We start from the raw sequence: 144,179 nt of genomic DNA, 5'->3' as shown, positions 1-144,179 counted from the left end.
CGCTGGCTCTTGGTCAAAGTCTGATGGCGAAAAATAGGTCCAGGATACCAAAAATGAATGCAGTGCCCACCACCTGCAGCAGTGTCTGAGGCTTTGGAAGAACTATGGAAATACCTGTGAGGCACATCCCTGTTAGGCTGTGGTGCATCAGCCTATGGTGGCTGGGGCACTGTGAGAAGTTACCCAACCTGGGTCAAGAGCAGGACTCCTGGGTCATAACAGGCAACAGCAGTACTTAAACTACAGGACAACACTGGGAAAAAGACGCCTCACCACTCCATGCAGGTTTGGCTATTTGATGTCACTAGTTCTTCCACCGTTCCCATCCCTTACCTTGGTTATTTTCTTCCTGCATGGTGCCTTAACTCCTTGACTTCCTTGCTTGTATATCCTGACCTTGCTCTTTGGATTCTGTTTTGGTGTGCCACTGTAGTATTCCCTTTATGACTCTTTGACCCATTGTCTGTTCATTCTGACTTTGCTCTTCGGATTCTGTTTACACTTTGGTATTTTACTGTGAATTTACCTTCCTGACTCTTTGACGCTCTTGCCTATTATGCTTACTTTGCTCTCTGGTCTCTGTTTTGCTTTGTTGTCTGGTTACGTTTTTCCCTTTCCCAGCTCAGACATATCTCTGTTCCTGTCATGGGGCAGTGTTACTGGCTTTACTTCCTCCTGGATTAGGTTCACTGTGAGTCACCTTTCTAATGCCAGTATACATGCTTATTATATGTCTGTTTGGAACATCATGTACGTCTGATTAACACTAGGGCCTACATGTACATTTTCTTTGAATAGTGGATGATCTACCCCTTGAGAGTCTCAGTGAATACCTACACTGTGACGTAGCACTAGATATAGCCAAACTAAAGAATAACTTTGGGTCATATTTATACTCTGTTTACGCCGAATGTATGTCCAAAATTTTGACGCACATTCGGCACAAACCGTGCACCATATTTAAACTTTGAGGCCTGGCCCGCGGACGTCAATATTCCTCTGTGTGAGTCATTTTTTGGATGTGGGAAACTGCCTTGCGTTAATGACATGCAAGGTATTCGCACCCCCCCAAAAAAATGACTTTAAGGCCTTTATACTCCTGCTTCATTTTGACACACAGGAGAGGATTGGCCTTAAAAAATGGCGCACAGCCTGATGTGCACCGTTTTTTAACGCCTGGGTCAGGGCAGGCGTGAAGGGACCTGTGGGCTCACTTCCATGGTCTCTGACCATGGAAGAAGTCCAGAGGTGCCCTTCCCTGGCCCCAGGGAGACCCCCTGCCACCTTCGCCCACCCCTGGAGGACACCCATGGATGGGGGGACCCATCCCAGGTAAGTACAGGTAAGTTGAGGTAAGTATTTTTTTTCATTTTTTTAAAGTGGCATAGGGGGGCCTAATTTGGCCCCCCCCTACATTCCTCTGTGCCCAATGACCATGCCCAGGGGACAGAAGTCCCCTGGGCATGGCCATTGGGCAAGGGGGCATGACTCCTGTCTTTGCTAAGACAGGAGTCATTTCAATGGGGGTTGTGCGTCAAAAAATGGCGCAAGTCCGGTTGGAGGCATGATTTTTGCCTCAAACCTGACTTGCACCATTTTTTGATGCACAACCCCCATTTTCCCCTACGCCGGCGCTGCCTGGTTTGAGTCATTTTTTTTTTACTCTGACCAGTCCGCAGCGCCGGCCAACTTCATTCCTTAAATAAGGTGCCCGCATGGCGCGTAGGAATGGCGTTAGTCGGCGGTAAAATGTATAAATATGGGCCTTAGTGTGCTACTTTTCCCTTCCTCCTTCCTTCCTCTCTCTCTCTCTCTCTCGCTCTCTCTCTTCCACCCCCTCAAGTGTTTTGGTCCTGTCTGGTGAATTTTTATTAGTACGGACAGAGGCATGCTCCTGAGACTAAGGTGGACTATCATGAGAACTCGTCAGATACTACTCTCAAAACCTGACAAGCACCGGCACAAATTAAGCATTGTAAACAGACAGATAGCAAGATGGAGAGGTGGAAGTTGATACATTTAAGAAAGATGACTATGAGGTGGCAAATACAAAAACAAGCAGAAGCTTATAGAAACCAACAAAAGACAGAAAAGGTTAAGGAATGAAGGTGGACTATTTTGTTATGGCTTGAGTGGTGGTACTGCAGTACTGCTTAAGGTTTTTCATGTTCAAATTATGCCTTTTGATGCATCTAGTGCAAATTTTTCTTAATAGTATAAGTTGGAAATTGTGATTGCCAGTCCGGATTATTCAGCTCTCATCTGTGAGTTTCAATGCAATTTGGTATGCACATCGACACAGCACTATATACATTTAGCAGGCCAACCATACACTGTGCAAGTGAGTCACCAGGACTCTGACTAGATGTTGGGGGAGGAAGGGTTGGAGAAATTGGTTGGATCAATCATGAAGACCTTTGTGAAGGTTTATCTAGGTGACTGGTTCCAAGCGGTTGTAAGACATTACAACGCATGTGTTACCATTTCATGCCTTTACATGCATTCTGTACCACACAATGCCTTTACCATGCAATGCGTATACTGCACGTCTTTACCACATAGATACCTTTACCATGCATGCCTATACAAAGCACAGTAAGTATATATAAGGTAAGTAAAACCCCTACATTTACACTCTCTATTTGTCTTGTATTTTATGTATATATTATGTAGATATATATATATATATATACATATATATATATATACTGTATATATAGATCCAAAAATATCTAATAGACAACGCACTCTCAGGAATCCAAAGAATCACTAGTATTTATTAAACACAACGCGTTTCGGCTGTCTAGCAGCCTTGGTCACATGCATAACACATCCAATCCACACTGTTTAAATAACGTGCAGTCAAGAACATAAAAATAGGACTGCTGAACCAAAATAAATCTACAATTAGATAAACCAAGATAACTTTGACTAGACAGAAATAATTCATATTGTACACTATTATTCCTACACTGCTCAAAATTAACACTGATGCAATGAGTCAAATTATCACTCTATATTGATTCGCATTTCTAACATACTTCGAGGAAGGAAGAGAAAAAATAATAAAAATAAAATAAAAAATAAAAATAATAATAAAAATGAAAATGAAATTGAAAAGAAAGAGAAGAAGGTAAGTATGTCTTCTATAAATGTGAAGTAAATTAATTAAATTTCACATTATTTCATAAGCCAGTGCCCCCATTTTCAAAATATTAATCCCTCTCTCCCTCACCCCTGTTATCAAACATGAATTAATGTAGGAATTATATATATAAAAAACTGTCAATAAGAATTCATTCAATTATCCCACAAATAAACCAAAAAAGTGTATAATAAGAAACTGAACACAAAACCATTATAAACAGACTATATACAAAAATAAAATTCAATGTATACAAAGAACATTTCTTTTCTCTAAACCAACCACCCAATTAACCATGTGTGAAGAAAGACAGACAGGTTATTAGAAATCCAACTATGATCCATCCAGCCTCATTTTCTCTGTGAAGACATAATCAAATTAAATTAAATGTATTAAAAATTATTGCAGAGTTCCAAAGTCAAGATTTCGGGCCATATGTACAAACACATTTTCCCATTGACACAGAATAGGAAAAACCCTTTGCTACATCTGGCCCTTCATCCATTAAATAAAGTCTCTATATACAGTTTGCATCTCCAAACAATTCAACATCCCATTATCTCTCAACATTAGTTCTCAAATAAAATGCGTGTTAAGTTCCTCACCAGTATTTAACCCCTTCGGTATCTTGGTTTCCAAATCCAGAATATATCTGGATTCTTTTTTACATAGAGTCAATTCTCTGTTGCCACCCCTGTGGTGCGGTGGCACATGTTCAATATCAAAATATGTCAGCAAAGAGTTGTCAGAGTTGTGTTTGTCCTGAAAATGTCTGGGGTAATGAGACAGATTAAGCAATTTTTGACTTGTAGTACTCCATTTACCATTTATATATTGGAATGTCCATGTCATCAATGGTATATTGGTAGTACCAAACATAATGTTAAGAAGCGCATTCTTGAACATATGCGTGCTATAACATTAAAAGATCCCCATTACCCAGTAGCTAGACATTTTCAGGGGTGGCAACAGAGAATTGACTCTATGTAAAAAAGAATCCAGATATATTCTGGATTTGGAAACCAAGATACCGAAGGGTTTAAATACCGGTGAGGAACATAACACGCATTTATTTGAGAACTAATGTTGAGAGATAATGGGATGTTGAGTTGTTTGGAGATGCAAACTGTATATGGAGATTTTATTTAATGGATGAAATCTTGACTTTGGAGCTCTGCAATTTTTTTTTATACATTTAATTTAATTTGATTATGTCTTCACAGAGAAAATGAGACTGGATGGATCATAGTTGGACTTCTAATAACCTGTCTGTCTTTCTTCACACGTGGTTAATTGGGTGTTGGATATGGAGCACTCACGGGTACTTTCAATCCAATTTATTGCGCCACAGACGCGTTTCAGCAATCTTTGCCTTTCTCAATGTGATTGCGCAAAAGAAAAAGAAAAACAGTCACCTGAGTGGTCTTTAAATAGATTATTCCATGCTTTAGGTGGAAAGACAGATGACGGACTCTCGCTTCCAACTTCACACCTTGTCATCAAGTTGCCACCATCACTCTCTGTTTTGGCTTCTATGCACCATCATTGCCCTCCTGCTTAGCCTCTGTGCTTAGCTTGTTGCCCATGCCAGTCTAGCATGGTCAGAAGGCTGCCGCCTGTTGCTGCCAGCTGTACCATTCCTGTCTGTATTCCATGCACCTATCCCCTCCCTCCTGTCCTCCATGGTCCGTTTAGCTGTCACTCCCCTCTGCCCTGCATGTTCTGTTGTGCTGCAACTGCTCCTCCTGTCTGCCCTGCATGGTCTATTGCGAAGCCTCTTTCCCTGACCTCTCTTGTCTGTGTCCAGCCCCTTCCCCTCCTTTCTGTCCTCCATGGTTCTTAGTGTATGCACCTGTCCCCTACTTCTTGCCCACCATGGTCTTTTGTGCCTCCACATCCCCTCCCCTGTCTTGTGTGGTCAGCTTTTAGCCCCCAACCCCTTCTCACCTTCCCTTCGTTGTCTGTGTGTATGCCATTACAATCTCACTGTTACCCTCCAAGGTATTTTGTGCTTCCAGTGGCCATCCCCCGCCCCCATGGTCAGATTGCTACTCTTGCCTTCCTCCCTTGCCCCCTGTCCTTTGTTTTCCATGTGCAAGCCCCTAGCCACTCCCTCCAACCTTGTCTGGTCTGTTGTTGTGCCCCTGCCCACTCCCTCCTGTCCTTCATGGTCCATTATGCTGCAACGGTCTGTCCAGGATGGTCAGCCCGCTGCCCTTGCCTCTTTCCCCTCTACTCTTGGTTGTCTATTTGCATGGCCATGTCTCCTACCTATTTCTTTCCATAGTCTATTGTGTTTCACTGCCATCCCTCTTGCTCTGTGTGGTGTATTGTGCTGCTGCAACCTGACACCTGCCCTGTAAGTTCAGTTTGGTGCCCCTGCCCATCTCCTTCTGCCCCATTCCTCCTGCCCACTGTGATCCAATGTACATACTTGCCAACATTTTGAACTTGGTAAGAGGGAGTTAATGAAAAAAAAAAACATAGGGAATTGATTTAACCCATTGACTTACATTGAAAAAGAGGAGATTTTAGGCAAAAGAAAGATGAAATAAAGCCCATTTCTGCTTAAAAACATCAGGAGTCTCCTGCCTGTGGGCATGTATGGTTGTACTGCCACTGACTCTTCCTTCTGCCCTCAATGGTCTGTTGTATTGACAAAGCCTCTCTTGCCTGTCCTGCATGGTTAGTTTGTTCCCCAGACCCCCTTTCTGCCTGCACTCCATTGTCTGTTGTGCTGCCACCACCCCCTCCTCCTTGCCCAGCGAGGTCAACTTGCTGCCTTTGCACGCTCCTCCTTGCCCTCAATTATCTGAGTCCATGCCCCTGACCTCTGCCTCCCCACAGTATTCTAATGAACAACTAGATTGCTAACATTCTATATTTATTAAATAAGTGTGGCACGCCTGATGTTATCTTGATGTAATCAAAACTGTAATATCTAAAGCATTTCCTTCCTGGTTGAAGTGCTGGCAGCCAATCATATCTCAGTAGTTTTTGAGATATTAAAAGAAAAAGAAATATGTATATCTGGGCAGAGCCTACGCACAGATCTCATGACGAGATCCCTTTGGCTGTCAGCACTTCAACCAGGAAGAACTGGCAGCCTTCTCGGGACCAATATACATGATAGCACCCCATTGAAATGCATTTCTGAGAATGGCAGGTTTTGAGGGTCACAAAAAGTAGAACGCATAGGGTGATATCAAATTTTAGTTACAGTATAAATTATTTGTTGATGGCACCATACTAATTTAGTGTGTTGTGTTCTAAGGTGATTTTATCCTGCTGAGATTTCATAAATCATGTTTGAGAAAAAAACTGTTTTCTCATGGTTTTCCTATAGAGGTTATGGAAGGGACTCCAAAAGCTAAAATGAGAGTACATTTTCTGTAAATTCACACAATCTTTCTCAGCCGTATGAGAATGAATGAAGTCTGACATTCAATGTCAAGACCAGAGGCTTTGGATTATGCTTCTCTTTCTTTACTGTGTAAAATACAGCCAATAAACAGTTGAAAAACTTTAAACTACATATCCCATGAACCACAGTAGTCCAATGTCACATCTAATCACAGGCCCCATTTCCTTATACAGACTGTTGTCACAGTAGTCCTTCCTTTTTCTTTGCTGCTGCAGCAGCTTGAGATAAGCGTTTTTCCATTCTTTTATCAAGTTGTGCTTTGCTGATTTCTTGTGCGGTACTAACACTTTGCTGTAACTGAGCAGCCCAACTGCTGATGGGGTTTCTCATTGACTACCTCTTTGTGCTAACCAGGAGTGGAAAGGGAGCAGAGATTCAGCTAGCAGTCTTGTGCCGCTGAACTCTAGAACTTTGTCCTCTTTGCATGATGGCCTTTGCCCCTGTGCGTGCACCCAATTTGGGAATTTTAAAGCTCCGGTTGGCTTTGAGCGCATCTGGAAGGTTTTCACGTTTGCTGTTCCCGAGAAACGTTTTATGGGGCTGCATATACAAGAGAATGGATTTGCCTAGGGAATTTGTAGGTGGCTCCCCCCATGCCATAAGAAATCAGGCAAATACAGTTTTTATTGTCTCTCAATACAGTCTTACAGACTCCACTCGCCTGCAATTGGGGCTGGTATCCACCCCACTGAGCGTCTTCCAAATCTTCTTAAGTTTTACCATAAACATGGTGTACTACACAAACGAGGAAGACAACTACCAGGAATTGACAGAAGAGAATATTATCCACCCAAGCTCCACCAAATAGGTCCCACGTATGGAAGTGGTGCATTATGTTCAGGCCAGGCTATATAACTGCATAACATCCTGAGATCGGAGTGCCCTTGACCCTCTCTATTGGGCAAGGTTGAAGACCCACCAGAACTAGACCCCAGTGTGGCAACCTTTCTTTAGAAATTTTCAAAATATCCCAAAAAAGGCCTGGATTGAGCATGGTGTGGTTGCCAAGATAAACGCCTAGACCTTTCTCGGCCCCTCCCAAAGATTCTTGATTTGGCTGTTCAGGCAAACGATGCAAACAACCGGTTGGTTCCGAACAGAGTGCTGCAAGTTTTTCGTTATGCGCATTGACCCAAAACGTGCAGACTTGGCTTCTACTGAGGCAGGCTCCCTCGCAAATGGTCTACTGTTTAGTGACAAATTCGCCAAGGATCTTGGCAAACATGTGCTCATTTTCTGAGCCCTGGACAAGGCCCAAAAATGCATTAAAAAAGTGTTCAACAGTGGCCTTTTTGCGAGGGCTGGGGGCTTTTGGGGCTGAGCGCCAGGCCATGGATTCAACCAAGCTTCAAGAGGTTTCTCACAGAGAGGCAGAGAATCTTCCTACAATTCCTTCAACTTCTACCCCACTCGCAACAGGGGATGTCATGGACATGCCCACCTAAGTGGATTTTGTGGAGGGACCAACATGTCTGATGCCACCTATTCGGGTAATGATCATTCTCTCGTCATAGGTTCAATTGGGGGGAAGAATGCAATTTTATCTGCATGAACGGGGGATTATTACCTAAGATCCATGGGTATTACAATCTGTTCAGGGGTTCTGGCTGGAAATTTACTCCCCTCCCTTTTGGGAGAATTACCCCATTCCTTTTCATTTTTCTCAAACAGAGAGCAAATTAATAGATGAGGAACTCCACCTGCTAATCCAGAAGAGAGTGATAGTCAAATCTTTACCCCATCTTCAAGGGTTTGTCAGCATGATTATCTTGGTGCAGAAAAAGAGCAGAGGTTCCCACCTGATTCTAATCCTCAAACTTTTCAGTTCTTGGATAGTGTATCGCCATTTCAAAATGGCAGGCATTCATCTTCTCCGATATCTGTTAGAGGAAGGTGATTGGATGGTGCGTCGTGACCTTCAAGACGCCTATTTCACAGTCCCCATCTTCGTTCCCCATCAACGGTTTCTCTAGTTTTGTTGGCAACCCCAATGGTACAAGTTTACTGCCCTGCCCTTTGCCCTTTTATCAGCCCTTGGTGTTTCATCGCATTGATTCATCCAGTCATGCAGCATCGCAGCAAGAGAGTGGTAAGACTAATTATTTATCTAGACAACATTCTTATAATGAGGCAAAGCAATGATACAGTTATTATTTACCTCTCTTTGGCAGTCCAATTATTTTAAGAGGTCGGATTTGCATTCAATGCATAGAAGTCACTCACAACTCCGTCGCAGATTATAGAATTTTTAGGCTTTCTAGTAGACTCTATCAAAGCCCATCTTCAGTTACCATTGACAAAGCCGATTTCGATCAAAAAAGAGATGAGGAAAGCTCTTGCCTCGACAACTATATCGTTGAGGCATTTTGGTACATCTGGTAAGTCTTTTGGCTTCCTCCATTCAGGCTATATTTTTGGGATCTCTCCATTATCGAGCTCTACAATGACTGAAGATCTTTCATCTTTGGAAGGGTTATCCTATTAGGAACAAATAGTGTTATCATAGGAAGACAGGACAGAGATGCCCTGGTGGTTGGATCACACGGATGCGTGGAACTGCAAAGCTATCTTGACATCGATTCTGGATGTGATCATGGAATCAGATGACAGTGGGGCTGGGGGGCTTGATGTGGCCCAGTGGAGGCGGGGGAGTATGTGGTTCTTGGACGAGCTTCGTTATCACATCAACTGTCTTGAACTTTTGGCATGGGATTTTGCAAATCAATCTTCTGCTCCTTGCGAAGTGAATTGTTGCATTCTCCTCAGAATGGACAATGTGTCAGCAGTATGGTACATAAACCGTTTCGGGGGACAAAAGCCCGGCTACTAGTAGAGATTGCAAAAGATTTCTGGCATTATTGACTCAAGCACCAAATCTCAGTAACAAGGGGGTACATAACGGGTCACTCTAATGTGATAGCAGACTGGAACTCTCCCTTCCTCTGTGATGCCAGCAATTGGAGACTTCTTCCCTGAATCTTTCAAGTGATGAACCTACATTGGGGTCCGTGCACAATAGACCTGTTCACATCTCGATTGAATGCCAACTTACAATCTTTTTCAGTTGGAGATATGATCCCCTAGCAGCAAGTTCTGATGCATTCGTCCAATCTTGGATGACAGGGCTCCTCTATGAGTTCCTTCCCTTCTCTATGATTCAGAGAGTACTCTCTCAGGTGCGGTGACAGACGGCGGAAGGGGTATTGATAACCCCTTGTTGGAAAGCCCAATCTTGGTTTCGACGGAAGTGGTATTGGTGACTCCTTGTTGGAAAGCACAATCTTAGTTTCCAGTAGCAATGTTGTTGTGATCTGCCGATTAGGATCCACTCCTTTCCCATTCTCCTCTCCGACCTGATGGGTCTTTCTCATCCATTGGTGGTGCAGAGTCTCTTGTCCCTCATGGCATGAAGACTTTCCGGCAACAATGGTAAGTGCCGGGAGTTTCAGAGTAGGCAATGCTCTTCTTGTCACAATAGTGGGCCTCCTCTACATACAAACGGTATGAAGCGACCTGGCACTGATGGGTTCATTGGTGTAGTGAATGGAGCATTAATTCCTTGGAGGCAGAAATGTATGTGTTTGTGAATTTCTTTTTTGAGATCACTACTCAGGTCTTGGCATACAGGACAGTTAATGTTAATATTTTTCATTCAGCTATTTCTGAAGGACATCCACATCTATATGACAAGCTGGTGGATGAGCATTTTTTAGTTTGTAACCTCTTTTAGGATGGTTCAGCCCCCTTAACCCAGGTATAATGTATTATGGGATGTTGATGTGGTTTTACAATTTCTCAGAGCTTGACCTGCCAATGAGGATCTTTCTCATAAACAGCTGTCTGTGAAGTTGATGCTTCTTTTATACCTGATATCATGTAAACGTGTTTTGGATGTGAAAGCATTGGACATAACAGGTAGAGTATTTACTCCCTCTGGAGTATCCTTCGCTATCACAAGGCACACTAAGACTGCATTGTGTTGTGTCAGTTATTTGACCTTTCCTCATAATCAGAAACTGTGTGGTTAAATGTCTTAAGACTTTTGAAGAGTATTCATGTGAATTTCAAAGAGATTCCACAGGTCATTTGCTTGTTCATTACAGAAACCTTTCCGTCCGGTTTCATCAGCAACACTGGCCCATTGGGTAAATGGTTGCTGGGTGAAGTTGGAATCGATGTCTCACGTTTTGGGGCACATTCTGTGGTGGAGCCATGGCCTCTAAAGCTTTCTCTACTGGCTCCCATCTGGAAGACAATATGGCCATGGCAGATTGTCTTCTGGTTCCACTTTTAAGCTGATCTATCACAAACCAATTGTGAATGTGGCATCGGTGGTGGTAGCTCAACTTTAAACTATCATGATCTAAAGCCTCCGGTCCTCACCTGGAATAAAAAATGTTTTAGCTGACACACCAAGAATTTCAGATTCTGTTAAGCACATGGAGGCCACAACTATCCCTCGCACAAGAATGAATATGGTTCAAATTCTTTCATTTAATTTCATATGACTGTAAATGTTGGTTATTATATAACAGTTTATTCAGGTGTCTGTGCGAAATTACCCACTTGAGATTGTTATTATTTTAGTATTTCAATATTGTTCTTAAACAAACTTTGTTTTCATCAGGACCGGACAATAAATCTGCCTGAGTCTGCTGGGCAGTTTGCTGGGCGGAATGCTGGTCGATCTGCTGGTTGGTGACCTAATTGTTTCCAGAAGGATTTCCTTAACCTGCTATAATTGGATTCACAGTGAGGTGAGCATGTTGAAGTTTCAAGAAGTTCAATTGGACTCAGGTTGTTGGCACATTATCATTGATGTTCACAAAGAAAGAGTAAGAACTGTTGTGACAACAGTTTATATGGGGACATGAGGCCCTGTGATTGGATGAAACATTGGACTACTGGGGTTCATGGGACATGTGGTTTCAAGTGTTTACTGGCTGATTTATTTTGAATAGTAAAGAAAGAGAAGCATAGTACTCACCGCATTGTCCTTAATAGAATCTTAAATTCTTGGCGGTTGTCTAGAATTTTTCTAATTCTTAGTAAAACATGAATTTGCAACAGAAGCAGCCTGTCAGCTGATTCCCTTGTGCTCCACTGCTGCTTTCCAGAGTGTTCTAAAGAACAACCATAGCACTAACAGTCTTACTTATGACACAAGTGTGCCATACCTGAAGCCATCTTGATTGAATCAAACTGGTAAAAACTTAAAATACTTAATTTAGAAAGGAACAAAACAAGGGGGTTCATTTTGTCACAGAAATCATGGTTAGTACTGTAGAAGAAACATTAGGGCATGTTTTAATTAAGTTCTCAAATGTCTTCTTCTATTTCATTAAAAAAAATTGACATGCTGCTGCTAGCGCAGGTGTATTAATAACAATTATTGAAGAGTGATCATGTATTCTGAATAATTGGTCTGTGTAAAATATAATAATGTAGAAAATTAATGCACGCTTTTGAAAATGTGATTACGATGAGTGGCCGCCAATGTTCACAAAGTGTACTTACTAGCAGTTTAATATTGTGAAATGTTGAATATATGTTTGACTAATGTAGTAATATGTCATATTAAAAGTTATGCATTACCTCCTAGTTTTGTTAATTGTAGGCCTTAACTTAGCGAAGGTCTTGGTCTTCTTGCCAGGCCTCATGTCAAAGCTGTATTTCTCAATGTTTAATAAATGGCTGTACTAGAGAGTTAAACTGTGATTTTCCATTTTGCATTGTTTAAATGTGCTCATAACGGAAGGTTCTCATGAGAACCGAATACTAGAAGATGCTGTTCTTGTTAATGTAACATTTTGTGTGTAATGCGTGTGAGACTGACTTTCTCAGGAGAAGAACAATGTACATACTAACTGGAGTAGAAGCTGCAGCAATATTGAAACCTGACAAGCCGGATGATGAGGACATTGCAGGACAACCAATCAATGACATGTGAACGGAGTAATGGTAGAATTCATAGATTTGGAGTTTTAGTTTTATTGGACAAAGTGTGAACATGAGATTAACTGACCAATAGGGTTTGAGACATAGTTCTAGTAGCTTTAATTAACAGAAATGCACCGAGAAGAACAGGGAATATGTTTGATGAATTTCTCTGCTGAACTCGAATGTATGTAATCATATTGACACAGTTGACATTGTTATTAATTTGCACCGTAACCTTAGAAGGTGTTGTAGTTCAAGCTTTGATTAGATTACGTTTTTCCGCCGCTTTGAACAGCCAGTATTATTTCTGCATGTGTTTCATTTGATTTTGAGATTAATCTACATGACGTTAGCATTGTTAATATAGGGAAATAAATATTCTAACTTTTACTAAAGGTGTGGTTATTCATGACTGAAAAGTCAGTACGTGACAATTATTGACTCTATTGATTAATACTGTTATTGATTGTTGCTGATTATTGATGTTGTGCACTGGTTATTTATTATTGATTTGCATGTACTGGAGCTATGGTAAGATCATCTTAATTGTGAGTCAAAAGGTTTATCGAACTATTCGCGTCCCATTGTAAATTTACTTATTAAGGTCAGACGCGCTAGCACTGCTTGAAACATCCACTTTCAACACCAGCAGCAGACTGCCAGTTAACTCCCAGGTGATCAGCGGCTTTACTACAATGTTCTAATGAGCAACTAGAGTGCTAACATTCTGAATTTATGCCAAACGTTTGCCACATCCAAACCCCATCTTGATGGAAATCGAAGATGAAAATTGGAAGCATTTTCTACTGAGGATACTGCAGTAAATAGGCAATTAGGAAGCTTCATAACAAATAAGTCTCCCAAGATGGCCATCAGAGAAAAAAAGCCCAAATCTAGCATAAATATCACCCAAATGTAGCCCAGGTACAGCCCAAAGATAGAAGTGTGCAAAACCCTTACGGCCTCATTTACGAGGCCCTAGCGGCACACTGCACGACCGGTGCATAATTGTTTTATGCTCCGGTGGTACAATGTACCAACCCACATTTACAAGGCCAAGCAAAGCCACCTTGCATGGCTTCTCATTGCCTTGTAAATACGGACCTCTTTCATGCATAACGATTCGTTAAAGGGGCATTCAATGGGTGTTGCTTGGGGTGCCCCATGCAGCACCCATGGAACTGGAAGGAATTGGACACATTCCCGGATTTACAAGTCAAGGGTGGCATAAGAATGACTCAACGGGGAGAAATATCTTCATTTCTCCCCATTTTTTTCCTCTATGTATGTAGCACACATAGAAAGAGGAAAACACCGCTTGTGATTGTTTTTTGTGCAGGAAGGTGTTCCTTCCTGCACAGAAACAATCATGCCCCCGCAACGCAGGCATCCTTGCACCACGGTGCAAGGGTACCTGCATTGCTGCTATTCAGTAATTTGTGTGCTAGCACAGGGGAGAGGACTGAAATGTGCTGTATCTTGTAGATACAGTGCATTTATGCCATTTTTCGGTGGCACAGGCCTCGTAAATGAGGCCCTAATTTCTTTGTTTTTTTCAAAAGTTTTAAATAGTGCAGACTTGACCCCTATTGGAGTGTTTTACATCAGTATCAGTTGCATTATACAAGGACACATTCATTTTTGTTCTAGCATTGAGTAGATTAAGTGATTTGCCCAAAATCACAGGATGTCAAGCTGATGCCGAAACGAAAACCTGGTTCCCCAGTTGCAAAGTCTGCAGCTCTGGCCGTAACCCCACATCCTCTCCTCTAAGTGAAACATACAATCAAATGATCAACTACATAAAAAAAAACATAAAGATGGCAAATTATTTAAAAGTGCTTTGTCCCTATTTGAGAACTCAGACAATATGTCCTCATTTTAGTTTTTTAGAGCAATAACAATAATTTCTATGGAAATAAAACCCTATGATTTCTAAAGAGAATGCTTTAGGTATTAAACTTTTGATTACATCAAGATGGCGTCAGCCTCACCACGCCTTAGTAATAGACATAGAATGTTAGTAATCTAGTTGTTCATTAGAATACTGTGGCGAGGCAGAAGTCAGGGGCACAGACCTGGATAACTGAGGGCAGGGAGGAGGGTGCAGAGGCAACAAGTTGACCATGCTGGGCAGGCGGGAGGGGCAGTGGCAGCATAACGAGCCATGGAGGACAGGTGAAAGGGGGGCAAGGGCAACAAACCAACCAGGCAGGATAGGCAGGAGAGGCTGTGGCAATGTAACAGACCATTGAGGGTAGAAGGAAGTGGCAGTAGCAGTGCAACCATACATGCCAACAGTCCTGATTCAGGCAGGAGACACGTGATGTTTTTAGGCCCAAAAGGGCCTTATTTTATCTGTCTCCTGCCTAAAATCTCTGCCTTTTCAATGTAAGTCAATAGGGAAAATCAATTACCCATGTTTCTTTTCATAATCTCCCTCTTACCAAGTTCAAAATGTTGCCAACTACGGTACATTGGATCACGGAGTGCAGGAGGAATAGGATAAGGACCTGGCCTTGGATAACAGAGGGCAGGAGGGAGATGGGCAGGGGCACCAAACTGACCTTACATAGCCAGCGTCAAGGGCTGCACCAGCACAATCCACCACACAGGGCAAACAGGACTGCAGTGCAGCACAACATACCATGGAAAGGAATAGGGAGGGGACAGGGCATCAGAGAGTAGAGGGAAAAGAGGCAAGGGGTGTAAGCTGACCATACCGGACAGACAGGAGGGACAGTTGCAGCATAAAGGACCATGATGGGCAGGAGGGAGTGGGCAGAGGCAGAGGCACAACAACAGACAGACAAGGCAGGGGGGAGGGGATAGGGGCCTGCACATGGAAAATGGAGGGTACAAGGGTCAAGGCAGGAGCAGCAAGCTAATAATGGAGGGCAGCATGATGGGCACTGGAAGCACAACACACATTGGAGGGCAACAGTGAGATTATAATGGCATACATTCAGACAACAGAGGGAAGGTGGGAATGGGTCAGGGGCAGCAAGCTGACCACACAGGACAGGTGGGAGGTGCTGTGGCAGCACAGAAGACCCTACATGGCAAGCAGGAGGGGTAATGGCAGCACAGTAGCCATGGTGGGCAAAAGGGAGAGGGCTGAGGCATGCATAAAGGACCATGGAGGATATAAGGGAGGGGTAGGGGCTGGACAAAGACAAGAGAGGGCAGGGGAAGGGGCTTCACAACAGACCATGCATAGCAGGGAGGAGGAGCATTTGCAGCACAACAGAGCATGGAGGACAGGAAGGGAGTAGCAGCAAAATGGACCATAAATGACAGGAGGGAGGGATTAGTGGCATGGAACTCGGACAGGCAGGGTAAAAGTGGCAGGGACAGGTGGCACAATCTGACTATACTAGGCAGGTGGAGGGGCACTGGCAATTCAACAGAAAACTCACAGTAAATAGGAGGGCAGTGACAGGTCCATGGAACATGGTTGGCAAGAAAGAAGGAGCAGTGGCATGCATACAGACATCGGAGGGCAAGGGAAGGAGGGTAGGGGCAGCAAGCTAAGCACAGAGGCTACTCAGGAGGGCAAGAATGGGGTATAGAATTGGTCAATGAAGGGTAGGAGCAGTGGGCAGGGAGATCAAGCTAAATGGAGGGCAGTGGCAGCATATCAAACCAGGCAGGGCAGGAGTGAGGAGGCTGGTGCATGGACTGAGACAACAGAGGGTAGCGAGAAATTTGATGGGGCAGGAAGCTAACTGTTCAGGGCAGATGGGAAGTGCAGTGGTCAGAACAATGGCCACACCGGGCTTTAATGAGGGAGCAGAGGCATGAACTTGGACAATGGATGGGAAAGAGGAGCGGTCAGGAGCAGGAAGCTTCGGTGAGGGGAGCAGAATGTCAGGCCACGCCTTGTGTCCAAACCCCACCCACCGTAAACTGGAATGAGCATCTTACTTAACATTTTTTTAAAAACAGAAATACCTTGAAAAAAATAAAGGTTACAGGGACGCTATAGTTAGGAATTAGAATGAAAAAACATAGAAATGCACTAAAAAACAGAGGTTACAGGGGCGTTATAGTTAGATTCAGACTTTACATGCACAAACCATAAAAATTCATAGTAAGTAGTAGTTATAGTAAGTGATTTCAAGTAACTATAACTTGTGACATAAGGTAACTATAACTTGTGCCTTCACCATGCACTGCTACTTACCCCAGATATTGCATCACTCATGACATCTTCTATGACATCATTGATAATATCACTGTTACATTTGCAGTAAAATTATTGATGAGAAAACTGTGCATGGTGGGGCTCGATTTATAGTTACCTTAGGGCACGAGTTATAGTTACATGAAATAACTATAACTATAACCCCTGAATTGCCATTGTTTTGTGTGTGTAAAATCTGAACCTTTCTACAACATCCCTGCAACCTTTGTTTTTTAAGTGAATATATATATATATATATATATATATATATATATATATATATATATATATATATGTAATATATATAGATATATTACTTAAAATAATTGTATTCTTTTATTGTGGAGAGATCCTCCCAACTCCCCCATTTTTTAAAAGTTATTGTGCAATTAAATATTTTTTTCATTGGGGGAATATATATTTTCTTACTTTACCATCCTATTTCCTTACCGATCCCTAAACCCTAAAAATCCCCTTACCACCCTAATCCCTTATCCACCACTAAACCCTAAAAACACCATTAACACCCTATACACTTACCCACACCTAAACCCTAAAACCACCCTTACTACTCCATTCCCTTACCCACCGCTAAACCCTAAAAATACCTTTATCACCCTATACTCTTACCCACTCTAATCCTAAAAACACCCATGCCACCCTTTACCGTTAACCACCCCTGAAAACAACCTTACCACACAATGACCTTACCCACCCTAAACCCTAAAAGTACCCTAACTACCCTAAACCCCTACCCTCCCCTAACCCCTAACCCCTAAAATCACCCTCACCACCCAATACCCTCACCCACCACTAAATCCTACAAATGCCCTTACCACCCTAATTCCCCACCTACGCTTAAGTCCTAAAACATCCTTACCACTCAATACTGTTGCCCACCACTAAACCCTAAAAATACCTTTACCATCCTAAATCCCTACCTGCCGTTAAGCCCTAAAAACACCCTTACCTCCTAATACCGTTACCCACCATTAAATGCTAAAAATACCCTTACCACCCGAAGGGGCATATTGATACTCTGTTTGCACCAAATAAGCGTAATTCTTTTTTTTACTCTAATTCGGTGCAAAACTAACTCCATATTTATACTTTGGCCCTAGACCCGTCTAGAGCCACATTTATGGAGTTAAAGTCATTTTTTGGACGTGGAAACCCACCTTGCCTTAATGAGATGCAAGGTAGGCCTTAACGCCATATTTATACTCCCATGCAAAAATGGTGCACGGGAGGGAGGAGGGGTCAAAAAACGGTGCAAAGCTTGCTTTGCCCCATTTTTTTATGTCTGGGTCAGGGCAGCGTTAGGGAACCTTTGGGCCTATTCCCATGGTGGAACACCATGGAATAAGCCCACAGGTGCCTTCCCCAGGGACACTCCCCCACACACCAGAGGGACAGCAGAGGATGGGGGACCCCATCCAAGAAAAGTACAGGTAAGTATTATTTTATTTTTTTAAAGTGCCATAGGGGCTCTGAAATGGGCCCCCATACATGGCACAGGGTGCAATGGCCATGCCCAGGGGACCGTGGTCCCCTGTGCTGGCCATTTGGGTGGTGGGCATGACTCCTGTCTTTTCAAAGACAGGAGTCATGTGGTATGGATGGTTTTGCATTAGAAAATGACTGTAGGCAGGTTAGAGTCATTTTTTGTTTTTACTCTAACCTGCCAGACATCATTTTTTGGTGCAAAACACCCTTATTCTATACCCCCAGCCCCACCGACTAACGTCATTTTTTTTTTTACACTAGCCTACCCTTTGCACCGGCTTCCACCATTCCATAAATATGGTGCCCGGATGGTGCACAGAAATGGTGCAAGCCAGTGCTAAACGTTTTGGTGCAAAACTGTGTCAGTGCAGTTTTGCCCTAAAAAGTATAAATCAGGGCCTAAATCCCTATCTACCCTGAAGCCCTCAAAACACCCTTACCGCCGAATAACCCTACCACTCCTAAACCATATATATACACACAAACATACACATAAGCCACATACTTGCCTTAAATATACTTACTTTTCATAGTAAACACATGCATGATAAAGTCACATTCTTCGTCAAGATATGCCTGGTATAGGCTTTGAGTGGTAAAGGTTTTGTTGTAAAGACAGTATTGTAAAGGCTGTCTCCCATTCCCAGAAGCGAGGAGTAAAGCAGAGTACACTGAGAAAAGAAATCTTTCATGTATGATCATGGTGGTGGAGTACAGGTTATTTTTTCAGTTGTGGAAGGAACAGCTGTACTTTTTGCATTACATAATTCCTTTAAGATCAAGCGACTCCAGTGGCAGAGATAATTTCAATTACTTCAGACATATGGCACTGCTCATGCCAATCCTCTCAAACGGCGCTTCCAAAATTGGTAAATATGTACTTCTTTACACACCAAAACCTAACCACCATAACACACATGCAACCAAATCTATGGAAGAAAGTAGCTTAGTAAGGGATGCCCTCTGCACCATTGCTGATGATCCAGTCCAAACATTCATAAAACAGGCCAAGTTCTGTGATAGAATCCAGGAGTCCAATATGTGATAGGAACAACTCCAACAGAGCTGCAAAGCTTTACTAATGACAAACAGATCTATACAAATGTTTGAAATACAACAAAACATTTGAAATTCCATATTCCAACTTTTTTTTAGCTTTATGAATTTCGCTTGTTGTATGATGTATTAGACATCTATGAGGGCCTATTTTTCAATAATATCAGATCAAAGTTATTTAGGGCTGCGCTGGAAGTACAATCTCTGTTCTTCAAGGGTTATATTTATATTATACTTATATCAACCTAAATTTAACAGTAAATAAACACAGTTCATCATTAAGGACTTCTGCCAGGTTACTTAAACTACCTTCAGCAGGGTCATCTAGATTTAAATTAGATTGGGTCGCCCCTGCAACCATACATGCAGCATAATGCCTGATCTTGGTTTATCATGGCATGCTTTGCTGAGGAAAAACTGGCACTGAGGATGAAGGAATGCATAGTGGAACCTTATTTCTAGGTCTGACAAATTATAATAAAGCTCACAAAAGACATGTCATTCTCAAATTTTGTGTTATGTAAGATTAACAAAAATTCACAAAAAACTAGCATTTTTAATTTTGTGTTTTTTGCGAGAATTAGACTGGCTTGACCAGAAAATATTTCACAGGAAGATATTATTTGCTTGACCCACACTCCTGCTGTGTGGCTGCTTTATGTGAGTTCTGCCCTCACATGCAAATCTCAAGCAAGATGCTGCCACACTACAGTTTGTGCCCTTTGTATAGTTGCATGTAATTTTCAGGAAATTTTACAAAGCACAATTAAACATTTTACACACTTTGCTTACTGGTAGTGCTATCCCTTCTTTTCCTCTGGGACTGAAAAGGGGTTCTGGGAGTAAAATGATTTTGGACGTGCAGGATGTTCAGAATGATCTCTCCACATTTTGGATGGTTTAAATTGTGACAGGGCAGATGGATCAAAAATACTTTGGGCCTGATTTAATAAAAGTGCCATTTTGTCAACCCCCCTAACATGGGAATGCCCCCTTTGCGTGCATTATGTCTGGTTCAGGCATAATGTAGCTCAAAGGGTTGCAAAGTGGCGCAATGCATGCATAGTGCGATTTTGTAAATTTGGCACTGAGATTTTGGCCTCGTTGGGCCACATTAGCGTAAAACAAATTATGCTAATGTGGCGCAAGGAGGTGGTAAGGGCTCTTAAATCTGCCCCTTTGTTTGGTATGGTCAGGCTATGATCACAAGAAGCAGCATACAATACACACAAGCCCTCATGAGATCAGGCTTCAGCTTGGCAGCAGGGCTTAAGGAGAGCAATTATTGCCAAGCCAATATATCTCACCCATGTGAGCTTTGTCAATTTTTAGTTCAAAGGGAATATTATAAATATAAAATATATTACCCTGTGTCAGCCGCCGCTGGGTAGTTATCGTTGGGATTGTGTTTCCATAGAAAAAGCATTTCTTGTTTTACACATACCTTTGGCACCTTTTGACGAATCTTCACAAACCGTCAGAAAAAAAAATTCATACACCTCAGCTTCTTTCTGGCAAGTTTCAGGGTGATCCATCAAGCGGAGACAAGAAAAAGGGTGGGGGCCCAAAACACATTTTCCCAACAAATTCTTTAATAGAAAAATTGAACAGCAATACCGCTAAGATTGCTGAACAGAACAACAGCACATTGGGCAGAAAGCTAGATCTTGGCCCAGAAAGCATGCTTTTTGTAATGTTGTGTAAATATGTTCAGTAGTTTTTGAACAATTAAGGCTAGAAAAATTGTATATTTCATGCGCGGAGGATTTGCTGACCAAACAGATCTCAAGATGAGATCTGATTGACTGCCACCACATCAACGTGGTGTTTCTGTAGCCATCATAGGACTTGGTACTTTGAAAAAAGATAAAAAGTAGATATAAAGGGACAGGGACAGGGCAGGGATACTCTTTCCCCTATGGTGGGGGTGGTACCAAAGGGGGTCCCTAATGGTTTAAAAACCGTAACTGCAAATTCAGGACTTGCCCTTTGAGAAAATGAACCCCGGATTGGGCCCAGAGAGGCAGCAGTAATATATTTTAAGGTATGGGCCACACAATCCCCATCCCCAAATATCAAGGAGGCTCAGGGACCCCATCCCCCGGGGCAATAATATTTCAAAATTGAAGGGAGACACATGGCCCCCTTTCTTGAGCTGTTTTCAGCCCTGGGTACCCTAGCCCCTTGGGTCAACAACTTTTATGTAAAAGGAATGGGTCATGTGCTCCCCTTCCCTGAACCTGTTAAGGCCCTGGGGACCATAGCCCCAGGGGTCAATCCTTTAAAAAAACGGAGCGGGAGGTGTGTGACACCCTTCCTTAGCTTGTTAAGGTCCCGGCTATCCTATCCTCTGGGGCCGGTTCAATGACTGTGTCCTGTGGACCCCACCCCTGGAACACAGTAGTATCCCTGCCTGCAGGAGAGCAGGCAAAGAAAGAATGGGGGTCATTCTGACCCTGGCGGTCATGGACCGCCAGGGCCAACGACCGCGGGAGCACCGCCAACAGGCTGGCGGTGCTCCCATGGGCATTCTGACCGTGGCGGTACAGCCGCGGTCAGAAACGGAAAACTGGCGGTGTCCCGCCGGTTTCCCGCTGCCCTGGGGAATCCTCCATGGCGGCGCTGCAGGCAGCGCCGCCATGGGGATTCTGACCCCCTTACCGCCAGCCTGGCTCTGGCGGTCTTGACCGCCAGAACCTGGCTGGTGGTAACAGGTGTCGCGGGGCCCCCTAACAGGGCCCCACTAAGATTTTCAGTGTCTGCATAGCAGACACTGAAAATCGCGACGGGTGCAACTGCACCCGTCGCACCCTTCCCACTCCGCCGGCTCCATTCGGAGCCGGCTTCCTCGTGGGAAGGGGTTTCCCGCTGGGCGGGCTGGCGGCCTTCTGGCGGTCGCCCGCCCGCCCAGCGGGAAACTCAGAATAACCACGGCGGTCTTTTGACCGCGCAACGGTATTCTGGCGGTTCCCGTTTGGCTGGCGGCGCCCGCCGCCAACCAAACTCAGAATGACCCCCTATGTCTGCTCACACCTAGTGGGGGCTTTGAAAATGCTCCTGTTGGGTGGGAGCAGACTTTTTGTTCCCTGCCTATGCTCTTGAAGGCAGGGAAACTCAGATTGCTGCAGCTTGGAGGGAGCATTCAAAAACAGCTGCTCCCCCGGACAAGAGCAATGATGGTACTCGATGCGCCCAGCATGACAGGAGCTGGCAGGGCCAGAAGGCTATTTGGGCTTCCCCAGCGGCCCCCAATGGTGTGTGCAGTGGGTGTCCCTGGCCACTTAAGGCCCCAAGGTATGGGGCCACCAGTGGCCCCTCCTTTTAAAAAACATAAAGGCTCTGGGGGAATGGGACAATTGGGCCCATTGTTGACTGGGGAGGATGATGGCACCCTCTTCCTTTAACAAAAGACAAAGACCCTGGGAGATAGTGCACCCAGGGCCTGTAGAAGCTCACGGAGGTGGCCGTGCTCCACCCTCACCTTCCTAAAAAAGAGAGGCCCTGGAGGATGAGGTCCCTGGAGCCTTAACGTGTTAAAAAGGGTGTCACATGCTCTATGCCTCGTCAAATAAAAAACAGGTCCTGGGGTATGGGATCCCTGGGACCTGTAAAGGATATGGGAGGGGTGGGCTATGTATATATATATATATATATTATATAATATAAATATTATAGATAGATAGATAGATAGATAGATAGATAGATAGATAGATAGATAGATAGATAGATAGATACACTCACTGAAAAGAACAAAGGTTACAGGGACATTAAAGTTAGTCTCACAATTCACATGTACAGAACCAGTGAAATTCAGCAGTTATAGCTACCTCAGCTAACTACAACCTGTGCCCCCATAATGCACTGCTTATGACCTCACATATTACATCACTCATGGCATCGGTTCCCGTGTGCCGAGGACAAAACCAGCTTGTACTGCACCCGGCCCACGGGGGGAACGCTAGCACTCCCCCCATGGGCCTCACACCCACACCCCCTGTCAGGGATGGAAGGGGAATCGCTTCCCCTTCCACTCCACCCTCCACCCAGTGACGTCTGATGACATCAGCGCGCAATCGCTCGCAGGGCATGAAAGGAAAGGCCTTTCCTTTCATGTCTCTGTGAGCATTTCTGCAGCCCGATAGTGAAGCGATTGGGCTGCAGAAATGCCTCCTAGGCACCACGGATTTTCATTTTTGTTTGTTTATTTCATTTTATGCATAAGCGGAGTGGCCCCTTTGGCAAGGGCTGCTCCCCAGGGGGGCAATTAATTATTGGGCCTTTTCTGCCCCCCTGGGGGCAGATTTGCCTATTTTAATTAGGCCGATCTGCACCCGGGGGGACAGATCCCACTAGACGCCAGGGATCTTTTTGTTGTTGTTTTACATGTAGGAAGCGACCATTTAGGCAAGGGTCGCTCCGCTGGTGGGAAATTGTTTTTTTGGCTATTTTTGCTCTCCTGGGAGGGCAAATTTATTTTAAGCCATTTCTGCACCCTCTGGGGGCAGATCGTCCATTTTATTGAGGCCAATCTCCCCTCAAGGGGGTCAGAAACCACTAGGAACCAGGGATTATTTTTTTTTTTTTTACAGACAGGGAGCGACCCCTTATATGGTCACTCCCCTGGGGGGGGGCGCGCCACTAGGTAGTTATAGTTAGGACCTTCTTTTTTACCATAGACGAAGCGTTTTTTGTTTTGATAATAAGTTTGGCACCGCTTGATGAATCTTCTAGAAATGTTTTTTATATATATATATATATATAGACATATCTAGTGGCAGTCACCACAAGATAGTTATAGTTAGGACCTAGTTTTTATATAAAAAAGCGTTTTTTTACTTGCTTATATCTTTGATGCCACTTGATGAATCTTAACGAAACTTTCCAAAAAAGCTTGCCAGTCACGCCAGATGCTGTCTGGAAAGTTTCAGGGTGATCCGCTTAGGAGGGGCAAGAAAAAGGGGAGCTCCCAAAACACATTTTCCCTATTCATTTTTCCATGGGGATTTTGAACAGCGATACTACTGGACGGAATTACACCAAATTTGGCAGAAAGGTAAGTCCTGGTCAAGAAAGCAACCTTTTTATGTTTTGGTGTAAATCCATTCAGTAGTTTTTGAGAAATTAAGGAGAACAAAATGTGTATATGTAGGGATGCAAAGGATTTAAGATCCCTCCCAAACTCGTGCAGAGATCGGATTGGCTGTCAACACTTCAACCAGGAAGTGTTTGCAGCCATCTTGGGATTTGGTAGTCGAGTCACAGAATTTTTTTTTTTTAAAAGAAAAGAGGCCAGGGTACAGACACCCTGACCCCTTAGCTCTGGTGGTGGGGTCCAAGAGGGACCATCCCAGGCCTAAAAGCATTTTTCAAAATGTATGCATAGATAAGCGGCGGATCCAACGAACCCCTGTGGACCACCACCTCCCCGGGATGAAATTATTTTTAGGCATGGGGAAGGCTCATCGGCCTCCCCCTCAGCCCTGGGGACCACCATCCACCCGGGGCTTCAATTACTTAAGAAGTGGGGAGCCTTACAGCACCCACCACTGCTCCGGGGATCGCCACCTCCCCGGGGCTATATAAAATAAATAGGGGGGGTCACCTGGCCCCTCCCACCTGGGGACCACCACCTCCCTGGGGCTTCATTAGTATTTAGTGCAGGGGGGCATGTGACCCCCCGCTGCCCCAGGGATTGCCACCTCCCCAGGGCACAGATAAAAAAATAGTGAAGAGCGTCTACCACCTCCCCTTGGCTATATCTTGCTAGAGAGGGCCCCCCTCCTGGAGCCACTGATGGCCCTGGGGGCCATCAAACCCCCCCCCAGTGGTGGCCCCTGTTATGTCCCAGAGTGCCCACGTCTGGGACATAGCTGTTTGCTTGGCTTGGCTGCAGCTTTGAAGCCACAGCAAACACTTTGGTTTTTGAAAGCAGGACCTGTCAAAAATGTCCCGCTGTCAAAAGCTTGAAGCTTTCTTCTCTGTTCCCTGCACACATGTAGGGAAAAGAGATGAAATGCATCGGCAAGCAGGAAGCTGCTGTTAAAAGAAACTCCCTGCTTGCAAAAGCAATGGCACCACGAAGTAGGATTAGCCTGTGGTGCCAGATAACCCGTAAAGGGTGTTTTGCTAAATTAAAAATAAATAAATAAATATGTAGGGACCGCAGGGGGAGCCCTTGAGGGCTCGCTCACAGTCTCAGATAGCCCATAAAGGGCTAAAAAATGAAAATGAAAACAGAAGAGAAAGCAATAGCTCAGTGTGAAGGTCGCAGACATTCACACTGAGCCCTCAGGGTTCGAGTCCAGCTGGACTTTCAGCCCTCTTTTTTTTAAGTACAAATTATTTTCATTTTTAAAAATGACAGATACATTTTTTATTTTAAATTGTACAGAAATATCCCATTCTAAGTATACCATACACGAAAGCCTAAAAACCTCTCTCTCTCACTTACTTTCTCTCTCTCTCTCTCTTTCAGTCAATTTCTCCAACTCACACACTGACCCAGACATTTACACACTCAGGCACCCACTCCCAGATCCACACAGAACCTCATGCACCTATTCACAGCCCCAGTCAGATCCTTACACACCCACTCACAGACCCGCTGTTAGCCTCATACACCCACTCACAGACCTGCACACACACTGACACACTCTCACATTCAGACAGACACTCTCACACCCAGATACACCCTCTTACACCTATTCTGACACCCATACAGGCCGCGGGCCGAGAAACAAGGGATCTCAAAATGAATTTTCCCTGTGCAATTTCCCATTAGAATTTCAGATGTGACTACAGCCCAAACCACTGGATGGAATTACACCAACTTTATCAGAAAGCTTGGTCCAGAAAGAGCCCTTTTTTGTGATTTGGTGTAAATCCTTTCAGTAGTTTTCGAGTAATTAAAGAAAAAACAAAATTTTATGTCTAGGGATGTGGACCCTCTGCACATCCGACAGATCTCATGCTGAGATCTGATTGCCTGCCAGCCCTTCAACCAAGAACTGTTGGCAACCATTTTTGGACTAAGACTCAGCTGAGTCCCAAACCAAAAGTTAAAAAAGGAGGGGTAAGTTAAGAATACCCTGACCCCCTAGACCTGGTGGTGGGGTCCCCCAGGGAACACCTAGGGCCAAAAAGCACTTTTAAAAAAAATGTTCCTGCAAAAATCACAGAGGATCTCTGGATCCCGGGAACAATTTTAAAAAAAGCGCTGTCTACTGCGCTGTTTAAAGTTCAGCCCTTGGATGGGCCAGGTCCCAGAGGCATACATGAATCTGTATTTTAAGGAGGATAGGTGATTGCAGCGCCCCTCCCCATGGCCGATCTTGGCCCCAGCAACCACCACCTCAAGGGGGCAGGCCAAATGCACATTTCAATGGATGGGGTTGTGCGGCACCACTACTAAGGTTGTTAATGGCCATGGAGACCACGCCTCCCTAGGACTAGGCCAAGAAATAGGAAGGGGCCATGCAGACCTCCTCCTAACCCTAACAGTTGCCTGCGGACCACCACCTCCCCAGGCAGGGCCACGTTTAAAAACTAAAGGGGTAGGAAACTCAAAAACCAAAAGAGGGGGTAGTGTGGCCCCCTCCTGGAGCCATTAATGGGCCTACTGACCGCCATCCCCCAGGGCTAGTTCCTTATGACCCAAGATGCTCCCCCTCGGGACGTAGTTGTTTGCTGTCACTTGGTGGGACCTTTGACAGCTCCCCCAAGCGAGAGCAAACAGTAAGTCCATTTCCAGCGGGCGGGAGCAGAAAAACTTCTGCCGCTCGCTGGGAGCAAACTTTTCATCTGTAGAAAAACAGATGAATTGGTCCTGCGTGCAGGAAGCAGCATTTCTCGCTGCTTCCTGATAGCAGGAGCAATGTTGACTCCCGGTGAAGAGCCTTCAAGGACCGTGGCAGATTCAGGCTCCCCCCACTGTCCCTAAAACTGCACACTGGGTGCCCCAGGTGGGGACAAGGCACTGAGCAACAAGTGGCCAGGCTCTGGGGTGTGGGGTTCCAGGGGCTAAAATTGACCGGGGGAGAGGGGCCACGTGGTCCCCACCCCCCTTTGAATAATTGACCGGGGCCCAGAGGATGTGGTCCCCAGGGTCAAAATCAGCCATAGAAGGGGGCTGAGGGCCCCCCTCCCTCTTTTAATAATTTTTGGGAACTCGGGGTATGGGGTCTCCAGTGCCAAAATTGGTGCCTGAAGGGGGGTTACGCGTCCCCCTTTCCCCTTTATCTAATTGGCCAGGCACCTGAGATGGGGTTCCTGGAGCCAAAATTGTACTGGGGAGGGGGCCCACATGGCCTCCCTCCCCTTCAACTAAATTACCTAAAAGAGGGCGTTCCCGGGGCCACAATCAGCCTGGGGAGTGGTGCCACATGGACAGCCTTCCCATTTTACTAGTTGACCAGGCCCTGGGGCATGGGGTCTCTGGGGCTGAAATCACCGCAGAGAGGGGGCTGCATATTCCTCCCCCATTTTGCCTAAATATGGGAGGTAGGCCCCAGGGCATTGCTGCAGGCCATGCTCTGTGGCTAACCCCACTGCTGAGCACGGCCAAAGGCCCGGCGAGGCGTGGGGTTTTGGGTGTCTCCAGGGGTTTGTCTGCAGCACCTTTGGCCAACTCCTGCCATGCGCAGCCGAAGGCCATGTGTGCCCTGAGATTGGGTGTCTATGGGGGGTTGGCCACAGGGTCTGGCTGCAGACCAGGGATTGGGTTGCCTGAGGTTTTGGCTGCAGGGCCTGAGGCCATCTCCTGCTGCGCATGGCAGAAGGCCAAGTGTGTCATGGGGTTGGGTGTCTATGGGGGGTTGGCCACAGCCAGGCCCTGTTGCCAATCCCACTGTGCATGGCTGTAGGGTCTGTGCCTACGTAGCCAGGCACTGTGGCCAACCCCCACCACATACGGCTTAAAGTTGTGGGTGGTGCAGGTTTGGGTGCCTACGGAGTGGGGTTGGCTGCAGGGCCTGTGGCCAACTCCTAGGGGTTTGGGTGTCTATGGTGGGGTGGCAGGCCTTGTGTGGCAAGTGTTGGATTAACAGAATGTAAATAAATATTATTGAACATTGAAAAAACATAGAAATTCACTGAAAAAACAAAAGGTTGCAGGGCTGGTATAGTTAGGAAATAGAATTTAAAAAAAAAACATTAGAAATTGACTGAGAAACCAAGGGTTACAAGGACGTTATAGTTAGTTTCAGAGTTTACATGCACAAAACCATAGAAATTCAACAGCGATAGTTATATTTATCTCAGGAAACTATAGCTCATGCCTATAGGTAATTATAACATGCACCCTCACCATATATTGTAATTACCCCATGTCAGGAATACTCAAGGTGCCTCCTGCGTTATCTGTCAGCATCCCCAGAGATTAGGGTTAAATCATATCTCTGTTCTTGGTTAAACCTTCATGTTTCTAAGTAAACATAATGTGCTGTGTTACACAATTGGTTTTGTCAATGCTTGTTTTACAAATGCTTGTTTGCTAATGTGAGCAGGTGTACACATGTGCTTCTAATTGGGTGTGGTGTGGACATGTGCTTCTAATTGAGTGTGGTGACTCATCCACATGTGGAAAATCAACTGATTTCCTCATTGGTTATAAATAGCAGAGTGAAGCATGCCTCCCTGCTTGGCTTTGTTTTGCTTCCTGATCTCAGCATCTGATTTGGCAGTCCAGCGCCTGCTGTCATCCTCGTATTCATTACTTTTGAGGCAATTCTTTTCTTCTTTCCTATACCAGCTGACACCAGGCATTCCTCCAGCACTCCGGAAAAGACTGCAGCTAAGTGACTAGTATTCTCCAGGGAGTTTGTTCTTTGAGCGCCACGCTTTCCTAGAACAGCTGGTGTATTTCAGACCTCGTATTTTGGCAGAGTGCTTATCTTGAAGAGACAAATGCATTTCTGAACATTCTACATTATTATTGTAGTTACTTGCCTAAATGCGCTTCAGGAAATCTGCTTCAGCTCAAGTACTACAAAAAGTGACAGTGCAATTTTAAAAGAGCATTTACGTGACTTTTCTTTCCCTAATAGCATAACTCTTGGATTTAAATTGTGTGACTAATGCCTGTGTTTCAGGTTTGAGGAATTTACTTCTGAAGGGTTTTTCGCACAAACAGTGAAACCAAACCAAACTGTGCCACCCTAACTGTTTAAACCCTGAGTGGACATTTGTATTTCTTGGATTGTTTTTGTTCCTTTAATTTAACCCTATGCATGCAGGAAAGTTATGTGTGATATAATTAATGCCCTTGTTTGTCTTTCTTGTGCATGATAAATGCAACCACAGTTCTAATTGTAGTGTGCAACAGTGAATCTCTGTGAAGCCAGCCCTAGTGTTGCAGTACTTATTGTTATGGTACTCAGTTTGGGTTTTTGGTATTGCAGTGTTAGTAATTGTGCCAACAGTTATTATTATCCAAGAAAAGTGCTGGAGCATCCCGGTGTTCTTCTACCGCTCCCTGCCCATTTCAGAAAGAGCGTTTCAGTTTCAAGGAAGTTGAGTGCACTAACTCTACTATCACTCTGTCAACAATGACCTGCCCACCCAAAAATACAGGTTGCCTGGCTGGACCGGCAAGGCATGGCAGTGTTTTGTCTCTTTCTCTTCCACTCCCCCTTTTCTTTTGGGACAGCTGCTGGGGTTTCTGTGTCCACCAGGAAGTGCCGAGAGGTGTTCCAGGAGGTCAGAGGCCATACCATTGCCCCTGTAGACATCCTGCTTTTGAGGTGAGTGGCCCCATCTCGACATAAAGCCAAGACACAACATACAGGGCTGCCTGCGTGATGGATTCCTCAATGGGTACTTTCAAAGTTTTAGCACAGGCTTTACCAGCTGATCAGGATGCTCCATCTTTATTAAATTTAAATAGGGCCCCAGCGGGATTACAGAAGGAAGTTCTTTCCTTAAAACAAGAGAACCTGGAGTTGCACACTGAACTACAGCGTTATAAACCACAAGACACCCACTGGGGAGGAGTCAAACTAAAACAAAGATCTCCAGTACAGGCCCCTCGGTTTGACCTGTATAATCATGTTCCTAGAGCCGATTTAGGTCCAACGACTTCCACCACACAACCCATGCTAATAGTCACAACACCAATCCCTGTGCCCTTTGCTCCTCCAGAAAGTATTTTTGGAGATGGTGAAAAGTTCAAAATTTTTCTTAACCAGTGCCAGATACAGTTTTTGTGTCGGGCAGCTGCATTCCCCAACGATGCTGCAAAGATAGCTTTTATTATCTCTTATTTGGGAGACAATGCAGCTAATTGGTCTATTCCCCTGGTGGAGCGCAATGACCCTATACTGTATGATTTCAACCGGTATAAGGAACCCTTGCGGAAACTGTTCGTCAAACACCTCTTCGTGCAAGCCAGTGACAATGAGTTGCTGATTTTGCACCAGGGAAACAAGGATCTACTGTCCTATATCACCTCTTTGAATCGGTTGGTGGCAGAGACTGAGTGGCCCGAGGAGAAGAGGAACCCCCTCTTCTATCGTGGCCTTCGGGGCGATCTTAAGGATGTTCTAGCCCAAATTGTGGAACCTCCTACGGAGTGTTCCAAGTTCATTGACCTGGTGGTACGATTGGATCACCGCTTGAGTGAACGTAAGGGAGTAAAATTCCGGGGTGACACACGCTTAGTGATGCTCAAAACTGGGAAAAAGGAGTGCACCATTCCCCCTCATGATGCACCTGAGCCCATGCAAATTGGCAATGTGCGGCGCCCACTATCTAAGGAAGAGAAAGAAAGTAGGAACATTTTTTAACTGTGTTTATACTGTGGTAAGGCAGGGCATTTTGCTTGGGAATGTCCTAACAAGCCTACTGCTCCTAAGAAAGCCATTGGAGCGGTAAAAGGGCCTGAATTCTCTCTTCCTGACCAAGCAGAAAACTAACTGGCTTGATAACTTCTGAGACCATTTTATCGAGCGCTTCTTTCAATATGGTCTCACATCTTCTGGCTAATACCACCAGTCCAGTACCTCGACGTCTAACTCTTATTGTGACGTTAGTGTTGTCCCCTCAGGTTCATAAGGTCATTCCCATATTGCTTGACTCTGGGGATACCGGAAACTTTTTAGACTTGGGTTTGGCTAAAACCCTAAATATTACAACTGTCAGAAAAGATGTCCCTGAACCAGTCAGAGCCGTGGATGGCTCAGAGTTGTCCTCCAGGCTTATCGCTTATCAAACACCTTGTCCAGGCTTTGTGCAAACAACCATACAGAAAAAAATCAGTTTGACCTCATAGATACCCCAGTATTTGGAGCCATTTTGGGGATACCCTGGCTTTAGTTACACAATCCCAAAATTGACTGGCCAGCAAGGACAGTGACATTAGACTCCAAACATTGCTGGCACTCCTGTTACCAAGACAAACCATTACTAGTGACACCCTTGCATTGTGGGTCCACACATAGTACGGCTATCAAGCTGGATGACACACTGGCCATTCCTGCACTGTAGAAAGACTTCCATGATGTCTTTAGTGAACAGAAAGCCACCCAGCTGCTGCCACATAGGTGATACAATTGTCGTATAAACTTGATTCCAGGGGCAATGCTACCATGTAGTAGAGTGTATGCTCTTTCTGAGCCTGAGAATCGATACCTGAGAGTCTACCTGGATGATCTATTGGCTAAGGGTTTCATTCATCATTCAACGTCACCAGCATCATCGTCTTTGTTGTTCATGCCCAAGAAGAATTGTGAGCTGCGCGCCTGAATAGATTATCGCGCAGTGAACAAAGTGACCATAAAAAATCAGTATCCACTTCCGTTGATCCCAGTACTTTTAGATCAGGTACGGCAGTCGACTATTTATACTAAACTCGACCTCCGGGGCACATACCACTTGATCTGAGTGATGAAGGGGGATGAGTGAAAGACGGCGTTCCAAACTAAATTCGGACTTTTTGAGTACACAGTGATGCCCTTCAGGTTGTGTAACGCTCCTGCAGCGTTTCAATTTTTCAGCAATGAAGTGCTGCAGGAGTTTATGGATATCTGTGAAGTGGTATACATAGACGACATTTTGATCTATTCATCTTCCACTGAGGAACATATAGGGCATGTAAGAGAGGTTTTACAATGGCTTCGTGAGCATCATCTCTTCGCCAAGCTGGAAAAATTTGTTTTTCACGCTACAACTGTATAATTCCTGGGATATGTGATCACTCCCAATGGAATTTCCATGGATAGGTCCAAGGTACAAGCCATCCTGGATTGGGTAGCCCCAAGATCCATCAAGGAAGTGCAACAGTTTTTGGGCTTTGCAAATGTTTATCAGGGATTTATACCTCACTTTTCTACTGTGGTATCTCCCATAACTCGTCTCCTACGAAAGGGGGTTAAGTTCCTCTCTGATGCAGAAGCTGAGAAAGCCTTCCAACATCTTAAAAACACATTCACTGAAGCACCCATTCTCCATCATCCCGACCTGGCTCAGCCATTTTTCGTGGAAGCAGAAGCTTCCCAAATGGCAGTGGGTGGTGTCTTGTCCCAACGAGATCCTGAGTCTGGGCATTTCCATCCAGTAGCTTACTTCTCAAAGAAATTGCTATCCACAGATCAAAATTACATGGTGGCTGAGCGGGAACTTCTGGCCATCAAGCTTGCCTTCCAGGAATGGGGTCACCACCTACCAGGAGCTAGACACACTGTAACTATTTACACAGATCACTGTAATTTACTGTTTTTTCAAGCGACCAAGGCCCTGACACTGGCTTCTATTCTTTAACGAGTTTGACTTCGTAATCACCTATATGCCCGATACTACACAACAAAAGGCAGACACGTTGTCTAGGATGGGTTTCTCCTCTGATTGCGCTAGAACAGGTCAGAAGCATTATACCCCCAGAAACCTTTGGCTGTGTGCACTTCCCAGGAGTTCCTTGAGAAAATACGGGTAGCCAAACACAAGGTTCCCTGTTCAACTGATGTGTATGAAAAAGAGGGTTGACTATTCCATGCTGATCAGTTGTATTTCCCTACCAAAGAATTACGGGATATAGTGCTACATTGGGGACATGATTCTGGCCCGCAGGTCACCCGGGTGAGAACAAGATGTTAGATTTCTGTCAAAGATGGTTTTGGTGGCCCACACTTGTGCAAGATGTCAGATGCTACTTCCAGACTTGTTGCACCTGTGTTTGGGCTAAAACCCCACATACTCCAGCCACAGGATTGTTACTTCCCATGCTAATTCTGGTGGTCCCATGGCATACCATAAGTATGGATTTTATTTCTGATCTCCCAGCTTCCAATGGACACACTGTCATATGGGTGGTTGTAGATTACCTAACTATAATGGCTCATTTTGTTCCATTAAAATGCCTCCCTATGGCTTCCAAACTCTCTGATTTGTTTGTCCAACACATTGTATGGCTTCATGGGTTGCCCACAACAATTGTTTCCGATTGTGGCCACCAATTTATATCATGGTTTTGGCGTAGCTTCTGTTCCTCTGTTGGTATGGATGTATGCTTGTCCTCTGCATATCATCCACAAACGGATGGGCAGACGGAACGTGCCAACCATTCGCTGGAGCAAATCCCAAGATGTTACATTGACACATGGTCTACTGAGTGGGATAAGGCTTTACCTCTTGTTGAATTTGTATATAACAACAGTGTCCCCATGGCTACAGGATTATCCCCATTTTACTGTTTGTTTGGTCTGCACCCAAGAATGCTACCTATAACTGGGTCCCAAACATCCACAAGAGTCCTATCAGTACAGAAACACCATAAAGAGTTACAGGAGATTCAAAAACAAGTATAACACCATTAAAACTCTACCAAGCTCAAGCGAAAAAACAAGCAGACAAAAGAAGGAGACCTGCTCCCTCTTATCAGATAGGAGATCAGGTGTGGCTCTCATAAAAAAATCTCCATCTTGCAGGATCCAGGAAATTAAACCCCGATTTCCAGGCCCCTTTCCTATTGCCAAAATCATCAGTCCTGTGGTAGTAGAACTGATATTGCCAGATGATTTCAAGCTACACCCCGTGTTTCATGTGTTGTTACTCCGTCCCTATTCCCCTGATACCTGCGATGCCCCACAACCTCCCCCGGTAAAAGTACACGGGCAATGGGGATTTGAAGTGGCCAAAATTCTTGACTCCAGGCGCGTCTGTGGTGTTCTACACTATTTATTGGCTTGGAAAGGCTATGGGCCTGAGGACAATATCTGGGAACCCGCGTCCACAGTTCATGCTCCACGTCTTGCTAACAAATTCCATCTCCTGCACCCTTCCAAGCCCTGCCCTTTGAGAGGGTCCTTGGTGGGGAGGACTCCCCAAGGTGCCTCCTGCATCATCTGTCATCATCCCCAGGGATTAGGGTTAAATCATATCTCTGTTCTTGGTTAAATCTTCATATTTCTGAGTAAACATAATGTGCTGTGTTACACAATTGGTTTTATCAATGCTTGTTTTACAATGCTTGTTTGCTAATGTGAGCAGGTGGTTCTTATTGGGTGTGGACATGTGCTTCTAATTGGGTGCGGTGACTCATCCACATGTGGAAACTCAACTGCTTTCCTCATTGGCTATAAATAGCAAAGTGAAGCATGCCTCCCTGCTTGGCTTTGTTTTGCTTCCTGATCTCAGCATCTAATATGGCAGTCTAGCGCCTGCTGTCATCCTCGTATTCAGAACTTTTGAGGCAATTCTTTTCTTCGTTCCTGTACCAGCTGACACCAGGCATTCCTCCAGCACTCCGGAAAAGACTGCAGCTGAGTGACTGGTATTCTCCAGGAAGTTCACTCTTTGAGCGCTGTGCTTTCCTAGAACAGCTGGTGTATTTCAGACCTCGTATTTTGGCAGAGTGCTTATCTTGAAGAGACAAATGCATTTCTGAACATTCTACATTATTATTGTAGTTACTTGCCTAAATGTGCTTCAGGAAATCTGCTTGAGCTCAAGTACAACAAAAAGTGACAATTTTAAAAGAGCATTTACGTGACTTTTCTTTCCCTAATAGCATAACTCTCAGATTTAAATTGTGTCATTCATGCCTGTGTTTCAGGTTTGAGGAATTTGCTTTTGAAGGGTTTTTCACACACACAGTGAAACCAAACCAAACTGTGCCACCCTAACGATTTAAATCCAGGGTGGACATTTGTATATCTTGGATTGTTTTTGTTCCTTTTAGTTTAAACCTATGCATGCAGGAAAGTTATATGTGATATAATTAATGCCCTTGTTTGTCTTTCTTGTGCATGATAAGTGCAACCACAGTTCTAATTGTAGTGTGCAGCAGTGAATCTCTGTGAAGCCAGCCCTAGTGTCACAGTACTTATTGTTATGGTACTCAGTTTGGGTTTTTGGTAATGCAGTGTTAGTAATTGTACCAACAGTTATTATTATCCAAGAAAAGTGCTGGAGCATCCTGGTGTTCTTCTACCGCTCCAGTGCCCATATATCAGAAAGAGAGATTCAGTTTCAAGGAAGTTGAGTGCACTAACTCTACTATCACTCTGTCAACAACGACCTGCCCCCCGAAGATACAGAGTGCCTGGCTGGACTGGCAAGACATGACAGTGTTTTGTCTCTTTCTCTTCCACTCCCCCTTTCCTTTTGGGACACCTGCCAGGGTTTCTGTGTCCACCAGGAAGTGCCAAGAGGTGTTCGAGGAGGTCGGGGGCATACCATTGCCCCTGCAGACATCCTGCTTTTCAGGTGAGTGGCCCCATCTCGACACCCCACATAACATATAACAACGTCTGTAACATGTTTGATAAATTAACTGCAACATTTGCAGTAAAATTAGTGATGAGGAAAATGTACATGGTGGCTTACCACACGTAGTATAACCTAGACTATCATCCAACTATGAAATGTTCTTATAGTTAAATTTTGGCTCCCAACAATGTTGTCAGCCTACCCTTCATGGTTAACCTTGGTTATCACCCAAGTGTGATATGTTTTGAGTGTATAGTTCTATTACCAACTAAACATGTCCTAAAAATGATTTAACTGGTCCACAAGTTCTTCTACAGTATTCTGATGATTGCATCATGATTGCAATATCAATTTTTCATTCTTCCATTTCATAGTAACCATCATGCCTTATATTGTGAGCCCTATCCAGACCGGAATAATATGCCTCTTTTTTATCCACCAGTAATGTCCTGCCACTCCATCTATAAGCCAGATAGAGTTTCAGAGTGTCATAATAATCCTTCAAAGGTGTATGAAATGTTCTTCATCATTATTTAATCCAAATGGGATCCTTATTCTTAGACAAGTAATATACTTGGATTCAATTCTCCACAGAGTCTGGGTTTGATTACCTCCACATTCATGATTTGGTACCATATCAATGCCGTAGTATCTCTATGTTCTCCAATATTGGTCATGACATTGAACCTGATGTTTTGCAATTGCATACATCATATCTTTAGTTTCCATTACTCTGATATGTCAAATTTGCTTTTCTGTAACATGCATGTGGTACTGCCCACATATTTAAGGCCACAATCACATTCAATTACACACACTACAAACAGGGAGCTGCATGTAATTTTCTGTTGAATTTTTATCACTTGATTTTGTCCACCAAGACTGTCTTCATATTAGTTCATATTTTACATGCTTTACAGCTGTTACATTTGATAAAACCAAGTTGTAAATCCTCCAAAAAAGCCTTGATGTATTGGTTTGAGAAATTGTTTTTAACCTATTTATCCTTAAGTGATGGTGCACTTCTGAAGGTTACTTGAGGTTTGTGTCCCACTCGAAGAACATAAATAGTATAGTATGGCATGTCACTGTATCGTATGATATGACAAGGTATAGAATGGCCTATAAATGTATATCATGGTATGGCCAGTCATTGTATGGTATGATATGGTATTGTATAGCATGGTATGGCATGGTATAGTACAGTACAGTACTATACAGTATTGTGTGGCATGGGCTGTCATGATATGGTATTGGATTGTACCGTTTTGTACGGTATGGAATTGTATGGCCTGTCATTATATGGTATGGTATGGTATGGTATGGCATGGCCTGTCATAAAACGTATGGTATTTTATGGTGCATGCATGGTGCACTAGTATCCCCAAACTAGGGTCTATTTTCAATAGTGAGGACTGTTACACTGATTATCAGCAAGTATAAAGCAACTTAATTTGCCTGTTTTATGAATGAGTGCATGGGAAGTGTCCATCCTTATCTAGTAAGTGACTGAGGTCCTGATAAATGCCATGGACCCATTCTTGAGTCCACCTGGCATAAACATCTTGACTTTTGAGTGTTCGAATACTAATTCTCCTGTGGCACTATAGCATTTGTTTTCAATCGTCTCTCTGGGACTCAAGTAATAAAATTGTTGAATTGGAATATCTTGGATACATGTATTATGGTTTCTGGAATCCCGCTCTCTCTATGCACAGTTTGAGAGCCTTTTAAGTGCTCACCTGATAACAAGTAAGTTCACTCATCATCAGAACCATTCTTGGTGGCTAAGGAAGCCTGGTGATGAAGCATGACACCTGGTTCGGTGTATGAAGGCTTAAAGTATAATTTTTAATATATTCTTGAATTATTCATCATAATATGACATACTTGACTTTTAATAATTGCTCCTGTTTCAGGGGTAAAGGATCCATGGTTTGGTTTACCTCTCATTTGTCAGGATTCACTTTTTGTTATTGTGTTTTATGGTATGGCATGGCCTGTCATTGGATAGTATGGTATTATATGGTATGGTATGTCATAATATGCTATGATATTTTATATTATGGTATGACCTGCCATTGTATGGTATGGTATGGTATGCTATGGTATGCTATGGTATGCTATGGTATCTTATGGTATGGCTGGTCATTACAGAGTATGATAATATATGGTCTCCAATTGTATAGTATGGTATGGTATGGCCTACCATTGTACAGTAAGGTATGGTGTGGTATGGCCTGTCATTGAATACTATGGTATGGTGTGGTATGGCCTGTCATGGTATGGTAAGGTATGGTGTGGTATGGTATGGCCTGTCATGATATCTGATGGTAGTGCCAGAGATCATCATCATCAATTTGCTTTATTTGGTACAAAATAGACCATAAAAGACATCCAATAAATACAAACATACAAAATTCATAATCATTAAATTAATAAAAACATTATTGATACGTATTTCGGATTCCAAAAGCAGCATATATAAAATTGAACACAGCCTGTTTTATGTCTACATTTCCCAAGTTATGTAAATATAAATAAGCAAGCTGGGTAGTTCTAATACTTTTAGATAAAAATAACAGACGTAAAAACCTTTTTCTTGGGATATCATAAAAAGTGCAAAAGAGTATAAAGTGCAAAGTGCTTTGGGATGTCTTTCCATCGCAGCAGCATGGTGGAAGATTCTTAAACCAAGTTCCACGTGTAGGAAATGCTACCAAGTAATCTAATGTATTCAGGCGTAGCCTAGTAAGTAAGAACCTATGTCGCTCAAGGCTGATAATAGTCTGAGCACTGTAATTTTTCAGCCATATACTTTGTTAAAGAAGAGAAAGCATAGACGATTTCATGGTGGGGGCATTTCTTTACTCAAAGCTGTCATGACATCTGTCCATTTATTCAGCATTAAGGCCCATATTTATACTTTTTGACGCACAACTGTGCCAACGCAGTTGTGCGTCAAACATTTTACCGCCGGCTAACGCCATTCCAACGCGCCATGCGGGTGCCTTATTAATGGAATGACGTTAGCCGGCGCTGCGGACTGGTGTGCGTCAAAAAAATGACTCACACCAGGCAGCGCGGCGTATGGGAAAATGGGGGTTGTGCGTCAAAAAAAGGTGCACGTCAGGTCTGAGGCAAAATTCAGGCCTCAAACCGGATTTGCGTCATTTTGTTTGACGCCCAACCTCCATTGACATGACTCCTGTCTTAGCAAAGACAGGAGTCATGCCCCCTTGCCCAATGGCCATGCCCAGGGGACTTATGTCCCCTGGGCATGGTCATTGGGCATAGTGGCATGTAGAGGGGCCCAAATCAGGCCCCCCTATGCCACAAAAAAAATCGGAAAAAAATACTTACCCGAACTTACCTTTACTTTCCTGGGATGGGTCCCTCCATCCTTGGGTGTCCTCCTGGGGTGGGCAAGGGTGGCAGGGGGTGTCCCTGGGGGGCAGGGGAGGGCACCTCTGGGCTCCTTCCGAGCCCACAGGTCCCTTAACGCCTGCCCTGACCCAGGCGTTAAAAAACGGCGCACATCAGGCTGTGCGCCATTTTTAAGGCCCTCCCCCTCCTGTGCGTCAAAATGACGCCAGAGTATAAATAAGGGGCACAGGACTTAAAGTCATTTTTTGGAAGGGAACGCCTACCTTGCATATAATTAACGCAAGGCTGGTTCCCCCTTCCAAAAAATTACGCACATGGTGGAATTTTGACGCCCGCGGGGTCGGACGTCAAAGTATAAATATGGGGCAGGGTTTGCGCTGATTGTGCGTCAAAAGTTTTGACGCACATTCGGCGCAAACAGAGTATAAATATGCCCCTAAATCTTTTAAAAAGCTGTTACTATCTATTGTTCCACATTTAATTGTAAGACCTCTTCGGGCTGAAAACTTCATATCTGAATGTCGTTTCTCTATTATCGGGTCACTTTTCAGCCCCAAGTTTGTTTCAATAGTTAGAGGGTTGTGATCACTAATACAGGTTGGTGTCACCCTAAACTGCCCAACAAAGGGGGTTAATTCTCTGGAATGAATAATAAAATCATTAATGGTGTGAGCATCTCCTCTTATGAACGTCGGTACCCTCTCTGAAACTGATATAGAAAAAAGCAGAGAGTTAGCTGTTATCACACAATTAAGAGCATTCCCATAAGGAGAATGTTTAAAGTGCTGAATAGGACAATCGTTTTCATCGAGAAGCCCACAGCAGTCTAGATACTCTAGTTCACACAAATGACCATTAAAATCACCAACCCATATTATTTGTAGGTCCTTTTTACTAGATTCATTGCCTTGTGTATTGTTGTCTCCAAGTTGACAACCACACTAGTGTCCGAGTTGTCAAAGGTATTGTTATAATAATTAATCAGCAATATATCAAATGGCTCAGATAATTTCAAAATTAAGGCCAAAAAGAAAGGGGATGTACCCACAACACGCACATCCACCCACTTTGCCATTACTGATACAAAAGTAACCGAACCTCCCTTAGCCCTACCCGATGAGGTCTTAGTTTCAAGGACACTATATGTGGTATAACCATTAATATATGGAGGCTCTATAAGCCAGGTCTCTTAGCAACAAATAAAAAGGTTTTCTGTCACTATTTTTAGCCAATCAACGTTTCCCATCTTTGATTTTAATCCTGCCACATTCCAAGAAATAATCCCAGAAACTGTCATATCATGTGAATCATGTGTATCAGAGGCTCCCTTGGGTTGCAGAAAGGACTGATGCAATGTATTCATCTCCAGAGTCCCCTGTAAGGGTGACCCGGTTGCTAGTGGTCAGTCTAACTGCTCCAAAGAAGCAAGAGATTATAGGAGGATATGGAATGGTATGGTATAGCCTGTCATTGTATGGTATGGTATATATGGAATGCTATTGTATGGTATGGTATATATGGCATGCTATTGTATGGTATGGTATGGCATGATGAGCTGCTGTACAGTATGATATGGTGTCATTGTATTGTATGGTACAGTATGGTTATAGCATGGCCTGCCATTGTATAGTTTGGTATGGTGTGGTATGACCTTTCATTGTATAGTATGATATGGTGTGGTATGGCCTGTCATGGTATGGCATGTTATGGTATGGTATGTATGGCCTACTACTGTATGTTATGGTATGGTATGGTATGGAATGGTCAATCATAAGGTATGATGTGGTATACAGCCCTGCATGTTATAGTTCGCTATGGTATGGCCTGTCATTGTAAAGTAAGATATGGAATGACCTGTCATTGTATGGCATGGTATTGTATGGATTGGTATGGCTGGTCATGGTAGGCAAGGTCTGGTATGGTATGGTATCCCCTGTCATTGTAAAGTATGGCATAGTATGGACTGGGATGGTACATTACAGTATGGCCTGCCATTGTATAGTATGGAATGGTATTGTTTGGCCTGTCATGGTATGGTATGGTGTGGTATGGCCTAGAACTGCATGGCATGGTATAGCCTGGTATTGTGTAGTATATTATGACATGATATGGTATGGTATGGTAACATATGGTATGTGGATGACACAACATACTGTAGGCTACTTGAGGATACCAAACTTTAATGAATGTGTGACTACAAAGGGGTCCACTGGCATCCACTCCATGGGGCACTATCATCCCTGAACTAGGGTCCTCTTTCAATAGTGACAACTGCCATACTAATTATCAGCACATTTAAAGCAACATTGTTTGCTTGTTGTATGTTTGAGTGCATGGAAAGTGTCCTTATATATCAAAAGGGACTGAGATCCTGATAATAGCTAAGGACCCTTTCTTGAGGCCTCTTGGCCAAAACATCTTGACCTTTTCAGTACCAGAATACTAATTCTCTAATACCACAGCACTTGTTTTTAATTACCTCACTGGTAGATAAGTAAAAAAATTGTGGATTTGGGATATCTGAAATACATTTATTGTGGTTTATTATGATTTATGGGCTCCATCTCTCTCTACACATAGATTTGAGAGCCTTGCATGATAACAGGCAATTCTGCTTACCATTAGACCAATTCTTGGTGACTGAGGAAGCCCGATGATGACGCATGACACCTGGTTAGGTTTGTGAACGTTTAAAGTATAATTTTTAAATACTTTTTTTACTTATTCATCATAGACTGACATACTTGACTTTTAGTCATTTCTCCCATTTCAGGGGTAAAGGATCCATGGTTTGGTTTGCCTCTCATTGGTCAGCATTCCGTTTATAGTATTGTGTTTTATGGTATGGTATGGCCTGTCATTGTATGATATGGTATGATACGGTACAGTGTGCTATTGTATTGTAAGTCATTCTATGGTATGATATGGTATGGTCTCCCATGTGATACTGTATAGTCTATCATTGTACAGTACGGTATGGTATGGTATGGCTGTCTTTGAATGGTAAGGTATGGTACGCATGGTATGGTATGATTTTGTATATGGTATGGTACGGCCTCCCACTGTATAGTTTGGTATGGTCTGTCATTCTATAGTATGGTGTGATATGAGTATGGTTTGGCCTGTCATTATATGTTATGGTTTGGTGTGGTGTGTTATTTTATTTTTATGGTATGGTATGGTATGGTATGGTATGATAGAGTCAGTGATTATAGTAAGGGATGGTATGACTTGCCATCATGTAGTATGGTATGGTAGGGTCTGTCATTGTATGGTAAGGTATGGTATGATCTGTTATTGTATGGTATGGTATGGTATGGTATGGTATTGTATGGAGTGGTATGGGATGGTATGGTATGGCCTGCCATTGTATAGTATGGTATGGTTTGTCATTGTACAGTATGGCATGGTGTGGTATGACCTGTCAATTTATAGTATGGTATGGTGTGTTATGGCCTGTCATGTTATGGTATGGTATGGTATGGTACAGTATGGTATGGTCCAGTACTGTTGTAAGGACCCTTGTATCACTACAAGACAACTGGATCAGGGATGGCAGCACCTCTGATTGTAGGCAACTGAGTACCTCCCAAAACAGGTGGCAACCTTCAGCCCAACCCTGCCGGCTCTCTAGCAGCAGCTCACCCAAAACATGAACAATAAAGGTGATTTCTGGCAGCCCAGCACATAGACTCTGAAATCTTCTTAGGGATTTGTGACGCAACAAGTCTTTCCCTTTTCTCTCATTAGAAATTAGCCTCTTACACACACAGGCAAGAAAAAAGATGGAGGAGAGTTTTCAAATATATTTTTTGAAAACACTGCAACCTAAGATAAAATGCATGAGCTGCAATGATTAGGATAATGACAAGAGACAGAATCAGGATTGTAAAAATAAGCGATGTTAATATGAACAATTCAAACAGTTTGCAATAAACATGGATACATAAACTCCCCCCTAAAAGCGTATTGTCTACCCTAAAGAGAGCAGGATGTGATAAACCTAATCAGCGCAAGCAATGTCCATGAGAAGTGTCCCGCCCGTTACCTTGGAACAAGGTCTGCCTCCTTTCCTCAAATCAGGCGCTGTAGAGACGCAAAGGCCGAGGTCTGCTGCACAATGTTGTGCAGTGTAGACGGAATCTCCTGAATGGACCCCCTCTAATTACCTTGGTCTCACAGAATGTTTACGTAAGGCCCACATAATTGTTCGTATAGACATTCTGACATGGGTATGTACCTAAGTGTTAGATTGTGTGCACAAACTTGGACCATCAGTACCATCACAAAAATGCCTGACATTCATATTTTGTGAAGTAGAGTGAGATGATTTCAATTCAATGTGTACATTGCTGATAATGACACTTTCACGGAATGACAACTGATTATAACATAAAAACATTTCTTATAAAATGCAGGAACTGCAAGCACTGTTAAAATGAATAAAAGGTGAATAATAAAACAGAGCATGCTTATCTAGGTAAAAAGAGGCACAGGCCTGCAAGCCAAGGCTAAGCGAAACTCCTGCACCCAAACAAACTACAAATTGACCCACAGTACAGTATGGTTTGGTTTGATATGGTATGGTATGGTAAAGTATGGTATGTTGGGGTATGGTATGGTATGATACGGTAAGGCCTCTCAATGTATAGTAAGATATGGTATGGCCTGTCATTGTATAGCATGTTATGGTTATGTTATTTGGTATGTTATTTATATTATAGAGCACAACAGTTACCCCAAATGGTGTCCTGGCACTAAAACAAAAGATTCCCAACAAACACATGGTTACAAGCAGAGTCCAGGGTGACTAAAAGGTGTTGTCAAAACAGATACTTTATCAAAAAAGGCATAATGCAAACTACTAGATGCTGAAGAGCCAAGTATTAAGAGCTTTCCTGAATTGAAGTAAAGAGGGGATTTTCTGCAGATGAACAAGAAGCTCAGACCACAGTTTTGCTGTGCAGCTGAAGAAAGCCTTGCCTTCTTTAGGGCATTGAGTGACCTGCAGTAAACCCTGCAGATCTGCATCAGAGGAGAGCAGCAGATGAGTGGAAGTGTACATCTTAAATGTATTAGCCTGATAGACTGGGTCTATTTCATGAGTTGTTTTGCAAAGGAGACAGAATGATTTCAACTTCATTCGCTTTTTAACTGGAAGCCATTCAGATGTTTTTGGGACTCTGAAGAAGGTATGCAAAAAGGAAAGCTCTGTAACATCCTGGCTGCTACATTTTGAATGCCTTGCAATTTCCGTAACAGTTGATTGTCTGTCCTCAAATAAATGGCATTGCAGTGATCCAGGCAGCTGAGAACAGTCACCTGGATCAGCACTTTAAGAACCTGCTTAGGAAGGAACAGAAGGATCTTCTTGAAGTAAAAAATGACAAGGTGAAACCACATGATCGCCGTGAGCCTTCAGCATAGGCCTGGATTCAAGATAGATGCCTGGACTGTTTTAAAGTCTTGACAGAAGTAGGGTGTATTGTACAGGATCAGGGCCAGAAATTGACAGGTAACATACTTGGTGTATGGTGATGTTGTAGCCACAGTACCATTGTTTTTTCGGAGTTACATTTTAAGGCATTCTGATGCAAACAACTGGAGACAGCTATCATACATCTGTGAAAAGAACCAAAAGGATCCTTGCTAGCCCTATCTGCATTGACAATAAGCTGAGTGTCATCAGCATAATTCATGCATCATACTCCAAAAGATTTAATAATCTTCAGAAGCAGGCAGATGTACAAATTAAACAGAGAAGGGCTAAGAGCATAGCCCTGTGGCACATTTTGATGCACGGCTTTAAAGTCAGAGAAGAAAGGAGGCAGGTAGACCACCTATGCCCTACGCATCAAGTAGGATCTACCCCATTCAAGGGCAAAGTGTTTAATCCTGGCTTCCTTTAGCCTGTCCAGCAGAATGCCATGAGATACCATATTGAATGTTGCTGACAGATTTGAGAGAGAACCAATAGATCTCCATTAGATTTTTTTTAATAGCAGAACAATTAAGATTGTTTTCAAAGCGTCAGGGACCTACCGCGAGGCCAGTGATCTATTACATACATCCCTCAATGAGAGTGCCAGCCATCTTCTACCACTGAGATGGGGGAAAACGGATCTAGTGGTGACCCTGATTACAGTGTCAGTAAAATGGTGGTAAGCTTTGTTTCCGACATGGGAGCCCATTCCAGAATCACTGCCTGATTAGAGGTGGTGGGGCTGAGGGTCTTTCACTCTGTCTCTATATCAGCGCCCAGAGTGGGCGTTAGAGGTTTGGACTGGCTAGTATTTCTGTCTGGCTCAAGAGTATTTCTGCCTGGCTCAAGTGCATCAAGGATTGTCCTTATCGCAAAAATGTTCGACAGCTTATCTGTAAGCTCTTGTATGGTTAAGACAGTATTAGACACACACTTAGGAACTGAAAAATCTTTTATGTTCTTTAACAGTTCCTTGACAGAATTTACTGCATTCAGGATTTTAGAGGGATACATTTTCTTCTTTTCACAGTTGTTTATATTCCCTCACTTCAAGGGCTAATCTTGCTGAGTCAGCATACTCCACTAGCCACTTGCGTCCCAGACATCCTAAGATTCATGAAACACACACCACAAAAGCACTTTCTTTCAAACTAAATGAGTGATTACTTAATGGCGATAGTGCAAAGCTATTAATGCAGTTTAAAATCATTGTTAAAAGCGATCCCATCAACCTGTAGCCTGTTGGTCTCATTGTGCTGCACTAAAAAGTAGATGGGGACATGATTAAAACTAAAATCGAACAAACACAGGTAACAAGATCTGAAAACAGCAGCGCAAAGCAAAATCATGAGCAAGACACCCTAAAAACACATACACTCTTATGAAGTACTGCAATTAAAAGGTAAAAATGCAGGCTGAGACAAAAAGAGGAAGCAGTGTACACTTCCAAGAAAGAGAAATAATTGCAGTGCTTTTGTAATTGCCCACCAAGTTCCCAGCTTTCTGTTGCCTTGGCGGGCTCCCCTGAGCCGCTTGCCACTGATACAAGAGTCTGCCCTCATGCTGGTTGTGCTAGCACTTCCCCAGGATGGAGACAAAGGACCTGGACAGGGAGGAGGTCACACCTCTGCCCTCCCAGGATGGCTAGTGTTTACAGTAATCAAGGTAGTGAGCCACAAAGGCTTTCACTGCCCTTGATATGTAATCTCTTGTACCAAACCCGTCCCGCCCTTTTCATGCTGACAGGTGGAAAAATTAGATATTCGGGAGGTGTACACCCCCAAAAGGCTACCCACACCTTTAAGGTGGGCTAGGGGGTCTGTACAGCCAAGGAAGGGTTCTGCCATTGTGGCAGAACTTGAATTAGAGGGTTCTGGGAAGAAACGTGATGTACTCCCACAGGAGGTCATCAACTCAGGGGCTGACTAGCTGTAGAGACCAGTAACCCATTGGCCACTGTCCCTCACACCCTTAACGCCCCCTAAACCAGGATTTAAGCAGCTCCCCCTGGCACCAGAACCTCAGGTCTGAGTTTTAATCTGAGAAGAGGCACAAAGAAGAAGCTGACAACAGAATTGGGAACTCCGCTGCTGTGCAAAGAGAGGACACTTAAGTGCCTTGAGAAGACCATATGCTGGAATTGTGTGATCAACATGTGCTCATGGTGAAAACTCATTGCCCCCAGCAAGAGGGACTCCAGTGGAAGCCTGAAGTAAAGCAGACTCCCCTGACTGGTGGGACCAGTCACCTGCAACCTGCAGAAGAATTGTTGTGCTGTGTCACAATAAGTACAACCAGCCAGCTCTCTCTTGAGTGAGCCCCAAGAATGCTGGTGCTGTGCACCCTGGGAGTGACAGTGAGGCTCTCACCAGGTTTCGAGCCACTGCTCTAGTTCGGATGACCTCCAGCCAATGAAGTAACAGCAGACTACCTTTGCTTCTGCCAAGGCTTGTCGGTCACCAGCCCAGTATTCGACCTCATCTCAGACATTACCTACTCCAGAGCAGTTGCCAGCATAGTGACTGACGTCGCCAACGACCCCACTTCTGAGATCCTGCATCCTGAAGGAGATGACTTCAAGAGGAGTGGCAAAGCATTTTTGACTCGACCCTCCTGTGATCGACAGCTGAAAGGCTACCCCTGCACCAAGAGCCCCTGGACATGGAATCTAGGTCATGGGACCCCAAAGGCCTCTACTCGCTGAGGTTAGGGAGTAGCTCCATCCCCAAATGTGTTTTTGTAAAGTGTGCCAACTTTGATAGGCATCCCGGATCCCATCAGCACCACGGACAGACAGAGCACCTCTGCACCCGGACTCCCTGGGCAAGGTAATGGAGTACTATCTGTTGAGTCTTGGCCTAGGGACCCGCAAAACCTGACCTCCAGGTGCATTCCACGGAACTCACCCCACAAGTGACCTATTGCACAGTGTGCATTACCCCATTGACTATAATTGTATTCGTTTGACAACTAAAGGTGCATGTATTTTTAAATGCTTTAAAAATCCACAACTCTGGTTGTTTGGAAGATACAAAGATTGTTTTAGTGTCTAAATTAAGATAAAAATATGTTTTATTTTTTACAAATGGTGTTGGATTTCTTTCGAGTTGTGTCATTTACATTGTCCATGTAGGTGTTTTGAAATGCTTTACTTATGTTCCTATATGTAGCCTGACTGCTCTTTGCTACTCTACCAGGACTTAGCTTTGGTCTACTGGTGTGAACCCGAGGTCCACTTCTGGGTAACGTGCTAGTATTACCCAGTAAGACTCCCCAGTCATATCACATACTACTGCCACTTTGCTAAAGGACATAAGAGCTGATACTTTTATTGGTAAGCAGAGTGTCTCGCCATGACTGTCCACAAGATCAAATAAACATGTTCCCCAGATTTTAAACATTGGTAAGTTTAAATAGAAAATACATTTTGCGAAACATGGAATCTAACAAAGTCTTATTTAGTAGCTGGAAGCCATTAAAAAATATATCAACTGTGCTAAAGAGAAGTGTGCAGACTGCAAAGATAAGAAGGCATACTTGATAAGACCATGATTTTATTTTTGACCTGGAGGTTTTTATTACTTTGGTTATTTAAGAAAAATGTAGCGTTGCTTTTAAAGTATGGCTGAAAAGACTTTATAAAAAGGTTCCATGTGGTCAAACTTTATTCAACTACGTCTTTCAAAGTTCTACATCATTTACCTATCCCGTCACCCAAAATTGTGAATTTGGTATGAGGAACTCATACTGAACAGCATAATGTGCCCTGGCTATGCAGGTTTTGACCTTACATGAGAGTGAAGTGACAACAGATATACAGCCATAGGGTTTCAGATCGGTACGTGTTTCCTAGATTGCACAGATTTTTGTGTATCCGGCCATGGCCTTGTTTTCTTTGCTAAACAGATCACTTGAGAGTGTTGGTATGCTATTGTCTCCAACATCCAGATAGTACTTTTGTTGCCTCACTATGCAACATCAGCAAGTACCTAAAACTAAGATTGGTAGCATTCATATATAGGATGTTTCCTTCATCAGGAGCAGGTGGTGCTTGAATAAGATCAAAGGAGTTTGTGAGGAAGCTATTTCAAGAAGAGAAAGCTTTATGTGTCTGAAATATTGATACGCATCTGCAGGGCTATATCAACATCGATGACAAGACTATTCTCAAATGATGGGACTGTCAATTGAAGTATACTGCTTGGTTTAATTCCCGCCATTCCTAATAGGAGAATTCTAACCTGCTAATGCCTGGATTGAGATTTAGTAACATCTAGGCCGTGGTGGTACTGATTGAGCTAAAATCATCAGCATAGGAACTGGATCGTAAAGTATTAAACAATATCAGAAAACGAATGGGGGAGCACTCCAAAATAGTGTCGTTCAGAAACCATTAAGAAGTATGCCCAATATGGTAGGGAAGAAGGTGACGAAGAGTTGTAAAACCTCATTTTGGGATCTCTTGATAAGGAAACTCTATGTAAAGAAGCTAAGAACATCATGGGGAAAAATGTGAAGGAATGTGGTAGAGATGGCCGTGCATGTCAAATCAGAAAATGTAGGGGAGTTTGAACATGACGTTTAAGACACTAAACTGGTTTGGAATGAAGTAAGCCCTACACAAAGAATGAAGCATTAAATCATAGTAAATGTTGATTTAAAAAATATGTTCAACAGTTGCTCCAGAATGGCAGAAAATACATCAATCCACTTACCTCAAAAACAGGGTAAAAGGTCTACAACAGCAAGTTGAAATAAATTGAGTGTTTCGTTTGTATTTCATCTCCTAAAACATTGCTCATCAATCCACTGAATGTAACAGAATACAGAACTTTAGTTCCAGTGACTACTGACTAAAATATTACTCTTGAAGCCCAGATATAAATTAATCTGTGGTTACATGCATTCATACACCACCTCTGCCTACTTTCATTCCTCCTTATGCAATCTGTAGTAGCAATAACCATTAACACCTCTGGACTCATCTCCACACGTTCACTCAAATTTGGCTGCAAAATATCAAATCTCACATCTCGAAGAGGTGCAGTACATCTTAGATGGTTTGGTAGCGGATTAGACGCATTGTGACTCCATCTCTAAAAGCATGAACTTGCACAAATGGCTCTCCATGAAATCTAAAAACACCTCCAACACTCTTTGCCTCAGCCACTACTGCTAACACTTCACCAGTAGATGCACTCTGATTTCATACCACAATCTTATTCCAAATGTTTGAAGGAGCGCACTGCAGCTCAAAAGGACATACAAAAGACAAAAACATGTTTAAGTCCAAGGATTCTGCCTATGCATGGTGCTCATAATGAACATCTAGCCTGAAGCAAACCACCTAACCATGAGAAAACAACAAACCTCATCTTCTCAGACTCCTCATACCAATTACTTCTACAATAGAGTTCCATATGGTGCTTTTGTCTGCAGACCATTTCAATATTTATTAATTCATTGTTGGTGTTAATGTCAACCTTGCAATCAGTTTAGAGAGTTACCATGCCAGACGTTTGCTGAGCATCTGGTAAAATGAGTTTCAAGGAACAGTGTACTCCTACTGATGGGGCCTAGTTCATGTCAGAGAAGGGTGTTCCTAGTCCTCTTGTCTCTGAGTAAAGGCAATGCGTGTATTCTCCTATCTACAAAAACTAAAAGCATTTAGGAGTGGGTTGTACTTTGCAGGTAAACACTGTAAGAAACGCTGCAACTTTCTATGTTCATGGTGCACACAGTCAGAAAAAGACTCACATTGCTACTTGCCAGTGTAAATCAAAACTTACCTGCACAAATAGTTTGATTTAAGAATGAAAATTACTAACAAAGGGTAGCTTTAGATCGTTAATCCTTTTAGTCTTGAGCAACATTACCTCACAGTGGAATAATTTGGGGTGTTCAAATAAAGTCATTGAGTGGGAATCCAAGGCAGGGCTTTCTTAAAAAGTGTGCTGACGCCTACAAACTTGAGAAGACAGGTAACGCACAATCTTGTGCAGGGAGAGCATTTTTTCAACACAGAAAAATTAGTTTCCTATGGATATAACAACAGTGCCATTTATTTAAGATGCTGGTATTTTCCCATGGTAATTATACACCATATACAAGGAATCAACATTATCAGGAGCAGGAATTCTCAAAGGTTTACTTGAAGTATGCCTGAAAACATACTTTCCCAGCTTTCCAAATCTACTTCTGGAAAGCCTTGTGAATTCCTAAACGTGATAAATCTGCACCCTTGCAAGATGGTAGATCTTCGAGTGCAAATTTACAACTGTGTTTGTGAATCAGGCAAGCAACGTCACACCTTTGCTTTTCAAGGATTACAACCAGCCTTTAACCTGGTGGGCTAGAAGGAAGCTAAGCGAGCTTGACATACAGGTTCCAGTGTTCTTTAAAGCCTGGCAAATTAGGCTTTACCTGCCATCTGTAGACGTGATGATAAGCATTTGTTTCAATGCACACCTAAATACAACATGACTGCTCCTTCTAAATTCCACAAATTACAGATGTTGCTGCTATTCAGTTTATGGTACTCAATTTACCGACCACCTAACTATGGGAGGCTGAAGCTGTGTTTCTAGATATCATGCCTAGGACGGCAAGGGCACTACATTTGTCAGTGGCGAGTGTGCAGCTCACTGATGCTCCTGGCTTAACACTATTGCTGCGTTCTGTGCACTGCGAGTGGATAGGTCAATTTCAGTTGAGAAAACATAGTTTAGCAACCAGTAAGGGTAGCAGCATCCAAAAAGAAGTTAATCTGAGATTCAAGCAAAAGCCCAGATTTGAGAGTTGCTGCTTGAATGTTTGGTTGACTTAAGCGTCGCATATAGGACATGCAGAATGGGTGACTTTGGTGGAAATTTAGGACTGACAAAAGGTAGTGATTCTTGCCACTGTCCCAAGGGCTAAACTTCCCTGGAAAGGCAAGGTCTTCTCACTTTACATTTTTTAAGAAGCAACACCAATTAAAAACAAGTGCTTGCAAAGCCTTTAGTTCTTGCTTGGATTATGAATCCTTGATAATATTTCAAATAAAAGACTGCTGTAGTGAAAAACACATAAAAAAGCATTACTTACTGTGGACAGTGCATCTATGAGATAAATAACGTGAGTGTTCTCGAGGCACTTTTAAGATGTAAAACATCGTGAATTGAAACGCAAGCATTTCATGGGAGCCTGAGAGATACACGAAACAGCCAATATTATGAAGTGAGAGAATAATAATCCTCTGGCTGGAGGTAAAGCCTATGTATATCTTAAAGAATTGCAACAAGTCTTGTGGAGAGCTGCACTGCCAAGCCAACTCTAAAAAGAACAAAGGGATGTGACAAGCTCATTCTAAAGGCCATTTTCCAGATGGTGACACAAACACAGGAAAATCCAGCATTTACAAGTAAAGCTGCCTCTTTTATTTCTCTTAGTTGGGTGCCTCAAAAGAGTAAAAAAAAGTGCCTGAACATGGCCCTAAACCTTGAGGATCTCAAGGTTCAAAGGTTTCGTTTGAAGAGAATCAAGCTGGAAAGGTGGTGATTTTAAGGCATGCTCAGTAGACAGCACCTGTCAGGGATTTAAGTGCTAATTCTAGGCCTGAGTGAGTGACATTTCAGTTAACACCTGCATTAGTGCCTCCTCTTTGAAGGTCAATGATGCCAATTTAAATAGCACTGGTGAGAAAAACTTCAATCAGTTCATGCTGACTTTATTTGCTCATGTTAAAACTCTCTCAAGTCATCCATGTAATTGAAATAACTGGGGGGATTTTCGCTCTGCTCTCTCACCAAGGTAACTCAGAGCGCTGATTGACACCTTGTTTGTTTGAACTCTTAAAATCTTTGCCTGCGCCAATCCTTTCTTTAATATCCCGGCAGCTATCGGTTTGTGGAAGTTTTTTGAATAACATGCAAAATTGCTTTGTCTTACCTCCCACCAGGGTTTTTTGTAAGCAATTATTTAAGAAGACAGACAGACAGACAGGCAGTGTGTTGTAGTTTGGGATAACTATCATCAGATGTCAACAAAATGTAACCTTCTGTTTTTGGGATGGAATGGATGAGAGAGCAGTGAGGGCACACGCAGTTACCACTGAAGGAAACCCTAAGTTCAAACACAGAATCAGAAGGAAAGAAAACAATAGTATTCTTTTCAGACTGACGATTCCCATACTTCCCTTCGACCATCCTGACGGTGTCAAGCATGTGTTGTAACATGATAATGTGGCAGTGTGTGGTGCAGTGATAGACCTCCCTGCCATTCCTTAATTTTGTTTGTCAAAATTCATTTTTTTAAATGTAACCTAATCTTTCATGAGTAGTATCGTCCAAATTCCTTTTACAATATATCGATTTTTTGTGAGGTCTTTTTAACTTAGTTTATTAAAACCTACTTTGACGAAGAGCTTATGTAAGTAATTAATTAATGTATTATGGCTCATTGTAGACCCGCTCTGTTATTGTAACTGGACTTCAAACCAGGCCCTAAAACAAAGGCCATCCTTCTAATTCTGCAGTTGACAGTAGGAAATAGCAAGTCCTGCTCTGCCTAAATTTAGAGCTCTATATTGCAGTGGGCAAAATCTTTCCCTCTTCAGTATCAAGCAACGCTTATGAAATATTGTTCAAAAGAGCTGTTTCTAGACGACTAACCATCTTACTTTGAAAAAAAAGACTAAGGGCCTGATTACAACTTTGGAGGAGGTGTTAATCCGTCCCAAATGAGACGGATATACCATCAGCCATATTACGAGTTCCATAGGATATAATGGACTCGTAATACGGCTGATGGTATATCCGTCACTTTACCGTTAATTTTTGGACGGATTAACACCTCCTCTAAAGTTGTAATCAGGCCCTAAAACTTTTTATTTGCCCTTTCTCAGCTTTAGAACTATATAAATCCTATTCAAATGGCAATGTATTTGATAACGTTAGAAACATCAGTAACAGGGCACAATTATGAGACACTGGCTGCTGACACTAGCTGTGTCCTGCATGGCATGAGTTTGAGTTCTAGTGCTAACGAGTCCCTTTATGATATTTTATTACACATCAGGACTCGTTTTAGGCCAATGAATCTTTTGACCTAGTTGAGAGACACCTTAGGACGAGATAGATAATCAATATATCAATCAATACATCGATAATGTCATCAATATTTATCACGACAATGCATTTCACTTTAGTCAAAGTCATTAATCAATTCAATGATGCTACCATGACCCTTCAGTCATGAATAACCACACCACTTTAGTAGAATTTTATGAGTTTTATTCCCTATTAGTTAAAATTCTAAGAGTAAATGCGTTAACCTCAAAACCAAGAAACATAATAGCATAGTCACAATATGGCAACTTTGATAAGATTTCATTAAAGCAAGAATCACAAACATTAGAACATAACACGGGGTGAACATAGATCAAGATTGGCAGAGTGTTGATATCGCGTCAGTTCAACAAAGCAGAGTCTTGGTCATTTGTCTATTTGTGTCAGTGTTGGTGAACACCTGTCCTAACCGCTGATTAGCATTAGCATGTTGGGCTTCATGCAAAACAATTTAGAACACCAATTTGGAAAACATCTAGCTATGGTCTCTGTCAAAAGCAAGCAGTTGGTGTAGGAAAGTACCATCTTGCCTGGCATGTTACCCCCATATTTCACTGTATATATGTTGTTTTAGTGTATGTATCACTGGGACCCTGCCAGCAAGGGCCCCAGTGCTCATAAGTGTGCCCTGTATGTGTTCCCTGTGTGATGACTAACTGTCTCACTGAGGCTCTGCTAACCAGAACCTCAGTGGTTATGCTCTCTCTGCTTTCCAAATTGTCACTAACAGGCTAGTGACCAATTTCACCAATTCACATTGGCATACTGGAACACCCTTATAATTCCCTAGTATATGGCACTGACGTACCCAGGGTATTGGGGTTCCAGGAGATCCCTATGGGCTGCAGCATTTCTTTTGCCACCCATAGGGAGCTCTGACAATTCTTACACAGGCCTGCAACTGCAGCCTGAGTGAAATAACATCCACGTTATTTCACAGCCATTTGCCACTGCACTTAAGTAACTTCTAAGTCACCTATATGTCTAACCTTTACCTGGTAAAGGTTGGGTGCTAAGTTACTTAGTGTGTGGGCAACCTGGCACTAGCCAAGGTGCCCCCACATTGTTCAGGGCAAATTCCCCGGACTTTGTGAGTGCGGGGACACCATTACACATGTGCACTGTACATAGGTCACTACCTATGTACAGCGTCACAATGGTAACTCCGAACATGGCCATGTAACATGTCTAAGATCATGGAATTGTCACCCCAATGCCATCCTGGCATTGAGGAGACAATTCCATGATCCCCAGAGTCTCTAGCACAGACCCGGGTACTGCAAAAACTGCCTTTCCCGGGGTTTCACTGCAGCTGCTGCTGCCAACCCCTCAGACAGGTTTCTGCCCTCCTGGGGTCCAGCCAGGCTTGGCCCAGGAAGGCAGAACAAAGGACTTCCTCAGAGAGAGGGTGTTACACCCTCTCCCTTTGGAAAAATGTGTCAGGCCTGGGGAGGAGTAGCCTCCCCCAGCCTCTGGAAATGCTTTGATGGGCACAGATGGTGCCCATCTCTGCATAAGCCAGTCTACACCGGTTCAGGGATCCCCCAGCCCTGCTCTGGCGCGAAACTGGACAAAGGAAAGGGGAGTGACCACTCCCCTGACCTGCACCTCCCAGGGGAGGTGCCCAGACCTCCTCCAGTGTGCTCCAGACCTCTGCCATCTTGGAAACAGAGGTGCTGCTGGCACACTGGACTGCTCTGAGTGGCCAGTGCCAGCAGGTGACGTCAGAGACTCCTCCTGATAGACTCTTACCTGTGTTGCTAGCCTATCCTCCTTCCTAGGTAGCCAAACCTCCTTTTCTGGCTATTTAGGGTCTCTGCTTTGGGGAATTCTTTAGATAACGAATGCAAGTGCTCATCAGAGTTCCTCTGCATCTCTCTCTTCACCTTCTGCCAAAGGATCGACCGCTGACTGCTCAGGATGCCTGCAAAACCGCAACAAAGTAGCAAAGACGACTACTGCACCCTTGTATCGCTGATCCTGCCGCCTTCTCAACTGTTTTCCTGGTGGTGCATGCTCTGGGGGTAGCCTGCCTCCTTCTTGCACCAGGAGCTCTGAAGAAATCTCCTGTGGGTCGACGGAATCTTCCCCCTGCAACCGCAGGCAACAAAAGACTGCATCACCAGTCCTCTGGGTCCCCTCTCAGCACGTCGTGTGTGGTCCCTGGAACTCAGCAACTCTGTCCAAGTGACTCCCACAGTCCAGTGACTCTTCAGTCCAAGTTTGGTGGAGGTAAATCCTTGCTTCGCCACACTAGACTGCATTGCTGGGTACCACTTGATTTGCAGCTGCTCCGGCTCCTGTGCACTCTTCCAGGATTTCCTTCGTGCACAGCCAAGCCTGGGTCCCCGACACTCTAACCTGCAGTGCACAACCTCCTGAGTTGTCCTCCGGCGTCGTGGGACTCCCTTTTGTGTCTTCGGGTGAGCTCCAGTTCACTCCTCTTCTAAGTGCCTGTTCCGGTACTTTTGCGGGTGCTGCCTGCTTCTGTGAGGGCTCCCTGACTTGTTGGGCACCCCCTCTGTCTCCTCATCCAAGTGGCGACATCCTGGTCTCTCCTGGGCCACAGCAGCATCCAAAAACCCTAACCGCGACCCTTGCAGCTAGCAAGGCATGTTTGCGGTCTTTCTGCGTGGTAACACCTCTGCAAGCTTCTTCATGATGTGGGACATTCATCCTCCAAAGGGGAAGTTTCTAGCCCTCTTCGTTCTTGCAGAATCCACAGCTTCTACCATCCGGTGGCAACTTCTTTGCACCCTCAGCTGGCATTTCCTGGGCATCTGCCCAATTTCGACTTTGTCGCGACTCTTGAACTTGGTCCCCTTGTTCCACAGGTACTCTTGTCTGGAAATCCACTTTGATTGCATTACTGGTGTTGGTCTTCCTTACAGAATTCCCCTATCACGACTTCTGTGCTCTCTGGGGAATATAGGTGCACTTTACACCTACTTTTCAGGGTCTTGGGGTGGGCTATTTTTCTAACCCTCACTGTTTTCTTACAGTTCCAGCGACCCTCTACAAGCTCACATAGGTTTGGGGTCCATTTGTGGTTCGCATTCCACTTTTGGAGTATATGGTTTGTGTTGCCCCTATACCTATGTGCTCCTATTGCAATCTACTGTAAATTTACATTGCTTGCATTACTTCCTTTTGCTATTACTGCATATTTTTGGTATTGTGTACATATATCCTGTGTATATTTGGCATCCTCATACTGAGGGTACTCACTGAGATACTTTTGGCATATTGTCATAAAAATAAAGTACCTTCATTTTTAGTATATCTGTGTATTGTGTTTTCTTATGATATTGTGCATATGACACCAGTGGTATAGTAGGAGCTTTGCATGTCTCCTAGTTCAGCCTAAGCTGCTCTGCTATAGCTACCTTCTATCAGCCTACGCTGCTAGAAACACCTCTTCTACACTAATAAGGGATAACTGGACCTGGTACAGAGTGTAAGTACCCCTTGGTACCCACTACAAGCCAGGCCAGCCTCCTACAGTTGGTACCTAGAAAGGAAAAGCAGACAGACAAATTACAAATGCATTGTCATAATTACCCTACAAGGATTAGGTCAGCGCACAGGTCCAGTCTTCGTCTTCAGGACATCAGTCAAATCGCCATCAGTCAGAACTCAGCTCTGGGACAAAAGGGCACTTCCCTCATGAGGAGGAAAGTGTAAATGGACAAACTAAGGGCAAGGATGGTTTTAATAAAAATCTCAAGTCACCAAACAGAGTGAAAGAGTTTCTGGATAAAATCGATAGCATTCCCTAACCCACCTAAATGACCTCTCTGTGACATGGGTTTTTATCCCTTTTTCGTAGTACATTCCCCCAAAATTCTATTGGACACTTGCTATACCCCACTATCTTTAACCTATCGTATAACACATTAGGTAATTCTAATCTTCACCCCATATTGGTTTACAAGTCTTTGATTGGTCTTCGTAATTGACGTTTTCAGAGGTGTCACGTCCGGTGTGACTTCATCCCTTGGTAATTCTTTGCACATCTGTTGGTCAGCAGTTCCATTGTACTCACCGGTCTGAATGACCTTGTACATTACATTAATCTACACTGTTTCAATTAATTTATAACATTTATTCCATGGGCATAGAAAATATGCTTGCGAACGCATCTAACATGGTTACATTCGTCTTCCAAGTTTGAAGAAAAGAACAAACAGGGTCATGGCCCTTGTGAGTCAGCACACTGAAAAATAGAAAAATGCATTTAATATGAGAGCCAGGCAGCTAAACTCCAGCTCATGCTAACTTAAGGCCTATGAGGTTTTCAATACAGATTTAATAACGCAAATGTTAGTATAAGCTTATTTGAACGTAATATAAACATTTTGGTCATCATTATTAGTTCGCGTATACATTGGTGGCCGCTCATCGTGGTCACAATTCAAGCGCACGTTTAAGCAAAATCGCTATTACTATAGTTTCTATGTGGCATCATCACACATTAATTCATAAACATTTCATGTTAATATGGAATATTTATGCTACGCTCTCTCACTAGCAATGACAAATCAGACTTCATCCTTGTGAGGTTTTAAATTTACTACCGTTAATGTGTTTTTTCTCTAGGATTATGCTGTTGTTGTTTTTTAATCTCATGTTTTGAGCACTTTCTCCCCTCCTAGAATTACCGGAAGCTTTGGTATTGGTATTTCCAGGGGTGGGAAATAACAGCGATTAATGCAAGCCACTCTTAATGATAGCTTATGTGTTGTCATTCTGGTGTTACCTCAGATGATTATTCTTTGCCTAAAGATTATTAAAGTGTATTGGGGTCTATGTATAGTACTAAAGTGTGTTATACATAACATAAGTAAGTGACTCAGGTAGGAACATAATAGCATACTTCTTAGATGTATGCACAATTTTGGTTAGAACTCAAACCATTAATTGCCCTTTTCTTTCTATATTTTGTTTTAAGAATCTTTGCTTAGGGCATCAGTAACTATAATTCGATCGAAAACAAATTGACATAAATCCTTTAAGATAAATGGTCCTTAAACTTGTCCTGGTAAAGACCATGGAGGACACTGAACTGGGTAAAACATGTTGATGCTAAAGATTTACACAGTGGGTTCTTTAAAATGTATGCCTGATAAATTCTAACTATCACAGGCAACACAATTTCTCTCCTCAGTCAAAAACAGCGCACCATTAAAGTAAGTGTTACTTAAAAGTATTCCAACAACATATAAAGTGGATATAAATAGGAAACTCCAGCTTGTATACAGAATAATGAGGAATAAACCCCATAAACTCGCTGATTAATTGTTTCTGCTTTGCTTTGTCTTTTGTTGTACTACATTTGTTTCATACCAAGAATTACGTTAGTATGTAAAGTGGACATGCAATAGAGCCATATGTTGGGGAGTTCCTTAGTGGGTGAAGTATCATTTTTTTTTTTGTACAAGCTTGCCTAGGAATGAAAGTCAGCCATACAATGCAGCATTCCATGCACGTCAGTGAGCCAGGCAGGTTGGCTGTTGGTTGAACACCTTCTAGGGTTAAAATCATTTTTATTAATGTACACAAGTACAACTTCATACAAAAGAACAATCCGGGGGACATAGGCTATAATGTCACTTGCACATTGTTCTCGTTTATATCATACAAATCTTCAGTTACATTGACAGGATACTCAGTCATATTATATCACATAATAATATCACATTCGCTCGTAAAACCAACTTGTGACACACCTACTTCGTCCTCCTGATATTAGTGTACTCTTTCTGGGCATGCCTGATCTCTGGGGAAGTGTTTAGAGAACAGAGTAGTGAGTTCCATCTAGCTCAAATCACGGGCTGGATAGTGTATATTCTGGCTATGACGTGGAGTATAAGAGATGTAAATGTGCCTGATATCTGCTTCTGATTGTTGACCGTTGGCATTCGGACAGGGAGCCAAACATTCGGGAAAGAGATGCAGGCATAAGGTATGCTCTGTGTAAAATATTATGTTGGATATACTGGAACTTTGCATTCCGAGATACTTTATGAGGGTACTCAGTGATCTTTACCCAATCCTTCATGGCAATCTCCCTTCGCAGGTCATCTTTGCATTCCCTACAAGTCATGGCGAGCAGATCCTGCACAGCCTGTGCAAATGCCTGGGCAAACCATGTTATCAGTTTACAACCCTTCACCCATGGTGTATCATGTATGGACTAATGGATGGGATTCTGTTTCTGTGTCTATGATGCCCCAGAGACAGACCATCTCCGCCAAGAGATAAATGTGCACCAGGAAGTAGCCCATAGGCAGATGAAATGCTTCTCATAGCTGCTCATAAGTCAGCAGTGAGCTCTTCCAGAATAGCGTTCCCAGTGTGTCCACTCACACCTCCCTCCATGCATGCATTCCTGCCTCTCCCAACATAGTAGTGAGGCTAGAAAGCGACTCCAACGGGATAGCTTGTGAGCAAAGTGGCATATGTGGCATTAGCTTCAAGCTACAGTGTTAACTAATAAATGCGATCTTCAATAGGTCATTTGCCCCAGGCAGAGGGTGCGCATGGGGTTGGAACGTGCATTTCAGCTCTACCACCACACACCCCTGGGTCCAGTGGAGACAACTCCTCAAAATGACGACCCGCCAGGCAATATCTGGGCCACTGCAATTGTGTAGTAAGGTAATAATATTCAAAATTAGGGGTGCCTAAGCCCCCTTTTTCTGTAGGGAGTTGCAGTTTTCAGAGGGCCACCCGACGGCGACTCTTGTTCCAAATAAAGGACCCCAGAGAAGAATGCAGGGCATGAAAGGTGGAGCAGAGGATGTTGACCGGAAGGTTTTGGAAGATGTATAACAGCCGGGGAAGTATCACCATTTTCACAAGCGACACTCTCGCCCTGAACTGTGAGGGAGAGTGTACTCCATCTGAGGCCTCAATGACATTACTGCCTTCATAAAATTGTCATCTAAAAGATCTAGCCTGTCATGATATATATTAATGCCTAGTGAGGAACCAGGAAAGATTTGACCCCCAACCGGGGTCTCCTTCCCAGTGGTGGCGAAACACCCTTTATGTCCTCAGGGTCAATTTAGCAGAGAGTTCACAAATCAGACGGAGTCACCAACTGGAGGAATTAAGGGCCAGATGTACGAAAAAAGCAATTTGCGACTTGCAAATTGCGAGTCCCTGCGACTCGCAATTTGCAAGTCGCAAATTGCTATGCAGTACGGTGTCTCAGACAACGACTGCGACTCGCAATGGGGTCGCAATGACCCACCTCATGAATATTCATGAGGTGGGTCGCAAATTGCGGCCCCATTGCGAGTATAGGCACTCGCAAACATGGAGGCCTGCTGTCGTCAGCAGACCTCCATGTTTGTGACCTGCTTTTCAATAAAGCATTTTTTTTTGTTGAAGTGTAGCCCGTTTTCCTAACAGGAAAACAAGCTGCACTTCAAAAAAAACGAAACCTTTTGTTTCGTTTTTTTTTCAGGGCAGGCAGTGGTCCCTTGGACCACTACCTGCCCTGAAAAAATAATTTGGGGTCCAGTCACAAAGGGGAAGGGGTCCCATGGGGACCCCTTCCCTTTTGCGAGTGGGTTACCATCCACTTCAAGTGGATGGTAACTGCGACTCCATTTGCGACCGCATACGCGGTCGCAAATGGAGTTGCATACCACTGCGACTCGCAAATAGGAAGGGAACACCCCTTCCTATTTGCGACTCGGAAATGCATTTTGCGAGTCGGTTCCGACTCGCAAAATGCATTTCTGCATAGCAAACTCAGGTTTGCGACTCGCAAATGGCGATTTTCGCCGTTTGCGACTCGCAAACTGTTTGCTACATCTGGCTCAAAGAGAAGTTTATTACATGGATTTATAGCTCGAGCTAATACAGAGTCCCAGGACAGTCAAGTGACTATCCTACGGAGGCTGCCCCTTCACTCTGGGGCACCCAACCTTATATACACCAAAACTGCTTAGTCAGAGGACAACTCCACCCCTATCGTATTCAAGGTCCTCTGCGGCCTTCAGAATATTTCAGGGATACACATGTGGTGGGAGAAGGTACAGATGCAGCTGGCAGGAGGTGGCAACGACCTGTACAAACTTGTTCTGGAAGTTACTGATTAAGCACGACAATTCTCGGAACTGTAATTGGAAAAAGTAAAATGGCAGCGATAAGCAGATTGCAGCCCAAGGCTGCGAGCACAAGGTCAATCATCAAAGTTCAGGAGGTTTGTCGAGCACATGGCAACATAATAAAGATAAACAGATGCCTAGCAGCTATGGTGTATGATTAACTTTATGTACATTTTCTCAATCCCTCCTTTTGCCATTGTGAGGCAAGTTTGAACGTCATTTAGTGTCTATGTTAATGAACATAAGGTCTTTTATCTCCTGCTCAAGGGACAGCATAGCCGTGTGTTGAGGATGGCGAACAGGCCAGGGGGCAAGGGATGCCATACAGCAACTGCACAAAGCAGGTAGGCACTGTACACAAAGACAACAAGTGAGGAATACAGCAGCAAGCACAAAAAGGAATATTAGTATCTTCCAGCCCCATTGGGAAATCAAGCCCCAAAACCAGTCGGTCAAGGACCATGTTCCTTCGTCTTGGTGTATTGTGGAAGCTATCATATGCAACCTTTGAATAGCTTTATACACTGAAGGGGCATTGTCTGGTATATAAATGCAGCAGCTCGATCCGATCAAAGTACACACTCCACCACGGTCTGCCAAGATAATGTCAAGAACCATTCTGTTTTGAAGAGTAACAAGGCGGTCAGCAGCGAGCTCTGCAGTGATGTTACTCAGAGCTCCTGCTGTTTCATTTATTGTTGCTTCCACGACTCGTGTGAGATGTCTGATATCCCTACTGTTCATCATAGGGCCCCAAAATGGAAGGACTCCTTTAAAGTAGTCCAATGCTTCTTGTGCTGAGGTATCTTCTGCAGATATTACCCCTCTCTGAGTCCTGTGGTGTTGAGGGCCAGCTGTGTAAGTTGGTGGTAGTAACCAAGCAATGTAACACATGCCGGTCCAGGTGGGTACCAAGGAGGTGTAGGCATTATTACCACAAACAAAATACGAGTTTCGTGATGGTATCAAGGTAGGCCAATTAGTTCCATTCAATATTACTGTAGCATTACAGTTACTGGCACCTACACTTCTATTACCACTTTTCTGAAAACAAAGTGGGGCCTTGACCTGTGTTACAAAAATTATTCGGCCAATCCGGGGTGTGGTATTAAAGGATAGACCTATTTCGTCGGTCAGCATATTCTGACTTTTCTTCCTTTGTTCCATAAACTCTCGTTCCAGTGGGCCAGCATAACCAGTATAGGTGGGTGACCAATAGTCCGGAATTAGTAGCATCCATTGAGGTAGCCCAAATGGCTGATAGTTCATACCAGGCGCTGCAGGAGCCATCAAAAGAAAAAGGGAATGCAATATATGGCAACGTTCTTTGCACGGAACTCAGTAGCAAGCCACATATCCAACAATTTGTTCTATCATCATTATTATTAGCTTTATTTTCGGTAAATATAAATACCATAAAAGCACATCAAAAAAGAAAGGAACGGCAAGCTACATGATAAACAATTTAAGTCATAAAAGATTGAAAAGGAGAGAAAAAAGAAAAGAGAAATATTTACACATAAGCAGTTCCCTCATGGAAAATCGCACCTTATAGTTATGTAAAAACACATTATAGATAAAAGAATAAGATACAAGCCTGGCAAACCATATCAGATAAAAAGGACATTTCTATTAAAAAAATATCTAAGAAAAATAAAAACAGCAGGTAGGGAATGCATCTGAACCAATAAAAGTGATATGTGCATACAATGATAAATCCATCAATTGTTGTTTACCACATTCATTGTTAAATTTCCCTCTGCTTTTTTAAGCGTGTTCAGTCTGATACGCCAGATTGAGTCTAAATATTTTGACAAACAACAAACCACTAAAACCGATGAATCAGATTTAAAAATTCTCAAAGCTAGCAAGCAGTTTTTAAAACCCTTACTTCTGCACAGAGGAATAATCCAACGGGCTCTTTGTTTGGAGTATGCGGGGCATTGGAAGAGAATATGAGTTACTGATTCTTCTCTGGCACAGCCCATCGGACACATCTTAGAAGAACAACTAAAATTAGACCATTTATAAGTGAGGGAACGCAAAGGAAGAGAGCCCACCCTGAATCTAATGTATAATGAACGAGCAAACGGAGAAGATACTATATCCATATATTGTGCAAATTCATAATGGCATTTAAAATATAAAAAGTTTCCCGTCATGGATGATGACGAGACAGCGGACAATTGGGAAAGTTGAACGTGGAGCCAGAAAGCATCCTTTAGTGTCTGGGTTGCGTTCTTAGGGATAGATAATGGTTCCTTCCAATAGGACCCCAAACCAAGAAGCGAGAGGGTCCTTTCTACATATGCACACCACTTGATTTTGGAGCTAGTGTTGTTGGCCATCAAGTTAGCTAGCGCACATCTATAATGGACAAGAGAATCTGATGACCATAAGCGAATCCAGTACAACAGGGGCTTGAGTGCAACGATCTGGCTGATAGAAGGGAGATTTAGGTCCATGCGTATTGGGAGCAGTGGGGTACTGGAAGGAACTCTTAGCAATGACCTTAAGAAAGAGTTCTCCACTTTTATCAAATCATCCAGGCAACAGTGGCCCCACAGTTCAGCTCCATAGATTGCTCCCCCTCTTGCTTGTAGTTTATAAATTTCTACTGCGGGCGTCATGGCAAAGCTAGGAGATCTAGCTGCAAATCTTGCAATGCCACTCGCTCGCTGTTGCAATCGTAAAGTTGCCTTCTGGATGTGGCGCTGCCACTTGTGCGAGTCTTCTAGTTTCAGGCCTAAATAATCAAAATCGCTGACTCTTTCCAGCGCGGCACCCTCTAAATAGATAGGTCGTCTCATTCTGCCTTTCCTATCGCCAAACACCATGCACTTGGTTTTTAATCGGTTGATTTCGAGCCCATAATCATTGCAATAGTCAATGAATCTTGAAAGCAGGGTTGAAAGGCCTGTGGCTGTTTGAGAAACCAGCAGGGTGTCATCGGCAAAAAGAAGGCAGGGGATCTTCTGCCCTCCTATTTTAGGCGAGTCGTTAGAGCACTCCATAAGATAAGGGATGCATGCGTTTATGAAGAGAAGGAATAAGGTAGGGGCAAGAACACAACCTTGTCTTACACCTCGGGCAGTAAGGAATTTTTCTGTTAATTCACCTTGTGGGCCCCATCTAATTCTACCATAGTTGCCAGTGTAAAGATCCCTGATAATATTTAAAATAGAGCACGGGACTCCTATTTTAGACAGAACTTCCCACAGTTTGTGGCGGGGTACTAGATCAAAGGCCGATTTTAGATCTACAAATGCTACATATAGGTGGCCTAAGTCAACATCGACAACTTTCCATTTAATAGAAGTAAAACGAAATATCTGATCTAATGTGCTAATTTTTTCTCTGAAGCCCGCTTGTAGATGATTTAAGATTTGATTTTCAACTAGCCACTTGTTCAGCCTGCTCAACAACTGATAACAGACATTTTTTTGAAGGTTGTCGAGGAGGCTGATGGGTCTATAATTACCCGGGTTGTTCCTCTCTCCTTTCTTATGGATGGGCACTATAATCGCCTCTTTCCATGAGTCAGGATAAATTCTGCTAGTCAAGATGGCATTAGAAAGTCTGTTAATATATGGGCCCCAGGTGTTCTGGTCCACTTTAAACATATCAGAGGGGATCCCGTCCATCCCAGGGGCTTTTGCTGCTTTCTGAGCTGCAATGGCCGACACAGTTTCGTTCAGTGTAAAAGGGGGCAAGAAAGCCATAGACTCGTCAAAAGTTGTTGGCTCCTCCGAAATTATGTCAGAAATATGACTTGCCAACAATGGTCCATACAATTCCTTAAAGTAGGAGAGCCAGATGTCAGGAGAAATATAAGACTCCAGGTGAGATGCGCGGTTCTGATCACCACAGGAAACTAGGAGCCAGAACCGTTTTGAATCATGGACGGTAGCTGCCTCAAGTAAATTGCTCCATAGCCCCTCTTCGTACTCGAATTTACTTTTGTTGCAAGTGGAAGCATAATGACGTCTAGCAATGATGATGCCTGATCTGTCCTTGGTCTTTAGCGCGATGGCCAAAGTATTTTTGGCCTCCCTACACCTCTTGTTGAACCATTTAGTATGTGGTCGAATACAGGAAATAGTCGGTGGCCTTGGACGTTTAGTAAACAGCTCTTTCAAAGTAGAAAAATGGTCCAAATGAAGAGGCAATATTTCTAATGGAGCCAGAATAAGGTTGGTATCAAATAACTGGTGAGAAGAGGTTAGGGCACGCAATTTTCCTTGAAGCTTGTTTGATTGCACAAAGGAGTCCCACCTGACTGTACGCCTATTACTGGACAGCTCCATAGCAGTAGAGGAGACAGGGGGAAGTGCGACCCCTACTAGGAGAGAACTCTTGTATGTGATCTGGAGGGGAGCATGATCACTAGTATGGGGAAGACCCACCTCTAAGTCTAGAATATGGTGCCATAGTCTTAAGTCAAAGAGGATATAATCCAATTTGTTACTATATGAGCCCCTGAAGAAGGTTGGTCTGGCCGGAATGTCCGCTGGAAAGCGGCCATTACCCAAACGAAGGCCATGGGATATCATGAGGTCCACTATCTGTGAGGCCCTAACGCTTGGTTTATATGAATTTTGCTGGGTAGAATGAAAAATCACAGGAGGAGGGATATTCCATACACTATCTTCAGACTGCATGACCTCTATGTGATCTGCGTTAAGTTCAAGTAGAACGTTAAAGTCACCAGCTATTATGATATGATATTTGAGGCGAAGGTCTGAGATTAAGATATTCAGTAGCTCGACAATGGGAGATCGGTGATTTGAGGGTCCCGGTCTGCTATAAATATTTAGACAAAGGACAGGAGTGCCTGAGGCTGGGTAGATAGCAACGGCCAAAATATCATGGGAATCCACATATATCTCCTTTGTACCACTCCCCTCTATAGATTTTACCCATGTGATTAAGCCCCCTGCCGCCCTGCCAGCTAAAGATGGCTTAGCAGGCTTGAAAAAGGAACTATACCCTTGTTTGTATGTACAATGCGTTGCCCATGTTTCCTGGAACATGCAGACGTTAAAATTTCCAACGAGTGCCCCCCACTCAGTGTCAACAAGTTTGCTGTTAATGCCAGCCACATTCCAGGATAAAAGTTTTGCTGTGTGCTGGACACAAGAAATGTTTGAGTTCGTGGTAGTATCAACTTGGACGTAACTGGCAACGGGGTTCGCCTTGAATAAACTTGTGGTATTATTAATAGTTCCAGGTTGTGAGTCCGATAAAAGAAGAGAGGCTGGGCAGGGTGAATTAGATGGAAAGTTCATGGCTGCTGTGGCTGTGCAAAGATTGGTGAAACATAGTCAGTCAATATCCGAGGTAGCCCCAGGATCATGGGTTAGTTGGGCCCTTGAAGCAGGGCCAAAACAGAACTTAGGGGCCAAATCAGGGAGTGGATCTCTCTGGACCTGATGGCCTGTTGGTCTTATGTCTTGAGTAGTTGTAAAATGGTTCGGGGCCAAATTGCCTGATCTAGTGGAAGGATTCGCACGCATATAGCTAGCAATAGGACAGCTAGCTGAAAGAGTAATTGCTGAGGACTTCCTGCGTATAGACCGTGCTTCCATTTCCATGAGGCCTGCTGCCAAATGTGGGCTTTTAAGACTAAGTGTTATAAAGTCACTAGGACCAGAGAGACCAGGGGAACCATTAGATCGCTCGACAGAAACAATGTCATCATGGATGATTGAGCCACAACCCCTGGTATGTCTCACCCAGTGCAAGACCTTGTTTGTTAGTGAGGCTTTGTCTTCTCTCACGTTTGGGGGCAAAGGTGGAACATTGCACATGTATATGTAGTTGTTGCTAATTAATTTATGATTGTGGTATAAAGCTTTGGTAGTATCCCATTTGAAGTGAACATTAGGAAGGAGAGGGGTAGTTCTTCCAAAAGAGGACGTAAGCTGTTTTGCAGGACACTGATCGTCTATGGGACCTGCAGCACAAGCTAGTGGCAGAAGAGGCCCGTTTGGAAAAACGCCTTTTGCAGGTGGATGCTTGGTAGGCAAAAGGTTTGAGTTAGGCTCGCTAATAGGGGAAGGATATTTGCTTTTAAGAAGGGTGGTGATCTCAAGCAATAATGCTCTCAACTCGCTAACTTCAGTCTTAAGGCTACACACCAATGTGAACAAATCATTTTGTGGAGGAGGACTCACTATACATGGCAGAGCTGAGACGGCTGGTTGCTGATTGTCTGAGTCAATGGATGCCAGCGGAGAAAAACGATTAGAGCATAAAATTGAAGGGTGAGGTGTGCAAGCTCTAAGAGCATCTACATCGGAATAGGGTGTAGGGAGGGCAATAGGATCTTGGCAAGGCAACGACTGTTGGAGTGGTTGGTGAGATGAGGCGACAGAATGAGGGTTAACAGCAGTATGTGAACTAGATGTTAGAAATGGAATAAGCGTGCCAGATTTTGAGCCCTTTCGACTAGGCTTCTCCTTGTTGTTTAGAATCTGTTCTACCTCTTCTATTAAATCATCTATTTCCTTGGCAACATGGCTAGTGTGGGGTAACATAGTCTTGTTGATTTTGAGTATTTTGGATTTGCCAGAGCCTAAAGTCGGGCTGTCTTTGGCCTTACGCTTCCCCATTGGCGAATGGTACTATGTCACAATGTAGAGGAGAGATTGGAGTACTTCCCTATGCAGGAGGGACAGTTGCCGTGCCTTAGGACCAAGAGAGGTGGCCCAGCCCGGCCTCCTTCGGCCTCGGACGGGCACGGACGGGCCCGCCCTTGGCCCGGCCTTCGCCCGGGCACGCCCGCGCGCGTCCCGCGAGCGGGAGCGCAAAGGAAGAATTTAAAGGGCTCCTGCCCGATTGCAGCTTCCTGCGGCAACCACCACCAGCAACACAGCGCGTCCCGCGAGCGGGAGCGCAAAGGAAGAATTTAAAGGGCTCCTGCCCGATTGCAGCTTCCTGCGGCAACCACCACCAGCAACACAGCGCGTCCCGCGAGGCGGGAGCGCTTTGAAGAATTTAAAGGGCTCCTGCCCGATTGCAGCTTCCTGCGGCAACCACCACCAGCAACACAGCGCGTCCCGCGAGCGGGAGCGCAAAGGAAGAATTTAAAGGGCTCCTGCCCGATTGCAGCTTCCTGCGGCAACCACCACCAGCAACACAGCGCGTCCCGCGAGGCGGGAGCGCTTTGAAGAATTTAAAGGGCTCCTGCCCGATTGCAGCTTCCTGCGGCAACCACCACCAGCAACACAGCGCGTCCCGCGAGCGGGAGCGCAAAGGAAGAATTTAAAGGGCTCCTGCCCGATTGCAGCTTCCTGCGGCAACCACCACCAGCAACACAGCGCGTCCCGCGAGCGGGAGCGCAAAGGAAGAATTTAAAGGGCTCCTGCCCGATTGCAGCTTCCTGCGGCAACCACCACCAGCAACACAGCGCGTCCCGCGAGGCGGGAGCGCTTTGAAGAATTTAAAGGGCTCCTGCCCGATTGCAGCTTCCTGCGGCAACCACCACCAGCAACACAGCGCGTCCCGCGAGCGGGAGCGCAAAGGAAGAATTTAAAGGGCTCCTGCCCGATTGCAGCTTCCTGCGGCAACCACCACCAGCAACACAGCGCGTCCCGCGAGGCGGGAGCGCTTTGAAGAATTTAAAGGGCTCCTGCCCGATTGCAGCTTCCTGCGGCAACCACCACCAGCAACACAGCGCGTCCCGCGAGCGGGAGCGCAAAGGAAGAATTTAAAGGGCTCCTGCCCGATTGCAGCTTCCTGCGGCAACCACCACCAGCAACACAGCGCGTCCCGCGAGCGGGAGCGCAAAGGAAGAATTTAAAGGGCTCCTGCCCGATTGCAGCTTCCTGCGGCAACCACCACCAGCAACACAGCGCGTCCCGCGAGGCGGGAGCGCTTTGAAGAATTTAAAGGGCTCCTGCCCGATTGCAGCTTCCTGCGGCAACCACCACCAGCAACACAGCGCGTCCCGCGAGCGGGAGCGCATAGGAAGAATTTAAAGGGCTCCTGCCCGATTGCAGCTTCCTGCGGCAACCACCACCAGCAACACAGCGCGTCCCGCGAGGCGGGAGCGCTTTGAAGAATTTAAAGGGCTCCTGCCCGATTGCAGCTTCCTGCGGCAACCACCACCAGCAACACAGCGCGTCCCGCGAGGCGGGAGCGCAAAGGAAGAATTTAAAGGGCTCCTGCCCGATTGCAGCTTCCTGCGGCAACCACCACCAGCAACACAGCGCGTTCTATTTACAGCCAGCTGATGTTGATGTAACATAGATATGAAGGTATTGTTTTCATATTCCTTACGTCGTCCTTCCTCATGGGGTGGTAAGGAAACATGGCTGTGTTCTGGAGGCAGTGGCGTAGTTGGTGAGACCTCTGAGTCAGAATCATGTATTACCCACCCAATGCAGGACAGAAGTATCAAAAATAGTATTGTTATGGTGAGACAAGCGATACGTCGGCCTAATAGTCTTTTTAAATTACTTATTTTCTTTTTTTTCCTCTTGTCTTCTTGTATAACATCCATTTCTCTTTATTGCTTGTCCCACTAGCAGTTCAGTCCAACCTAGGTGCTGCCCGTGACTGGTGGTTGCTTCACTGTGGGGTGATTCCAGCAGTCCTATTGACACATTCTGGTCCGCCCGACAGTCAAAATCACGACCCTGCAGCTATCGTCAGACTTAATACAGGGGACAAGCAATCAGTTCATTGTTCATTTTCTTATTTTTGTGGGCGGAAATCATATCTTGTGGACTGTGGTATGGTATGGTCAGGAAACAATTGTTCAGTGTGACCAAAATCTGAGGGAACCTCCTGCAGCGCAATGTCGTTCTGTTTTTTATCACTCCACGTAGTGTTGCTGAAATGGTCCTCAGTCGTCGGGTGGTCACCACTTTTTATTTCATCAGAGGGTACGAGTAGGGGTACTTTCTTACAGTGGGATGCATGTATCCAATTCTTAGCTCCCTCAACTTTAACTGCTGTTCGAGTAGCAAGGAGGACTTGTTGCGGACCTTTCTATCGAGGTTCAAGACTCTTTTTCCGCTGGAAATTCTTTGTGAGGACCCAGTCTCCAGGTAGTATCTTGTGGCCTGGATCAGTAGATACAGATGGGAGTGCTTCACGCACCTGTTGGTGAATAGAACGCAAAGAATTAGTGAGTTAATTTAAATAGTCCATCAAAACAGGATGTTCTACTTCTGAGTACTTGTGACTTCGAGGGACCCCGCAGACATTTGCTGGCCTACCCTTCACTATCTCATGGGGTGACAACCCTGATCTAGAGTGAGGCGTCATCCTGACAGACATTAAAGCCAGGGGCAACACGTCCGGCCTCCGTATACCGCGTTCTGCGCATATTTTGACATCTTCAATTTAAGTGTGCCATTATATTTTTCAACTAGTCCTGCTGACTGGGGGTGGTTAGCTGCATGAAACTTCTGGCGGAGTCCCAACCCTTCACATACCCTTTTCATCACCTGCCCTACAAAATGACTCCCATTATCTGACCAGACACACCTTGGGACCCCAAACCGTGGGAAGAACTCCTTCAGAAGTACCTTTGCGGTGGTAAGGGCAGTATTATCTTTAGTAGGGTAAGCTTCTACCCCACTTACTAAACATACAGACCACAACTAGGACATATTTCAAGTTGTTACACCTTTCCATCTTAATATAATCCATTTGTAGTACTTCAAAGGGATACGTTGGTGGGGAAAAATGCCCAGCGGGGACTGAGGCACTCTTCCCTATGTTATGTTGTAAACAAATCATGCAGGATTGAACCAGTTGGTCAGCTACTCTTCTGATATTTTTATTAGACCAAACCGGATCAAGCAAATCACAAATGCTTTTCGCACTAACGTGTGCAGGACCATGGGCCATAGTCACTACTGGCAGAACGAATGCATCGGGTAACATCCATCTTTCCCTCTGTGACAGATCTGTCCAGCACAGCGTATTTTCATCTAACTTGGCCTTCCCTTCTTCCCATTCCTTTCTCTCCTGTTCAGTTGCCTCATCCTGTATCTTCCTGACACTCTCTACCGTGTTCCCAAATATTTCATGGGGACAAACCTTCTCTGTACTATCTACCACATACATGTGTCCTGTCTTTGCATACGCTGTATCTTTTGCTGTCTGATCGGCTAGGGCGTTGCCCTGTCCAGTTTCATCTGTCACCTTTTTGTGTGCACTACACTTCATGATAGCCATTGTTTTGGGCAACGCCAGGGCAGAAAGTAAGTTAGTTAAAAGGGTCCCATGTTGAATACATGTCCCATGTGAAGTGAGGAATCCTCGTTCTGCCCACAAGCGACCAAAATTGTGTGCTACGCCAAATGCATACTGACTGTCCGTGTAAACATTCACATTAAGTCCTTTACTTAACTCACAGGCTCGTGTTAGAGCTATTAATTCTGCGGCCTGAGCAGAGTTTTGTGGTATTCTGGCTGTTTCAACTACAGTGGTAGCTGTTGTAACTGCATAGGCTGCAGAGGTAGTGCCATCGGGTAGCTTGATGCATGAGCCATCTACGTATAATATGCCATCAGGGTCTTTCAGTGGAGTGTCCTGTAAGTCCACTCTCCCTTTTGTTTCATCCTTCATCCGGAGAATGCAGTCTTGTATGTCATCATAAGAATCTTCCGTTTTTTTCAGTAATTGGCAATAAAGTGGCAGGATTGAGCGTGTTGCACCTTCTTAATGTTATATGACTAGCTAAAGGTGTCAGTTCATAAGTAGTTAATCGTGCATTAGTAAGATGCTGTGTTTTTGTTTTGTTTAATAGTGCGTCAACAGTGTGTGGGACCAACAGGGTGAGGGGTGAATCCATGACTATACCGGCCGACTGGCGTACTGCGACCGCTGCAGCGGCTACTGCCCGTAGACAGCTCAGGACTGCACAGGCCATTGGATCCAGTAGGGCCGAAAAATAAGCACAGGGGCGTTGTTTGCCGCCATGCTCTTGGGTTAACACTGATAGTGAACATCCATTCTCTCGCTCACATATAACTGAAAATCTTTGCGATAATCAGGCGTACCCAGTACAGGTGCAGAGTGTATTTTTCAATTCATCAAAACCAGACTGAAAATCATCATTCCATTCAATCTTTTCAGGACAATCTTTGTGGATGAGATTCAAAAATGGTTTTATCAAAAGAGAATAATTAGGAATCCATTGACGACAGAAGGAGGTAATACCTATAAAGGCCCTAACGTCTCTCTGTGTCCTTGGAACCAGTATGTCTCGTATAGCTTGTATTCTCTCAGCCGTTAACGTACGTCCCTCCTTAGACAGGAGGTGTCCTAGGTATATAACCTCCTGTCTACAATACTGCAATTTGGAGAGGGAGACCTTATGGTGATGGTGTGCAAGATGTTTCAATAAGGCTACAGTATCTGTTTTACAATTTTGTTCTGAAGTGGATGCTATTCACATGTCATCCACATATTGAACCAGCATCGAGGAGCAAGGAAAAACAAGGGCATCTAATTGACCCTTGAGGGCCTGGCTAAAAATGCTAGGCGATTCAGTATAGCCTTGTGGAGCGCGACAGAACCGGAAACTGCAACCACCCAGTGAAAACCCAAAGATGTGTCTACTATCTGGATGAATGGGAATGCTAAAGAATGCATTCTTAAGATCGATAACAGAGAACCAAGGAGCGGAGGCAGGTATCATTGTTAATAATGTTGTAATGTCAGGAACAACAGGGAACTGGGGTATTACAATCTTATTGACCGCCCGTAAACCAATAACAAATCGGAGTCCTGGAGACGCGGTGCCATCAGATAATTTTTTATGAACAGGAACGACAGGACTGTTACAATCATTACCACGCGTTTCTTCAATGACACCCAAATCAATCAACTGGGTCACAATATTTTTGAGTTGTTGTTCAATGTGTTGGGATAATTTGTATTGGGGAAGACAAGGTAATTTGGCATTGGCTTTCAAGCGTATGACATACGGTGGTATGTCCAGACATCCAACATCGTCCTTATGTGTGGCCCATAAAATGTCTGGCAAATCTCAAAGTTCGGGTGGAAGTGGTTTTGACAAAAATTGTGACGGGGAAATATTTGGACCTAGAGTGACATGAACTCCATCCGGAGAGCAATAAATGGTGGCGTACAATTTCTTTAATAAGTCCAAACCCAATAAATTCTCACTACAGGCCGAAGTAAGAATGAGAGGGGAGCTAATGGTGTAAGGACCTATAGCAACATGCAGTGGCTGGGAGACGGGGTTAGCCACTGGAACACCAGAAAAACCCATAGAGACGTTAATATTGCCAGACAGAGGGACCCCTTGCACCTCTACCTGTTTAACAGAACTTTTGGTGGCCCCAGTATCTACCAAAAAATCATGTGGAGGTCTAATTGTATCTCAACGTGAGGGCCATTCTGCCTAACAGGAATAGAAACTGGTCCCACCCCCCTCTATCGAAGGCTGTCCTAGTCAAAGGAGGACCCCTGACCTTCATATGCATCATAGTTGTCATTAAAATATTGACACTGGGATGAAGCATCAAAATAATTTGGGCGGGGGGTACTGTGGGTCCGTGAAGGGGCCTGCTGGTGGGGTCTGTCTGCAGGACCAGACCTACCGCGTGGTCTGTAGTCCTGTTGCGGTGGGGGCATGGGGCGGCCTGTGGAGTTGTCCTTATTGGGGCAGTCATTCTTCCAGTGGCCCTCCTGCTTGCAATAGGCGCACTGATTGTAGGAGAGGGAAGAACGGGGAGGGCGTTGGGACTGCCTTCTGTCATTGGGAGGTCCTTGTGACCTTGATCTGGACTGCTGTTGACGGGGCTGAGGGTAGGCCTGCTGAAATAACACCTTTGTTTTCAACTCCTTCGTTTTTTTCTCGTTTTTTTCTTGTTCTTCTATCTCCCTGTTCTCATAATATTGGGCCATTGTCAGTATTCCAGTGGCAGTAGAGACTGGCCACGTACTTTCACACAATTTCAATTTTCCCTTTATGTCTGGAAATAAATTGTCCACGAATTTGTCAACAAAGAGTCTTATCCCCCCTTCAGTAGTCATGTCTTGGCCGCTGTAATCAGAAAAGACACACTCAAACTTTGTATAAAAGTCTGAAACACCCTCGTCCTTTTTCTGTTTACAGACGGCCAATTTATCCCAATTTATCCTGTGTGGTGCAAGTATGGTCTTCATTAAATCCAAAATACGCAGTGGGAGAGCCAATATAAGTGGGTCTGGTTTCGCTCCCCCAACCCTGTATCTTTCTGCTGCTTGCAATTGGTCCCACGTGCCCCCTAGTTCAGCATGGTCGTGCCTCCGTATTTTTGACCATACTTCCTGCGGGACTACTGCTGCCATTATCATGTCAATATCGGACAACGTCATAGTACATGATTCAAGAATTTGTTGCAATTCTTTATAATATCCTGCAGGGTTCTTACGGGGGTCAGGTAAGGTGGCTTTTAGGGTATATGTTTCAGATCTTTTCCATGGGGTGTGTACCCACATTTGTTGAAAATGCCCTGCGGTAATAACTTGGCCAGCATCACCCGTCACCGGTTCTCGCCAAACCGGCGGAACCTCTCTCATGGGAAACATGGATGCCCTTATAGAAGGGCTACATGTCCACAGACGGTCCCTATATACAAGAAGAGTAAGAAACATAATCATGTAGACCAGAACCAAACGGCAGCCCAGTAGAGGCGCTTTTTCGGAGGTCCACCAGTTCCGCGGGAGCTGAGGAACCATCATCCTCATATTCTTGTATTATAATGTTGCACATAAGGGTTGCTGCATGTAACTGAACTAAACTATTCCATTGTTTCATAGTGTGGACAATGTCCCTGACCCCATAGTCATTCCAATTAGTCATCCACCTCCGTGTCATTTCTTCAATGACATCTTCCTCTTGTGAGTTAGAGAACAAGTGTCCGCGCAGGGTGCGCTTTCGCGGGGCGGGCACGGGGGCCCCCCGTCATGGGGCGGGGGGTATGTGTGGTGTCTAAACAGGAGTCAGGGGTGGGCCAAACGGGCTCCTGTCGAGGGGTGGGTACAGTCAGGCGGGGTGTATCATTTATAGGTCTGGTGACAGGAGGGGTGGTGGTGGGTGGCGGAGCACTTGCCGGAGATCCAACCGGGGGTGGCACAATAGTGTCACCTGGTGCAGGTTGAGGATGTAGTGTAGGATATATTGGTGGAGTATATAACGGGGGTTTATCTAACATATCGTTTAAAAGGGGGTCTTCCTCTTGTGGCTTATCCACTACTGTCCTGGAAGGGTAACACTTAACAGTTTGTAAGTGAAGCCTTCGGTCATGTTCTAAAATTTTCTGTTGATGTTCAGCTACGTCAGAGTCATATACCTTTTCAGTCACCGTCCTGGTCTTATGTCTCTGTAATTCTTTCTCTGCCTTCCTACGTCTTTGGTCTGCTTCTTTCTGCCAAGTCCGTAGTGAATCAAACATCCCTGGTCTACTTTTTGTCACAAACAAACGTTCCTGTAAATAGTCTAATTTATCTTTATCAAATGTCCCGTGAAAAGGCCATTGCAAATTAGAACTACCTTTGGTTCTTTTTCTCCATATATCAGACCAGATAATCGGACCTATGCCATATTTAACATATATATCATAATTCGGAGTCCCGGCCGGAGGAGCGGGGCATGTTTCCTCCAGGCGGGAGTCCCTACTGCAAAGACAACAACACAATTTCCTGAAACAACTGAACGCTGGCATTCTTCCAGTATATTAAAAAAAAAAAAATTCTTACATCAGTGGTTTGAATACACCAAATGAGTGGCAAATATGCCTTTTGCTTCCTATATACTTAAATGACAACTGAGGTCAGTCTTACCACTGACGTCGGTCTTTGCAAAGAGCGATAGAAACCGTACAATACTCACAGACCTATTTTTAGACAGGAATCTTTCAACTCCCGTCCTTACCTGACACTTCTGTTATGGTCCGACAGTTGGGGACTCCAGTAGTTCACAGGAAACAGAGACCCTAATTCAGACAGCGCCAGGAGAAGTCGAGCCGGCTGGAAGACACACAGTGGAGATCCGCAGGTCCACGACAGAGAACGAAGCTCAGAATCTGGTGTGGGGCGCCTCCCTTGGAAATCCAATCGTGAGTCCTCCGTCACCTGGTCGGTCCCCTGGATGCCTGACTCGGGTCCCTGTTCGGGCGCCAACTGAGGAACCAGGAAAGATTTGACCCCCACCCGGGGTCTTCTTCCCAGCAGTGGCGGGACACCCTTTATGTCCTCAGGGTCAATTTAGCAGAGAGTTCACAAATCAGACGGAGTCACCAACTGGAGGAATAAAGAGAAGTTTATTACATGGATTTATAGCTCGAGCTAATACAGAGTCCCAGGACAGTCAAGTGACTATCCTACGGAGGCTGCACCTTCACTCTGGGGCACCCAACCTTATATACCCACAAAACTGCTTAGTCAGAGGACAACTCCAACCCTATCGTATTCAAGGTCCTCTGTGGCCTTCAGAATATTTCAGGGATACACGTGTGGTGGGAGAAGGTACAGATGCAGCTGGCAGGAGGTGGCAACGACCTGTACAAACTTGTTCTGGAAGTTACTGATTAAGCACGACAATTCTCAGAACTGTAATTGGAAAAAGTAATATGGCAGCGATAAGCAGATTGCAGCCCAAGGCTGCGAGCACAAGGTCAATCATCAAAGTTCAGGAGGTTTGTCGAGCACATGGCAACATAACAAAGATAAACAGATGCTTAGCAGCTATGGTGTATGATTAACTTTATGTACATTTTCTCACCTAGGTACCTGAATGTACGGGGTTCCCATCTTAACCAGTGGCCATCTATGATGATGTTTTGTGTAGGACGGTGCGGATGTAACAAGAACAGACAGGATCTAGACCAATGCACCCGCAGTCCTGACACCGCATAGAAATCTTTCAAGATCATCTGTATAGGTTCAAGACCTACTCTGATATCATGAACGTATATCAAAACATCATCAGCATACAGTGTGACGACCTGTGTCTCCCCGTGTATCAGAATGCCCAGTTCCATCCCCTAGTTGAAGCAGCTTCTGTGCCAGTGGCTCCATGGCAAGCACGAATAGAAGTGTAGAGAGAAGGCACCTTTGTCAGGTCCCACGCTTGATCTGAAACGGTCAAGAGACGCATCTGCCGATCTTGATCGTCACCAACTGGTTCGTATAGCGTAGACAAATTAATGCTTGGAGCCTCCGCTCTAGCCTGAACTTTGTTAAAGTTGCAAAAAGGTAATTCCATCCCAGCTAATCAAATGCCTTTTCCAGGTCTAATACCAGGCATGCTGCGAATGGCCTTCGGGCTGGGTGCACTTCCATCACCCTATACAGCCGGAGAATATTTAGTGTGGTGGACCTCCTGGGTATGAACCCATTTTGGTCAGTGTGCCCCAGCCTTCTCATGTTTTCATACAAGCAGCCCACAAGGACCTTACTTAGAATCTTGTAATCTGACCCACTTCCGCCTGCTTTGTGGTAGGCTATCCTCTTCCATTAGCGATTGATATAACTCAAGTGGTTTAACGGCAAGGTGATGCTTGTATGCCTTATAGAATTAGATAGGGAGCCCGTCTAAGCCCGGTGTTATGTGAGTGGCTGCTCCTCTGATTGCTCCCTTAACCTCTTCTAATGTCAGGGGGGTATTTACGTCTTTTTTTTCTTCAGTTGATAAAACTGGGAGTAACATCTCCGCTAGGACGCTTGTGTGTTTTCGCATTGGGGCAAGCGTAGGGGATTATACAGTGTGTTAGTGCAATGTAAATGCATCATGTATATGAGTTTGCTGCAAAGCAAACTCTGTCGGTGATACACAAATCTTCACTCTGCGGGGAAGGTCTGTACTAAGTATTAGCCAAACAAACAAACGTCCAGCCTTATCATCCTCAGTGCACCCCATTGAGGTTGCTCCACCAGGCGTGTGTGTAGCCAATGTCTTATTCAGAACTGCTTGATGGTGTGGTTGATCCTAGTGGCTGCCTCCAAAAGCTTCAGTGAGGCCTCCACTTGTGTCAGGTCCTTGTGTATGGTCACCCTAGCCCCCACTACTGCATGGAGAAAATGACTACTTAATACCACCTTCATCACCTCCCAGTCAGTGAGCCCGGAGGAAGATATGCCCCAGTCTTGAGCAAAGTAGTGTGTCACTGTTACGTTCGTCTCAGCACGTAATGCCTGATCTTCAAGTATGGCCGGTTGCAGTCGCCTAGAGGGAAACGGCGGCCTATCAACACCCTATTCTAGCTGCATCTGCAACAGATTATGATCTGAAAAAGTCTTTCCCAAGTACTCCATCCCCATCACCTGAAGTTGAGTCGTCGGGTCACATTGGATTCTGTCCAGTCTAACGTGTAAGTCATACACTACTGAGTAATATGAGTAGTCTATCTCAGCTGGGTATAAAGATCTTCTAACACGGGCCAATGTTGGAGCCACTGGGAAAAAAGCATTGCTGCTTTTTCAACTGGGGAGCCGGGCAATGGGGGATGTGATCGGTCAATCATGTGTCAATTATACAATTAAAGTCATCCCCTAGATTCCATGGCATATGACGCCATTGTATTAACATAGTGGTTAGTCAGAGAAAAAGGATGGTTGTGCCGAGTTAGGGGCATATATGCTATCCAGTCACACTGGTTCCCATCCAAAAGCCCCTCTACTACTACACATCTGCCCTCGGGGTCAACGTCTATCTTTAACATTTGCAGGGGGACTCCAGGACAGATACACACCATGACCACTCGTGCAAATCTTGCGTTTGTAGTACAATAACAATGTTCTCTCCAATGCCTCTTCAAGCGTTCCTCTTCCACTCTCATCACATGAGTTTCTTGTGGGGAAGTGATTTGTACCCCCCTCTTCCATAGGTATTGCTGCACTGAATGTCTCTTTCTAGTGGTACCCATTCCTCGGACATTCCACGTCATTAATTTATATGTAGCCATTTGTATACATTTTGAAATACATTTTGAAAGAAGCCCCTAGCATTACCCAGGCCTGCACACATGTGTCACCACTCATTGCACAATGCCGGAGTCAGATCTGTAAGGAAAAGTAGTTAGTGCATCACATATTTGAAACAACTGAAAAACTAGAACTCCCAACCAAGGGAGATACCGGAACCAGGGGTCACCTAAACAGTCAACATTATAACCCGTTGATGGGGTGCTCCAATACTAGCCATTGTGGGCTTCAATTGCGTCTGAGAGTCAACTAAAAGGGAACAAAGAGAAAGGGGGACAGCCCGAACGGGGGCGGGGTGTACAATGCTGCCAGTGTCACAGTGCTCTACCCTAGAGTTGGTAATCTGAACTTGAATGCATCATGCACCAGAGGACCCCGTTTCTGTCAAACGAGAATAGTGCCACCGCTCCATATTGTTAGCAACTCTCCAGTTATAGTGTCATAGAAGCTCATCTGTTGTTTGAGGTGTGACATTAGACAATGGTTTCAAAGTTATGCTGTCTTCAGAATGCATGGAAGCAGAGTCAGTCACAACTTTATCTGGAGAAGAGCCTGGCTCTGAGTGCCTGTCTGCCCAGATATTGATCGCCATGGCCACTGCCTGCGTGCGTTCCACTCTGGCGTGTTCTGGTGAAGGGATGCCTTGGGCCACGGCCCTCGGGCAATGACGTGAACTCTGTCGCCCTATGTTCACAGGCTTTATGCCTTGGTGCTGCCGTTCTGGAGAGGTTGGTGACATCGTCTCATATCGGCACTGCTCCACCCAGTCCCAGGCATCCATCGGTTCTCTGAAGAAGGAGGTCCTGTTGTCTGGTATCACTTTCAACTTTGCTGGGAACAGAAGAGAATAACGGAGACCAGCTTGTTGCAACTTGCACTTGATGCCCAAAAAGGAGGCCTTGCGTCGTTGCATCGAGAGAGTGTAATCTGGGAACATGTGGATACTGGCATCGTAATACTGAAACGGTTACTTTGCTCATGCTGCCAGCAGGAGGGCCTCCTTATCTCTGCAGTTCAATATGTGAGCTACAACAGGTCTTGGAGGGGACCTGGGTAGAGAGTGCTACGATGGCACTCTGAGGGTTTGCTCCACCAGGAAGGTCTCCATCAGCTGCTCAGTTGTCGCTTGCTGCTTCAGCCAATTCTCAAAGAAAATCGTGGGGTCTGTTCCCTCCACTCCCTCTGGGAATTCCACAATTTGGATATTCCGATGGGAACGTCCCTCTGCATCCTCAGCTTTGATTTCAGTTCTCGGACCTTAGCAGCAAGAGAACTCACCTGCTCCTCCAGCTCCTGGACAGTTGGACGAAGCTCTCCCACCTCGTTTTCCTCCTGCTTGCTGCCCATCAGCTTCTGTTGATCAGCCCTAAGCAGTCCCAGTTCAACAGCTAGAGAATTCACCTTGTTGCTAAGCTCCTGCTTGGTGGCCACTATAGCTCCCAATATTTGGTCTAGTTTGTCATCGGTGGTGGACTCTTGCCGCGGAGGGCATGGAGGAGCCGGGTTCACACATCCCAGGGCCTGGGTGTTCCCAACTCTCACCTAATGCATTGAAGGCCCTGCTCCACCCTTGTGCCCCATTCTCAATGTATCATTGGGCCCTTTATGGTGATGCCGGGAAGAGCCGGGACATAGTTGCTATCAGCAGTTCATGTGCGGCAGGCCTCCCACCCAAGATTTCACCCCCAGTTGAGTCACTGCACGTCCCCTGAGCCCAGCAGGGGTTATGTCAGCAGTGCCACTCATGCACTGGACCCCCAGAGAGAGATGTCAGTTTATGGGGCGCTCTCGATTATTACGTTTGCCCTTGCCCAACGCTGCTCGTACAGGTGCTCTATTTTGAATGTAAGGGATTACTCCACATTTACTCCATCCTTTCCTGCATATCCACATGGTTGGTCATCATTACCTTGGTGTATGGCCCGTGTTAGTACAGGGCAGATACTTTGCTGCAGTTGCCCCGTACCACCTGTCTTGCCACTATTTCACCTGACCGCAGTACAATGAATGCTCCTGTTGCCTATCCTCTGCTTCAATCTGCATTTGTCGAGTTTCATTGTGCTGCTCTTCACAAGTGTCCCCTTACAAGCCAGTGCAGTCATGGAGATAGGGGTGGGGGCAGCACATTGCTCATCACAGTGTTTGGCCTTATATTCAGTAGGAAAGGGTTTCAACTTTCTGGTCACAAAGGAGGGGATGCCCTTGAGGGGTCACCTCCGTTACTCATGCAGCGGGAACCATGCTCATGGCCACTGATCGATATATGGCGCCCCCCACCTCCAGCTCCCCTCACCGGCTTCTCCCACTCCGGGCCTCGCAGCCACTTCTCATATCTCTGGTCTCAGTCTGTGTCATTACCCTCTGCAGGATCAGCGGTTGCAGCAGTCTGGAGGGGGCCACTGCTGTACGTGCGAGCCTGAGACAAGCAGCAAGCCTGCCTTGTGCGGGTCCCCGCGCTCAGCACCACCTGTGGCAGCACAGGCCTTGACTCATGCCCTGGGCCATCACAAACCTTAATGAATTTAAGGGCAGATTTATGAGAGGCTTGCTCCACTGTTGCACCAACAATTTTCACCATTGGCGGCACAAGCACTACTCCAAATATATGAAATTACGCATTTGTCCAAATGTATATTTATTTTAGATTTGAATTGTCTAAGAGCTGTGCCATTACGAGCTGCGCCACACAGAAACTAATAAATGCAAGGTATGCATTCCCCTTCAAAAAGTCACAGAAAACTAACAAAGTGCTAGTTATGGCTTGGCAGTGTGTACTACTGCAGATGGAGGTGGCATGCAAATCCCAAATGCCCCAAAACTTTCTGCGCATCGGTAACCCGGCATAGGAAAAGACACAGTGGCTGTGCTATATGGACCTGAAAATCTAAAAACACTTGGCATGCTCAACAACACAATGGGGGTCACCTTTCTGGAACTGGCAGTAGTGAGGAGACCACCATCACCATCACATAGGCAGTGAAGGAGAAGGGAGCATGTGGTCCGCTAGCGAATCTCCCTAATCATTCTCAGGAAGGATGAAGTGACCAAATTTTACAGGCTTAGGAGAGAGACCATTATAGAACTGCTGCAGAGGAGTGGGCTAAGTCTGCTGCTACCAACTGCCAGGCCCACCAAAATTCATCCCCAGGTAAAACAGATGGGTGTACTGCACATTCTGGCCTATGGGTGTTTTCAGGTCACAACAGCAAGAGTGGCAGGAATATCTCAGGTATCATTTTCTGCCTTCCTGCCCACTGTCCTTGATGCCTTTTATTGCCATGACACCACAGTACCTCCTTCTCCCCAAGACATAGCAACAACAAATGGAGACCTAGCAAGGCTTCTCTGCCATTGCAGGGTTTCCACATGTCTTGTGGGCTATGTGATGCACACATGTGCCATTGCTTACCCCAGATGAAACAGCACACCTGTTCGCAAATGGAGACACAGATATTCCATCAACATCCAAGCCATCATGGATTATCTGGGGAGGTTCACCAATGTGCTAGAAAAATACTGGGGGAGGGCACATGATGCAAACTTATTCGGGAAAAGCATCATAAATGATCGCTATGGGAATGGCCTACTTTTTGGAGGGTAATCTGAACTATACAATACACCAACTAAAATGTAACAATGTATAAGAGAATAGCCATATCTGTGTCTGCTGACAGAGCTAGGGCCATCTGTATGAGGAGTGTGCCTCAAACTTGCACCATGCATCATGGCACATGCGTAGTGCAATTCCATAACTCTGATATGTCAAAGCACCCAAAGCACCTTTGGGTGGTTTTCCATGTCAAAGCACATAGGAGGAATGCAACTCTGTGCAAGATGCTGTGTTGCTTCACAGTGAGCAAGAGAGATGTCCTGTGTGTTGTGTTGGTGTTTCCATCAAACTGTCATGGGGGATGACATACGTCATCTATACCGAACTAGGAAAACCTGCTAATGTGTCCAAACAATTGTGCCTCCAACTGATGTGTAAGAAGGATAAATAACTGTAGTCTCTGAAGTCCCTATTACTGACTATGTGTTCTTCATTTTGTGGCACACACACATAGTTGAACATGGCTCTAAAGGTATACATGTACAATAATGTGTCTTTTCCTGCACAAACAGTAGTCTGCATGCAACACAGGCACCCTTGCACTATGGTGCAAGGGTGCCTATGTTTGTGCTAGGCAGCCAATTGTGTTTCGGTGCAGGGTGAAAGGACAGGAAAATGCTATGTGGCCAAAATACTGTGCAACATTGCCCTTTCCCAGTGACAGTGCAGTGTAGATAGGTGAGTTTATGCGCTGCAGTGTGCCACCTTCCAACATTTCTGGCCCCTAGTGTAATGTGCACATAGTGGGAATAATGTACAGCAACATGTACCTAATGATTTCACATACTCACACTCCTACACTATTCTGTCTATGGCAGTAGATACAGAACATCTGTGATCAGTAATGTGTCACTACACCCTGTGTGAATGAAGGAAGATCATCTTCTCTACTGGTTAAGGAATCACGTTAAAACCCATGTGTGTGCCAGAAAAGTATATGTGACTATAAAGGCTTCACAATAGATAACATTAAGATTATTGCCTCCTCAATGGTGTACCTATTCTTGGAATCAGACGAATGTCCACATTTTGAATAGTGTGATAACAAATACTGTCATAATGAATAAGTGTTTCGCACATGCAAGTATATTTGTATGCAGTCCAAAGATACAGGACTTACACTGGAAGTACTCAATGCAAAGATCATGTGTGGCATGCAATGTAAGCATAGGCCCCAGAAGGTTTCATAATTCCATATTGTGTAGTTCAGTTCAAAAAAGATTTATTTGGTTATAAACCATCAAAGTACACATACAAACGATCAGGAAGAGCATGAAACATATTCAAATGCATAAAACCACACAAAGTTAAACATCAGCAGGAACTTTGCAGTCATTTGTGACCTCTGACTTCCCTACAATAATAAAGTGCATACAAACTGAATCAACAGTCATTCCCTTTTTTCCTTTTTGTTTAAACAAATTGCATCAACACCAAATAATTAAAAAGCGCAAGACAGATATATATGCTAAGTGCAAAGGTGTATATCTACAAACAGCATCTTGATCATAAAAGTAATCAGACTCCTAATGAAAACACTCTACATAGGCAGCTGAGTTTGTATTTATAGCTTGATACGTGACAAGTTAAACTAAAAGTTGGATGACACCAGCATAATAAAAACATTACAATGTGGCTGGAACCTGTGCACCCACTGATAGAGCACACCACCACCCCTTGTATATTAAGATAACAACCAAGATCAAAGTGCAATCAACCTAAGGTGCGAGTAGTTAAGGCGACAACCCTTGTATCAAATGGAAAGATTGGGAAATGCTTCATGATCTTCTCCTGATTAAGTCAGACATTAAACAGAAAACAACTAACTGAAAATACAATCAGGCCAGATGTGTCATATCTCAGGATGCGCTGAGTCTCTGAACATCTGGTCATCCCCAGTGCTAGACAAAGAGGGTGTAGACATTTATTTTATAAGCCACAGTACCCTAAACAAACAAACATAACATAATCCAATGTTCCGAGATCGGCACCAAAGGCTGGGCAAAGGGCCACTGCCTGATCATCCCTCCAGTTTTTACGAAACGTTCTCAGAGGAAGGCTACCATACCTAAATCTAATGTATGAGCTTTTAACCAGGGCCCGAGTTATAATATCTAAAAAGTTCTCAAACACAGGTAGGAGCTTCACCTCCAAAACCTTTTTTGACAAGTGCCCCAGGTTGCATCTTTGTTTTGGCCACATTCAATTCCAGACCCATTTTATTGCAGAACACTAAAAATATGTCTAGCAGTATTTGGAAACCCATCAGAGTCTTTGATATTAGCATTGAGTCATCTGCAAAAAGGAGTATTGGTATATTTACTCTGTTTAGTGTGGGGAAATCATTAACACAATTCCCTAGCTCCTCTACCATATTATTGATATGTAGGGCGAACAAAGTAGGTGCAAGGATGCACCCCTGCCTAACTACGTGAAGTACTGGAATGCACTCTGTCAATTCACAGTTATCACCCCATTACAACTGTGCATAGTTTTTTAATTAAGTTGGATGAGAAGGTCTAATAAACCTCTGGGAACCCTTATTGCTTCTAATACCCTCCAGAGCTTCTTGCGTTGCGCAAAGTCAAATTCTGCATGGAGATCAACAAATGTGACAAATAAATTATAACCGCTATGAAGGTCATATTTCCAGTACAGGAGAGAACATATAAAAAACTGATTTATAGGGCTGCTTTTAGCATGGAACCCTGCCTGTAAAGGGCACAGTATGTGCTCAACAACCATCCATTTTTGTAACCTATAGAGTACTTGCCTGAAGATTTTTTTTAGGTTGTCAGTCAGGCTAATAGGCCTGTAATTATCAGGGTAGCCTGCATCTCCTTTCTTAAAGATGGGGAATTTCTCAGCTCCCCTCCAGGTGTCAGGGATCTCTTCCCCTGCTGCAATCACATTTGACAGTAGATTCACATAGGAAAACCAGAGCTGGGGTTCAAACCTAAACAAGTCTCCTGGGATATGGTCAGGAGCAGGTGCCTTTAAGGGCTTTGAATAGCAGGAAGGGTGTCTTCTAAACTAAAGCAACACCTGCAATGTGCCTATTGCCTATTATTGGTGAAACACCACCAGAATTCAGGGAGCAAATATTAATTTGGGCTAGTTTGAGCATACAGTTCAGAGAAGTGTTCCTCTCCCCTCTTGGGTTGAATGTGATACTGCTTGGGATTTATGCTCCCAACAGTCCTGTGAGTTAGGATACCCCATTAGGTCTGACTATCCTTAACTTTCAAGGACTGAAGCATGTCCTGCCATTTTTTATCCTCCCAATTGCACTTAGCTTGATTGAGCGCTGCTTTATATCTCATATGTGCCACACAAATTTCTGAGCGATTGCATTCTCCAACAGCCCTTTTTAGGGCTTGTTTGGCCAATTTGCAGTCACATATAAACCACTTCAGATTGTTTGGACATCTTTTAAACTTGCTACATAGCTCTTTGTAAATGATTCCCTGCAGGGTACTAAAAAAATGCTTGTGGATATGTAAAATCAAAATAGCAGACTCAGGAGTATTCTCATACTTTGACATAAAATGTACAAACTATTGTTAGATCTTGGCATGTGGTTCTTTATTCACCAATACTGTAGGCCAAGAAACTCTTCTAATTTTATTTGTCACAATAGGTTCTGGACGTGCAGCAGGATAGGTTAGTGATGATCTAGTAAAATCGTCCCGATTAAAATAGTAACCAGGGAATTGTGATCACTATCGCTGTGATAAACAACCTCCATATCATTGAGCTTGAGCTAAAGACTAATGTCAAGTAAAACATTATCAATAACAATAGATTGGCAACCTCTCTTGAGCATAACCACTGTACCAGAATCAGAGCTGGTTCTCCGATTGCATGCCCTCAGGCCCCATCCTGCCACCATTGATACAATCTGCATAGCAGTATTAGAGGAATGTCACAGCGGTTTACCAGTAACACTGGGGATACCCCACTGTTCATCTTCTTGTTCGATTACAAGACCAATAAGTGGTAAAGGCTCAAAAGAGACATTAAAGTCTCCAACTACAATAACTACATGTTGATATATATCAATTAGATCATCTAGTTTAGAAATTACTGGCGAATAGCTACCACTGGCCATAGTCCTGGAATACACATTAAAAAACGGTTCAGACCTCTTAGGAATTTGAGCCGAAGGCCCAGAAGATCAGGATAATCTGTATTCAACAATTCATGAGAGCATACAAGGTCACATTTAACTAAAATCATCGGCCCTCCTATTACCGCCCAAATTTCTAAGGGTCTTCTGCTTCCATGTTATAGGTGACAAATCCATTCCACGCTATAGGTGACAAACCCATCAACAGAAACCTTGTCTATCGCCCAAGTTTCCTGAAAAAGGCAAACATAATGCCACCCTATAAATGTCAGACAATCTTGATCATTTACCTTCGGCTTAATCCCAGCCAGATTCAATGAAACAAAAGTAAATCCATCTACTTAGGCGGGTGATAATGAGAGGCTGCTACTCTCCCACTCTTTCTCCTTAGATTGATGGCTCACGGGGCTGGAATTCGACATAGAACAGCCCCATACTCCAGGATCTCTTGGAGTGGTCTTGGCAATACTGGAAGGGAGAATTGGGAAGTTCGCCGTTCTCTTAATATCAACACCCTGCCCCAGTCAATCAATAAAATTCAACCCAGAATCGTCATTGGTCATTTGCTGTTCAGAGATAGTGGAATCCGTGCCCCTTGCAGGTTCTCCGGGTTCAGACTGGGGCTTGGGTGAGCTGTCTGGCAGGGGCAGAGGAAATGTTTTTATCCTGATTCCAGAAGTAACAGAGCCTATTATTAGGCAAGTGCAGACTTCTAGATTTAAGTGGCCATCAGCCAGAAACTCATTCGTTAACTCAACTTCAATATAGTCAAAAAGACATTCAGATCTCACTATGGATAGGCAACCTTTCTTGGATCTGAACCAATAAGTAACCTTATTGATTAATGAATCAGTATCCTCGTGAACATCCTTTCTCAGTTTGGGGACTGTGATTAGGTAAACTGTAGTTCTATGTTTGGATTGCGTGTTGTTAATTGCACAGAACTGCCCCAGATTTCTGGGTGCATGTAGCTCTGTGGCTGCAGGGAAATGTAAGCTTGAATTTGCCCATGCTTTGTGTAGGTTATTGGGGAAACAACCAGAATTGCTAGCAGAGCTAGCACTGTTGACACAATGGGATCCTCTCACATGAGACGGCCTCAGCAATTGATCATGTATCCGATAATTGTTCATTTGCATTGGTTTCGTTTAGACACAAGATGACATATAACCCGAAGAGCACTTCTGCATTAGTACTGCAGATGATGTAGAATTTATGTTACCCAATGTTACGGCCCCCCTCATTTATTGGGCTTGTGCACAGGATCAGAATTTATATGACATCTGCAGCAGTAAGTATCAGTGGACATGGCCACCTTCTTGAGCTGAAGGGTTAAAGCTAGCAAAAGGTCCTTGATTTCACCCAACTTAGTACGCAATTTTGAGGAACTCCTATCACCCTCAAATGGGATCACTGCCTCTAGGTGCTTTGAGCCCATGTTGGTATCAAGGTCAGCTGTACTAGCTTTACTTGTCAAGTGATCCGGAGGCTGGATTTGACTGGGAATTGCAGCATTATTTAGTGCAGAATAACTATTGAAAAAGGGTACATGCAGAAGAATAATTACTTTGGGATACAATGAGGGCTTCGGCATGGAAGGCAGAGGTGCATGAGAAGAAGAACTGTTGCATTTCAAAGATGTTTCATGGGATTCTATACCTGTTTCCCTAGCTCTTTTTTTGAACATGGCTTGTACTTTGGCATTTGGCTCAATGCCCTCCAAGGGACCAGTATTCAAAATATATTCAATTAAATGATCTATATTGTCCAACGTACAATTCTTCTCATCGATCATTCTTGGCAAAATAGTCCCCTTTACAGGTGTATATATTTTCTTAACGCTGGGTTTGATTAGATCAGGAACCTTCCGTTTGCCCATGTCTAATAATCCCGTTTTTTTATCAGTTTGCAGTAAGCTAATCAGTCCTACATAAAACCACGGGGGAGCAAGAGGAGGGGTAAGGACTCAAACAAAGCAATTAAAAGCAATTGAAAGCACTTCCAGTTCCTTGTCGATGGCAGCAGGAGGTTTGTAGGTGAGTAAAATTGTATGAAAGAGAAGGAGTCCTGCCTCTTCCAGTCACTGAGAGGCTCAGGATGGGCCCGCCCTTGGACCGAGCTTCACCTAGCCGCAGCCCACGCACGCCCTGCACAGCGGGAGAAGACCAAGCACTATAAGTGTAACGCACAGAGAGGGTTCTGGCAGCCGCTCCTCCTGGGCGAGTGTCTCCTGGGACAGGTAGTCCTGCAGTTCTCGAGTGCAGTCTGAGTATCCCACGCCACTGGAGAAGGTCAAGTGGTATAAGTGCAGCAGTGTGGGTAGCTTCTGGGCGAGTGTCTCCTGGGACAGGTAGCATTATATTGTGTAACTTTATGACACCGACAGTACAAAACAGATACATGTCTCACCCATACTAACAGTGTAGGTTCACATATATACATAGTGATTAAGCCACATTGACTTACTTAAGCAACTTGATAGTTCACCAGTTCTGTGGTGTAGATCACCCAAATGAAATACATAAATACTGCAAAACAAAACTCACAGAGTCCAACACAATGCTGTGAACAATTTCAGACATCAGTCATGAACATGCATTGAAAAGCCACCTATTAAAGGCATTACAGTTTGTTCAAGCTAACAATGTCAACATTCAGTGGTCACAGCAATAATGACAGAATTAAGGCATAGATGTGCAGTATTGTGTCTAGATTTTCAGTAGTCAGGTACTTTTAACTACATCAGTGTGTCTCACATAAAGATGGCCCACACAGCAAGACATATATGTCAAACTGCACCATGACAACTTCTCAGTCAGAAATGATAACTGAAGCCTGACAATAAACTGGATTACAACACATGTTACATGTCGGAGCTGCATCACATGTATGCACCACAATCACATGTGAAAGGAAGTAAACCTTTAAACAGCTGTGTAAATGTCATGTACGTCACCCACAACCTCAGTGGGTTTACATGGACATTTGTATGTGTGAGAGTGTAACATGTTGGCCATGTCACTACCTACCTAGGGTGGACAAAATGTCTAAATAATCTGATAAAAAATGTGTTACTTAACAGATGTAGTGAGAACACACAACATGGCGTGAGCAAGAACTTCTCTAACTATCCATCACAGTAAGCTAATGCAAAAACATGAAAGTCAGGCTGTAGAAGTGTTTAAAGTATCAGGCCATGCTCATCATTTGCTATTACAAAAAGAACTGGAAGAGACGTGTTTAAGCCTATGTCAAACAATATGCATAATGCATAATGTGAAATACTGTAAGAAACATGTATGAGTTAATCTGTACACCTAACACACAGGGACAGGAATGCTGCTAAAACAAAGAGCAAAATTATTTACATATGTCTAAGTCTTTTTCACTTTCAGCTGACCAAGGCTATAGTTTTCAGCATTGGGTCATGACCCCAATAGCACATCCCCAGGCTGACCCAGAATGACACTACAAGCAGCCACTGGTGAAAGCTCACAATATTGTGGAGCGTACTTTGGTGTTCTTAAGCCAAAGTTCAGATGCCTGTACATGTCAGGGGGAAGATTGCTATACTCACCCCCTATGGTTTGAAAAATTATACTAGTCTGTGCCATCCTCCACAACATCTTCTCAAGGACAAATTCCCTGCGAGATTTCAACCCAGATGAGCAGGAGCTAATGGAGGAGGATCAGGATGGTGAAAGGGAGATACTTCACACAGTGACTGGTAGTCGGAGATGCAGCCACGTAGTGCAACCTTTTTTAGTTAACAAACTTGAATTTTGGCAGACAAAGAAATTCTAAAACCTTAAATGTTCAACAGGAAAATAAAAGTTTGATTCCAATGTTGGTGTATTTGCAGTAAACATCAAGCACCCTCTCATCTGGTCAGCTAGAACTAGGGCTCAACAGGTTACAATTATGTAATCCGATCCATTGAGTAACATGGGGCCATGCTTTTCTTGAAACTTAAAAGATCACATCCTTGAGTCATGCTTCAGGCATGTCATGATGGGTACATCTAAACTTTTGCATCAAGCCAGGTCAGGACTGCAAGTGGACTCGATGTGTTAAATAATCTAGGCATACTGACATATGTGTATAAGCTGTTGTGTACTTCTGAAATACTGGGATAGCATAGCTTGTTTTTTAAAAAGAGGGAGGAGGACACCTTCCAGGACCCCAATGCTACCAGTAAGTGTTATAAATACATGTATGGACCATTTTGATGTCTCTGTCTCATCTTGATGAAATGTTACATTGTGAGATATGATGGGAGGTAACACTCAGCTATCACTAATTAGCTGTCAGTCTGTGATTCAGAAGAGAACATGCCCACAGATCCTTTAGTGATGATCACTGGCTAACATCTTTGAGACTGTAAGGTTATGTAAGAAGGCCTACAGGAACTAAACATCTATACATTTTTTGAATAGTGGCACATCTACAGTCCTGTTGCCTTGGGCACAGTGATCATCATCTGGCACATAAACACTTTATATCGTACAACAAATAGCAGAAATCCAGATATTCTTGAGTCAACGTATGTCATATCATAGTGATTTCTGTTTTGCTAAGCAAATCTGGATAGGGATCAGATGTATATGTCCAAAATTGAGCATGACACAGGGGCAGATGATGTGTAAAATGTCTACACAGGGACTGTTACCAAACATGGACAGGATGGGTATCATAGAATCAGAGTCACACCACTGTGTGATTCTACAACATATGTACCATCACAATGCAGCATAATGGCTTCAGACATGCTGCATGCTTTCCAGCTAAGACATTTCAGTTTTACTGTGCATGAGGGTGGGCTAACATACTTGCTGTGTTACACATATGTTTGTAGAAAACAAATTTGTCCCTGTAGCAGTATGAAGAAGCTAAAGCAGAAAATGCAAACACGTATGCCAGTGGCATCACAGTTGCCATCACAATCTAAGCAAATTCGAAATAGTAGTTGCAGCATATGTTTTTTGTGATGTACCAACATATTCTTGAGTAATGTCTTTGGCCATGGCAGACAACAAATGACAAGCCTACATGTGTGTCTGTTCATGTGTTTGTTCATTTTTGTATGGCCATATAGATATTTGATGTGTTAGCGTATCCCCAAGGTATGTCTCTTGTAATGTAGCCTCAGTGCTCTCTGAGCCTTTCTCAGAGTTATGGTGCAAGGGTACATGCATCATATCAAACCTCTATTTAGGCCAGATAAGTAGTCTGGCAAGCATACACACACTACTGAGATGATGTGTAGACTTAACGATGTATGCATCCGAAAGCATCCTTGGAATGATGTGTGTGCATAAGTATGTTTAAGTATGACTCCTCGTGATTTTCCCTACATGTCTGAAGCTGGAGATACTTGTTACATTTTTATACAATTGCCTGAGGCTAAATGTTAGTAATGTTCCCCAATCATGGTCTGCAGGAGGTGCGAAACAACCCCCTATCCATTTATTAGCTATCTGACACAGAGTAAGTGAAGCTTGGAATGTATGCAGGCTTGTGATACTCCACAACAGATATGCAAGGCCAAGCCACACTGCCTGGACCTTATCTCCTTATACGCTTATACTTATGTTGATGATCAATGATCAGCACATTTTCATGATACAACTCTAAGGGCCAGATGTATCAAAGGGTTTTACCCATTCTGTGTCTATGGGAAAATGCTTTAGTACATATGGCCCTAAATCCTAAATTTGGTGAAACAGGCTCATGTGTCCAATTTTAAACATAGACATTTACATGAGTGTGATTTTTAGTCCTGTATGATATGGCATTTATGTCATTGTGACTAATGTTACATTGTGTGCACCCACACAGACAGCACCTGACTCAGTTTTCCTGGCTCAAGTAGTGGACTTCTATGTAGTGACAATATATTTTCCATATATCCATATCTATTGTGGCTATTCATCTGGTCAGGGGCATATGATTGTGTTATGATGTCAGACTATTTTTCACACACATCATGTGCATATTTTGCATGTACTGACTATTTTTTACATTTTCACCCTACACAACATGACAGCTGATCAAACCCATACTTACGAGATACTACGTGATCGTTCCCACAATGTCAGGAATGTTTCTAAAGGTATACAGAAAGATGCACAAACTATATAAACGTGCAAAGGCAGCGGGGTCCTGGGATGGCCCTCAACCAATAACACCTGCAGTCCCTACATCTGCCAGTGGCCAGGACAAAGCAAGCCCAAGGCATCAACAGCAACCCCAGCCACCATTATCACTTGCTACTCCTGCAGCCACACAGCAGAAACCCACATGGGCCAGGAGGCCTTGAAGACAGGAACGGGTGTTCCACTACACCATAATTAAGGAACTATGGAAGTTCAACAAAAAACTGGATGGTAATTGACAGGAGAAGGCCAGCTTGTGTGCGCGAGTGACAAACCTTGAGTAGACCATGGAGCAGCTCTCCCAACTTTTGAACATTTTTAATTAGCATGTTTATTCAGTTTTTATATTGTAGTATTTTAATAGTTAAGTTAATAATTAGTTGATAAGATAGGGTTAGGTTAAGTAGGTTTTAGATTTTTAGGATATTTTATAGGTTCTTGTTTTTATATCTATTTATATATTTTAAGCTTTAGTGGGCGGGGATAATGTTAAGGCTTTGATAAAAAAATAAAAAATATATAAAAATATATATTATTTTAGTTTTTTAGTGTTCAGTTAGTTCATGTATAGATGTAGTTTATGTTTGCATTGTGTCACTATGTGTGTTGAGGGGATGGGGCTGAGATTTAACATGTCATTTGTACTTAGTATTTAAGTAACTGTAGGATAAGTTAAGTTAGTGTTAGTAGTGTTTAAGATATTTACTTTAGGATACATTGATGTAGTTAGATAAGGATATGTGTAGATATTTTTAGGGGGTGTTTAGGTTATGTAGTGTAGTTTAGGTAGGTTTAGTTTTTTACATTGATATATATTTAGTAAAACATTTTCTACTTTCACAACCTCGTGATTATTGCATCATTGTGAGTTTCTGATATTGGCTATGTTGAGCACATGATTCTGCTATTGCCTTGCTGTCTTTTAATGTGTATGTGATTTTATAAGAGGACTATGGTTAACAGGTAGGTTATATCACATATGAGTCACTTAAGGACTATTTGACAGTCTTAATTCATTGTAAGTGGCTGGCTCAGTGTGATTTCACACACAGTCCACCAGAGATACTCACCCACGGTACCACTATGTGTGAAAGAGATACACCATGAATCCTTTGGATTGGATGGTTTTCACATATTACAGAATACGAGCTATGCTTGGACACACACTAGTGCCTGCCACTGACACACACCCTTGCACCATTCTGCATGTAGGTACCTGTTTAGATGGTTACAAACCATGAATGCGGCCCCCACCTGCCTGGAGAACCTCAATAATCCCTGGCATTGTGTACTTGCTAAATGTGGCACTACATGCATGTAACTTTGTGCCACTACTTGCAATGTTTTTAAAACACAAGCTACCATTTCCTCGTAGCCTGGGGAGGTCTTGCTTTTTTCCTTGGCCTGTGATCTTGCTTCTGTTCAGTAATATGTGTGTATATTGTAAAGTTGATGTTGTGTGTAGTTACACACACACTCAATAAACGTGAGGCCTTTCAGGGACAGAGGGACACATTATTCCTAAGTGTCCCAGTGGAAATTTCAACAGAGTTTATCATTTGTAAATTGACCTGCAATAATTTGAAGTTGCATTTCATGCACACTGGCATCCAAAGTGTTGGACTGACCTTGTACATTCTCTTGTATAAGAATGATGCTAATTCTGAATGAGTGTGGCCATGAGTACTTGCATATTATGAGTGCTAGCATATTTACAGACGTTTAGGGTCTCTTCAGTGTAAGCATTGAGGCTACCATATGCGCTTGTTGAGCTTTTCATGATCCCAGAGCTCGAAATTTGTGAATGAGTGAAATATATTAATTGGCTCACATGACTCACAGGCCCCTATTTTAACCATGTGCACATTTGTGCATTTAGTGAGGCCTTTTCCTAGTGTGCCAGCCCAGTAACTAAAGCTTAGTTTCACACCATGAGATTCAATTGATAAACACAAAATTCTGCATAGTACAATAGCAGTGGCTGTGAATGATGTTTAGGCATATCCAACAATAGTATGTGATAGTGAATGTAGCCCATTCTCCTCGAGATGCTGAAAAGTTGGTTCTTTATGTACAAACAAGCCATGGTATAACTAGTGTTTTCTGTAACAGACATCCAACACTCAGGATTACAGGAGTGAATGTATTTACATGTGTGGGTTGTTCACCATGAGTATTTTCACTTTGAGGCAACAGCACAAACATTGATGGTCAGCAAAGAATACCCAGACAGAGTCCATTTGGGAGACATGTCATGGGACACGCAGAGGTGCTGAGAATTTCAGTGAAGAAATGCAAATTGCCATTAGGGGAGGTAGGCCACCTGTGACATGTCTTGCCAGGCCTACATCACTTGTCAAGTGCAGTGCACTAATGCCCTCTGCTACAGCATCCCTTCCCAGCTGCTACACACATGCAACACTATCAAAAAGAAGCTGTGTATGACTGTCACTTGGGCTACCTTGCCACACATACATCATCCCTCTCCTCCTTAAGACCTAGTGGCTTCCCATTCAGACACACTGCAAGTTCAATGTGCTCTGCAATACGTACATGGCACTATACTGACACCAAGATCTCACACCATCTATGCTTCTGACAAACAATCATGAACGTCTTGTGTACATCACTTGCATCAACTCCCCATCCGCAATAGTCATTTGTGCAAGAAAGGAGGTAGTGCTGTCTCTAACATGGCAGACGACATCTGTGAGATCTGACCCAGAACATCAGGACAGCTGTGTGCATTGCAGTGTAATGTTAGAGACTATACACATGGCAGTTCAGATGATCCTACTTGGAGATACTCCACATACTGAACCCCTGGATGCCTTCTCAGGTGAAAAGTTGATACTCTGCCAACCCCATTCCATTCCATTAGTTCACACTCCACTTTTGGCAGCACAGCCTCAAGCAATACACATTTGCCCCATGGTTCATTAGGGCATGTATTGTGACAATCAGGTTGTGCAAGTTTTTCATGTCCATGCATGATGTGCTGCTCTATTCCAGGTTTTGTGCTTTGTATTGTGGGACTGGTAGTCCTGGTCACTCATATAAAACATTGGACTGTACAAGTTGTCAGTTGGCAAAATGACTAAAATTAATGTGATGTATGGGTTGACATGTTAGACATTCATGCCCTTCCCCTTGGACACAGCACAGCGCAGCACAGCAAAGAGTGTTGCTGCATTGCACAACATGACATGTTTAACCGTATTGTTAATAGATGATTCTTACCCTGTACATCATCCTTGTCCTCAACTGCAGCACTGTCCTGTCCGGCAACTCCTGTCACCAGCTCTGCTGGGATGAGTGACAACACCTGGTCCTCCAATGGGTCAACTCCTCCAGGTCCTCTGACCCTCCTCCGGTCGGCATTCTTGGCCAGTTTCTCCTTGGTCCTGCGCTTATAATCATGCCACCTTTTTTCAGCCCAGACACAGTGCTTTGAGTTTGGCCAACACTTATGATCTTATCTTATTCACTATGGAGTGCCAAATGGCTTCCTCCTTACCCAATGACAATTTTGAGGTGACAAAGAGAAGGTGTTCAATTGTTGTCGCTTCAGCTATTAATATTTGGTTTTCCTCACTGAAATTGCTGTTCCTCTTCCCTTGGACTTCTGTCCGGACATCTTGGCTGGTGTTGTTGACCTCACAGCATATGGTTGCTGCTCCCTCCATTTCCTCCATTTGTTGTTTGCAGAACTTGTTTTTTAAATGCATAATTTTTCAATGCTTTTTCTGACGCACTCCAATGTGACGCAAATCTGATTTGTGGCACAGAAACATTGCTTTATGTTCCACAAATTAGCTTTGCGTCACTTTTGGAGCAAATACGTTACAACACCGTGCGCAATCCTTCCTAGACATTTGTCAACATTTTTGACACACCGTGGGACCTTACGACATGGTGCACTGTACCGTATATATGGCGCTTACATGTTGCTGGAAGGTGTCGAACTGCAGCACCAGTTTTTCTGACGCATCATAGCAATGCCACCTTGATGCTTCAATTCTCATAAATCTTGTCCTTAGTCTTAAAATGTGAATTCATTTAATAAAATCAGCAACCAACAACTGATTTCGAATATCCATTTACATGTCAAGGGGAGAACTCTTATGCAAACGGATAAATAAATTACATCGAGCGTATGAAATTTAAAAAAGAGATAGATTTTCATGGAACAAGATGATCCTCTTAAATGGTTAAAGATTTAAAAAGTAGAAATGTCACGTAACATTTGCATTAGCAGGAAAATAAATATTTCATTAATGAATTCCATGATTCAAAATAGAAAATTCCTCTGTCCTTCATAAGTAACTTCATATATAATTTTGGATAATTAAATCAGTTCTACTCCATTTGCAGGAAAACTAAACAATCTATATACAAATAGCTTTCCTTGAAGAAAACGATTCAGATAAATCATGTTTATTTTCTTTGTAGATTTAAAAGAAGATTCTATTTAGCGGGCAGCATTGCAAAGGTTCGACATGAAGCAAAGTATTACTCATTCCATATGTTAGTTTTAGGTTACTCTTTTCAAAATTCATGCTATTCCACCCCCCAGCTTCTGCTTGCCTCTTTGGATACTGTCCGACTTGGAGGTCTGCCGCTAAAAATCTCCACACAGCAGAGCTACACTTGGTGAGAAATTGTTGATTTGATGCTTGGTGTACTGTCATTCTGTTGACAACTTTTTCATCCTATTTGAAAAACACACACAGTGCCGGTGTTTACAAGCAAAACGTAAATGTATTAACATTTACCATGAAAGTGGAGCTAAAGTGTTGCTGCTTGCCCATCAGTCTTTCTCATTTTCTGTAACTCTAGAGATAAGTGTGTTTGAAAATTAAATTTCGCCCACAGGTTTGATCAGCTGACTGTATGCTTTGGTGGCAATAATGAGTAGGTGGAGGGTGACTCCATTACTTTAAGATGCAAACTGTTGGCAGTTATTTGGAGGTTTTCCTACTGGTGGAAGTTCCGAAAGAGGGTTGATTCCTGTGGCCTTACATTAACCCTTAAAAGGGGTTATCATTGGATCTTGAGAGAGAGAGAGAGAGAGAGAGAGAGAGAGAGAGAGAGAGAGAGAGAGAGAGAGAGAGAGGAGAGAGAGAGAGAGAGAGAGAGAGAGAGAGAGAGAGAGAGAGAGAGAGAGAGAGAGAGAGAGAGAGAGAGAGAGAGAGAGAGAGAGAGAGAGAGAGAGAGAGAGAGAGAGAGAGAGAGAGAGAGAGAGAGAGAGAGAGAGAGAGAGAGAGAGAGAGAGAGAGAGAGAATGAATGTGTGTCTGGGAGATGGCCGGCATCTCACTGCAAAGTCTGTCCAGACACATGTCTGGTGATGTGGACATTTACAAAGATGGGACTGTGCTTGAAATGTGTAACCTTATATGAGTGTACAAAAGGCATCATAGTTCTGCTAGATTGGATTCGTCAGTGTCCCTCTGTCCTCATTATTCAGACTGTTGTCCACTTGATGTACCTTCAGCAGTAATTGGGGTATCACGTTCGCCCTAGTCCTTGAGAGTGTGTAACTGTTTGCAGATGACAATCTATATGCTCGTGCCTTCTTTGTATGTGTGCAATTACACAATGACGAAATATCCACTGTAAGAGAAGCCCTAATTTGGTGTCAGGATTCCCTGGTCCCGATGAGATTGTTTACTTGTTTAGATCAAAGCGCTCCCCTATATTGGGTGCACGTGTTCCCTCTCCTAATATTTCTTGCACCAGTGAGCATTCCATCTCACTGACCTTTTCATGTCTTTCTGTTCGTGCACTTCTATCCTCCTGCCTCAGTGCGCGTGACACTATTGCAATATACATGCGTCTCTGAGACAGCTGCAGCAGAGCATATTGTTGGTGTTGTCTTATTGTGAGATTCTCCCATTGCTGGAAACGTGTCCACTCTCACAGTGCGACCAACTCCTTTTCGAGTGTCAGTGTACTCCAATTCCCAGAGTAAACATGTTAACTGACCCCACGTCTGAGCATTCCATGTCTTAGTCTCATTGACTTTACTGTACCGAAAGTAACTGTTCACTGCTTATTGTAATTGGCACCCAGTCCCAATGCAACAATTTTCCCTGTTCTGGTACGACTGTGTTCCCTATCCATGCGTAAGTCTCTATGTTCCGGTGTCAATGTGGTTCTGGACACAAAGGGACTCAGCCCTGGAACACGTCTTCTCTTTCCCAATTGTTAGCTTTGGTGTTTGCTGTTTCTGCTACAGTGCTGCCTTCTTCCCGTCTTCTTGCCACCTGTCTCCCGTACGTGTCCATTTGTATATTCCATTGATTCTGTTAGTATAGGTGTCAGTGCGAGTGTATGGAGTGGTATTTTCTTCACTGTTGCAGTGCATCATAAAGAACATTGAAATGGTTTAAGAAAAACAAAACAATAATGTGAACTACCTTCAGGGCAGCGGAGCCAAAGTCCCCTGGCCTGCTGCCATTCTGCAATGATGTTCCTATATCCTCAGTCCATGCCAGCTGCTACTCCATCTTCCTCTTATCTTACCGAAAGGTACCAATGAGAGCCTTATGCTAATCACTTCTGGAGCAAAAACTCCAACAGAAGTCGGGGTCCTAAGGACTGATCCAAAGAATGATCGACAATGGTGGACAAGCTGTTAGATTATGTTAAGGAAAGGAAAACAACTGTAGAAAATGTTTCAGTCACTGGATGTACAGTTGGAGTTATTGATTAATCCCAGGTGCTTTTTACAGCTGAAACATGTTCACACAAGAGATATTCACTGCTTATAAACATATTCTTTGGGTTAGTGAATACATACAGGTGAGTTCTCTTTTTTCACATTCAAGCAATTAGATCACTAGAGTTCCCTATTCACTTCTACATATATCCCTTGTGTTATGTGTTACCCTTGTATTTGGTGTGGTGTCTCTTCATTTCCATTACCTTCTGAGAACATGAAAGTGGAAGCAGCATAGCTCTGCAGGAGAGATGAACTCTATCTGGTGGCTGGTCCAGCCCTCTTGCCCCACAGGAGGTTGTCACCTGGCTATGTGGTAAGGTAAAATTAATATGGCCAGCTTTTTTAAATTGTGCCATGGCGGCATCAAGGTGTTGATGGGTTGCAAGGTAAAATGGCAATCTTACTAAGCGTAGAATGACAAACTTTCTTTTAATTATGTGTTTTGTTAGTTTCAGTCAGGTTTGAAATAGCATTCTTCAAGGTGCTGAATGCCTATCACCGTATGGTGAAGCATCATGGCATCATGCAGGTCTGGTGGCTTGGTGGAGTAATGCATCCACTGTGAGGATCTGGTTTGATCTCATCCTATCAGGTTACAATCCCAGTGGGTCCACCGAGCCTTTAATCTAGAGCACCAATTGAATGTACAATTGATTTCTCTAAACCCCATTAAATATGTCATCATCCCTTCACAGAAGATAGCAATTATTTTAACGCTATTTAAGCAAAAAGGTTGCCTTAGAATCTAGAGGTGAAATAAATATATAATCGTGAGGATAAACTGGGTCACCTGTTTGCAAGACTGACATATTCCACACATTTGGAATTTGTCCATTATTGATTATATAACTAAATAAGGAAGTAAAACCTTTTTGTAAACTGTTTTATTGGCATTTCAAATACACTCCAGATCAAATGGTTTTCAGAACAATTGTGTAATCTGCCATGGGCTACAGTAGAATCTGTACGTTGTGCACAGGTATATCCACACCTAGAGGCATTTACACTCTTACAAGCCCACCTCACGCTCCCTAAATGTTTGGGTGATTCTGTGGGCTTTAAATGTTGTTAGTTCTAGAATTGTGCAGGATTCATCCCTGTCTCCCATTTAAAAAGGCTTGGTGTTTAGCACACTCCCTTTCTGGATTATACCCTGTTTCATCAAGAACAAGGAGAAACCAATAGTCACATTTTCCAAGCTATTGGTTCCTGTTCCTACTAGAATGTTTAGAAGGGCTAATTAAGTTCAGACTATAATTTGTTGACCCATTAACTCTGAGAATGATCCCAAATACCACATCGCAGAACTGCTTGGTGACCTCTCAGAACCAGATAGTATGTATATAATCCCCCTCTTTTATCTGACCTCGTAGCCACATCAGCATGGTTTCTTGTCTCATAGGCCATAATTGGTTCCAAAAATACCATGCTTGATTTTGTTGCGTCCTCCCCAGCCCAGGAGTATGCACAGAGAACATGCCACACATGGAGCTCATAGCTAACGTCTTTATTCATCAGCATTCTTTGTTCAAACTAAACTTCTCTTCATCTCATAACTGTTAATAACCACACCTTAACACCTCCCAACTGACTGCATAATTGGTTCATTGATTCCATCTAGGATGCAGGATCCTAGTGATGTAGTGCCCTAGTGCCAGGACACTCATCTCTCCCCTTGTTAAATAAAAAGGTATAAACAAAAGCAGCATTATAATTTCTTCAATCGATCGTCCAGGTGCTTGCACAGTTCAACCAGACTGCATGATATGAGGTAGTTGGACTCTATCCGGTTTGGACGCCGAGGGTACAGGGCCTAATGTCTGATCTGAGCTTTCAGGTGGAGCAATCTCATCTGTGTCTACAGGGACCAAAGATCATTGAAATAGATGTCTGAAATATCCAGAATCTCTTGTAATGGATCTGCTGGCACGTTATGCCCTTATCATGTGTCCATTGCGCATCACAACTTTCAGAGGCTCAACATCAAATGGAGGATTGGTCTTTTGCTTCTGTTTTTGCTTGACAAGAACCCCAACACCTTAATTGAAGACAATCTCCTGAGCTCTCTGACATTGATCAGCGTATATCTCAATTTGATGTTTTCGAGCAGCATCATTAGCATGGACCTCTTCATCACAACTAATTTTTTCAGTGGTCCACTGGGGTAGTTTAGTACTAATAGCTCTCCCAAATATTAAGGCGGCAGGACTCTCATCGGTGGTAGAGGGAAAAGTTGAATGATAAGCACAGGGGGCTCGACATAATGCCTGACTCAGGTGAATTCCTTCCATCAACGCACATTGCATCACTCATTTCAGGAGTCCCATAAAAACGTTCAACAACACCATTAGCCTGAGACCACAAGGGTGAACTTTTCTGGTGATTGATATTGAGTCTAGGCAGAAACTCCTTAATCTGCTTGCTATTAAATGGTGGACCACGGTCAGACTTTAGAGTGTCCGGTATACCCCTCACTGCAAATATGTCATCCTGTCACTCAATGACTCTGTTGTGGGTTGTTGATTACATATCCTCTACCAGAGGAAAACAGGAATACTCATCAATGACAGCCATTAGATGGTGTCCATTTGCAAAAGGCCCAAAGAAGTCTACGGCCACTCTTTTCCACGCACCTGTAGGAAGACCAAACATGGTTATTGGATGTTGGGTCACTTTTGGGGAGAGGAAATTGCATGAATGACACTCCTTTAACTCCCTCACAACACTCTCATCCAAGTGAGAGATAAATCTCTCAAGACTCTGTTGGTGGTGTAAATGCCACAATATCCTTTATAAGTGAGTTCAATGATTTGCTGTCTCAGACTCTCAGGTATGACACTGCTGTCACTTCTTAGCACAATGTCTTCTTTCGTGACAGACAGTTTATCTTGTACATTTCAATACTTTTGAAATTCAACATTGTCACTCAGATGTTGAACACTCTGTCTGCATGATTGCACTGAAATAATGTCTTTATGGGTAATCATGTCTTTATCTGCATTTGTAGCTGCAGCAATCTGTTCAATGAATTAGGCCACTGACGGGCTGGACTTTACATAGAAGTTGATGTATTCTTCAACAGTTTTCGAAGTTGAGCTGTGCCGCAGTAGTGGTATTCGTAAAGAAATAGTGTGCAGGGTTTTGGTTCTTGCCTGGCTTATGCACAATTTAATAGTATTCTTGTAAACTCAATCCCCAACACTCAATGCAAGGTGGATTTTGGCTTTTGGATTTCCGAATATGGTGAGCAGCGCTTGGTGATCATAACAATTGTGAAGTGCTTTCCATACAAAAACACATGAAAGTGTTCTCAGGCCCACAACACAGCTAGGCTCTCATTACCTTGCTACGAATAGGCACGTCCTGTGTCAGACAGACTTCAGCTGGTGTATGCCACAATATGTCTCTGAGCATCTGGATGTCCACTATCCGGAGGAAAGATTGCCCCCAGGCCCGCCAGGCTTGCATCAACAGTAATCTGAGTGTGAAATTTAGGATCAAAATAGGCCATCTCAGTCGCATTTTAAAAAGCGTGCTATTTTCTTTGAAGCTTTGGTCACATTCAGAGGACCAAAAGAACTAGACATTTCATTTGGTCAAGTCTCACAATGGGGCACTCAGTGTACCAAAGTCACGAATGTACCTTGAACAATAGCTGAGGATATCGGAGGAGGGGCACGCACCAAAAGGTAAGGGGAGGTAGGTGAGGCGTGGTGATGCATTTGTAGTCCTGGAGAGGGCCAGGAGTTTATTTTGCGGACCTTTGTGTCCTCGTTTGGTGCCTTAAGTCCTGCTGCTGGAAGAATGCGACGCCCATAGATGGGGGTGCAGTAAAAGTGTCCGGGGTATTGGATACAACTACCTGGAAGTGCCAAGCTGGTTTTGAGTTGGATTGGATGACCTTTATCTTTGCTGTGCCTCAAATGGGGGTGCAAGGACTTATACTTAGGGATGAGTGCCTGAGGCTGTAGAAGCGGCTCATTTTAACGGGTGCGGCTTGTGGTACCTGTGCATTCTTCCCATGATTATGGAATAAATTCTGGTATAAATATGGATAATATCTGCAATTATATTTAGTAAAGAGATAGAGGTAGATTAGGTAACAGCTTTACCCTGCTGAGTAGTGGAGACTAGCTTCCTAGGTTCCTTACCATATGCTGGTGCCCCTCTGTTTTAATGCGGTGTGCTAGCGTGGTCAGGCTTTGCCTATTATTGTTCTAAACAGACTTCTATGATATTCTTGGGGACAATAAATAAAGGAGTTATAGATCTAATCATTCCTCAACAGAGAAGATGCGCTCAGGGAAGGAAACAGTGACCCAGCCATTGATTTGGAGAAAACTAAAGTCACCTTCTCTCCTCTAAGCAAAGAACTGGAAATTAAAAATGAACCAGAAGCACTATATACTAATTTCTCCCATCTCACAAATGTTTCAGAAATCAGTGAAAAGTTCCTCATAAATGTGACTTTTTGAAGGATCCCGTTGGAGTTATTTTTATCATTCCTGAAAGAACGGTGGACCTCCGCATCCAATTTCCCCAATAAAAAGTGAAAGTAGGCTTGTATAAGAGAAGGGGAAAAACTTTGGGCTTGGAGTGGAGGGGGAGGTGAAGATGAATGCACCAGGTAATGAGTTGAAAGTATTAGAGGAGAAAGAGACTATCTGGGGTTCAATTAGTGTCTTAGAGTTACTCACCTTAAGATCATCCTCTCCCTTCCCCAGTAGCCCCCTCATTTCTGCTGAGAACTATTGTAAGTAGGACCTGAGAAAATGGTGCTCTTGTGCACTTAGAGGTGAAAGTTATTGTTAAGAAGGGTATGGAAATTTCAACAATGCAATCGAGCCAAAGGGCCTAGGAGGGTGGACAGAAATTTATGATAATAAGGCCCTAGGTGCATCTTATATCCTTAATCCTGAAGGTTTTCCAAACCAAAGTCCACTTAATCTGAGTTCCTCAGGCTTGTGCAATGATAAGGGTGTGTCCATAAATACTGACCAAACATATACTGATAACAGATACTGAGGCTGAAATGCAAGGAGTGCAGGCTACTGTTTCAGTTTTACAGGAGGAGGCAATATCTCACAGTCAGAGTATACCGAGCAGTTATAAAAGAGTGACAGAAAACTCACTTATTGGATCACTACAAGATCAAATACCTGACTGTACAGGTCAGGGGAGAGCAATGAGGATAGCCAACAATCACAAAGTTCACTAGCCGAATTAGATCATGGGGCGATGTGGGATATTTTTGTTCAAACTTCTCAACTAACTCTTGATGCATAGCCCTACCAGTCCACAAGAACAGATGTGCAGTTGGACTTGTTGAATGTTATGTCTAAATCTGTGTCAGGGATTGACCAAAAGCTGGCAGACTGAAATGCTTTGATTAAACAAGCACAGAATTACACAGAAACAAAAAAGTTGGATTGTACCTGTGCTTCAATAATTATTAAGCTTGTTACACTCCCGGGGATTTTAACCACATTAATGGATGATTTTAAGGTTAACCCTAACTTAGTTAAAAGTGGCAGAAATATAGCCCTTTTGAATCAATAGCCAGAGGTTGGTATCTCTATTAATGAGGGAAGTTTTAGTGATGATGTCTGTTGTACTGTGGGAAGTGTTAGGAATGTTGTTTGTTGTACCGAGCCAAAAGAAAAGGGGTAGGGCTTTGAAATGGAATTTTAACCCAAAAGAAGCATTTAGATCAAATTCAAGCTCAACCCCCACAAAAATTAAACAACTGGATGATCAAATTACTAAAAGGAAAAGGATAAAACAACACAAAGCTAGAAATAAGATAAGGGGTGCACCAGCTGTCACTATGGATGCCTGTGTGAATACAATAAATATCTCCGACCCCGGGAATGAGAATAAAAAGAGCTCTGAGCAAAATAAAAATAAAAAGGGGAGCTCCTAGAGTGTAAAGCTGTTTCGCCTCTTCAGCACTCAACAGGGTGGACAAGATTGCTTTGAAACAAATTATGAATTAACTCTCTCTCCGGGGGCCTCAGTATCTAAGGAGCATCATGGTCCCTCCATTGTTAGGGGTCAGGCACATGCGAACCCAGAACCACAATTTTCCCAAATACAACAAAGGTCTGGTGATGGCAGGGTGGGTAGTAACCGAGGGGCTGAATGTGGGAGTCAAAAAGTTTATGGATAAGGAATGATAACTAGAAAGATAGCTACTGAAGGTGCTTTTGCACTATGGGCCTGATTCAGACCTTGGCGGGCGGCCGAGGCCGCCCGCCAAGGTCCCGCACGACAAATGACCGCACCGCGGTCAAAAGACCGCGGCGGCCATTCATACATTTCCGCTGGGCCGGCGGGCGCTCTCCAAAAGAGCGCCCGCCGGCCCAGCGGAAATGCCCCTGCAACGAGGATGCCGGCTCCGAATGGAGCCGGCGGAGTTGCAGGGGTGCGACGGGTGCAGTGGCACCCGTCGCGTATTTCAGTGTCTGCATAGCAGACACTGAAATACTTTGTGGGGCCCTCTTACGGGGGCCCCTGCAGTGCCCATGCCATTGGCATGGGCACTGCAGGGGCCCCCAGGGGCCCCACAGCACCCCCTACCGCCATCCTGTTCCTGGCGGCAGACCCGCCAGGAACAGGATGGCGGTAGGGGGTGTCAGAATCCCCATGGCGGCGGAGAGCGCTCCGCCGCCATGGAGGATTCTGCAGGGCAGCGGGAAACCGGCGGGAGACCGCCGGTTTCCCGCATCTGACCGCGGCCGAACCGCCGCGGTCAGAATGCCCTGCGGGGCACCGCCGGTCTGTCGGTGGTGCTCCCGCCGACCCTGGCCCCGGCGGTCAGAGACCGCCGGGGTCAGAATGACCCCCTATGTGTACACAAATCTGAGGAATCTGAGATAAAGGGAAACTGTCCTGTCATCAAAAAATTAGATACTGCTGGAGAGGATGTTCATGCCGGACCCACATAAGATGCTAAATTGGTAAATATATCAGATGACCGGACAGATTTGATCTGCCAGTGGAGGTCAGATTAAGAGCCTAGCCCCAAGGCCCCGATGACTGATATAAGTGGACCCGTTTTTGATACAAAAATGTGACAAAAAGGAGGTTCTTACCACAGACTCTCCACAGGCAGTAATCAAATAATTTTTGCTCCACATTATCTGACCGGGGGGCGCACAATATACTTAACCGTGGGAATATATTAAAACTCCTACAAGTAATACCCACCTTTAAAAATATCCAGACTGCAGATATTGATTCTTTAAAATGTTTGCTCTTGTCTAAGGAGGATAAAAATAATTCACAAGAATCTACCTTGGTAACATGGATAACACTTCAGCTTGCTACTAAGGTTTTAAAAGAAAACAGCACATTTTTAAACTGGGGAATTGTGCTTACAGTACCATGACAGATAGGATATCCTGATCCTTTAGAAATCCAAAGCACTTCGCCAAAGTTAAATAAAATGAAAGGTCAAATGGAACCCTTCTCAGTTCTTAGGAATGTAATTGGGAACTCAACTTCAGCTGCCATTTCGGTCCCTATATTCCATCAGACCAGTCCCATGCAAAATAATAGGGACCATTTTGAGCAGCTAAGCTTAGGGTTGTTGAGAGCCGCTCTCCATAACGGTAGCCGTTCCTGATGATCAGACAGTCCACCCTTATGACCTAGTTAGGCATGCTTTCACCAAAAATCATTGAAAGTGTGTTCTTGGAACATTAATGGTGTTAACTCAAATAAACAACAAAAGGACCTAAAAAGTATATTAAATGACTTTCAAATTATTTTATTACAGGAGAACACAACCCTTTACAATAGATGTATATATATAGGTTTCTATTCTCCCACACTAAAGGTAAAAAGGTTTTGGCATCCAAAGGGGAGTGTGGCAACCTTCTTTGCAGTAGGGTTAAAAATGTCCTGTAAACAAGTAGAAGTAGACAATGCCGACTATTTGTTAGTAAAACTGTTAAATTGGCACAAAGAAATTGTGAGGCCACTTTTGGTAATTAACCTGTATATACATCCTGACGTTCATTCTAGGAAGCTAAAGGCCTCCACATTGATAGTAACAATAGTAACAAGCTACAAGAACCTGTTATTCCAGAACGCTTAGTGGCCAGCGACTTCAATATGAAATTGTTGTTGCCTTGCGATAGAGAAGAACAAATCTTGCACCAGGATTTTTTAAGGGCAATCCCACAGCAATCAATAGGGGCCATAGGTTCAGGTACTATGGATGCCAAGGCAGTTTCATTTGTTAAAAAATTGAAGGCCGTTGGTCTTAGATTTCTGAATGGGGGATTTCAGCAAGATACCCCACCCTCAGCCTCTTGTTATGTTTCCGGAACCTGCTCAACAATTAATTAAATAGTGGTTAGGTTGCCTTTATTAAACTTAGTAACTAAATCTCAGATCGTAAAGGCAGATAAGAGTGACAATGGTCAACAAAGAGTGGAGATTAATTATTGTTACCCTACTCACAAACTGGCAGTTACACTCCCAGTGGATTCAGTTAATACTAATTATAAGAAACTCTGCTGGGGTAAAGGTTCAATTGATGCTATTGATGTTAGAGTGATTGCTTTGTTTAATCATTATTCGAACAATAAAACTGGTGATCCAATAACTACATGGTCAAATAAATGTTTTATTGAATTTTATGGCTAGGTTTTTTACTATAAGTCACCAAAAAATAACATCAGTGTCTGGAATGTGATAGGGACAAAAATAAAATTTAAATCTTATCCGCCACTGTTTTAATAAGCAGAAAGCAAAATAGAAATTTAAGATTAACCAAGAAGCAACCAAGAGGTTGTCAAATTCAAAAGGAGTTAAACATAATTAATAATATCTATCAGAAGCAAATCTAGGAACACAAGGCACTGAGAAGGCATGACGTTTGGGCTAAGGCATTATTTTTAAGCAAAAAGAGTAATTCACAGGGGTTCAGGAAAATGGTGAATGGTCTGAATAAAGCTCTAATGACCTTAACAAGCTCTAATATTTCAGAATCTGTCTGGTTTGACTTTTTAACACAGCATTTCAACCATACAAAGGAAACCAAGGAAGAGTTTATTAAAATGGGAGTCATGGGGGAGATTTGCATCCAGGCGAGAGAACAAATATAGCCTCTGGTGGTCATAATGGAGTAATAAAATTAACATTTTCAGTGGATCAGATTACTAGACAGATCAGGAAGAGCAGGCAGGTGGGGGCACCCGGTCCAATAGGGTCCCGGAAGCTTCATATAAAAGAAACCCAGGATTTTGGGCAGAAAGATTGGCTACTGTTTTTTAATAGTGCTTTAGAGCTCGAAACCAACATAATTTTGTGGAGGGGATTGATAATTCACCCGATATATAAAGGAGGAAATCGCACCTGCCCAGGAAATTGTCATCTAATTACTTTAACAGACACTGAGGCAAAATATCATGCAGGTTTACTTTTAGAAGATCTTCAAATCTGGGCTACTGGAGATGATATTGTTCCTGTTAATCAGCCAGGTTTTGTGAAAGGACCAGGGATGGCAGTTCATATTTTAACTCTATCTATTATTATAGAGCAGTGTAAGCAAAGAAATCAACCATTGTACCTCTGCTTCACTGACTTTAGTCTGCTTTTGATTTGGTACAGCGCAATCAGCTTTTGGAAAAGTTAGCCTCCTGTGGAATTCCTGCTTGATTATTAAAATCCATACAGATGCTATATACTGATACCTGAGTTACAGTGAAGGTGGGGGATGGTTCTTTCCTCTCGGGGAAAATAGAAACAAAACAAGACCTTAAGCAGGACTGCATGCTTGCGGCATATCTGTTCAATCTCTTCCTATCAGACTTGACTGTTAAACTAAATGAGGTGAATGCGCACCCTCCAAAGATAGGAGAAATGTTTATTTTAAACATGTTTTATTCCGACGACGTAAACCTTTTAAGTCAAACAAAAGTAGGATTTCGGCAACTCAGTGACAGTCTGTCTGAACGTGCTGAGGCAAATGGAATGATAGTAAATGAGAAAAAAACACAAGTCATGTAAGTAAGTAAAAATATACAAAAAACTATAAGTGGTACCTGCAAGGTCAAGAATTAGAACAAGTTCAGTTTTATAGGCATCTGGACATATTATATGAAGGAAAGGGATCTTTTTTACGTCAAAGGCTTGACATACAGCAAAAGCGAAACTTGTTGCTGCTGGGTTTCTGTACTTTGCAAAGATTGTTAAATGGCCCTAGTTATCAGCCTCTGTTACAAGTAATTGCTGCTAAATTAGTGTCAAACATTAGTTATGGAAGCGAAGCTCTGTGTGGTAGAGATGCCAGTGCTCTGAATGGGATTACTGCAAAAGTTTTTAGGCCTTTGTTCCATCTGCCTGGTAATTTGTACAGGCACAGATTAGGATATCTGAATCAAATTATAGCAAGTAAGGGTAGTAATATTAAGATATGGAAACATTTACAGCAAACTAAGGGGAATCAGCTTTTTCAGGCACTCTGGAAGGAGATGAGTTTGAATCCATTGGCTCTATCCCAGCAGTACCTGGATCAGGCATTGGATGATCTGGAGGCTCGGACATTGTGGGACAGAAGTATCCCTTATGATGCTTTAAAAAAGTTATTAATCATACAGTGACAAAATCATTGATAAGGGTCTCTTCTCAGGTAGATCCCACACATGGATGATAATAAACAAGCACAAAATCCTAAAGCACCATCTATACCTGGAGGCAGCGTGGTCAGGAAAGGAAAATAACTTATTTATTATATATGGTTTTGGCCACCTGCCATGACGAGCCAATACAGTCCCTGGGAGGGAAAGGCCTAAACTCTTCATGTAGTTTGTGTGGATGTGGGGTAGAAGATGTTATCCATTCCGTTTGTCTATGTGAAGGTTTTCTAAATAAGCGAAGAAGTTTTCTGAAGGCTTCCTTTAACCAGAGATGTATACGTACGTGTAGGCAAGCGGTGATTAGTAGTTTTAAATCATCATATACTATTTAAACTCTAAACTAACAAAAATGTGTGTTTGGCATCAAGAAAGCTGTATGAGCAAGGCAAGTTGAACTCTAAGGAGACAGGAGAGTGGGATTCTTTAGGGTATGTTAAATGTTCACAAAATGTGGATTTAGAATGATTGTGCGTTTTTAAGTACTCCAAGAGCCTCCTACTGTAGGTGGCGTGTGAAGGGTAGGAGTATTTTGTTTTTGGTGGGTTAGGGCGAAATACAAAGTCTTCCTAGGTCAATTTACACCTTACTTTTTGGCACTTTGAATAATTGATAAGCATTGTGGGCTGGGGTTAAATGGTTGTACCTTATAAAATTAGGGGGGGGGGACTCCATGGAAATCAAAAGCTCCAATGAGTACATTTTAAATGTTTGTGCACTTTAAAATCAGGTATATTTTTAGCTATTTATAGGGTTTGGGGAGAATTTTAGTTGTAACATATGTTGCTGTTGTTCTCCTAGCACTTTTTGTAGTGCATAATTTTATAAGTTTTTTTGTGAGCATATTGTAAAAAATGAATGTGTGTGTTTTTAATTATTTTATTAAAATATGGTGTAATGGTTTTGATTAACTATGCACTTCTCAAATACACTTTTATACTTGAAATAAATATCAACTTGTAACTTGAACAATAGCTGGCCATGCCCAAGAAGGACTATAGCCTGGTGGCATCTTGTGAGGGAGTGGTGTCTGACAGTGCTCATACTTTATCTGGATCAGGAGTCACGCCGCATCTGAAAATACCTGCCCAAAGAATTTGAGTTTGGTTTTGTGAAATCCACTCATTCCTGCATTTAATGTGAGACCTGCATTTTTGAATAATTGACACACTTTTTGGAGAGCCTTATCATCACTGAAATTGAAAGCTTGCGCTACAAAAGCAAATAATAATACGCTTTTCTGGGAACTGCTGACTAAGCATGAGAGAGGGGGTAGGTTTAATCTAAGGAACCATATCCAACCCGGAAGCTGGGTGGAGCACTTTACTCTTCTTTATAAAGGAACTATCTCCACTGGGGTTTCTGATTGTGATAAAATGGGATTAGACCCCCTTATTTTATCAAATACTAACCTTGCCATTTCTTCACCGGATGGGAGTCTATATGACCCTGAGAGTCATATTTGTTTCTCCTTAGAAGAAACTGCAGACGCTATCAACTCCTTGAAGTCAGGTAAAGCCCCAGGTCCCAATAAAATCCCAGGCGATCTTTATAAATCAGAGCTATCCATATGGACCTGGTATATCAACCTACTGTCAAATAAAATCACAAAAGGAGGACAGATTCCTGAGACGTGGAAGGGAGCAGAAATTATCCCCATTTATAAAAAGGGTAATACAAACCTCCCAACCAACTACAGACCGGTCAGTTTAATTGACAATTTACAAAAAATCTTTGCCAAACAGCTGCTAGTTAGATTATCGAGCTGGGTTACGGAGCAGCAGATTCTTTCACCGCTTCAGACAGGGTTCCGGCCTAGAATTAGTACAGTTGACCAGGCCTTTAGGTTGGCCGTGCTACACTGGAAATATGTAGTTCTGGCAAAGCAAACTTTATATGTTGCTTTTGTTGATCTGCGTTCTGCTTTTGATTTGGTCCCAAGAGATAAGCTTTGGGGAGTGTTATACAAAATAGGGACACCACCCGATATTATTCATCTATTGAAACGTATGCATGAAGGCACATACGCGCAAGTAAGATGGGGCAATCAAGGTGAATTGACTAACAAATTTCCCATTAAAAGAGGTGTCCGCCAGGGCTGTGTGCTTGCTCCACTTCTGTTCTCTCTATTCATTAATGAGGTGGTCCAAGAACTAATGGCATGCCAGAATGATGCTCCCACTCTAGTCAATTAGAAAATCCCTATTCTCCTTTTTGCGGATGATTCCCTACTGATTTCGAAAACCCCTATGGGTTTACAAATTCTCGTGGACAGATTTAATTCATTCTGCTGGAATTTTGGTCTAGAGTTGAACTTAAAGAAAACGAAATTGATGGTGCTTAGCTCTGGCCTCCGGAAGAAATGTACTATTAGGTTAGATGGAGTTATTTTGGACCAGGTTAGCTCCATTGACTATTTGGGTGTGAGACTTACAGATTCACTCCTTTGGGAGGAACAGGTCGGCAAGAGTGCTGGGCTTTTGCAACATCGGGCAGCAGCCGTATTGCGCCTTTATAGGAATACGATTGCTAAAGTTGTGTCTCCAGCAATAAAGATTTATGTGGCTAAGGCACAGGGTGCTGCTGCCTACGGCGCAGAGATTTGGGGCATGTCAGATAGCAGTAGGATAACCAAAATTGAGAATAGCTTTGCACGGGCTTTATGCGCTTGCCCTATCAGCACCCCAATAACTCCCCTATTTCTAGATCTAGGGTTTAAACGAATGGCTGACCTAATTATCTTACGGCCTCTGTTGTATTGGGTGAGGCTATGGATAGTCCCCGAATTGGCTGTATATAAGTCTTCTCTATTAGAATTGTTAAAATGCCCTAACTCCATTTCCATCCCTTGGATCAAACACGTATTCAGTTGGTTCTGTACGTTGGGATTGAGAGACTTTTGGGAGAATCCCCATCAACTTGTGAAGTCCCATGTAAAAGTATTGAAGGGAGCTTACTGGTCCCATATACGTAATAACTACATTTCCCAAAAATCTAATGGTCGTTTAACTAATCTGTTTATTGATTTTAAATGGTACCCAGAGTTCGAACTATATTTAGATATAATACCCGACCTATTAGGTAAAAGTTTGTATGCTAGATTTCGATTTGGAACATTACCTTTGAAGGCCTTGACGAGCAGATGGGGATCCAATTCAAGTTCTGATATTTGTCCTGCGTGTGGTATTTCCTCTGAAACAGTAGAACATTTTATGTTTTTTTGTCCTGCTTACTCAACCCCAAGGTTTAAATGGATTCGCAAAATTTGTCGGGAATTGAAGTTAAGGAAACATGTTTTACCTTTGAGGATTTTAAAAAGCGACAATTTGAATGTGATAATTTATGCAGGAAGCAAGTTTTTAGTAGCGGCATGGCGTACACGCAATTTTTATTTACAACGATCTTAATTGTTTTAAGTCGGGCAAACATGAATTTTACTCCTTTAAATTTGGTTATGATATTATCTATGATGTCTATTTATATTGGATTGTATTGTATTGCTTTGATGGTCTGCTGGCCGAATAAAGCTTATGTGAACTACAAGGAAAGCTTGTATAACAGGCTGAATTATTCTATGTATAACATCATGGAATATTTCTGCAGCAGATGACACTCCAAAGCTCAATCTTTTGTGTCTGAACAAACCCACAAGTCAAAAAAGTGGTAATGTACCTTCAGTTTTCTTCCAGGTCGAGTTGATGGTATCCCTTGTTCAAGTCAAGACTAGAGAAGATGTTGGCTCTGTTCAGCTGCATGATCATATCTGAAATGTGCGGACCAAGATGTCTTTCTCTCTCGATTGCTTTGTTGGCCTGGTGTATATCCACGCAGATGCACACTGCACCATCCCTGTCCTTTTTTGGCATTATCACTATAGGCGACACCTATGGTGTGGGACCAGTAAAGCACTCAATAATGTTGTGTTTTAACAGCGCATGTCGTTCCTTCTCGACCACTTCTTGTAGGTGAAACACTATTCTACGGAGTTTCTGTGCAACAGGCAAGATGTCTTCATTATGTGGAGTTGCACCGTCATTGTCTTTAGCCTTTCTAGGCCATGAAATAGCAACAGGAACTGACTCACAGTTTCAGATTGCTTATTAGGTTGCAATTGGTAGTTATCAGTCCCATGTCAGCAGCAGCTGCAAAACTAAGCAACATGCACTGGATGAAGTACCTTGAACATGGTTTAGAAGAAGCCCAGGTGTACACTGTCATATTTGACACTTTGATCTGTGCTACAGGTGACAAATTGGTAAACTGTTCAAATGGCATGAAGTTCTCCGATGCATCACTGTTGATTTCAAAGGGTATGGGGCAACCGTTGACCTTTAGTTTGATCTTGGGACAGTGTCCATATGAATTCTTTTCTTTCATTGACTCACCTGTTTTTCTCATTCATTTGTCTTCTTTGCAAGTGCAAGGCCGATGTGTGCAGGTTACTTTCTTTTAGCTATCATTGCACATTCACCCTCTCTACTGCCGCTCGATAGTGACCTTCTGAAGTCCATTTTCTTATCTCACTATGATGCAATTGGTTTCTCTTTTGCTTTGCCAACCATTGTGAAGTGGTTCTCTTTTTTGCAACCTTTGCATATACGTTCGATGGCTGAAAATTTGCTTTCATGTTGAATTTAAAATCCATATCAGAAACACAGTGATTCTTTCTTCAAGGATGTCAACTTACAGGCATCTGCTTGGTGCTTGTGTTTGCTCTTTGTGATGAATGATGATTCACTTTTTGCTGTGCCCCCTTCCGTGTTGGTGGCCTGTCAATCAGCTTGCTCCTTTGCTCTGGCAGCCATTAGTACTTTTTCTAAACTGAGTGTCTCTCTCAACATACGTCTTCTGATTGAGTCGACAAACAACCATCAATGATTCTGAGGCACATGGCTTCCTCATCATTACATTCACTAAACTTCGATATTTGGCATAGGATTGAACCTGGCTCCTAATGTTTATTTGATCAATGGTACAACATTGTCTCAGTCTGTGAGATTTTCTTTATCACTTCTTTTACTCCACCATCAGCAAGATTCTTTAATTATTTAATGATTTTCTCATCATTTAGTTCTTCCAGGGCATCTATGAAGTCATCTAAAATCTCAATCAATGTGGTCTATCTGGCACCAATATTCTGCCTTTTGGCGGTATTGAATGGCGATGGAGGTTTCAAGAATGCAGTAGCACCATATTGCATGTTTCGGTGGCAATCACCGAAAAAAAATCACAATTTTGGAAGTGGCTTTGGCTGTTTTATAATGACCAACACCGTACAAGCACAACCCCTGTGTTTGCTCTTGAGTCGCCTGCTTGATTTTGAAGTTGTAAGGCTGGTGGGTGAATTTTACTATTTGTACCTGTTTGTCGCTGCCTTATATCATTATATCTGGTTGTCACTGCCTTCATTATATCTCGTCATCACTGCCTTTAGCGTTTTCTTGGTGTGACTGATGGTTCGAGGTTGTGGCACAGCACCTTCTTTTCTCAGCCTGTCCAGCAAGTATTGGTAGGCTTTTCAAATGTGCTTGTCCACTAGGCCATCAAATTCTCCATGAGGCAACCTTTGGCTGGAATGGAGCTTGTACTCCACATACGCCAACTGCAAGCTTCTTTGCACTGGCTTGGGGCTCACATGACATACTCAAGCAGTTTGCTGTATCCTTGCAAACTCTCAGGGAGATCAGTCTTCAGACCCTACGGGTGAGTAGCGCGCTTAAGAAATTATTGATTGATTGGTTTCTTCAGGGCACATATCTCCTACTCGCCACAAGTTGCCAGCCGGGGAATATGCACAAAGACATGCCAAACACAGAGTTCGTAGCTAACGTCTTTATTCGTCAAGGATGGACGATTATTGTGACTGCGTCACCATTTTTACTTCAAGGTTAGCACCCTATTTACCCTAAGGGCTATTTAAGTCATCAGTGGGCATGGGCACACAGCACCTTTCAGGTTGCACCCATATCAGGAAGTGTGTCACCTATTAATTATTTTTAACATTGTTTTAAACTTTCTCTCTGTCTTTTGAATGCTTTGATGTGATCTTATTATACTAAAAGTTCGGATGGCGGCAGTTAGCTGCACACATTTTTCTGAGCTCCCTTACATTGGCCATTTGTGACACTGAACACCGTACTTAAATACTAAACCAGTACTTGTTGTTGTTATCCCTGCCCTAGACACTTTGGTCCTCATAAAACATTGGTGGCAAATGCCGCCTACTGCCACAGCGACGGCTGCCAACATACCTTTGCCGTAGCTACCAAACGTCCACCAAAATATGACCTAGCCGGAATTCCGCCAGAAGGCTGGTGGAATTCCGGCCATGGTCCTGGCGGCGGACGGCGGTAAGGTGGCACTGCTGCCAGCGGCAGCACCACGCCAGTAGAACGTCGCCGACCGTATCATGTCCCATGATATGGCCTGGCGGTGTTCTGCTGACAGACACTGCTGCTGGCAGCAGCGCCGCATTCCGTCTCCTGGCGGGGGACCCCCTGCAAGCCGGTAAGTCGGCTTCAAGGGGAGGGGTTGGGGGGTGTTGTGTGTGTGTGTGGGGGTGACTGTGTTTGTGTGCGTGCATGCAGGTGTGAGGCGTGTGGAATGTGTGTGTGCATGAATGGGTGTGAGTGTACATGTATGTTGTGTCGTGTGATTGCGTGTGTGCTAGTATGTATGTTTGTGAGTGTTGCTGTGTGTGTGTGTATGAATGTATGCATGCATGGGTGAATGTGGGTATGCATGTGTGTGTCTGAGTGTGTATGTATGTGCGTGTAGGTGTGAGTATGTCTAGGGGTCGGGCGGAGGATTCTGGGAAGGGGAGGAGGAGGGGGCGGGGAAGACCTGCGTTGTGCAGGCACTAAAAATGACGGAACAAATGGCGTAATCTTGTAATTTTCACTGTGCCATTTTTTGAGGCCTCTCTGCTTGGGAACACCCCCTTTGCATACATTATGCCTGGCATTGTAAAGTGGTGCAAAGCATGCATTGCGCCACTTTTCCAATATGGCACAGGGAAATGACGCTAGTGTGGCGCAAGGAGGTTCAAGGGGTTTGCATATGTCCAGGACCACCTTGTCATTTGGGAAATACCATCTGTGGGTCAACCACTGAACAGAAAATGGCCCACCTCTTTGTCCTGAATGCCGGCTTGGCTCCAAAGACACTGAACCATTTGCTCTGCACTATTAGGAATGAAGCATGGTACTAAGCGAAAGCTTCCGCCATTGGCAAACCTCTGCTATAGGTCGTTTTATAACATTTATTCATTGATACCGTAGGATTTCTATTTTTATATGTAATTGTCCTTAGTATAGTGGTCAGATTTCTGACCAAGCACTGGCAATGCCAATAGGTCTAGCATGTAAATGAAAGTGACTTTTGTCTCACTGATAGGTTTAGGTCCTCATTACGACTTCGGCGGCCTTTTTGCAAGACTGCCATATTTGTAGTTGCTTTGGATCTGACCCATATTTGGAGTTGCTTTGGATCTGACCCATCGGCCTGGCTGACAGAGTAGAGAAGTGATTCCACCGCCAGAACTGCCACCCCAATAGGACTTCGTCTGCCATATTACGATGCATAATACAGCGCAGCGATGTCCTGTACGGCGGTGCGGTGCTGGTGGTGGCCGACACCAGGACCCATCCCCTCCCGGATGACCACCTCGCCGAAACAGGTAAGTGGAAAGTCCGAATGGGGGTGGGGTGTTGGGTGTAAGTGTGTGGCGTGTATGTGTAGCGGAATGGGTGTGCATGAGTGCATCTGTGTTTGTATGTGTGCGTGGAGGGTGTGTGTGCCTGCATGTATGCAGAGGGCGTGTGTGTGTTGCGGTGCAAACTGAGTAGGTGTGTGTGTACTGGGATGAATGCGAGTGGGGATGTATGTGTGCAACTCTACAAGTGAGTGGGAGTGTCTGTGTGTATGGGTGCAGTCGGGTGGGGCTGTTTGTATGGAAGTGTCCGGACATGGGGGTGTTTGTGTGGAGGTGTGTGGATGGGGGGGTTGATGATTGCTGAGGGGGGCTGCGTATGTGTGTATGTCAGTGTGAGAGCGGGTGGGTTGTTAGTATTGATGTGTGTAGTTGGGTGGGGGAGTGTTTGGAAGTGTGTGCAGGCGTGTGGACGTGTGGGGGTGCGTGTGCCCGTGACAGGAATGGGGATTCCTGTCTCTGGGTGTGTTACCGCCAGGGTGATCGTGGCAGAGCAGCTGCCTCAAAAAGCCTGGTGGTTCACTGCCTCCTAACATGGCAGGTGGCCTTGGGCCTGCTGCCGGCCCGGAGGAGCTCATCGTCGGTTCACACTTTACACAAAAAAACATAGAAATTCAACAGTTATAATTACAGTTATCTCATGTAACTAAACTAATGCCCTTAGGTAACTATAACCCGCACCCCTGCCATGTGATGTAGTATGTGGGTAATCAGCAGTGCATGGCGAGTGTGCGAGTTATAGTTACCTTAGGGCACAGGATATAGGCCCTTATTATGAACCTGGCGGCAATCATGAGATCAGCCAGCGACCCATCCACACACTGCCAGTATTGGAGTGCCGACAACGACAGAAGAGGCCACCCACAGGCCGACAGAAAGGCCCCATCCGCCCAACAAATAATGAAGCATAAGACCGCCGTCAGTTCCGGGGCGGGAACCACCACCACGTAAAGCTTGGTGGAAACAAACCAAATAAAAGGAAACACTAACCGTAGGCACACACAACACGCTAAAGCAAACATGGAGAGAGAGAGTTGGAAATAATGCCAGTCCTGCTCCTTGCAATATACCTCCACGACCGTGACCGCAGACGACGACGGTAAGTACTGCAACCTAGTAAACAAGGGAAGAAAGGGCACAGTTACACACCCACCCACCCCACCCCACCCACTCTACAATGCACCCCTAATGCCTCACACCAACACAAGCCATACACACCAGAATAAGAGGTACTAACCCGACACAATGCAAATAAAACCTGCTGAAAGCACACACGTGCACACCACACCACCACAATGAAACAATGAACCAGGTCTCAATATCGTGCCAACAGCACCACTGGGCACACAAACTTTAATATAACAAAAAATCTTTAATGTCCAAATAAGGCCATTGGCCAGTCCATGAGAAATAGCTGGAAGGGCCCTAATGGGCCGAACTTGACTCCCACATGTGCACAGGGTACCCCACCGTAAAGGGACATCAATGGGGCAGCCAGGCACGTCAGGGAACAGGGACACGTGGTGGCAGGGTGGGGACTTATGTATGGGGGGGGCTTGGGCTTACGTTTGGGAGGTGGAGAGGGATTGGGTTTGCCCTTGGAAGGTGGGGGAGCGGGCTTGGACCGGGGGGTGGCAGATGGACCTGGGGCAGCAAGGGGCTTCTTCCGCTCTGGGGAAGGGGCATGGGAATGGGAAGGGTGGACTGGGGCGGACTTAGACGAGGAAGGAGTGGACAGGGCAAGGAGATGAGCACATTTAGGGACGAGACGGGTGGGCCAGTGGGTTCGAAAAGGTCAACACAGGACAGGAAACGTTTTTTAGGGACACTTGAGGTGGATATGGAGGAAGGTGTGGGAGTGGAGGTAGAGGGAGTGCTTATAACAAGTGTAGGTGTGCTGGACGTGGATGCAGGTGCCTGTACAGTATGCTGATGTGTGGTGGATGTGTGTTGAGTGGGTGTCTGTGAATGTTTGAGTGTTTTGGGAGGGGGGGTGGACACGGTGGGACTAGACAGGCTGCCAGTGTAAATGGATATTGTCTGGGTGTCTGCAGGTCTGGTGAGTGTGCTGCATGTGTCAGTCAATGTTGTTGTGGTGAGTGCAGGTGTGGTGTGTGGGGTGCATGACTGGATGTCAGATGTCATGGTGACTGCAAGAATGGGGGCAGCAGTAGTGACTGAGGGTGCAGTGCTTGTGGGTGTGCATGTCTGGGTGAAAGACAGAGAGGCGGGAACGGTGGACCCACTGGGGGAAGTGGATATTATTGTTTGTTCCTTTGTATGTGGGCTGTGTGTATGCCTGTGGCAGGAAGTGCTGTTCTTGTGTTTCTCTGCATGCTTCTTGTGTGTTGAGGTGTGTGCATGGCTGTCTGAACGTGTGCTTGGGATGGGTGATGGGACTGGGGTGCTGGAAGGCGTTGAGGTGGTTGGAGGGGGGATGGCAAGACCAGGGACACTGGCTGCCATCAAAGAGGAGGCCAGAGCCTGAAAAGATCTCTGTAGGCCAGACATGACACTGTGAATGCCTTCCAGGTATGCATTGCATTGCTGCATCTGGCTTCCTAGCCCCTGGATGGCATTTACAATGATTATCTGCCCTACAGAGATGGTCCTCAGGACATCAATAGCCTCCTCTGTGAGGGCAGCAGGGCTGACTGGGGCAGGGGATGAGGTGCCTGGGGCAAAGGAGACACCCACTGTCTTGGATGACTGAGCACGGGCAACTGGGTGGGGAGCAATTGGGAGAGCGGTGATGGGAAGGGGGTTGGTGGAAGATGACACAGAATGAGTGGGCCCACTAGGGTCCACCACCACCAGGGAGCTCCCATTGGAGGAGGTATCAGAGTCACTACCTCCAGTGGTAGTTGCCTCCTCTGTGGTACTTCCCTTGCCCTCCAACCCAGTGGTCCCCTTGGAATCGGTCAACTCTGCCTCCTTGGAACTGTGGGCTGCTGCATCCCCACTCGCCGGTGCCCCTACTCCCTCACCAGATGATGCTGATGTACACAAAGAACACAAGAGCACAGGGGTGGGGAGAAAAAACATGAGAGAAACTGTAAATACCAGAATGGAATGACATACTTGGTACACACACAATACCATCCAGCTTACACACCTACACGCAGCTCCTACAACTATAGTCTTGACTGTGGCCCTGACTAGTGGCCACTACCCCAGCGTAAAACTTATTTCCCACATGACACACGGACCTGATGAACTGTATGGACTACATACATGGGGGACCATGGCCATCCAATGCACCCACTAGTCCATGTGCCCACAAAGAACCCTACAGTACAGGAAGATCAATCCCCAAGGGCCTATTGTGACTGTTTAGACCTGCCCCTAACCATTTCCATGCTCATAGGGAGCAGGACTGCTGGAAGACACCTGTCAGAATGCCTGGCATTAGACAGCATACATACCACAGCACCCAAACACATCCCTCAAAGTGGTATAAAACAGTGTTGGCACTCACCACCTTGTTTCTGCTGTGCTGCCTTCAAGTGCCCATCCAAATCCGGATATACCACTGCCAGAATGCAGGCCATTAGGGGGGTCATGGTCCGACGGGCACACTTTCCTTGTTGGGAGGCCTTCCCCAGCTGAGCCTCGCAGGTCTGCCTGACCCAGTGCCGCAGGTCCTCCCACCGCTTCCTGCAGTGGGTTCTCTGCCGGTTGTAGACCCCCAGGATCTGCACCTCTCTGATGGGCGCTGACCTGTATGGGACACACAGAGAAGAAAAACAGATATCAGGATATGCCCTTCTGATACAACTGACATGTAGACCCCAATGGGACGTATACTTCACAGGATCGTTTTACCACCTCACTAACAGTACTTGCCACACAATCTACGCCTGTGCAGTTACAAATCGACCACACATGCATACAGGCATCTGCCACCATCACACACATCCATGCAAGACAACCGCCAACTCACCTGCTCCTCTGGTCGCCCATATAACTTGGCATACAGGGGAAGGACCCCGTCCACCAGCTTCTCCAGCTCCTCTGTTGTGAAGGCCGGGGCCCTTTCCCCTGTGACACCTGCCATTGGAGTAACCAGAGTCAGGCAGGACATAGCAGCACACTCAGTTGAGTACTTGCATGCACGGGATTCGGGAGGCAAGTGAAATTGGGGTGATGACTTGGCATACGCTCCGCGGCTGTGTGCACCATCACCGCTGGCGGCGATCATGATAGGCCCAGTTTCCCCATTGACAACCATGTAAACCAATGAATGGGTGCACGATGGTGAACAACGCCTTCCGCTATGACAACTACCGCCAGCTGAATGATGTCACTTCCACTCCTTCATATCTGGATGGCAGGAGGCTGCCATTTTGCTAGCACCAGGCATATATTTCCATGTCATGGGCCCCATTCAGGGCCTTCATATCTCACCCCTAAGTTGCATGCCCTCATGAATGTCTGTTCCTGACATCAGTTCAGAGGTATCACTGCATACATGTCCCTAAAGTTGTACATCACACATCGCTTGTGTGTATAACCTACGTATTGTACAGCAGTTATTCATACACAACATGTTTTGCATGTGTATGTGTGTCCCTCATATGTGTTCTTTACTCCCCCATAGGTAGAGATCCATGTGGTGAGGGAGGGCCCCATCTGTGTACAGACCTCTTGTTGATTTGGATACCATAGTGGAACATCACATCATTGTCACCTACACACTCAATCGTACAACAATCCGGTACCTATGTGCTTTACTGGATCCTGTACTGAGACCGGGTAATCGGAAACAGCATGCCATCCCTACTGAAGTGCAAGTGCTCTCTGTAATCCATTTCTTGGCTACGGGCTCATTTCAGGTGACAGTGGGCATGGGTACAGGGTTCTCACAGCCAATGTTTAGCCTCTTCCAGTCCAGATTCCTGGATGCATTTGTACAACACATGCAGACATATGTCAAGTTTCCCCAAAGGGCTGAACACCATGCCATCAAGTCTGAATTTTATGCCTTTGCTAACATTCCCCATGTGATAGGTTCCATTGACGGCACCCACATAGCTCTCATCCCCCCAGAGTGACTGAACAGGTGTACAGGAACAGACAGAACTTCCACTCAATGAATATACAATTGGTGTGTACTTCTGACCAGTACATTTCACATGTAAATGCCAGGTTTCCAGGATCAGTTCATGACTACTTTGTCCTGAGGAACAGCAGTGTGCTGCACATGATGGAACAACTACAAGGGGACAGAGGATGGCTCATAGGTGAGTGTGTATGACACTGGATCAGTACATAGCTGACAGCCAGGCTGTATGCAAGTAATGGCAGTTAGATACAGTCCTGTTTCAACCACTTGCAGGTGATTCTGGCTACCCTGTCGGGCCATGCATTGTGGGTGTGTGTTGTGTTGTCAATATCTGTCGTGCTATTGGCGTTGCAAAGGATTGTCAGGGTGTGTATGTGAGTGTTTTATAGTGTTGTGGATGTGTGTCAGGTGTGTGGGTTTCAAACTTGCCAATGTGTGCATTTCTTGCTTCTGGGTCCCTTTGCTGGCTGTGGCGGTTCGTACCGCCAATGGTCGTTCGACATCCACTATTCGCCACGGTGATTTGTGCATCATTATTTGGAGGGTGGAGGATTTGTCTGCTTGGCGGTGCCAGGGTGGGGTGTGCAGCCTTTCCACCATCAAGGGCCCTGGCGGTGGCTGGAGGTAGCAGAATTTTTTGAGGTTTCTGTTTTGGGCATCATTATATGGTGGTGTGCTGTTCACCGTCAATGGTGGTCTTCTGTTCACCGTCACCTTGGCGGTCGGCGGTGTTTCCCGCCATGTTCATAATGACCCCCATAGTTGTTGGAGATAACTGTAACTATAACTGCTGAATCTCTATGGTTTTGTGCGTGTGAAATCTGAACCTAACTGTAACGTCCCTGTAACCTTTGTTTTTTTGTTTTTCGGGTGAATTTCTAAGTTCTTTTTAATTTTATTTCCTAACTATGATGTCCCTGTAACCTTTTCTTTTTAAGTGAATTTCTGATTTTTTTAACATAAAGTAATATTTAATTACCATACATTAATCCAACCTCCGTTGTGTACTGCAGGGGTTGGCTACAGAGCAAGGTCTGCAGTCAGGCCCTGCGGCCAACTTCCTGCAGTACACGCTGCCCCTTTCCCATGGCCAATATGGGTCCCGGCGACCACCGACTTCCTGGTGCCAATGGTGAATGCAGAGGAGGGGACCCCATCGGGGCTAGACCTAAAAATAAGAGGGAAGCAGTGTGGACCCCTGTTATGTGCCATATTCGGCCCCCGAGTGACTATCACCTCCCCGGGGATTGACCAAATTTGTAACTGGGAGGGGGACCACAAGAGCAAACAGTAAGTCCGCTTCCATCAGATGAGAGACAGGAAAATTGCCCTCACTCACTGGGAGCAGACTTTTCATCTGTTTTTCTGGCTGCTATCAAGCAGGCAGGAAAACAGATGAAACAATTGCTCCCATATGCAGGGAGAAGCATTTCTTGCTCCTCCCCGCGTGCAGGAGCAATGGGATCATGAGGGAATTGACACTCCCTCCACGGCACACAAATTGCACACTGGGTGCCCTGGATGGGGGCAAAGTACCCAGTAACAAGTGGGTGGGCCTTTGGGGATGGGGCCCCAGGAACAAAAATCAGCCTGGGGTAGGGAGTCATACATAGTTAAAAAATGAGGCCACTGCCATTTGAGTACATTTTCATAATAAACGGATTGAAGCTATGCATCTAAAGTACCTTTTCCTAGTAAAATGCTTGGACATATAGCTGTTATCATTGGCTCATCACAATAACCAATTCAGGCCTACTGTATTATAACTTTGGATTTTCTGCAAGGCAACCTTCAGAAATACAGTCATACAATTACAAAAGCATTCAAAATTGCACGTGGCAGAGCACACTGCTGTCTCACTTAAGATGGTCTAGCAAGGATTCTTACAGTGCAGATCTGTAACCATGGTTTATCAGAGGGGGTAACAACACCAAAACCCTTGTCTATTATGGCATTCAGTATGTATCACAATGTCTATCTGCAGGCTTTAAAACATAATAAATAAAATCCACCCTTAAATGCCCAATAGCTTTAACACATGCTTTCACCATCAATATAGCAGGCCTAATACCTTATCTTAACTTTTCATAATATTCTAACAGCCCTATAGCATTTATCATTGACTTGCAATGTAACTCAACCTATACTTAAAGTATGAGGAAACAGCCTTCCCACAAAGCAATCATGACTTACTCCATGCCAAAATATCAAATATGTACAAAATTACAGTTCTTATAACAATATAAAATATCTCATAAGAAAGCCTAATAAGGTTTATTGTTGTGCACATCTTCTTGTACCATGTTTTTTTTGGTTGGGCCACAAGCAACGAAGCTCTTGCTTAAAATGGAGAAATGTGAAATTCCATGTAACAAAATGCCTATTTGAAGACTTTAATACAGAGTAAACACAATCCACCCTTAAATGCTTCTTGGCTTTAACATATGGTTTCACAATTGACATGACAGGCTTACTGTCATTATAGTAACTTATCACAATATACTATCATTAGTTTGTCATCATAATCAAATCATACTTACCTCCACTCAGCACAGCTTACCCATAAGGTATGCCATAATAAAAATAATAAAAAAAAAAAAAAAAAAATATATATATATATATATATATATATTTATATGTATTTATATTTATATTTAATCTATTACAGTTGCTACAACAAAATAAAATCCCTCCTGACAGAGCCTAATAAGGATTATGGCAGTGCTCATCTTCTATCCTCACAGTTTGGTTGTGACCAATTAAGCTTAATAGCTGTCACAAAGATTGTGGCCTGCTTGGGTCAGCAGACCGCCATGTCAGTGAGTGCTCTGAAATAAAGCAATCTTGTTTTCTTAGCTCTGCATCCAATTTTTCTTAAAGGAAAACAAAATGTGTTAACGAAAACAGGACAAGTTCGAAAAAAAAAGGAAACATTTAATTTTCATTTCTTAAGAGTAGGCAGTGGTGCGTGGGGCCACTGCCGCTTTTAAAAAATATATTTTTTCGGTTTCACCTACAGCGTGTAGTTGTCAGCGACAGCTATTGTGAAAAAAGGCTTAAAAACAAGCTTGGAGCCAACTCGAAACTTACCTTTGGCTGGCTCCCATGTCACTCTTTCCTTGCTTCTCATTGGTTAGGGCCTCCTGCTGCTTCCACTTTCTCTTCCTCTTCGGTCATCCATGGAATTTGGACAAAGTACAGTTTCCGGTCTTTGCGGTCAGTGTCCTTCCACTGGCCGCCAGTGGTAATGGTACATTTTTTCTATTTTTAATCTAGTGCTCCCTAAGAGTGCATGTGTTCGCATGCCCTCTCTACCCCCTCTACCCCCTCTCCTGTCCTTCCCTGTCCCTCCCACCCCCTGCCGCTTTGTCTTTGCCTAAGTAGTTTTCTTTTTGCAGTTTTCTTACTACAGCACAAACTTGACCCGAAGGTACTGAAGCGCTGCATCATTCTTTTGAACCCACTCACCTCGCCACGATTGTTTAATACCCTCCTCCCTCGTGTCGATTTTTTAAAATCTTATTTTCAGACGTTTTATATAGCACACACTGGACCCGAAGATATCGGAATGCTTTGCACAAGCAACATTTACTTTACACAAGGACACATTCATTTCCAGTTTTTAGGCATGGGGAGTTTAATTGATTTGCCCCTATTCTCAGGGTGGTGATTTGGTGCACTTGAACCTGGTTGTCTAGTTCTGCAGGTGACAGTTCTGGCCATAACTCCATACCTCCCATTCTCTTTGTTTACCCTGTACCTCCCACTACCTCCCGCTTTGTTTGTTTGCACTTTTCTTTTTTAAATAGCACAAACTCAGCCCAATGGTATTGAAGCACTGCATCATTCTTTTTAACTTGCTCACCTCGCCGCCACTGTTTCCCACCCTCCTCAGTCTTGTTGCTTTTTTACATTTTGGGGCATATTTATACTCCGTTTGCGCCGAATTTGCGTCGTTTTTTTCGACGCAAATTCGGCGCAAAACTAACGCCATATTTATACTTTGGCGTTAGACGCGTCTAGCGCCAAAGTATGAGGAATGAGCGTCATTTTTTTGCGTGAACGCCTTCCTTGCGTTAATGAGATGCAAGGTAGGCGTTCCCGTCTAAAAAAATGACTGCGACGCAAATGCGTCGTATTTATACTCCCGGGCAAAAATCACGCCCGGGAGTGGGCGGGGCAAAAAACCCCGCATTTGCGCCTCTTTTTAACGCCTGGGTCAGGGCAGGCGTTAAGGGACCTGTGGGCTCAAAATGAGCCCACAGCTGCCCTCCCATGCCCCCAGGGACCCCCCCTGCCACCCTTGCCCACTCCAGGAGGACACCCAAGGATGGAGGGACCCATCCCAGGGACATTCAGGTAAGTTCAGGTAAGTATAATTTTTTTTATTTTTTTATTTTTTTTGGCATAGGGGGGCCTGATTTGTGCCCCCCTACATGCCACAATGCCCAATGACCATGCCCAGGGGACATAAGTCCCCTGGGCATGGCCATTGGGCAAGGGGGCATGACTCCTGTCTTAACTAAGACAGGAGTCATGTAAATGGCGTCTGGGCGTCGTTAAAAATGGCGCAAATCGGGTGGAGGCGATTTTTTTGCCTCTACCTGACTTGCCCCATTTTAAGACGCCCTAACGCCATTTTCCCCAATGCCGGCGCTGCCTGGTGTACGTGGTTTTTTTCCACGCACACCAGGCAGCGCCGGTCTGCTAGCGCCGGCTAACGCCATTCAATAAATACGGCGCCCGCATGGCGCTTCAGAATGGCGTTAGCCGGAGCTAATCTTTTTGGCGCAAAACTGCGATAGCGCAGTTTTGCATCAAAAAGTATAAATATGGCCCTTTATTTTCTGAAGGTTTATATAGCGCACTCCGGACACAAAGGCATTGGAGAGCTTTGCATGAGCAACATTTACTCCATAAAAAGGTACATTCATTTTTATTTTTTAGGCACAGAGGGGCATATTTATACTCCGTTTGCGCCGAATTTGCGTTGTTTTTTTCGATGCAAAACTAACGCCATATTTATACTTTGGCGTTAGACGCGTCTAGCGCCAAAGTATGAGGAATGAGCGTCATTTTTTTGCGTGAACGCCTTCCTTGCGTTAATGAGATGCAAGGTAGGCGTTCCCGTCTAAAAAAATGACTGCGACGCAAATGCGTCGTATTTATACTCCCGGGCAAAAATCACGCCCGGGAGTGGGCGGGGCAAAAAACCCCGCATTTGTGCCTCTTTTTAACGCCTGGGTCAGGGCAGGCGTTAAGGGACCTGTGGGCTCAAAATGAGCCCACAGCTGCCCTCCCATGCCCCCAGGGACCCCCCCTGCCACCCTTGCCCACCCCAGGAGGACACCCAAGGATGGAGGGACCCATCCCAGGGACATTCAGGTAAGTTCAGGTAAGTATAATTTTTTTTTTTTTTTAAAAATTTTGGCATAGGGGGGCCTGATTTGTGCCCCCCTACATGCCACAATGCCCAATGACCATGCCCAGGGGACATAAGTCCCCTGGGCATGGCCATTGGGCAAGGGGGCATGACTCCTGTCTTTACTAAGACAGGAGTCATGTAAATGGCGTCTGGGCGTCGTTAAAAATGGCGCAAATCGGGTGGAGGCGATTTTTTTGCCTCTACCTGACTTGCCCCATTTTAAGACGCCCTAACGCCATTTTCCCCAACGCCGGCGCTGCCTGGTGTACGTGGTTTTTTTCCACGCACACCAGGCAGCGCCGGTCTGCTAGCGCCGGCTAACGCCATTCAATAAATACGGCGCCCGCATGGTGCTTCAGAATGGCGTTAGCCGGCGCTAATCTTTTTGGCGCAAAACTCAATAGCGCAGTTTTGCGAAAAAAAAGTATAAATATGGCCCAGAGAGTTTAAGTGATGTGCGCCGAATTTCAGGATATTGATTCAACACCGAGGCCGCCTGGCTATCCGGTTCTGCAGGCGGGAATTCTGTCCATAACATGGCATCCCCTTTAAAACATTAACAAAGCCAAATAGCTCACACAGAGCTATTTGGCTTTTGTTTTCTAAATATGTTGCACAGCAGTGTGGGCAACATGACGGAGTAAACAAAAAAAGCGCTATGACACGGTCAACGCTGCCGGCACCATAGCACTTTATTTGTATTTACTTTCAGTCATGTTGCACAGCAGCTAGTGAGTCTGTGCAACATACTTAAAAACATATTTAAACGCCAATACGTCTTGCATAGGACAAACCTATTGGCTTTGCCAATGCTTCTTTAACATTCCCAAAGGAGAAGAGATCCAAAGGGGACTCATTTCCATTTGCGAACGTTTACCAATACCTTTCAGTTGTTAGTTAAAAATTAATGTTTGTGACTGTAATTCATAACAGTAATACATACCACTCTGATTCGGTATTTGGAAGGGACTCCCCCAATCTGCCCGTTCCAAATACTGAATCTCAAACCCAAATTGTGATTCTATAGAATCACAGCTTGGCGTTAGTACATCAAAAAACACATTTTTACGAATCTGCAAACTGCAAATCAGGCCATTTAAGACCTCAAAAAGTGTACATGTGGCCGTTTATCCCTCTACGTCTTTCTCCACTCAATAGCCCAGTTCAACAGGAGGGCCACATGCATGCCAAACATTTAGAATTTTTCTCATCCATCAGCCTGTTTCATTCGAATGATTTAAATAAATGAAAGATTGTCTGCGTAAGATGATATAGGTTAACGTCTGACTAGATCTCCTGATACCTTCACCTGTATGGAACTTTTCAGTAAAGATGCCTGATACCCAGTGTCAGGGGTAGCGATGAGAGAGGATTAGCCCTGTTGCGTGCCCCTCCCAGTGACGCTTGAGATGATGAGATGGTTGGTTATAGGATTGGTTAACATTCCTTAACTATTGTTAGTGAATTTGAAAGTTATTTTTATTAGTTTTCTCATATACCATCTAAATTCCTATTTTCACTAAAACAATATTTTTGTAAAGAAAAACATCAGTAATGTTCATTTCAAATCACTGGTGCTTTGTAAGAGAAACAGCCAATAATGATCAGTGGTCTTTTATTTACAATGGCAACATTCACCGCTTTTAGCGTCTCTACACCAACAGAGATAGTTTTCTCTAGTATTTGGGGATCTAGAATTGGGACCTCTCATGATGTCCTTTCAGGCTACCCTAGGTGTTTAAGGTATGTCTGTTTCTCATGCCCTCAGATTTTTAATGCCACATTTCTCAGTTCCTAAAGCATGGTAGCTCTTGTTGCCCCAGGGCAAACGTCCGGTTGCACTAACATAGGTTCGTTATTTGCTCCATTTTGCACTGAGCGGAGTTCTTCTATGCCATCTCTCTGCCTAAGGTCTGTCCCTCCTGGGTAGCAAGGGCTAGGACATGGGGTTGCTGTCATGATTCATTGTCCAGTGTATTTCCATTTTCTCTATCACAGAACAAGTGACCTACACTGTGGCCAATGCAGTGCAGATGATCTGCCTCCCAGACACTACTGGCATCACCTTCCCAAGGACCATATTCCCAACATGGCCCAGCACTTTCCCCTTCCTCTGTGAAGCATGACTGGGAGCATGAGCAGCTAGCCAACGCATAGCTCCACACTTGTACTCACTCTGTTTCAGCACTACAGAATGGGTGCCGGCTCTTAGATGGTCACCAACTTGAGCTGAGCAGTGCTGCTGCCTTTTGAACTTGGAGACTCTCTACACCAAATCTCTGGACCAGATAAGGGTCAATTGATAACGACATCCACTGTTTCCCTGTGTTAAGGTGCCAGTCAGTTATGCATCATCCAGTACGATTGTTCTTTTAGAGTATGGCCTTCCTGATGGCATCACCATGCACCAGTTCGTGTCTCCCACTGCAGTATTCAGCTGGATGACTCAGTCCGGGTGTGGCACCCCACTTCATTAGATTTATGTTTTTTTAGTGAAATGTCTTCAATGACGTGTCTTCATGCTTAAAGAGAGCAAGTTTGTGCAGAATTTCTGGTGTTTCGGGCAGAAGCCTTAGAATAGTAGGTCAGCCTTTTTAGCCCTTTTAGACACCCTTTGAAGCAAGAAGCTGTCTGCAAGAAGGTGTGTCCCAATTTTAAGAGAATCTTAGGAAGCCTAAAGGGTCCAACTCTCAAGATGTTTTTAATTAGGCCTGGTTCGGTTTTAATCACACTAGCGTAATTCTGTAATTAACAAATTTTACGTATTGTAAAATTTGCAAAATGCATCAAAATATCAAATCACACAATTTTACACAATTTTTGCAAGTGGAGACTTGTTTGAAAAGAAAATGTCTTACTGAGAGGCATTTCCTGCTAACACTCGATTGTGAACTATGATCACTTGATGAAAATAATTTTAGAATATACAAAGGGCATGATTCCATTTGGACCACAAAACCTGTTTTGGAAACAAACTCATGTTTATCTCAAAATGGAAGTATAATATGGGCACCGATTATACCATTTAGAAAATAGGGCACGTGCTATACTGCAAATCGGTATGGAGAATTACATGCGATTTTAGCTTTCATTGTTCATTCTGAGACTTCAGACTTTCAATTTGGTACACACTGCTCACCCACATATTTGCGCACTCCATGCCAGTGTTAGCTAGCATATCCACAATTTAAACCCACATTTGTGGGGGCATCTATTTGGATCCATAGTGTGTAAATTAGGATGCTTATACAGAGAAATGTAGACCTATCCACTTAGTGATGTTTAAACTGAATGGGTGAATCCAGTGCAGTTTTGGTAATCACCGCACATTTAAATGTTCACCAAGAAACTGAAGTTTTCCTTACATTTAACATCCCTTGAATGCACCAAGTTACATAAGGAATGCAAGTGGCAGAATTCATCCCCATTACAATGCATCACTAACCAAGACCCATAAATCCAGTTACAGTAACATTTCCTTCACCCCGAGATTGTGTAATTGGCCTGTGCTTCCAGACTGTGTTCCTCATGTCTTACTTTACTTAAACTTGCACATATAATATATGCAACTGTTTTGTCTAGCACTAAAACTGGATTACACATAAGACCTTTTATGATACATATGACCTTATATTTATATTTTATGTTTCTTATGAATATTGCATCATTTCCCCATTCCTAGTAATAACCACCCTTTTGATCAAAATAGAGGAAGGTAAAGGTGCGCGTGTGTGTGTGCGCACATGTGTTTGCCTGAGTGTGTGTGTGTGGTTTTTGGGTACTTTTAGTGTGTGGATGTAAGCAGCAAGCCAGATAGTTGCCTTATCTTATAAGCAGAGGATGTACCTAACAGCAACAGGCTTTTTAGGGTAAGATGTGGTGTAGCAAACATAATGTTCAGCAGAGTGATACAGATTACACTCAATAAAAAACTTTATGCAACTATTTTCAAAACAGTGGGAATGTAGCATGTGGTTATTGTTGCTATTTGTTAGATGTAGGGCTTGACAACAACCTCAACAGTCATACTTGTAAAATATGTAAGTCGTAGTGTGAAATAGTTTTGAGCCCCCCCCCGACTCCCTGACAATGGTCCCTGATTGACTGACAGTTGTTTCCATTATAGGATTCCAGTCTCCTGATTCTGTTGTCACAGTATTGAATACTTTCTGACTTACTCTTCAGTACTTCTGTCTGTCTTGCTATTTGTGGGTGCAAGTGCCATGAAGGCTTAGTAAAGATTTAGGGGGTTATTACAACTTTGGAGGAGGTGTTAATCTGTCCCAAATGTGACGGATATACCACCAGCCGTATTACGAGTTCCATAGGATATAATGGACTCGTAATACGGCTGGTGGTATATCCGTCACTTTACCGTCACTTTTGGGATGGATTAACACCTCCTCCAAAGTTGTAATAACTCCCTTAGTTTCTTCTAGTGCTAAGTATCTCACCACTGGGTGTGCAGACAGAATGTCAGTGAAAAGATATCATGTGGATAAAATATTGTGTCAAGAATATCGAGGACAAAAATATCATGAAGGTAAATTTCTATAGGTAAGCAAAGTTTTACTACAAATAACTCCACATATATGCCCCTTTGCGATGTAGCTACAGAGATTTCTCCTCCATATATTTATATACACCTTCAAGGTACGTAGATGTGGAGTTAAGAACAGTAAATCTATATCTACCTATTTGCACTTACTTTCTTAAGATTTTGGTCCTCAATATTTTTAGCATGATACACTGTCCACACAATATATCTGTTTCTGATATTCTGTCAGCAATCCCACCACTACACCACAAAGAAGAAAGGATTAGTAGTTCTGTCATGGAACTGCCTGAACTCTGAATACCCTCCACTCTATCCTCATGAACATTTAATTGGACAAACACAATACTCGTTTGCAGCTGATTATACACAGAACAATATAGATACCTAGGTGAACAATAAAAAAGTCAGCAAATAAGTAAGATATCAGAGAATAGAACGGTATGCCAGAGTAATGTATGGGGAGAACAGCGTGAATGCTCTTTGATGTTCAAAACTGTGGTCTCTTAATGTCAGACTCTGAGCCAGGTATGTAATGGACATCAGAAACCTGTGCATTGGTATTAGACAATTGTGTTAAATGGAGTTTTAGTTTGGCAGCCAAGTTGTACATAAAGTAAATCTGAATATTCCCAATAGAAATATTGCTGTAATGAAGAGTAAATTTTGAACCAGATCAAGACATCAAGATTCTACTGGATACCCTCAACAGCCACCATGCTCTGCACCATATGAAAAATAGCTGAAAAAAATCAAGATGATCACATAAATCTGAGAACCACTCTGCCCGTGTATTCAGCAACTCCTACTCACCCAGAAGTACTTTAATGTTCTCCGATATCGAGCTCTGATCTTCCATCGAATCTGATGTTGAGGAACATTATGCAGGAAACAAATGTGACCAGCTCTCACTGATGAAAAATGTCTTCCTCTGCATTACCAAAGTGACATCTTTTTAATGTCAATGAACAGTTGACTTTTAAGCACTACAAATGAAGGATCCTGTGGCACCTACCTGAAAAAGACACAACATAATTGAAAGTGTTTCACTGACTAAATGAAAATGAATCTGTGCAAAAAAAGTTCAGAACGAGCTCTGTGATCCATGCCTAATGTTGAGGTGATCTTATCCTACATCTCCTTTTGCATCATCCATTAATCACGCACAATTCCCAGAAAACTCACAAAAAGAAAATTGACCACAATAAAGCAGTTAAATCAGCAGAAGCATTTAAGGAGCATTTAAAGACCTAGCTTTGAATCTGGAATTTTGAAGGTCACCTTCTATAAACTGGAGCTTTTTGGTTTGACCATGCTTGCTTCATCAAGGATTTGAATCCTGCATTTTTTCCAGATATTATACAGATATTTCTCCTCCATAACGTGCTGCAAATCAAGGAAAATATAAAATCATTTGCCAGGCTTTGATACAACTGTATGCACTTGTAGGGTATGATGTGAAAATATTGAGGACAGAAATAGTGATCAACAAATATATCAACTGCTATTAGCAGAAGCAGGGAAGTTAATTTACAATTTCAAATCGAAATCTACTTTCCTTGACAATACAGGGCAAGTTATATTATGGACTTGATATATACACCGCCAAACATTAAACCCAGGATATTTTATCCACACCAAGAATTGATCCCTAAATCCTTCTGAAATCCCGAACATGCATGCTTTATCATTTCTCATTGAATGTAAGCAAAGGTATTTTCCTTATTGGAACATTTATATTTCTTAGATCATATTTGGTCCACTTTTCAGCTTTGGGAGATTTTGTTTGCATTTGCTTAAAAATGATTTACTCTGTATATTATAAAAGGATTTGAAGCCCTGTGATGTTTATTTTTTTGACTTTGTTGCTGTGTGTGTGCTGTCACACTTCATGTCTGATGCACATCTCTGAAATGTAGCCTTTGGTTCCTTTCCTGCATCCTTAGTATGCCAAAAGATGCTGCTAGGGCAAAAACTGATTTACTGCTGTGCTGTTGAGAAAATTCATACACAGCTGAAGACTATGGACTCTCTCTCTTCCATAACTTGGCAGGTGGATTGAATCCTTTCTGCTCCATAGCCCTCCAGGTGGGTTAAGGACAAAATTGCTAACTGGGAACTGCAATGATGTGACAACTGGTTACTTTAATTCTCTTTTAATAGAGACAAGCATTAAGGTTTCCGACAGGAAAATGAAAATATGTGCTAATTGGGACCATCAATGATATGCTAAATGGGAAATGTAATAACAGCTTACTTGGAACTAACAATACTGCAATTGGATTTCTGAATCTGTCAATGCTATGATGTTCTTTTTGGTTACTGGCAGTAATAACGTTGTGTTCAATCGTAATTAGTATGCTGCAATCATTTTTATGACACCATATCAAGGTCAGTAATCTCAATTTACAATGACACAGGGTATTGCCTAAAGCTATTACATTAGTATTTCTACCTCCACATCGTCTAACATTACTGACTGTCGTATTCATCTATTTCTATTACCTAAGCTTACCTTGTCCTGGAATGGTCAGACTGTTGTATTAGATATAAAAGTCACGCAATAAAATGCAAACATTATTCGGGATATATGCTGGGATCTGCTTGGTTGGATGTACTTACTTAAAACATCAAACGTGCTTTTTCAGGCAACTGGATATGCTGTACTTGCTGGGAACTAGCAGTGGTCTTACTCACTGTAAAGAAAAATGTGAATGTAACATCCATGGATTTAACGACACCTAAAATGTATGCTAACATGGGAATGCTGGTGCATTGTAAAGAACGTTCTGGTGGGCTAACTGGGGCACTGCATGTCAAATTGAACTGGTCAATATGGAAATGTAGGAAATGTTCTAAAAAGAGGTGTAATCTAGAAAGTCAAAGCATGCAAACAGTGTGCATGATAATTTCAAAATGTGCTAACTGCTGTATTATATAAAAGGTGCATTTAAAAAGGAAGCACGGAAATATAAAATTGCCTTTTATTCCTTCCAGATAACAACAGTTTAAATTCCATAAATAAGCACCTTTTACGATTAAAAGTCCCTAAAATTCATTTGCGTTTCAACGATAAAGTCTTTAAATTACACCTGATATGAGGGGTGCTAGAGGGCACTAAAGAAAAAGTCCATACTGTAAAGGAATTTAGGCCCGTATTTATACTTTTTTAACGTCTAATTTGCGCCACTTTTTAACGCAACAGTGGCACAAACTTACAAAATATTATTGTATTTTGTAAGTTTGCGCCGTTTTTGCGGTCAAAAAATGACGCACCTGCGGCGCTAAATCAGTATAAATATGGGCCTTAGTGAGTACTCCTGACCTGCGTCACGTCCGCAACAACCAGTGAGCGCAGGACAGCCTCTTTAGAGGCCACTTCACTATTGCTTTGCTTCAGAGGCCTGTGGCAGTGATGGTCCAGTACAATTGGACAGGGTAAGTACCTGAGCAGCAGGATGTGATTATGTGTGATCCTCTGACCTGTACGCCCAGACACCAGGGCATTAGCACTCTGAATCAAACAACAAGGAGTGCATTTGAACAGGCATTTTAATAACTTAAGGCTGGCCGCTAATAGAATATCATTGATGATGTAGGCATGGACAAAATAGGCAACAGCGTATGGATATGGATGATCCTCTAGCTTGTAAGATTGGACACCATGGCACTGGCACTCCTAATGGAGGAATGGGGAGTGCATTTGAGTGTATTACAATAAATTAAAACTAAGTGCAATGAGGTGAACATTGGTGATGTAGGTGAGGCGAGGTTGGGAAGCCTCAATTTCAGCAAACCAGAACTGCATGGTTCTTTGTACACTACACTGCTCGGATACAGGATGAGTGTACCCTGCAGGTCATCCCCGGGTCTGCGCACCATTGGATCAATTCAACTGCCTATCTATGACTTCAGACCTTCAGAGAGGAGGGTACCACTGACACGTGCACCACATAATTTACAGAGCAATTTTATAATTCCTGGTGGCAGCACTGAGTCCTGTCCACATTACTGCACTTGACCCTCACAGTTACAATGGGTAAACCAGATGCAAGACAATCCAGGCTTACATTTGAAGGTCATAAAAAGCAACATGAATGCAAGATGAAGACCTGGGTCTGGGTGGTGCCTCACACACTGCAGAACAAAATGAATTGGAAAACATGTCAGACTAAACAACCATCCTACTGGAGATGAGAGGCGGTGTAGCAACAAATCACTCAAAAGTTAATTGCCTCACTAGGTGCTTGGATGACATAAAGGATAGGCTGGACAATTAGAATACGCAAATTGCTGTGGTTGAAAGACATGTCTCAGACATTGAAAATATTTCTGTAGCTCAATCCAAAATGCAAGAGACCTCAAAGCCTAACTGGAGTAAAAGAAAGCCAAGAATGAAGACCTGGAGACCTGGTCTAGAAGCAGTAACTTACAAATTGTTAGGGCCACTGATTCCAGAAATGAGGGTCGTGTGGAGGACTAACTGGAACAGCTAGTAAATTACTTCTTTGGTTGAGATGATTTTTCCTCATTTTTGTTTGAAGGGAAGCATTGGTCACTTGCCTCTAGGCTGCTGCCAGCCGGCCCACTCCACCCCATAATCGCTAAGCAGCTGTGAATGAGACAAAATCCTGAAACTGAAGGGATAGAAATGGTATACAACATGAGGGAAAATTGCTTTCCTCCAACACAAATTCCATGTAGGTTGCACAAAAGGAAGCTTACTGCTACAATCTTCTGGGAGTACAGACAACAAGGATTGACATTGCCATTCTACATATTCAGCGGCCTGAGTGGAGCCATTGCTGGGGTAGTCCCCTTGGGGCTCCCAGGTGCTATTGCAGATGGTGTCTTTTTCCCCTGACTACTTGGATGGTGGGGCAGTAATACTGCAAAGTAATGTACACTGAATTGTGTCGCTATTGGGTTCCAGGTAACTGGGTTTCTTCCAGGCTGGTAGGACACTATAAATGAGTCTACATTGCCAATTTATTAACACTTTCCCCATGATAAGACTGTTGCTGGAGATAAATATGAGGGCAACAAACTTAGTATTGTCATTTTGGCCTCCCTCAGTTGTGATCCAGGTTAGGTGTACTAGTATTACACGAGGAGTGTTTGTTCGAGTTATGATACAACAGTAAGCAAGCTGTTAAATGGATTTTCATCAAGGAGTTCAGGTTTGTTGAGGGTGGGGGTTGTTGAGGAGGGTACCTAAGATGACTGAGATATATCAAGGGATGGTGAAACACGTGGTTTGCATGAAAGAATCTGCTAAACATGTGGGCAAAAGAGTGGAAAAAGTGAGAGATAGCACATGACCCAGGTACCCCAACCTCAGCTTGTATGCACTACAAGGTTGATGACGTGACATGTTAGAGGGATACATAGCTCTTGTAAAGCTCTCCATGTAAATGCATACGTTAATAGACATAAGGTTGATATTGCATTGATCCAAGACTCCGCCCAGTTCCATAGTGGGACCATCCAGTTCTGTATGATCCGGGCTTCTGGTATAGGTACTTGTTCTCTTCTTCTACTTTTCTGGGGTGGTGGCAATATTGGTGAGACATGGTGTTCATCTTAAGACGTTGACACCCTGGCAGATGCAGATGTAGTGAAGGGTCTTTTCGATTATGTTCTGATTGTTAACACATTTGGTCTGAACTTTGATGGCTCTGCCTTTTTTTCCAAAACAAAGGACAACTTTAAATCCTCTAATCCACACACTATTTTATGGGATGGGGTCTTTATTGTCACACTGAGACTGAAGTTTGACAGCATGGGAGGAGGGTGCAAGTAAGCATAACTAGGGACAAAAGCCACAGTGGGATATTAGTCACCACTTTGAGCTAATAGTCCTAGACCAAGTGGAGAGTCCATATTCTAGGCATTACTCATTTTATCCAGCCGTACACGTTTCCTCCTGATGGATAGATTTCTGATTGGGTTCCTAGGACATGATGAGCTGGGAGGTGGATGCTGTGTACCTACCTAGGACTTTGACAGGCCGCTCATCAGTTGTCATTACACTTAACATCAGTACAAATGCCAACCCATGCAATCTGTGGAGACTTAGGCCCACTGCACAATTGGACATGGTATTTGAAACTGAAATATATCAGGTAATTCAAACCTACTTTTACATGGATCAGGGGTCTTCTGCTACATGTTTGACATTATGGGATGCTTTCAAAACAATTGTGTGGGACAAGTGAATCCCCAAGGGATCCTTAGAGTTGCCTTGGACTCAGATATAGTCTAGATAGAGACCAGGACTTTTTAACTAAAATACAATCCTGTTGACTTTTTACATGAATTTACTGACTACTATACAACGTACACTCCCATCGGGTTAATCTATCACAAGATTTAAAAGAATATATGGACAGTGACACATTGACTTGGCTTAGCATGCACTAGCATGAAACCTTATGTATCCCTATTATGCTATAAGAAATCAAAGGTGTTAAAAAAACACGAGGAATGGCTCTACTCTCATAGAAGATGGCCTCCCAGTTGAAGTTTATAAACAGTAAGCTGCGGAGCTTGCCTCATTTTTGCATGCAGCCTATAGTGAAGCTTTGGAAAGCGGTACACTCTTTCTGATGATACAAGATACAGTAGTGATTACCCTACTAAAACTCAGCAAATCTCCTCAGTCTGTGACTCCTATTGCCTGCTGTGCCTTGTAAATGTATTTAATAAAGGTCATGGAGAGAATTATCACCAGCAGACTTCTCCCACTGCTACCAAGCCTTGTCCACAAAGACCAGTTTTGGTTTATCTCCAGTAGGTCTACAGCAGATAATCTGTGCACCCATTTTTGTGAATATGCACAAGATAGACCCTGAAAAAGAGCAGTAGTCACCTTTTAGATGCCACCAAGGTCTTCATCGCCTTAGAATGGCCTTTTCTTTTGAAAGTGACTGAGAGAATAAGTATGGAAAGACCATGCTCAAATGGATTGCTCTACTCTCTACAGAGCCTAAAGCCAAAATCAATTTCACCCAATACCAGTATGCAGGGGCACTAGGCAGGGTTGCCCACTATCACCCATACTTTTTGCCCTGAGTGTGGCGTTGTAAGCTTGTTATTAAAATGAATTTCATCATCTGTGAGCCATACAGTTTGGCTTGAGTAAAATAGTCTTCTCTATGATTGTGGATGATATTCTGCTATTAGTGAAAGACCCCAACAGGAATCTTAAATCAATAATTTAAGAAAAAATACATAATGCAACTTGTCAGGTTTAGGAATCAACCGGTGACAATCAATGATGTTTCCACTGATAAGAGATAGAGCTGAGCCCACATTACAACTGCCACTCAGGTGGCAGCCTGATCCCCTGTGATATCTAAACATTCAGCAACATGGGATATGGAAAAGCTTTGGACAATGCATATCAAACATCATCAAGCTAGTCAAGGTGGATAGGTTTGCCACTAACAGTTGCTGCCAGGGCTGAATTAATGAAAATAGTGATCTGCCCCAAACATCTTCAATTATTGCAGAACATTTGGATTCTGTTAAATAGGGCCTTATTTGAATAACTCCAGTCCTTTATGGTGAGAGTAACGTGGGCTGAGTGCCAGCCCAAAGTAGCCTGGAACAAAGTGCAAATGTCCTTCTAAAACAGTGGGTTCTCAGCCCTCGATTTGGAAATATAATATATAGTAGCACAAGCCCAATATGTGACCACTGATTCCATAGCTTTAGATAGTCACCAAATCATGACCCGGAGGCTGGCTTGATCCTTCTAGTCCTGCCGTGCAACATATTATTACAAAAACACTCTGTCCAACTACAGAGATTCATACTGTAGGCTGTACAGTATGGGCATGGTCTAAATTAGAGAAACTGGTGGAGAGAGGAGAAATATACTCACCACATTTGACTAATAATTGTAAGCTGAGGATGACTAGTGAGACAATAGCTCAACAAGGATCTAAATGCTGTGAGTGACATTTCTAGGAACAAACAATTCAAGACCTTTGTAGAATATCTGGAGAGGACACCAGTCATGTTGATGGATATTCTGATGTTCCAAAGACTCTGTTGCTTAGTGGATAAAGTGTTCTATTCCATGCCAGTGGAGTCTCTGGGGTGGAAGTTACTCACCGCTATTATAACAAACCCAAACCATCCTATTTTGTTTTTGATTTTGTATAGAGCAAACTCAACCCTAAAGAAATGGAGCCCTTTACATTAGCACCAGTAATGTTACACAAGAACACATTCATTTTTTGGTAGGCGTGGGGAGATTAGGTGATTTGCCCAGAGTAATTTGATGTGGAGCCCATGCCAAGACTCCAACCTGGTTCCCCAGCTTCAAAGTTGGAAAGCTCTGGTTGTTAGGCCACATCCTCTCCCCACTAATAATGAACATATTCCACCACAGTAAATTAAATGCCCATTTGTAATTTAACAATAAAAGATTAATTGGGACGTGCAGTTATGGATGAACCATGGTCATATTGCTGCCAACAGATTAAAGACATATTCCCTAAGGACACATTTAGACTAATACAGCTAAAATACTGTTACATAACACATCAGACAGCTAGTAGCATGTTGAGATTTGGTTTGGCTATCAATGCAGATTGATGAAGATACAGAGTTAGGAACGCAGATTGTTTGCCATATGGCAGGGGGCTGCCCCATGATAAATTTGTACTGGCAAAATATATTGGCCGACCTAGGACAGGTCACCTTCCAAACTTTGCTGATATCACCATGGTTGTCAATTTTGGCTACATGAAGGAAATTTGTAAACCATTCTGAATTTATTGCAGAGGAATTTCTCCTTGGTCAACGCATGGTGTTGATGCACTGGAGATGCAGGATTGCACCCAGCTGGAATACCTATCTGAGTGATTTCTCTACATGTATTGAGTATTTAGAAACATACAGGTCACTGCAGCCGCATTCGTCCTAATCCAGAGACCTAGGCTAAACTGCCCTTAGGTCATATCTAGCAAGCTAAACAATACTCCTTTGAAGTGTAATGGCAATATGTAGCTCAATATGTACACAATTGGGATAGGTGTATTCTGTTTAGTAACCAAACATGTAAATGTAACGATATTCTATGTCATTGTAAAAATTTATCAAGTTCGGTATCGAATTGGTCATGGTACTGGAACACTGTGTCTCACATATGTAAACTGTCATTTGTCCTTGTAATTTGTTGCCTTGTTTAGAAGGGAATATAAAAGTTGTTTTTTTAATTACACCCGATTTTGGTCAATGTTCCTGCGTTTTGTGATTAAAAGTGAATAGTTTCAACTTTAAAAAACTCCAAAAACCATGAAAAGTGAGGTTTACATTTCATCAACTTTGACATTTTTGCTCGTTCCGTGAGTTTTTAAATGCACCATCTACCATAATTGCAACTTGTGGTACAGTAACATGCAAAACGCAGTGAACAAAATTTGCACTCAACTTGCAAAAGACAAAAGTTATACACAAAAGGTATAAAACATTTGCATCTGTTAAACTCACACCAACTTCTCTAGTAGACATTGTGAAAATGTACATTTGCATCATCCCTGAGCCAAGTTAAAAGCATTTGTAACACGGTAATAAACATATATTTATGTGTTAAGACAATTGTTTGCCAGAATTACCCTACTTTCACCACAAAACATTTGTAGTTACTAAAGTGTTATCATTTTTCATCTCTAAATCGTATTGTGTTTCTGCTGCTTGTCTTTGTCATGTCTTCATCACCTATGAAAGAGTTAAGCTTTGCGCTTCGCCTTGCCCTACTTCAGAGAGAGCCACACGTGCCTCAAGGAGGTTTTTGGCCCACCTCTTGGACTAGGGATCCTGTAATGTCCTGCTGGGCACTCACGTGCACTTCTGCACGTAGCATTTTCCAACCACTCCCTGAGGGCAGGCCACCTTGCTTTACCACTGATCAACTGTTATCCTGTGATTTTTGCACCACGCTAAGTAACCCGGTTGGGTGGAGTCCAGGCATTATCAGACAAAACACAAATAACTTCAATGAATGTATTAAATAAATTAAATAAAAAGAATGAATAAATAAGGATCCTGACAGATGGTAATGCGGTGTTTTTCTGTATGAGGTTTCAGTATTTGAAAGACCTTTTTCAAGCCGGCAAAAAGAAGGTCAGAAT

Source organism: Pleurodeles waltl, chromosome 11 (genome assembly GCF_031143425.1).
Source record: "Pleurodeles waltl isolate 20211129_DDA chromosome 11, aPleWal1.hap1.20221129, whole genome shotgun sequence".
Classification (NCBI taxonomy): domain Eukaryota; kingdom Metazoa; phylum Chordata; class Amphibia; order Caudata; family Salamandridae; genus Pleurodeles; species Pleurodeles waltl.
Note: the sequence above shows the minus strand (reverse complement) of the source record.